This window comes from Phascolarctos cinereus, unplaced genomic scaffold (assembly GCF_003287225.1).
Source record: "Phascolarctos cinereus isolate Bilbo 61053 unplaced genomic scaffold, phaCin_HiC Scaffold_4;HRSCAF=312, whole genome shotgun sequence".
NCBI classification, from domain to species: Eukaryota; Metazoa; Chordata; class Mammalia; order Diprotodontia; family Phascolarctidae; genus Phascolarctos; species Phascolarctos cinereus.
The window spans coordinates 590,547,675-590,669,072 of record NW_027555847.1 but is presented as its reverse complement, the minus strand read 5'-3'; the positions used below and the strand labels follow the sequence as shown (position 1 = coordinate 590,669,072).

Here is a 121,398-nt window from a genome sequence, read left to right as displayed (position 1 = left end):
TGGCCCCTTCCTACCTTTCTGGTGTTCTCATACCTTACTTACCTCCATGTACTCTACAACTTGTTGCCATTCTTCACACTCAATACTCCATCTCCAGACCCCATGCCTTCTCAGTCACTGTCCTCCATGGCTAAAATGATCTCCTTCCTCCCTTCCACCTTTTGGCTTCCATGGCTTCCTTCAAGACTCAACTCACATCATATATTCTAGAAAAGGTCTTTCCTGGTCTCCTCCTCCTACCCACCACGCACCCCTGCTATGTCTTCACTCTCAGATTATCTAAATATCTTGTACATACCTAGTTGTTTGTGTATTGCACTTCCTTGTAGCCAGGTGGCCTTTTTAAAATCCTCAGCACTTAGCACAGTGCCCCTGGTAGGCACTTAATAAATTCCTAATGATGATGATGATGATGATGGAAGGTTAAGATGGCATCCATTCTAACTTCCTCATTTTACCAAAAAAAGAGAAGCTTAGTCCCACACAACTAGCTAACGACAAACCTAGAAGTAGACCCCAGTGGGTGTACTGACTCCTGATCCAGGGTTCTTGCCACCATTTTTAATCATGTGTTTCTGATTTACCAGGGAAACAGTGAAAGGCAAGCTAGTCTGAGCAAAGGATCAAGCTTGTGTCGGATGCCTCCCTTGGTTCTGCATAGAAGTAGAAATGCCATATGAGTCGCCCTTTCATTGCCTGGGGGCTATAGACAGTTTGATTTCACAATCCATTTGTAAAGAGAATCTTTTTTTCTTATAATTTTGCTTTGCAAGTTCAGCCTAACTAAACACAGAGGAGTCAACACTGGAGGCAATTTATTTAGTGACACTGGTGGCTTGAGTAAAGGTACTAGGAATGTACTTAAAAGTTTTTAAGAGAAGTCATTTAAAATTATGTTGATGTCATTGTAAAGATTGAAACAGATGAATTTAGAAGCAGTCCATCAGAAACAGGATGAAGTCCTTTAGTCCTCTAGGGTAGCATAGCAGCTTGAAATAGTGGAGAAATGACTAGACCTGTAGTCAGGAGACCCAAATACGGACATGTCATTTAGTCTCCTCGAGCTCCATTGCCTTCATATGTAAAATAAGGATAATAACATTAGCTGTTGAGTCTGTCTATTTCTTCTTGACCCTGTGGACCATAGCATGCCAATACTATCCATGGGGTTGTCTTGGCAAAGATACTGGAATGGTTTGCCATTTCCTTTTCCATTTCATTTTACAGATGAGGAAACTGAGGCAAACAGGCTAAGTGACTTGCCCAAGGTCACACAACTAGTAAGAGTCTAAGGCCAGATTTTAACTCATGAAGATAAATATTCTTGACTCCAAGCCCATTGCTCTATCCACCGCTCCACCAATTATGATGCAAAATTAACCCTCTTCTCTATGTAGAAGGGAGAATCCATCATCCTGAGTCAATACATCAGGGAAAATAGCCAAAAGCAAAAGAACAGTTGAAAGAAAAAGAACATTTGTCAAGACATATACGATTGAAAAGGCGGATTTTGCCTTAGAATCTGAAACATGAAGCTGTCCTATTGGAGCAAAGCAAACTCCATGGGATTCAAGATCTATAGGATCATAGACCAAAAGCTAAGGAATGTCAAAGGTCGTCAAATCCAATGCCCTCATTTTACAGAAAGGGAGCTGAGGTCCAGAGAAGGTTAGCAACTTGCTCGAGATCACATAGGCAGTCAGTAGCAGGCCAGGGATTTGAAGCCAGGGCCTCTGACCCCAAGTTTCAGCACTGTAGCCACTGAACCATATGGAAGATCTTTGTTTTAGCTCCCTAACATGAATGTTTCCTGCCTCTTCTCACTCATCTCTGCATCTGAGTGAAGCAAAGGAGGCAGGGATGACAAGAATTCCAGCTATCCAGTGCGTAGTGAAAGCCCCTAAGTATCCATGGGGCTCATGGGGGTCCTAGAACACCACTGGAGGGAAAGATGCAGAAACAACTAGTGAACTATTCCTGTGTCAGCATGGGATCATAGGGTTCTCCTTTTCCTTTCAGCTCTAAAAGTCCACGTTCTGTGATTCTATGACCAATATTGAGGGGTCTCCCTGGGCATAGGGTACGAGCCTGGGCATCTTCCTAGACTCTCCAAGCATGTTCTAGGCTGGAGTCCTGAACTTTGCCTTCAAAAATCATTTGGTTCTACCGATGGGGCCTTGTATCAAATGACCATGTCGCCCACTCCTCTGCAGGTAAGAGGCCAGGACCCATGGCTCACTTTTCTGCTCTCAGCCTCCCCTCTTCTCCCCCACCTCCAGAACAAAGCAGACTTTTACGAAGACAAGAACAATGGAAAGCCCAGGGCCTGTTCACATGCTCTTTCTTGGCCTGTTGCATAGCTCGCTCTCCTCCCCTGCCATTACACAGGCCGCCCACTAAAGCAAAACACCTGTTTCCTGCCCAAGCTTAAGCCTTGAGCCTTTCCAAAGTTTCTCTAAAGAAAAAACCAATCCAAACCACTGCTGGGGAATGACAGTCTTGGCACCAGTGTAGACCGCATTGGTTGTTCGCTAAGGAGTCCTGTGGAATCCGGACTCATTTTCCACTAAAACAAGGGAGAGTAACAACGGCACCAAATAAAAATAGATTCTTCAGTGTTTCCGAGTGAGTCGGCACCCCTGGCTCTCAGCACGGCCAAGTGACTCCACCGGACATCTGGGCCCCAAGTGCCTTCTTTCCCAAGGAGAAAGGGAGAGTGATGATGCGTTGAAGTGTTGTATTTCTTTTCTTTTTTTTTCCTCCCCGAGTGGATTCAGGCTTTTCTGGGTCTGCTGGATTAATACACCATAGTTTTGAGCCCCAAGATGAGGGGACTCATGCTGACACAGTACATTAGAGCTTACAAAGAAAGCCGGTTCATCCCAACCAACAGATGAAGAAGGGCGTACAGTGATTATTAACCCCATTTCACAAATGACGAAACAGGCTCAAAATAGGAGGCATTGAAGTAAATGACAGAGCTGAGATTCAAACCCAGTGTCTTTTGAGTTCACTATTTCACCACTTCAGGAGAAAAGCTGGTTGAATTCAGAATTAGAAGACCTGGGTTCAGATTCCAATTCTGCCCACCATGTCATCTTGGGGCCCATAGCATCATCTCTGCTGGATTCAGTTTCTTCCTTTGTAAAATGAGGGTATTGGAGTAGATGGCCTTCCTGGTCCCTCCTAGCTCTAAATCTGTGACTCTTTGTGGGAAGAAGAATGGAAAAGATCAATAGTTCTATCTGGTCCTAGTTCTGTCTGTGTGACCTTGGACAAAACGCTGCACCTCAGTTTCCTCATCTGTCGAAAATGAAAAGGATGGACCAGGCTTCCCAACTCTATATCTATGATCCTATAACTGAAAGGCCTTTCCACTCTAGATCTATGAACTGAGGCCTGAATACGAGAGCTGTTCCAATACCGATTGTGTGGTCTGGATTAAATCACCTCTTCAGTCTCTACACCAATTTCAGCAGCAGAAAAGTGAGGCTAATGACACTTGTTTCTCTCTAACTCAAGGGTTGACTGGGAAGCAGTTTGGGGTAGTGAACAGGGTGTTTGTTGGGTTTAGTATCAGATGGTCCTTTCTGGCTACAAATCTATGACCCTTTGTGAGAAGTGTGGTTTCACAGGGAATGCTTAGGATTTGGAATCAAACAATCTGGCTTCAACTCCCCATTTTAATGTTTACTACCTGCGTGACCTTGGGCACATTACTTTCTTGGCCTCAGTTTCCTCACCTGTAAAATGAGGGGATTAGACCAGATCACCAATCATGTCTCTTCCAGCTTTAAATGTATAATCTCTCCAAGGAAGTTGTTTAAGGACAAGAGAGGTGCTACATTCCTACATAAAAGGACCATGAACCTAAAGGATATATAAATGATTATCTACTTTCAATAGCAAGATTCATAGATATCTAGAGTTCAAAAGAACCTTAGAGCTCATGTAGACCATCTAGTCCTTTGTTTTTGTGAAGAAATTAGGCTCCCAAAGGTAAGAGGGACTTGCCTGTGGCCAGATTCTGAAGTCCCTTCCAACTATGGCTTCTGTGATGCTAAGAACATTTGTTTCCCATTTATTTCCCTGGTGTTAAATAGTAGCAACAACAGGTGTTTATTAAACACTTACTATGTGCCAGGCACTGCAGAGACAGGACTAGGGAACCCAGGGGTTCTCATGCTTAGTTCCTACTCAGTGATGTCATCTCCACATAGTTAGTCGTGAGAACAATTTACAAAGTGGAGCAAAACTGACAGCACAGTCCCAGAGGTATGTTTCAGGGAAAGCCCATCACATACATTCTCGGCCAACCACCAAATCAACACGTCTGTGGCCCATCAGAGCCCTGAGCTCCAGAGACAGATGACCCCAGGCCAGTACTTCTAATGAAAAACCCATGAGCTTATGTCACTCTCCTTAAATCACAGGAAAATACAGTGTGCTCGAGGACAAAGTCTAGCTGATGGACTGACTACTGGGTGTGATGAGACTTGATAGTGGTTTGTGCAACATTGATATTTGGAATCTTTGTACACCACGCACGTGCCAGACGTGTGTTTTTCTGGGTCCAAAGGAATTGGCCTTCTTTTGCAGGCTGTTATTGGTGCCACATCAATAAAGTTAATAATGAAAAAAATATTTGTTTTGTGGTCAGGGGACACTCATAGCTACCAAAGAATTTGGTTCCCTAATCTATCAACAAAGATTGCTGGAAATAGACCACGGCTTGTTAAATGACTTTTATGAATGGTCTAAGCAACAAAACAGGGTTTATTTTCCATAATAAAAGAAATAGGGAGGAATGGAAATTTATTTCCCAAATGTCCTGGGTGGAAACCACCGTGTTTCTTTAGATGAGAAGAAGGGAAAGTAACCAAAAAAAAAAGTCCAAACTGACTTAAAATGATACTGAAAGATATGTACTTCTAAAGAACTATTTTATTAAAGAATCATGAGAATATTTTTCATTTTTAATAGCTCATGGCTAAACATTATCTAATTAACATAAGGAAACTAGGCACAAAAAGATTCTCTTGCTTTCCAAAGTCACAGTCTACGTGTAGAAGGAATTATACTTGCTTTGCTTGGCCCCAGAGGGCAAGACTATGGTTAGCGGGTGAAAGTTACAGAAGTCTCAGCCTGATTTGAAAAATATTTTCATCCCCATTGGAGCTGTACCCCCAAAAAAGCTGACTCAGGAGGTCTAGCTCCCCATCTTTGGGGGCCTCCAAATAGAGGCTGGATGCCCAATGTCAAGGACATTGAAAAAAGATTTCCTGAAGTCTCTTCCAGCTCTAGGGTCTCTGATTCTAACTACATGAGCTTCATGCTTCCCTGTCTGGATGTCAGATTATTTTCAGCTATTATGTGCTGTTATTAAAAATGCACACATTAAAAATGTTCTTGGTTATATGGGATGGCTTGCTGGGAAATGGAATAAAGAGAAAAAAAACAGGAAGAAATTTAGGTGATATAAAAACAAAAGTTATCAGTAAAATTTATTTTCTTTTTAAAGTATATTCTTTGCTTGAAAAGAAATTATTTAGAAAACAGTATGAATACACCATATTCATCTGGATGCCTCATTCAGCAGCCAGAGCTATAAAAACTGAGATTTTCTAAAATTCTAAGTTGTTTACAGAATGAGATGCTTTGATGCTAAGCAAATGGGCCAGATTATCTGCTAAGAGGTGACCAAAGAAAAATGGGAATTTATTCCTATCAACCTACTCAAGATTCTGGCTCCTGGTTAGTCACTGAGTCCCCACAGTGTGGGGAATTCCATATTTTTTTTAAACTTAGAGGAGATATAGAAGAAACAGAAAGCAGACGGCCCTGCCCTAGAGACCTCTTTAGGAGACAGAACAATGGAATACATAAAAGATATAAAACCACATACAAACATAACATGTAAATAAGTATTAATCAATAGATGGCTAGCTGGGGACTGTAAGCAGCAAGAAGAATTAGAATAATGGAATGTTTGGGAATAGATCATGAATGTGGTTTTACTACACCAGAGGAAGAGTTTCTTTGTTCTCTCCTACAATCCTTAGATGATTTTTTTCCCCAAAAGGAAGAAGTAAGAAGTGGAAATGCACTGCTGCCAAACAGCCCATGGCCACTCTTCCCTGGCACTGCCATGGAAACAAGATGGTTCCTTCACCCAGCTGCTATGGAAACAAGATGGCTCCCTCGTATGGCTGCCATGGAAACATGTTAGCCATCTCATCAGGCCAGGTCAACAACAAGCTGTTTTTCACTGAGTCAGTAAGACTTCATTAGATAACCATATGTTACATTGACACCATCCACCCTTGAGAACAGAAATTAAACAGTCAACAAATTATTTCTTTGTAAGTGGATGATTTTGTAAAGAATAAACACAGCCCTTGAACTCTACTTATAAAATAGAGCTTTTAAAACAGTTCACAAGGCCACAACCATTTATTTCACTATAGCTCAGACTCCAAGGGCCAATAATGGATTTTCATTTCAACTAGATGTAACTGTACACGCAGCATACAGGCAATTTGAAAACCAAAATCTTCCTGTTGTTCTTCTGCAGGGGGGTCATTCCTTAATTTCTCCCCTCTCTTCTCTTGTCCTATTCACATCCACTGAAATCAACTCAGATTTCTTGTACCAAAAACAACAGCAGAAAAAGGATGGAGGATAGGGGAAAGAGTTGATGGGGCAGTGGGTGGTATTGGAAGGAAAAGGCAAACAGGAAGGAAAGTGGAAAGCAGAAAGCTTTTGTCATTGTTTAAGAAACATGAGAATGTTCATATCATACACACACACACACACACACACACACACACATCACTACTCTTTAGACTAGTGAGGATTGTTAAAGATTTGTATAGATGACTAAGGCAAGCTGTGCATGTTTTTCTCTGGAGGTCTTTAACAACAACAACAACAACAAAAAAAGATGGAGATTTTCATCTATCTGAAATGACTTAGGTGTGGTCTTGCCTAAAAGCAAAGACGAGATGATTCCTAATGGTCCTGTTTAGCTTTATGACTATGATAAACGGTTATTGGATGAAAGCGAGTGCATCTGGACCAAAGACTTAAACATTACCCAATGTGTTTTTAATAAAAAAGCAGTCCCAGTCCCAAATCTATCATACACAGCTGCAATAAAGGTCCATCACCACTGATGGGCTAGCACTAGGTGGGGAGAGGGCTACAGTGGAAGAAATGAGAATTGCCGGTCATTTCCGTTCCTAGTTATAGAGTCTCACTGAGCCATCTTGTTGCCAAGAGAGTGGTGTAGCGGCTTTGGAGAACTCTAGCACAAGAATGATAAGGAATGAAGAAGAGAAAGTTTGAGAAATGACCGCTTTCAAAATACCAGTAATCATATTTCACCTTGGAATCAATCTGCCTAAGAATCGAATGTTTAGTCTATATAAGTTTACTCACGAGATGGAGAGAGAGAAGGGACAGACAGAGAGGCACAAAGACAGATAGAAAAAGATGTCATAGGATCATGGACTTGGAGCTGGAAGTGATCTTAGAGGTGATACATTCCAACCCCATCATTTTACAGATATGGAACTGAAACCCAAAAAAGCAAAATGATTTGCCCAAGGTCACATAAGGAGTAAGTAGCAGAGTCAGGATTTGAACCCAGATTCTCTGACTACAAACATGGTGATCTTCCCACTTTTTATAAATCATATGCACTCACAGTCTCCCAATAAAGAACCCTTGGGAGTAATTTCACTTCATATGAAACCACTCATATCAATTCTCTCATAAAAAATCAAGTCAATTCATTAAGTTATTAGACTCCTATTATGTGTACCATAAGCACAACGACATTTATTAAATACCTACTATGTATTTCCCAATCGATAAATAATCAAAGGACATGAACTGGGCAGTTTTCACATGAAGAAATCAATGTTATCTATGGTTATATGAAAAAGTGCTCCAGATCCCTATTAATTGGGAATGAAATTAAATAAAAATTAAAACAACTCTGAGGTACCACTTCACACCTATCAGATTGGCTAAGATGACAGAAAAGGAAAATGACAAATATTGGAGTGGATATGGGAAAATTGGGACACTAATGCACTGTTGGTAGAGTTATGAACTGATCCAACAATTCTGGAGAGCAATTTGGAACTATGCCCAAAGGGCTATAAATCTATGCATACCCTTTGGCCCAGCAACACCTCTACTAGGTCTTAAAAAAAGACCTATATGTACAAAAATATTTATAGCAACTCTTGGTGGTAACAAAGAACTGGAAATTGAGAGGATGCCCATTAATTAGGGAATGGCTAAACAAGTTGTGGTATATGATTGTGATAGAATCCTATTGTGATGTAAGTAATGATGAACAGGGTGCTTTCAGAAAAACCTGGGAAGACTTACATGAATTGATACAAAGCAAAGTGAAAAGAACTCGGAGAACATGGTACATAGAAACAGCAATACTGTTCAATGACTAGAACATTGGACTTAGAATCAGGAAGATCGGAGTTCAAATATGGCCTTAGACACTAGCTGTGTGACCCTGGGCAAGTCACTTAACCTCTGCCTTCCTCAGTTTCCTGATCCGTAAAATGGGTGTAATAATAGCCCCGTAGTGTGAGGATCAAATAAGATAAGGTTCAGAAAGTGATTTACAAACCTTAGAGCACTAAATAAATGCTGGCTGTTATGTAATGGTAGCCACCACTCTCATTTCTATTGTGTTTCAGTGTTTCTTAACAGCAGTTTCCTCACAATCACCTTGTCAGCCTCAGTGAGGCAGGGAGTGAGAATATTGTCCCCATTTCACAAATGAGGAAACTGAGACTTAGACAGGAGAAGGGACTTCCACAAGGTGATACACAGCTAGCAAGTATCAAAACTGGAATTTAACCTAGATTTTCCTAACTTGAAGCCCAGTATGCCTTCTGCCACCCCACTCCCATTCCAACATGTGCACTATCTTCCTCTTGTAACTTGGAGTTACTTATTATTTTGCTCCATTTGAGATTTTTATGGTTTATTTGCTCGTTTCTCCCACTCCTTGAGTGTGAGAACAAATCTCCTGACAACATGTTTAGCCCTCTATCCACTATACACAATTATTCTTTTGTTGTTTGCTGTTCTTTTAATCCTTTGTCTGTTGTGTGAAGGAGAGATGTCATAAGATGACAGATTTAGAGCTGAAAGAGACTTCAAAGGTCATCCAGTCAAACCCCCTAATTTTATGGATAGTAATAATGATAGCTATTAATAATAGTAATAATAAATAGCTAACATGCATTTAATACTTGAAAGTCTGATGTGCATATATTGTCTCCTTTTATCCTCATAACAACCTGGGAGGTAGGTGCTATAATTATCCATGTTTCCCAAATGGGGAAACAGAGGTTAAGTGACTTACCCAGGGATGCACAGATAGTTAAGTCAAGCTTTTGTTTATTTTGTACTTAATGTGTGTCAGGTACTGTGCCTTTAAGCTCCAGTGATCTAAACAACAGCAAACTATGTCTGTTCTCAAGAAGCTCTCATTCTAATTGGAGGGACAACATACTGTGTATACAGAGGAAACTGGAGGTAAACAGAGGGAAAAACACTAGCATTAAGGGGGGGAAAGCATCTTGCAAAAAATGGAATTTTAGTTGAGACCTGAAAGAAGCCAGGAAAGGAGTCTTCCTGATTCCAATTCCAGTACTTTATCCATTATACAACCTAGCTGCAGGGAATGAAAGCCCAGAGAGTAAGTGACCTGCCTAAAGTTACAAGAGTCAAGATTCGAATCTGGTCCCCCAACTTGAAATTTAGGCCATTTTTCATTGTACCATACTTCCTCTCAGTTGTATGTTATAAGCACTAGGGCAATCTGGAGAATATCCCAGTTTCTCAAGAGTCTTGGTTTTAAGGCTATTATGGAAATCAGTGTTTGGTATGTATTGAGGAGGATGCTCCAGGGTTTTTGTTTTTGTTTTTGTTTTTTAAAGAATTTCCATGTTTGCAGCATGTCAAGATCCCCACAGATCCCAAGCAGAAAGACTGTTCCAGTCCAAATATTCATTTTAAAAAGCAACAGCCCACGGCTGGGAATTTGAAGGCAAATTGGGAAGGGATGGGGAGGGGGGAGCATCTGTCATTTTTGTGGTCCTTACCCAAGTCAATGTGGGTCCCCCTCATCGTTGGCCTCATTGCAGCTGGAGGGTGGGAGGCACCATCCCCTGAGCAGAGTGGTGCTGACAGTGCCTGGTGCTGGGGCAGACATTGAGGAATGCCTGGAATGTAAAGGGCTGGTTTCAGCGATATGGGAAACAGGGATCAAAAGTAAGGGTTGCTGAAGCAAAAAGGACCCAAGCAGCATGGAAATAACACTAAGCACATGTCTCAGCAAGCTGGTTTTCAAAGGGGCCTCCTACCATCATCTTAGCAGGCAAAATGCTGATGTACAGCCAGGGCTGGTCTGATCATGGGTGGTGGGCAACCATCTCCTCTGCCTGAGGTACAGAATGGTATAGATGGAAGAGACTCAAGACTTCACTGAACCCAGCCCTAATGCCCTCACTTTCCCTTTGAGAAAACTAAGGCTAAGGCCCTAGGTAAAGGTAGTATTTCAACCCAATCTTCCTAATTCCAAGTCCAATGCTCTTTTTTTTTTTATTCAATTTTATTTTACTGTCAGGTCTGCATTCTCTCCTTCCCACTTCTCCAAGAAAGCAAGAAAAACAAAATCTACACAGCCAAGTAAAACAAATTCCTGCATTGGCCATGTCCAAAATAAAATATGGCTCTGCCTCTACTTTGATTCCATCACCTCTCTATCAAGAGATAGGGAGCATGTTTGTTTCATCATGAGCCCTCTGAATTGTGGCTGTTCGTTGCGCTAATCAGAGTTCCTAAGCCTTTCAAAGTTGTTTTTATAATATTGTTTTTGTATAAATTGTTCTCCTGAACTGTGTAGATTAACTTCATGCTGCATCAGTTCATATAAGCCTTCCCACATTTTCTGAAACCATTCCCTTCATCATTTCTTACAGCACAATAGTACTGCATCACATTCATATACCGTAACTTGTTTAGCCATTCCCCAATTGATGGTCACCCCATCAGTTTTGAATTCTTTGCCATCACAAAAAGAGCTGCTATGCATATTTTTGTACATTTGGATCCTTTTCCTCTTTGAACTCATTGGGGCATAGATCTAGAAATGGCATTGCTGTCTCAAAAGATATACACAGTTTAACAACTTTTGGGACATAGTTTCAAATTGCTTTCCAGAATGGCTAAGCCATGTCAGAATTTCACCAACAGTGCATTAATGTATTTGTTTTCTTCCAAAACCTCTGAAGCAATTTGGCATTTTCCTTCGTGTCAATTTTTCCAATTTGATGGGTGTGAACCTCAGAGTTATTTTAGTTGGCATCTCTCTAATTATTGTTGATTTAGAGCATTTTTTCATATAGCTAGAGATAACCTATGCTTCTTTCTTTGAGAAATGTCTATTCGTCTCCTTAGACCATTTGTCAATTGGGGAATATCTTTTATTCTTATAAACTTGAATTGGTTCCTATTTATCTTAAAAATGAGACCTTTATCAGAGAAATTTGCTGCAAAGAATTTTTTTTAACCGTTTATCTGTTTTCTACTTTTAGCTGCATTGGCTTTATTTGTGCAAAAACCTGTTAATTTTATGTAATTAAAATTGTTCATTTTATCTTCTAAGATCCTTTCTAACTCTTATTTGGTCATAAACTCTTCCACTATCTATAGATCTGACCGATAATTTTTTTCCAAACTCTTCTAGTTTGTTTGTGGTGTCACCTTTTATGTCTAAATCTTGTACCCATTTAGATCTGGTATTGGTCTATGCCTAGTCTCTGACAGACTGTTTTTGTGTTTTACTAAAAGTTTTTGTTGAATAGTGAGTTCTTGCCCCATTAGAATTTTTGAGTCCATCAAACACTAGGCTATTGTCCTGTTTCCTTCTGTATAATACATATGTAATTTATTCCATTGAATAACTTCTCTTTTTCTTACCTACTACCAAATTATTTTGATAGTTGTTAGTACTAATCTAGTACTGCTCGGCCCCTTTCCTTTCCACTTTTCCCCATTAATTCCCTTGATATTCTTGACCTTTTGTTCCTCTTAACAAAAGGGAATTTTCTTATTAATTTTGAATCTTGGAGGCTCCAGTGGATCTTTTTGCATTTCCACTCTCTGAATAATTCTTTGCTTAGCTCCAGAATTGAAAGCTACTCCTTGCTGAGATGGTGTGTACTGGATATACTGAACTGGAGCTAGTTTATCTATACCTCAAACTGGCATAGCAGCAGCAACCTTCTGAAAATTTGTGTTTCAAATTTTCTGTGCAACTCTGGTCTTTCCATTCGGAATTCTTGGAAGTTCTCTATTTCATTAAAATTCACTTTTTTTCTCCCCGTAGGATTGTACTCAGTTTTGCTAGGTCAATTATTCTTGGCTGAGGACAATATCTTTTTGCCGTCTGACATATCAGAGTCCAAGCTCTTTGCTTGAAGGATGGCTTATAAAACCTGTGTGATCCTGACTGCAGTTCTTTGGTACTTGAATTCTTTCCGGCTGCTTGCTGTATCCCTGCTCTGTTCTTGGCATCACAGCCACATAGCTACTGATTGCTTCTGAATTTGCTCTTCACTCAGTACACAGCCTAGGGCCAACTGTTCTGGAACATACCTTTAGACACAGGGCCCCAAATTGTTCTGCCCTGAATCTATGTCTCAGAACTAGGTAGTGAGAAACATCTGTTAGATGACACCTGTTCCCATGGCTTGCACAAGAGTCTGCTGGGACCTCATTTTGCCCCACCCAGTGCGAAGCCTCAATCTTCTTTCAGTCCCCAGGCACTAGAATGGTGCCCTGGCTAGATGCCATTACCACTATCCATAAACTTTGCTGTCTGTTTCCCTGTGCTTACCCAAATTTACACTTACCTATACAAAAATGATTCATTCTGGCTTTTAAAAAAAACATTTCCCAATCAGGACTTGGTCTGGCACGTTTTCTAGATCTGTGCAGATCCAGTGATCTTACAACTAAACCACAGTACACGGCAAAAGTCTTTCTGCCATAAAATAGATCCCCTCAATCAGCCAAAACTGAGGCTTGAAATTCTATCAGCATCACAGTAACATCTCAATGGCCATTGACTGTCTCCTGTGCTTATATGGGAATATTCTCTATAATCTACCTGTTGAGTGTTCATCTAGCCAGTGTTTGAAAAGATCGGAATTTAATAACTTCTGAAGCAGGCTTTTCCATTTTTGAATAGCTTCTTAATTGTTAGGAATCTTTTTTTCTTACCACAAGCCTATATCAGGCCACTTAGACTTCCATCCATTGCTCTGAGTTCTGTCCTTTGAGATAATGCCTTCCTGCCTGGGCAAGATAAGGAGACCTAGACTTAAAATACACATGTGCACAAACACACACACAAACATGTGAAGTATAAGAGATAGCCACAGAATTTCAGAGTTGAAAAAGACCTCAGTGGTCATCTAGTCCAATTCAAAATAATAAAAGTATCCCCACTCCAATATATCCATCAAGTGATAATCTAGAATTTGTTTGAAGACCTTCAGTGAGAGGAAACTCACAAGCCAGCACACTAGTGGCAGCCACAGCTTTGTAATCTTTGCTTTCGTCTTTGCAATGATGCCTTGCTTCCTGTGGTGCTGTTGAGAAATACAAGAGACCCTTGGTAGTTTAGTAGCTGGTCTTTTCCTGTGTGCCCTCTGTCAACTTTCTTCAATCAATGAATGAAAAAGCATTTATTATATATATATACACACATATATACATATATATGTATATGTATATATATACACACTATATATGTATACATATATAGTATGTATATTTATTTATGCTATATATTATTATATATGTATAATATATTTATGTATATTTATTCTATATATATTATATGTGCCATGCACTGTGACTAGGAATAAAAATCGATAAGCCAACTCCCTATTCCCAAGGATCTTACCTTGTTTTAAAAATGTTTGTTTAATTTTTAGTCTGAACTTAATAAACGTCAAATAAGATTAACATTTCTAAAGCCACTGTAGAATAGGAAGGGTTGTACATGATGACCATGATTCTCTATTGTATTGGGCTTGCTTTTCTTTTTAAGTACATAACAAATTCAGTCTATAACTATTACGATTGTCTATGATTTCTTCTGGCTTTCCTTCTGTTCTCTTCTCCTTTGGGGAGGGGAGAGGCAGGGGGAAGAGGACAGAGGGAGCCTATTCCTAATTCCTCTCTCCTTCCCACATCCCCCTTTCAAATGAAAAAGAAAAGAAAAAGAAAGCCTTTGTGACAAATATACATCATTAAGCAAAACAAATTAGGAACTTGCCTTCTAATGCGGGAGACAGCACATGCAGTGGGTAGTAGCTAGGAAAGGGTATACTGGTGTGGGAAGTCCCCTAGGTGGTAAGTGAAACAATAAGGCAATCAAATGACAAGCCCTTTTTCAGAGGCAATGGTTGAGTCGATTTAATTACACTTCCCAGAGGAAGAGGTGGTTTGGAACATTGCATATGATGACAGGGTTTTTTATTTATATTTTTTTATTGACTGGCTTTGATGATTTATTTCTTCTCTTCTTCCCTTCTTTTCAAAAATTCTGTCTTAAGGAATTGTTCTCTGAAAGATGAAGAGGAACAACATTAGAGAAATCTAGAAAATGTTAAAAGAAAATATTTCCTTAATAAGTAAGATTGAGTTTATCTTATCACAACTTGAGAGCTAGCCATGGATAGCTCCTAACAAAATGGGTGGGGGGGGCAGGAATCTGTATTTGGGAGGTGAAGAAATAAAAGTAGAGCCTAGGGTAGCTTCTACTGAAGCTCATAGGGGTGGAAGGTAGGGCCTTAAGCACCTGGAGGATGGGGTGGGAAGGGAAAGAAGGTACTATAAGGAAAGGTGGGAAGTCCTAAAGATAAGCTGCTGCAGGCCCTGTACATAGAAGGTAAGGGAAAGAGATCCAGGGACTCCCCTAAAATGAGAAGAGGTGGGGAAGAACAGGAACTGGACCTGTGATTTTATTGGTATAAGAAACTCATGGAAAAGGAACCTTCCTCTATCAATGCTGATGAGCACCTTCTCTGTATAACGGGTATGCTCTGGCTCACTCTCCCAGAGACAGGTATGCTAGGGGTACCCTGACGGGCTTGGGGATGTGTTTCTTCTCTGTTCCTATATGCGTAAGCTCCCACTAGCTATGTTCCCTCCATTTGTTAGAGGCCAGTGACTAGCACCCTAGTTCCATTTAACCATTTAACATTGATTAGCTATTACAAAAGCATATTTACTTCAAAAATATGGCAAAAGACAAAGTGCAAACATTTCCCTGAATACAGCAGGGGTATAATCTCCCCTGTATCACCTTGGTCTCTGAGGGGAGGGTAAAATTAGGCTCATAATTTAGTTCATTCTTACATAGCATTGGTCCCACCAAGTTCACATCCAGATATGGCATGACTGCTGAGTGATTTCTTCTGCTGGTCCCAAAAGTCACCCCTGAAGATTAAAGATCCTTGACCCTTGGGGCATTGATGCCAAGCTGGCTGAAAAACCCAACCTGAATTCCTCATTCTGGATTCCTATGGCTCACTCTCCTGACCTTTGAAATGCCCAAGGTAGGGCCAGCTAGGTGGTGCAGTGGATAGAGTACCGGCCCTGGATTCAGGAAGACCTGAGTTCAAATCTAGCCTCAGACACATAACACTTACTAGCTGTGTGACCCCGGGCAAGTCACTTAACCCCGTTGCCTAGCCAAACCAAAAAAAGAAAAAAAAAAAAAAGAAATGCCCAAGGTCTAAGACTTCACTCTTTTCACCTAGATTGGGAAGGAACAAACAAAATAGCCATAGACCAAAGTCTATTTTTTTCTTTTTTCTTTTTTTAGGCAATTGGGGTTAAGTGACTTGCCTAGGGTCACGCAGCTAGGAAGTGTCAAGTGTTTTGGTCTGAGGCCAGATTTGAACTCAGGTCCTCCTGACTTCAGGGCCTGCGCTCCATCTGCTGCTCCACCTAGCTGTCCCCAAAGTCTATTTCTTAGGGCAAGCTACTGCAATAATCCAAGGGTGAGATGACGAGGGCCTTCACCAGAGCGGTGGCAATTTTACAGGAGAGGCATATTCAAGAGATTTTGCAAAAGTAAAATCAAACAGGCCTTGGTAACAGAATGGGGGGTGAGAGATAGTGAGAAGTCCAGGATAAATCTTAGTTTGCAAGCATAAGGGACTGGGAGGATAATATTGCCCTCTACAGTAATATAGGAAGTAGGAGGCGGAGGAGGGTTTAGGAAGAAAGATAATGAATTCTGTCTAGATATAGTGAGTTTAAGATGTCCACTGGACATCCAGTTGGAGATGTATGAAAGGCAGTTGGAGATTCGAGATTGGGGGATAGCAAAGAAGTTAAGGCAGATATATGGCAAAAGCAGGATTTAAATGCGAATCCTCTATGTTCTCCAACTGCATAATGCTAATTGCTTCTCTTCTGTCACGGATGGTTTGGCAGGGCTTGTCAAGAGCTCAAAAATATCACCAAAAACTTTCCATTCATCAGAAGTTCATTTCAGTTAAGATGCTGTCTTAAAATACAAGGATCCCTGGGAGAGTTGAACCTCATTCCCATCTTAGCTTGAATTACTTTAATCAGATTATCTGATTGCTTTCCTTTTGACAGCTACCTGAGATCAGCCCCATTAAGGAATATAGTTTTGATTGGGGAAAGAAGAGGGGTAGAAGTAATTCTGGAGCAAGGAGCATTCTAGATGAGAATAGATAGGGTACCATAGTGGTGGGACAAGGCATTGGAAAGCAGGTGGATGGAAGGCACCGAGCACTTTGGAGGTAGGGGAAAGGAAGCACTGGTTCTCAACTGGCCTTGAGAACAATGGTCTTTAAGATGGGAGAAGAGTAGGTACAAAAAGGGACATGAGAGCTAGATGAATCACACACTTTAATTTTGATCAATCAATCAGCAAACATTTATTGGCAACATCTACTATGTGCCAAGCACTGATCTAGGAGCTGTCCATACAAAGACACAAATCAAACTTCCCTTTCCCTCAAGGAGCTTACATTCTATGGGAATAACAGCATATAAATGTATAAGTGTATACAAAATAAAAACAACCTGTTTGGTAAAAAAATATACAATCATACCCAAGGAAATCAGGGTAGACTTCCTGTAAGAAGTGGCACTTGAGCTGAACTTTGTAGGAAATTAGGGGTTCTTAGAGACAAGGGTAAGGAAGGAATATATGCCAAGTCTGATAGACAAAGGCATACAGACCAGAGATGGAATAGCGTGTGTGTGGAGCAGAAAGCAGTCTTGCTTGGCTGGAACCAATTGTAGAAAAGAGTTGTATATGTAAATCTGGAAAGGTAGGAACTTGATAGGAAGAATTTTCAGAGCCCCTGTGTTTCCTCAAGGAGAGAACTCTTCTCTCCTTTAACACATCTGTGGATACTCAAGTCTTGGGAAAGACAATTCAATCTAAGGGGCAGTTAGGTGGCACAGTAGATAGAGCACTGGCCCTGAAGTCAGGAGGACCTGAGTTCACATCCAGCCTCAGACCAAACACTTGACACTTAATAGCTGTGTGACCCTGGGCAAGTCACTTAATCCCAACTGCCTAAGCAAAAAAATAAAAATAAATAAAAAGACAATTTAATCTGGGCATAATCTGGGCATCTAAACACCCATGCCCTAACAGCAGGACAGAGCTGGCTGACCTACCTTTCCAGGCTCATAACACATCATTTCCTTTCATTCGCTGTGCATTTCAACCAGCTGGTCTACTTGCTGATCCCTATACTCACCATTTCTCTCCCGTCTCTATGATAGTCTGTTCCTCATGCCTAGGACACACTTCCTTATTTCCTCCATCCATTAGAATCCCAATCTCCCTTCAAAGCTCAGCTCAAATGTTATTTTCTATAAGAAACTTATCTTGATTCCCCTTCACTGCTAGAACCTAATCAGTTAGAATGACTTTGTATTTACTTTGTATAAAGTTTATATTTACTTATGTATCAACTCACCTTGGCTACCTCTCCTCTTCACAGGATTGAAGGAAAGTAATTACTCCCAAATTCTGAGAAGTTTGTGAGTCAACACACTCTGAAAGCTGTAACTCATGAGCCCCCACCAGTGAACATAACTTTAATAGTTAGCCAACAGATACATTTAGCTTAGTCAGTTAGCAGGTATTAATAACTTACTATAGGGCAGCTATGTAGCACAGCGGATAGAGCACTGGCCCTGGAGCCAGGAGGACCTGAGTTCAGATCTGGCCTCAGACACATAACACTCACTAGCTGTGTGACTCTGGGCAAGTCACTTAACCCCAATTGCCTTATAAAAAACAAAACAAAACAAAACATCAACTATTGGGCAGCTAGATGGAGCAATGGATAGAACTCCGGCCCTGGATTCAGGAAGACCTGAGGTCAAATGTGACTGTGTGACCCTGGCCAAGTCACTTCACCCCATTGCCTCATCAAAAAAACAAAAACAAACTTACTATGTGTCAGGTACTATACTAATTGCTGGGGACATAAAGAAAGGCAAAAACATTGTCCTTACCTTCAGGGAGCTCACATTTTAATGGCAAAGACAACATGCTAAAAATTGTACATACAACATATATTCAGTATAAATGTAGCAAGTGAGATATTTGCAAAATGCTTAGCACAGTACCTGGAATATAGCAAGCACTTTATAATAAATCCCTCTTTTCTTTGTCCCCCTACACAAAGATGGAAGGTAATCTCACAGCGCAAAGCAAAGGCATTTCTTTAGATTTGCATAGTAAGAAAAGTGACTTAACGAGGGGAAGGAACCACTGCCTCCTTATTAAGCATCTATTCTCTGCTAGGCACTGTTCTAAGTGCTTTACAAATATTACCTCACACGGACATAAACATAAAATACTTTTTATATAAATAAAATCAGAACTAAATAATTGAAATAATATTTATTGTTTATGGGTAGGTAAAGTCAATATAATTTTTAAAATAGCAAACTTTCCTAACTAATCTATTTATTCAATGTCATCCCAATTAAATTACTAAAAATTAATTTACTGAGTTAGAAAAAATAATAACAAGGTTCGTTTGGAAGAGCAAAAGGTCAGGGATTTCAAAGAAACCAGGAAAAAATATGTAAAGGAAGTAGATTCAGCAGTATTAGACCTTAAACTATATTACAATGGAGAGCATTGTTGAAGTATAAAAATGATAATTTCAATTATTTTAAATTAAAATATTCGTGTATACATATATGTAGCCAAGAATAGAAGGAATGAAGAAAACTAGGTAGAAACTTTCATAGACAATCTCTCAGATAGGATGTGATTGGGTTGGAATATTGCTGTGATATATGAAATGATGATCTGGTTGATTTAGAAAAACATGGAAAGACTTGGACCTATGAAGGAAGATGTTATCCACCTTCAGGGAAACAGATGACAGGTGGAAATAAGCATAGTATGATCTTACATATATGTGTACGAGTATGTATGTGTATATAGGTGTATGTTTATAGATATCTATGTATATATATGTATATATTCATGTTTAATTGTAGCCTTCTCTAGAGGAGGAGAGAAGGGAAAAAAATAAAGTAAAAAGTACACAGCAGAGAACAAAAGAAAGCCAACAAGGAAGCAAAGAAAAGCTGGGCAGCTTTGAAAACAATGTGTAGTATTTATTATACAGGTTTTACTGAAATGAAAATTTATTGTTTTATATTGAATCCTCTCTTATGGTCTGCGGTGCACATGGCAATTTTTTTTTCCTTTTCTCATTTTGTATATAAGTTTTTAAAAATTTACAAAAAAAACAAAACAAAAACAAATATCTCAATTTTTACTCAAAACAAGGATGTAGGTTCTGTTATTATACTCATTTTACAGCCGAGAAGGAAATAAAGGTTAAGTGATTTACCCAGGGTCCCACGACTAATAAGTGTCTGAAGCTGGATTTAGATTGAGGTTTTCTTGGCTCCAGGCTAAGGGATCTATCCACTGAGCCACCTAGATGCCTAGTTGACGAGAAGTGAGTAAATTATAGAATCATAAACTTCAAATTTGAAAGGGACTTCAGAAACCATTTTATCCACCTAATAACAATAAGAAATGGGGCAGCTAGGTGGCTCAGTGGATAGAGCACCGGCCCTGGATTCAGGAGGACCTGAGTTCAAATCCGGCCTCAGACATTTACTAGTTGTGTGACCCTGGGCAAGTCACTTAACCCCATTGCCTAGATAAAAAAAAAGTAATAAAAAAATAATAACATGTATATGTTGCTTCGCAGTTTGTACAGTTATATATATGTATATATATATATATATATACTATATATATATTTTTAAAAACCTCATTTGATCTTCACAACTACCTAGTGAGCTGTACTATTATTATGCCCATTTTACAGATGAGAAAACAGAGGCTGAGAGTGGTAAAGTTATTTACCAAGGATCATACAGTCTTTAAGTGTCTGAGGCAAGGTTTGAAGTCAATTCTTCCTGACTCCGGGTCCAGCACTCTGACCACTATGCTAGTGATATCAAATTCCAGTAGAAATGAAGGAGAAGCATTTAACCATATATAAGGATTTCTGCCAGTCACATATCAACTAAGTTTAAAAATATAGTATTATCTACGTTTTATTGTATTTTATTTACTTCATTAAACATTTCCCAATTATATTTTCTTGTTGGGCTTGTGTCCAATATGCATTTTTCTTTGAGGCTTTGCTTATAGCTGTGGTCGAATTGTTGTCTCCTTCTGAGCTTGTGTCTTGATCTGGTAGTGACGCCGTGGTCCGGATCATTTTTTTGCTAGTTTTTCTAGACTATTTCTTAACTTTGAACTTGCGTTAAAATTGGGCTGTATTCCCCTGGGAGTGGGGAGCCACTGCGCCGAGCTTCAGGCTTCTTCATACTGCTGTTTTCAGAGCTAGTTCTGGGGATCTGTAAGTTTTCGGTGCTTCCAAGGTGGTGTGATCTGGGGACAGCTATGGTCACTGCTCTGCTGGTCTGTGCTCTGGTCATTAGCCAGGAAGGGCCCCGTACCCCTGCAGCCACAGGTCCCGGCATGCCTCTCTGCCCTGCAACCGAAATCGGAGCCCTTGCTCCCTTGCAACCGATCGTGAGCACCAATCTCTGTCCTGAAACCACAACCCAGAACTGTATCTGGACAATGGAGTTGCCAGTCAGCCCTAAGTCCCACACCCAGCATCAGCTCAGGTTCTCTGGAGTCTTTCTGACCAGGTGTCTCACCCTCCCTGCGCCCACCGCCTCTGGGCTAAGCTCCTAAAGCTGCAGCAGCGCCCACTGCCAACCTCCTCAGTTGTCTTGGGCTGGAAAGCTGTCTCACTCTGACCTTTTGTTGGCTCGACTGCTCCCGAATTAGATTGTAAAGTTGTTTGGAGGTGAATGTTGGGAGAATTCAGCTGAGTTGCTGCCTCTGCTCTGACATCTTGACTCTGCCCCTCCCAATTACGTTTTCATCTGGTTCAGGCCATATTCAGGAGAGTTGTAGGCCACATGTTTTACACCTCTAAACCATGCCACACAGTGCTTGGCATAGCTGCTGGCACATAGTAGGTGCTTAATAAATGCTTATTGCCTGATTGGCTGATACTCTTTCTTAGCCTACACCCAAAAGGCAATCTTCAGGCCTCCAACGAGGAATCTTTGCAGTGGTAGGAGAAGTCACACTGCCTTTTGTTTTCCTTCTTCAGGTCTTTCTGGAGGCAGCTAAGTGCCTCAGTGGATAGAACACGGCCTAGAATCAGGAAGATCTGAGTTCAAATCCAGCCTCAGACACTTACTAGCTGGGTGATCCTGGGCAAGTCACTTAATCGCTGTTTGCCTCAGTTTCTTCATCTATAAAATGGATCTATAAATCATCCATAAGATGATAATAGCACCTACCTCCCAGGGTTGTTGTGAGGACCAAAAGAGATAATAAACATAAAGTGCTTAGTCCAGTGCCTGGAATATAGAAGTTGCTATACAAATGCTTATTTCCTCCCCTATCCCCTATTGCATGTAGGTCTTCATCAGCAAAGCCTGGATGATCATCTCAGGTATGTTGACAGTATTCTTTTGTTTTGTTTGGTTTGGTTTTCAGGCAATTGGGGTTAAGTGACTTGCCCAGGGTCACACAGCTAGTGTCAAGTGTTTGGTCTGAGGCAGGATTTGAATTCAGGTCCTACTGATTTCAGTGCTGGTGCTCTATCCACTCTGCCACCTAGCTGCTCCTACAGTATTCTTTTCAAAAGTGAGTTACACCAGATTGGCCTCTGAAGTCCCTTCCAACTCTGAAATGCTATGATTCTGTGAGAAAAAAAAAACAACAACAGAGAGGGCCATCAGTAGAGGGAAAAAAATAAAACCTGTGCTTTCTTTCTGAAGAAAAGTTTCCAGTTATAATTGGCCCACAGTAACTGAATTCCCAGAAAGCCTTGTCACGTCTCTTCTTCATGATGTCAAAATGTCATTGAGGGTAACCTTTGCAAAGGTTCTTTTCAACTCAAAGGCAGTCATCAACACCTACCTAGCCTGAAAACATCTCTCAAAAAACAGGCGCAGGAGGTGGTAGGTATAGTAATCCCTGCTGTTCCACCTCCCTGCCTCCCCCTTTTCTCTCTCTCTCTATGTAAAACAGATCTATGAAATAAAACAATTGTCTCTGTTGCAGCTGAGCAGGCTAAATGTAGCAAAGATTATGTCTTGCTGCTCTTTCTATAAAACGCCCAAGAATTGCTTGTCTCTAGAAATTCTATTATCCCCCAAAACATAGAAGGAACATTATTGTCTCTGCTGTGTCATCATCATTGCTGGGGCTGACTCACTCTTCAAGTTTTCTCCCAAAACATCATTTTTGGAAAGTGTTAAGCAGAATGTGCTGCTAAGTGCTAAGTAGCATTTAAAAAAAAAAAGTCCACCCTACTGTGGGAAACAGTTCTGAAATAGGGAAATTTTTATACCTGTAAAATAATATCCACATACATAGCTTAAGAATCATTTTAGTCCAATATTACATGAATGAATGATTGAATGAAAAATCATTTTTAAATGCCTGTGCTATGCATTGGAGATGTTCAGTCATTTCAGGTCTGACTCTTTGTGACCCCATTTGGGGTTTTCTTGGCAAACATACCAGAATGGTTTGCCATTTCCTCCTCCAGCTCATTTTTTTTTGGGGGGTGGGGGGAATGAGGCAATTGGAGTTAAGTGACTTGCCTAGGGTCACACAGCTAGTAGGTGTCAAGTGTCTGGTCTGAAACCGGGTTTGACCTCAGGACCTCCTGACTCCAGGGCCAGTGCTCTATCCACTGTGCCATCTAGCTGCCCCCCAAGAGGAGTCACTCTTAAAAACAATTAGTTTTCTCTATTGGATGAACTTTTGTTTCAAGAAGTTTAGGATGAAATCCCTAATTTCTATAACTTGTGGACAAGATTCTGTTCCTACTTCCATGCTTTGATTCTATCTTCTGTACAATGTGAGTGGAAAGCTGTGCTATTTCATGGATAAATCTCTATCACTATCCCTGTTGTAATAGGAAGATGTAGTAATTCTACTACACTCCAGCTCCCTGTGTTGCTGATTTCATGACACTGAATCCAAATTATGACTATGCTTTTCCTGGGTAGGCCAAAGAACGGTCCTAAACTTGGATGATGAGTATTAACTCTCTAGGAAGCTAGGTGGAGCAGCAGAAAGAATCCTGGAGTTGGGATTGGGAAGATCTGAGTTCAAATCCTGCTTCAAATAAATACTATGTGATCCCGGGCAAGTTGCCTCAGTTTCCTCATCTGTAAAGAGGGGGGGATAATACCACCCACCTCACAGTGTTGCTGTAAGTATCAAAGGAAAAAGTACTTTGGAAACCTTAAAGTGTTATGTATGTGTATGTATGTATGTATGTGTGTGTGTATGTATATATATATACACACATACACATATATAGCATTATGTGTATATACATATACATATATAGTATTATGTAACATACTTCTATAACATATATTAAATACTATAATATAATCACATAATATATTTAATATATAATAATATTCTATAATTTTATATTTATGTATCATTTATATATGCTACATCATTTGTATAAAAATTTATATTTATATATTACATAACACATAATGTGATATATATTGTCTATTATATATAATTGTTTTGCTGCTGCTACTGCCGCTATTGTTGCTGTTGAGCCATTTTTAGTCATGTCCAATTCTTCGTGACCCCTTTTGTAGTTTTCCTGACAAAGATACTGGAGTGGTTTTGTCATTTCCTTCTCCAATATAATTATGTACCATATAATACATTATATGTTAGATACATTATAGATATAATATATCTAATATGTTATATTAGAATATATTAGATATATAATATATAATAAAATGATTATCCATATTTCCAGCATTTTATCCCTGTTAATAAGATAATAATAATTGTTATTATACCTGTTGATTACTCAGAATCGTCTCCCAGAGGGTGTATGCAGTGAAATGAGCCTTGAATTTGGAGCCAGAGGACCAGGATTTGAGTCCTGCCACTTACTATCTATGTGATCTTAGACAAGATCATTCCATTCAAAACATTGGTCACTTCTTAGAGTCCAGTCAAGTCAACCCTCATTTATTAAGCCCCTGCTACAATATGCAAACAATGGTACAAAAAAAGATATGAGAGAGTAAATTGGGAGTAGCCTTGAGGGAGGGCACTAAGATTAAGAAGGACTGGGAAAGGTTTCTTGGACAAGGAGTGACTTTAGCTGACACTTGAAGGAAGCCAGGGAAGATGAAAAGTGAAGATGAAGAGAGAAAGCATCCCCACTCCAGGGGTTTACCTGAGGTCCACGGACTAGCTGGTATTTAATAAATGGTTATAGTTTGGTTAGTAGGTGCCCCTCCTCTCTTTTTTGAACAAAGGGGTTATTGCACCTGCCCATGCTCATAGCTGCATGACATGCTGCCCAGAACCTGGTTTTCTCTCTATCATTTCTCCCAGATGTTGCTCTGTCTTTGTCTCACAGTATACAGTATCACAGAGCTGCCCTTGAAGGGATCTCCAAGCCTGCCTGGGGATGGGGTTACATGAGAATAACAGCCTTTATCTTGGTACTTGAATATTATTGGCGTGGGCACTTCTTCCAATTCTAACTATGTGTCTTTGGGCAAGTGATAATCTCTCTGGGTCTTTTCCCCCACATATATGATAACGCTTATAATACCTACCTTATGAGATTGTGTAAAAAAATCAAATATGATCATTGCAGAAAAGTGCTTTGATTCTATAAAATGCTATATAATGGGTATTATCCTCCAGTGCTTTTAGTGAGACCAGGTCCATTTGTTTGTGCAAAAAGTAATACCCAGAAAAATAAAACCAAATATGAATCACAATCATTCCCATTCTCTCATCCTGTTTGTTTCTTGTCCATAAATCTAACATATAGAACTCTAAACTTGTCTAACAATCTAACATAGAGAATTCAAATTTGCCTGGGGACAAATACAGTTCAGTGAATAGAGCACTGGACCTCAGTTCAAGAAGACATAAGTTCAAACCCCACCTCAGACATTTCCTATCTGTGTGACCCTGGACAAATTACTTACCTTCTGTCTGCCTCAGTTTCTTTATCTGTAAAATGGTGATTATAATAGCACCTATCTGCCAGGGTTGTGGTAAGCATAAAATGAAATAATATTTGTAAAGTGCCTTGCAAACTTTAACGCACCATACCAATGCTAGCTATTATTAAATCTCTGAAGACTTTCTGATTCTTTCAGTATCTCAGGGGCATCAGTGTAGCATGTGGGCCACCTTCTTTGGTCCCTTACTACACAATAATGATGCACATCACATCTGTATTGCATTTCAAGATTTGTAAAGCACTTTTTTCACAGCATCCCTGCAAAGGAGGTAACATAAGTATAATTATCCCCGCTTTACAGATGAGGGGACTGAGGCTCTGAGAGATAAAATGATTTGCCCATGATCACATGGCTAATAAATGTAAAAGTGAGATTGCAACCCACCTTCTGACTTGAAGTTCAGTATCCTTCCCATAGCCCCATCTTGTCTGCATTCCAATGCATCTCCTTTTCTAGTCATTGACATCTTTGACAAGGTCTTTCTTATTTCTCCAACAAGGGTCATCATTAGCCACATACTGCATCCTGATGGTGTTTTTCTCTTGAATTTTGGGTTGGCATTTTGATTAGAGGCACCATGCCTCTATGATGGAGCACTGAGGTTGGTGTCATAGGACCTGGGTTTGAAACTCCTCTAATTTATCATTCTCTACCTGTGTGACTCGGCCTCAGTTTCCTGGGTCTGTAAAGAAGATTACTTCACAGGCACCTTCCAATTATAAATCTATGATGCTGCTTAGATCATGGAGCTGCATCATATGTAGCATGACCCATGGAACACTCATGTGGACGGTATTTTGTCAAAGCCAGAAGCCAGGGATCATTTGAAATCACCACACACAATTTCTTTTGGTTTTGCATAGAATGAAAACTGTCGCAAAACACAGTGGGGATCAGCAATCCCTCCCTGGTACCATTCTACAAGGCTGTATTCCCATGGACAAACCACTTACCCTCCAAGTCTATTTGTTCTCAGGAATTCCATGGAAAGGGGAAAGCAAGACAATGTTCAGTTCTTGGGGAGGTGGCAGAATGGAAAAAATAACATCAGTCTTTGGGAGGACTCTGCCTTATTCACATGAAGGAGAGATCAGCATTAATCTCCAGCTGTGATTAAATAACAAAGTCAGCTAAGGCCTTGAACAACAGGCCAAGTGGCAAGGGCTAAGCAAGGAGCAATGGTATGGTTGGGGTGGGGGCAGGATGAGGCAGTGATTTATAGGCAAGATTATCAGAATTAAGTAGGTGGAGAATTCGTGGAAAAAAACTGGGCAAGGAATGTAGAGCAAACCTCTTTATAAGAATTTCTCAGAGCCCAGGGGCTGGAATGTCACAGGAGAGAGGAACCCACTGCTTTCTGGGGGATGGGTTGTTCTGGCAGGTTCTTCAAAAATGAACAGGACATTTGGGAGATATAATAATGGGCCTTTCAAATACCTCTAACAGGGACAAGATTAATGGGCTAGGGTGGTGCTGCGGCTGTAAATAAGTGATTTATCAGGGCAAAATTAAGGGATGGAAAATATTAGCTGGATGTCAACAAAATAAATCTATCAGAACTCGAGGACCATCTTCCCCCCCTTGGAAATCATCAGTGTTAGGGTGCCTGGATTGTGATGCCAGAGGACTGAGGACCAAAGATCTCATGGCTGCTGCAATGAAACACTAAAACAAGTGGTTATAATCTCTCCTGCTGAGTTGTAAGGCAATCCCCATTTTGCCTAGATACATAGTCAGTCAGCACAGATTTAGTGAGCACCTACTATGTGTCAGGCCTTGTGCTAAGCCCAGGAATGTCATACATAGCAGCTGCCAGGGAATAGTCACCAAATTAGTGAAGTGTCGAAAAGTGACAAAATCAGTTCACAAAAAAGTTAACTTTTTTAAATTTGTTTTTGCTAGCTGCATTGTGTTAGTGGTTCAACTTGGACTTCTCAGGATGCAGCCTGAAGGGAAGTTTGAGGGTTTGGGGAGGCCAAACCGTGATTTCCTTGGGGCTGGGAATTTCTGACATGGAAATTTCTAACCCGTGCCAATCCACACCTGCTTTTCGACTTACAATCACAAAGAGCTGCTTGGGGCACAGAGAGATTAAATGACGTGCCTAGGATTAGTAGCCAGTAGATGTCCCAGGCCTGACTTGAACCCGGGTCATCCACTATGCCATGTTACCTCCGGAAAAGTAGTTGTTTTTTTTAAAAAATAGCTGTTGCAGCTTTAATATTATCAGTGCCTCATATCTATCTGTGACTCAGAATTGTAGAATTCCATGCAGAATAGAAAGCAGTTTTAAAATAACTTTCAATCCTATAGAAGAGCAACAGAATCTAGATTGTAAACTCCTTGAGGGCAGGGACTGTCTTTTGACTCTTTTTGTACACCTAGCCCTTAGCACAGTGCCTGGCGTGAAGTAGGTACCTAGTAAGTGTTTACTGATTGATTGATAGGTGGCCATGCTGAGGCCAGCTTAGAAGAGACGGTTCTCCAGGGGGCTTGCACCGGCTGGCTGCCTACAGATAGATAACTCTTCTTTTAGCTGATTTTCCCAAACCAGTGTCTAAGGACTTAGCCCCTTGGGAATGGATGGGGATTGGAAGGTTGCTTTAGCACACACACCACAGACATTTTCATAGACAACTCTTTCCTTAAAACTTGGGTATCTGATTCCCACTTATTTGTCCATACAGAGAGTACTCCCTACACACTACTCCCCAGTCACTGCAGGCACACAACCTCCTCTTCTAGGGTCAAGTGCAGAGGACAAGGGGATAAGTAAGGCCAGGCCAGATTTCTTCTCAGAAGATCTCAAGTAGAATCCCATCTCAGCCCTTTGAGCAAGTGGTGGCCTATTCCAAACCTCTGTTTTCCTTTTCTGTAAAGTGGAGGTAATACCACTGCCACTACCTACCTACCTTACAGGGCAGTAGCAAAGATCAAACGAGTAGACCATGGCTGTATAATGTTTTGCAACTGTGAAATGCTACCTAAATGTGCATTAGCTCATTGAGTGCTGCTTAGCAAGGCTGGGTCCCTTTGTTTGTGCACATAGTTGGACAAAAAGAAAAAAACCCTAAAGCCAAAAAACCCACCCGCCTTTCTGTGCTTGGGGAGAAATAGGAATTCACCCCATGCAGAGTGCTCTGATTTTTCTTGGCAAAGCCCCTAAGGCTCACTTCTCTCTTCCTGGTGGTCAGTAATTCACATAGGCCCCCTGTGCATGTTAACAGTGACGCACTTCGATGAATGATAAGCTTTTCTTGGAGCAAAATTTCTAGGTTTGGCAAGTGGTAATCTCTACCTTCCCTGTTCCCCTCCCTCCTTCCGGACTATTCGTCCCTCAACCTCTCCCTGACTACGCAGCAGGCAAGAAGAGAAGAATATAGGGCCCTAAACAAATGGAAAGTGTTTAGAGATTCAAAACAGGGAGTTTCCATAATCAAGAGTCCACCATCTGGGGACTCCTCATGATTTCTAAGAGATTCAGCTAATGAAAATGTTTCTTGAGGTTATAGAGCCATTCTGATCTCTCTCTGTCATTCTTTTTTTTTTCCCTCTGGGTTGTCAAGGTTAAGGTTTACAAAGCACGGTCTTCCCAATAACCATGTAAGATAGGGAATGAGATTATTATTATCCCAATTTTACTAAGGAGGAAAACCAAGGCTCAGAGAGGTCACAACTTGTTCAGTAAGTATAGGACACAATGGTACTTTGCATTTGTCCAGCACTTACCAGTTTACAAAGGGCTTTCACATACATTTTCACAAGAACCTTATCATCCTTGTGAGGGAGGTGATGGTACTAGGCTGTCCACCATTCCTGGAATGCACACCTTCCTCACACCCCTCTCTCAGCATCCCTGCTTGGCTTAAAGACTCAGTCCAGAGACCTTAAGCCTTTCAGGATCTACCCAGATGCTTAGTGCTCTCTCCATCAAAATCACCCCGTGTCTATTTTGGATATATTTGAAAGGCGGTCTGGTATATGGATAAAAACTGGGATAACTGAACATCAAGTCTTGCCTATGACTGGTCGTGTGACCCTGGAGAACCCTCTCTGCTCCAGCAACACCCTAACACTGATTTACAGAGAAAGTGCAAGTCTCCATTAGTGGTTTCCTTACTTGGGAGTTACCAATACCAATGAAGTCAATGAAATCACGAGTCCAGTTCCTAGCCCTTGGTACATACGTACTTATATGTGTACAGGTTGTCTCCCTCCCCCCCCCCAGTAGAATGTAAACTCCTTGAGGGCAGGAACTGATTCCTTTTTGTCTTTGGTTCCCTGGTATTTAGCACATAGTAATAAAGGTTTGTTGACATATATATGTATATATAGTATGTATATATATGGTATGTATGTATTTATGTATGTATGTATGTATTTGGTCCTCATTTGATAGAAGAGGAAACTGAGGCACAGAAGGTCTAAATGATCCACCTAAGGTCTCAAGAGAGGCTGGTGACTTTGAGCAACTCTACTTCACTCAAATCCAATTCATTCAAAAGTCAAGACATCACCCTCATGATGCCATCAGTCCTCTTTGAGAACAAAGGACACACAACACCACTACAATTAGTAAGCCCAGAACCAGTGATGGAAATTAGGTCTTAATTCTCCTCAAACAAGGCCCTCCATCTCTCAACCCTGATTTTTCACTGATTTTCTCCTTTCCTGAAATGTTCTCTTTTCATCGTCCCTACTTCCTGGCTTCTTTCAAGTCTCAGCTAAAATCCTACTTTATGCAAGAAGCCTTTCCTAATACCCCTTAATGTTAGTGACTTCCCTCTAAAATTAGCTCCAATTGAACAGAAGAATTCATGACCAAAAGGAGATAGAGAACATTATGAAAAGCAAAATGGATAATTTTGATTACATTAAATTGAAAAGTTTTTGCACAAACTAAACCAATGCAACTAAGATTAGAAGGAAGGTAGAAAATCGGGAAAGAATTTTTACAACCAGTCTCTCTGCTAAGGGCCTCATTTCTAAAATATACAGAGAATTAAGACAAATTTATAAGAATACACAACATTCCCCAACTGATAAATGGTCAAAGGATATGAACAGACAGTTCTCAGATGAAGAAACTAAAGCCATCTATAGTCATATGAAAAAATGCTCTAAATCATTATTGATTAAAGAAATGAAAATCAAAACAACTCTGAGGTACCACATCACACCTATCAGATTGGCCAACATGACAAAACAGGAAAATGATAAATGTTGGAGAGGATATGGGAAAATTGGAACACTAATGCGTTGTTGGTGGAATTGTGAAATGATCCAACCATTTTGGAGAACAATTTGGAACTATGCCCAAAGGGCTATAAAAATGTGCATACCCTTTGACCCAGCAATAGCACTTCTAGGGCTATATCCCAAAGAGATCATACAAATGGGAAAAGGACCCACATGTACAAAAATATTCATAGCAGCTCTTTTTCTGGTGGCAAAGAATTGGAAATTGAGAGGATGCCCATCAATTGGGGAATGGCTGAACAAGCTGTGGTATATGAATGTAATGGAATACTATTGTGCTATAAGAAATGATGGACAGGTTGACTTCAGAAAAACCTGGAAAGACTTGTATGATCTGATGCTGAGTGAAGTGAGCAGAACCAAGAGAACTTTGTACACAATAACAGCCACATTGTGCGATGATTAATATTGATAAACTGAACCCTTCTCAGCATTACAAGGATCTAAGACATCTCCAGAGGCCTCGGGATGGAAAACGCCATCCACATTCAAAGAAAAAACTATGAAGTTGAATTGCTATTATTTTTTTTCTCTTCTGTTGAGTTTTGTTTCCTCTTTCTGATGGTTCCTTCTATTGGTTTTAATTTTTACTTACAACTTCACTAATGTGAAAATATGTTTAATAGGAATGTAAATGTATAGCCTATATCAGATTGTGGGGCCATCTTGGGGAGGGGGGTGGGGAAAAGGGGGAGAAAAATTTTAAATTCAAAAGCATATGGAAGTGATTGTCGATAAATCAAAATAAATTAATAAAATTTTTTTAAAAAGATAACAAGAAAAAAATAAAATGAAATTAGCTCCAATTTATCCTGTATATATCATTTTTGTGCATTATTATCTCCACTAGATTGGGAGCTGTTTGAGGTCAGGAACTGTTTTTGCTTTTTTCTGTATCCCCATTTCTTAGTTCTTGGCATACTGTATGTAAGGGCTTAATAAATGTTGGTTGATGTAACTTCACACCCAACACTAAGTCCAGTGCTCTCTCTTCTAACGATCTCCCTCTTCTCTTCTTGTGATATTTTGTGCTTCCCGCTCTTCCCCAGCACAGAATCACAGAATTCCAGCATCAGAAGAGGCTTCAGGGTTCGCCAACCCAACTGTACCTGAAAAGAAGCTCTATTACAACATGTCCAACAAGTGGTCATCCAAGCTTTGAAGCCATCCAGTGAGGGGTAACCCACCGCTGAGGCCCACGTCCTCCCGAAAATCATCTAGAGGGATTCGCCCAATGTGCTTCTTTTATCTTTTAATATTTTATAGATAACAACAGCAAAGCAGGCATTGCTATCCTTTATTCTCTCTATATGACCGGCCTGCCACCCTTTCCCTCAGTATATCTCTTTGAAGATACCTTTGCATCATGTTTTGCATACAATTCATCACTGGTAATAAACTGTAACCTCTTTATTCCCACCAGGTGTTTCTCCATGGCCTTTTGGTGATACATAATTTTGATTCTTTGGAGATGATGTTGATCTATGATTTATTACCATATGAATGGCATCACTGGAAGAACGTTGGTTTTAAAAAGAAGGGGTTTTTGTTTCAGAGAACAATGGTGTGACTGGGAAATTGCCTGAACATTTCCTCCCTTTTTCTAGGTATTAAGCTTTAAAAATTAAAAGTGTCTTATCAGACACAGGGTGTTCCAAAAGTCTTAGCACAGGTTGAAATTTTTATACTGTAAAACTGCACTAAGACTTTTTTGGACATTCATGTTTGCATTAGTATAGAATTTCAGAGAAATGGTTTTGGTTTTATTCTCATCATTTTCAGGTACATACAGTAACTTGGTAACCTGGCCCACAAAATGTTGCTTAATAAGATGATAATAGGACCTGTGTTCAAATCCCACTTACTACCTTAATGACTTTGGGCAAGTTCGATGGCTGGATGGGATGGAAAGCACAGTCTCATATGATATTCTGAGGCCTGCTAGATTTAGTAGGCTACTAGAGTTTGAGTTCGTTCACTTACTATCAGGACGGATCAAGCCAGGGAAGGAGTTCCAAAGAGGAGTAGATTAATTCCCCCAGGGCTTGGTAGCATTTTTTTTTCTGGTGGTCAAGACTGAATGGACAGTTCTAGGTAGGAAAAAATAGGAAAATAGCAGGTACCTAAAAGGGTGGTGCAGGATGGATCACACTTCACCAACCATAGCTCTGTGAAGGAAGTAGCACAAGCATAATTATCTTCATTCTCTAGATATACAAACCGAGCCTTCAGAAAGTTAAGTGACATGCCCATGGTCACACTACTAACAAGTGCAAAAGCCATTACTTGAACCCAGGACTTCTGACACCAAGTTCAAACTTTACAGAATTAAAATCACAAAATCATAAAACATAGAGTTGGAAGAGACTTCAGTGGCCATCTACAACAACCCATTTCCAATAGGAATCCTATTGGACAAGTGGTCGTCCAGCCTTTGATCGAAGACTTCAAGCAATAAGAAACCCACCACCCTGGAAAAGCAGTGCATTCTACTTTTGGACAGCATAAACTGTTAGCAATTTTTTCCTGACATCAAGTGTTTATTTTTCTCTTTGCTGTTTCTAACCACTGCTTCCAGCTCTGCTCCCCGAGGTCAAACAGAACAAACCAAATCCCTCTTCCACAACAGCCTTCCAAATATTCGAAAACATCCATATCCTTCCTGAGTTTTCTCTTAAACATCTCAAGTTCCATCAAACAATCCTCATACGCCATGGACTCAACACCCTTCCCTTCTGACTCTAAGAAACCTATACTGGAGTTCTTGATCTGACAGCTATGGCACTTCCTAGCAGTGAGATCCTATGTAAATTACCTTATCCATCTCGACATCAGTTTCATCTGTAAAATGGGAATAATAATACTCGTACAGCCTATATTACAAGATGCTGTGGGCAAGGTCATAAAAGTGCATTATTGAAAGTATAGAGTGCTTACAAGTGGCCTTTCTTCCTGGCAATTTTAATATTCTCCCTACTGCTCTTGTTTATGCTATGTATTAATGTAAATTACTCGGTAAACTCTTTATGGATGACAGGAGATAACCGTTAGCCCAGATTTTTTCTGAAGGATCACAGTGTGTCCATTAGCAGAGTTTCAGAAAATGAGCTTTCTCTGTTACTGAAGAATTTTATATTGTGTAATACACTTGGATGTCCTAGGTATGTTTTTACCAAAGCAAAGGAAAGAGAAGGATGGAAAAAGAGAGGGAGAGGGAGAGAGAAAGAAAGAGGAAGAGAAACAGGAGGGAAAGGAAGAAAGAGAGAAAGGAGGAAAGAAAGCAGGAGAGGGGAGAGGGAGGGGAGGGAGAGAGCAAGAAGAAAGGGGTAGGGGCACAAACTATCCATAAGAACTTGAACATTTAAAGGGAGCTGTCCATTTTTATTAGCTGTGCCTTGCCTGGTGATATATAATACAGGGTGTTGTATACCAGTGTTTGCTCCAAATTTCTCAGAACAGATTCTCCACTTAATGTATGCCTTGATTTAAAAGGCTTTTATTCTGTCCTCCCATCACTGGGCCCACTCTGTCTTACTTGCTGTATAAATCACTTGTCTAAGAACAGCCAGTTACTAAGAAGTCTCAGACCAAGTTAGAAATGTCAGAAAGTTACGGCTGCACATACGCTATTCCGTGAGTCGGGATTTACGTGATGGAAAAAATGATGACATGAAAAGTGACCTTTTCACCTAAGTTAGCTGCTAGAATCTGAAAGAGCTAGAGGACTCAAGATTCTTCATTGAGAAGAGGAGCACAATAGTATCATGGTTCTTGTTGTTTCAATCGTTTTTCAGCCATGTCTGACTCTTTGTGATCCTATTTGGGGTTTTCTTGGCAAAGATGCTGTCTGGAGTGGTTTGACATTTCCTTCTCCAGCTCATTTTACAGGTGAGGAAACTGAGATAAACAGAGTTAAGTGACTTACTCAGGATCACACAGCTAGTAAGTGTCTGAGGCAGGATTTGAACTCAGGAAGATTTGTTTTCCTAACTCCACACCTGGCATTTTACCCACTGTACCACTTAGCTGCCCCATAGTATCATAGATTGAGGTCTAGTAGGGACCTCAGAGGACATCTAATCAATGCTCCGTTTTACAGATGAAGAAACTGAGGTCCAAAGTAACCCAGCGACTTGTCCAAGATTACATACTTAGTTTCAGAGCCAGGATTCAAACCCAGGTCCTCTGCCTCCCAACCCTGCCACACAACATCAGAACCACTGACAGAAGCTGGCTTTGATAACAAACAAGCCTTGTACACAGGGACAGAAGAACAAGGAGTCAAGGAGTTTCCCAAATTAGACCTGCAACCCAAGGCCAGGCTCACAAGTCACATACAGGTGAGAGCCAAGATCACCAATCCAAGTCAGCCACAACATAACAAGGATGGGTTAGCCTGGAACCAACCAATTTGTCATGCCATCTCCTGGTATGGGCAACAGTGACGAAGACCAACACCCTAGGTAGAAGCAGAGGGTCCAGGAGGCAGGAGGAAGGCTAGCCAAGGGTCTACAGCTGCCTGCAGGGCTTCCAGGTCACTCAGTGAGCCCAGAAGCCCCAGTCAGGAACTAAAGGGGTCCGGCAGGCAGACAGACAGACAGATGGACAAATCTTAACAAGAACTATCCCTTTGTATCTTTTCTACATCCAGGACTGTTTTGGTTTTTTTTTTCACTATGCATCCCCCAAAAGCTTCCTGGGAAAATTGTGGCTATTTTCTACTCATTCCCCTGAGATTTCCTGACAATATTTCGATTCCCTTGTACCCACTATAAGAGCCCTGAGATGTAAAAGCATGGTGAGCAAAGTCTCCCTGCAATGATATAGCTGACTAGGCCTACTCATTACCCTGGTAACAGATCCTAAGACACAACTTAATTGGTCCAAACTCCCTTCTCTCCTAGTTTTAACTCATTCTTTTTAGTTCTATTTTCTCTGGTCACCAGTAGCAAGCCCATCCCTACTTAGTTAGATTATGATTGACATGAGTCTGGGCCCAGGGGTGGGGAACCTGTGGCCTTGAGACCACATGTGGCTCTCTAGGTCCTCCAGTGCGGCCCTAAAGTTCTGTGAAGTTTGGATTCAGTCAAAGGGCTGCACTGGAGGACCTAAAGGCCACATGTAACCTTAAGGCCACAGGTTCCCCACTCCTGGCTCTGGACTAAAGCTAGGAAAAGGTAGGCAGCCACCTAGAATGTCACATTCAGGAAACACAAGGGGAACACATTTTATAAAGCCCATGTTTTCAATGTTGTCATGGTACACAGATATTTATTTTTTGTCCAGTCAAATCTCATATGGTTTATGACAAAACCTGAAGGTCTCCAGTTGACAGTGATACACACAAAGTACAAATTTCAAGCCTCCCTGGCCACAGAAAAAAAGTTTCACCCTGTGTCCAACCACGGATGTGACTGGAGTATATAACACCTACAAGCAGCCACAAGTTCTTCCAGGTGGAAAACAGCGGCTTTATAAATAGCATGTTAAAGCACTTGTAAACTCCCAGGAATTTTCTCTTAAGTTACTGACTTTCTTGGGAAGGACGTTCCTGGGAAGTTCCAGACTACTGGGCAACCCACACCAGTTCTAAGACCTAACATAAAGAGCATCGGATGGAGAGAAATATTTCACTCAGAAGCAAAGGAGAAAAATGAATTAAGTTGGGGAACAAGAAGTGAGATTGGTATGAAGGAAAATGAAATCTAGAAATTAATTGTGGAAAATGAATAACAAATACCAAGCTGCTACACTGCCATAGAAAGGGATAAGTGACCTCAGGCCAGTGTCGGCAGCACCCCAGGCTTTGGAGAGGGGTGCAGAGATGGGAATGGTTAAGAGGACCTGGACTATATCTCTGCATCCCTTTTCCTCCCAGAATTCCAAGTGGTTTATGGCCCTCCTAAGTTTGTTTTCCGAACACAGCTGCCAAAATATTATGATAAAATATACAGAGCCATGTCAGATAACACATATGAAATACTCAAATCCATCTTCTTTCTATCCCATGGACTGCTGAATGGGCATAAGACAGCCATCTGGTCCATTGTAATGTAAAACAGAAAAGACAGCTAATGAGTTTCCTCTCATGGGCCCATAAGATATTCTGTAAATATCTCACAGCTCTTATGGTTTGCTACCCATTCCAGTCATTCTGGAGAGCTAGAAACTATGTGCTCCAGAACCAAGCAGGTTTCAGTTTTGACCCTGAGGTTAAAGTGTAGCAATTACTCTTCCAGAATTAATTTGGCTATATTTCCCTTCAGGGTTCTAGAGGTACCCCTGAGGGGCTGGGGTGGGTAGGAGGTAGTCTTTAATGCTCTCAGCTCATATCTCTGTTCTGGTATGTTTTTCCCACTCCCCTCATGACCCCATTTAGGGTTTTCTTGGCAAAGATACTGGAGTGGTTTACCATTTCCTTCTCCAGCTCATTTTACAGATGAGGAAACAGGCAAACAGGGTTAAGCAATTTGCCCAGGGTCACACAGCTAGTAAGTGTCTGAGGTCACATTGGAACTCAGATCTTCCTGACTCCAGGCCTGGAACTCTATCCACTGTACCACCTAGCTGCCCGTTCTTGCTGTCTCTTCAAATAACTATCTCCTCTTTGAAAGCCAAGCAATAGCAAGTAATTGGTTAACTTGAACTGGAACATTAATCACTAGCGGTTAACAGTTTGGGGAGTGGGGGAAACATGAGAATGGAAACTTGAGCTGATAGTATTAAGATACCCCTCAACCCATCAGGGGTAGCTCTAGAATCCTGAAAGGGAAACATAGCCCGCTTAGTTTATATTTCTACCCTTGTTATATCTGTGAAGTAAATATCCCTTTCATAGAATTGCTCTCAACATGTACCCTGCCCCTACTCCTTTCTGTGGGACTGTATCTTGACCACAGGTCATAGAATCCTAGAGCTAGATCTCAGAGGCCATCTGATCCAAACCCCTCATTTCACAGATGAGAAAAGCAAGGCCCAGAGGTTAAGTGGCTTCCCCCTTGTTATATAAGAAATAAGCTTCAGAAGCATAATTTGAACTATCATCCTCTGCCTTAAGAGCCAGTTTGATTTTGACTGTACCATGCTAATGAGAAACGCAGCCTCCCCTTCTTAATGCCTCGAGCAGCCGAAACTGCCCACCAGTCCTCCTGACCTGTGGGATGAAGAGCTTGACTAGTAATAACAAGCTTCATGGCTGAATCAGGACATTCTCTGGCCTCTCTGTTTTCCTTGAAACCTTAGGAGACCTTGGCTCTCTTGGTGTGTTCATTTCCCGAGAAGCAGTATCATTTTTTTGCCCAACAAACATATTGAGCGTCTGCTCCATGTAATGAGCTGAGTATTCTGAGATGGAATTAGCTTGTCTGTAAAATACTTCCAAGATTCCCCATCTAGGGAAAGATCAAGGGTGATTTAATGAGCATCTTCATAAATCTGCAAAGCATCCATTTACAGGATGGCCTATTTTCATTAAGGTCTTCTATTGTCAGTAGGCTTAAGGTTCAGTATGAGGGATGGGGGGAGGATTTTCTGAGAACAGAGGCTGTTGTAACACTGATATAAGTTGTCAAGGTCATCGATGATAGGTCCTTCTGAGGGAGGGGAAGTGGGATCTTTAAAAATACGATCTATTATTCTCTTGAGTCTAGGATGGCATATAGAGTGGTCCTGTGTAAGGGTGGCCTTGGTTCTAACACATACACACACATACACACACACACACACACACACACACACACACACACACACACACAACACACACACACACACACACACACACGCTCTTCTCTTTTAGCCCAGTATATAAAGTTAACTCTTGACAGTTTCCCAGTGTCTACTGATTTTTCCTGAGGGCTTGGTGTCACCTAGTGGCCATTGCTGCTAATGACAATCTACACCCTTGCCAAGTAAAAAGCCCTATTACAAACAGGAACACCCCCCCACCCTTCTTTTCCAGTCTCTCTCCCACCTCCTCAAACCTGCCTGTGTCCCCTTATGATGCCCAAATATAACAGTGTTAATGCTCTCTTCCCACGGGAGAGTGTGCCAAGGGTGTGAGCCATCCAGAACGAGAATTCACTGCTTTTCCTTGTACAGTAAAATAATGAGCCAGATTGTCTTCTCTGGCTTTAAACTGTACCTTCTCCTAAGGTGATGACACCCACCATCACTAAAGAGTGCCCACTTGGAAGTCTCCTGGGTACTGTGCAAAACAATGTAAATGGAAGAGAGATTTGCTACTTAAGAGCAGGTATTTTGGTTAACTCTGAGAAACAGACCTGTTAAAAGCATCCAGGGTAAGTCTTTGCCTTCTCTCCATCAGACAGAGGATCAGAGGCCTTACAGCTAGAAGGGACCTGAGAGATAATCTAACCCAAGGGTTCTTAATCTTTTTTTTGTCAGTGACCCTCTGGCAGTGTGGTGAAGCCCTGTAGGCCCCCCTTTCAGAAATAACTTTCAGTGCATAAAATAAAATGCATAGGATTACAAAGAAGCCAATTATATTGAAATATAATTGCTTAAAAAAATTAAAAGCAAGTTCACAGACCCACAGGTTAAGAAGCCCTGATTTCTAGCCCAACCTCCTCATTTTATAGATGGGGAAACTGAGGCCCAGAGAAGGTGGGTGACTTGTCCAAGGTCATACACATGGTAAGCTGCAGAAATCAGGATTTGAACACAGGTGCTAAGGCAAAACAACTCACTGCCTCCTAAGCCTTCACTGGAGCAGAGGTTTCCAAGGGATCACACAAACCTACATTCTCTTATACCAAAGTGTATGGCAGAGAGGGGAGAGAGACAGAGACAGAGATACAGGATCATCAAGGACGATTCTGGCTGTTGTATATGCAAGGATTTAATCGTGGTTCATCACAGTGATTTCTAAGCCACACAGCGTCTCCTTCGGTTTGCAGCAATTATCTGCTAAGCTTGGTGTTTGTGACTGGCCAGGCTTCACTGTTCTCAGATGAGAAAGCACATGGTGTGCAGTAATGAAGCCGGACTGGCATACAGATGTGCCACATCCCACATCCCTAAATTGCTATCCTTAAAAAGCATAGAGTAAGGAAGGAAGGTCATTCCTTCCAAAGTCATAGGAGATAACATCACAGAATCAGAGCTGGAAGAGATTCCAGAGGCCGTGTGACCAAACCCACACCTGAACCAGATTCCCCTCCGAAGTGCACCTGGGTCCTCATCTAGACTTTGCTTGAAGAGTGAGGGGGAGGAATGGTACGACAAGGCCTCTAACCACTAATGAAGTTTTCCCTTACATCAAGCCTAATTTGCCTCTTCAATTCAACCTAACACTCACAGAACAGACATTCAAATACTTGAATATTCCCAACAAATGTTCAAATACTTGAATATTCCCAGTCTTTCAAGTCTTATTGTTGTCTGGTCATGTGACCCCATTTGGGGTTTTCTTGGCAAAGATATTGGGAGTGGTTTGCCATATTTTCCTCCAGCTCATTTTGCAGATGAGGAAACTGAGGCAAACAGGGTTAAGTGACTTGCCCAGGGTCACACAGCTAGTAAGTGTCTGAGGCCAGATTTGAACTCAGGAAGATGTCTTCCTGACTTCAGGCCAGGCACTCTTTCCACTGCACCACCTAGCTGCCCTTTTCAGGCCTATAAATCCCTATTTCATATGGCCATCAACCTAATCTTCCTTATGTACAGATCTAAAGGGAATATTCTGTGCTTGGTCTAAATAGTCACATGCCTTTCTTCCCTAAGCCCTGGCCACAATACCCCCTAAATAGATAATGTGGAGAGAGTCTCAAGATACAGAGATCTTCAATAATATGGTTATATAAACTTTAATAGTAAAATGGACATATTCCATAGGAGAATTTGTACCAAAAAACAGTGAAATTTCATGTTACAAGAACCATTCATTATGCTTGCTGTCTATGGACCTGCAAGCTTATTTAAGTACGAGATTATCACCACTGCAAATAGGTGATGAGTTCTTCAGCCATTACAGAAAGAAAAATAGAGGACTTGGCTCTTAGCTCTGCGTGGAGTCCTTCTGCCACTGGAGTGATTGTGGCAAAGTGTCAGAAAATGGTGCAAAGATGCTAAGAACTGCACTGTTTTGAGAATTTAATTGAACGGTTAGTGTTCTAAATGCGACATCCCTATCCATTGATCATCAACTTGATACATCCGTTACTAGAGGAATTAAACCATATTTATATGGACATTCTCTCTATCTGTGAAGCTGGAAAATGTATGAGAGGAAGCTTATATGGTTCAAAGATAGAATGGTTTATAGGTTCTACTGGAGAGAGACACACAAAGGCAAACATTTTTAAATTTATTGTTTATTTTTAACATTCTTTTTTTAAAATTTTGCATTCCAAATACTCTCTCTCCCTCCCACACCTCTACCACCCACTGAGAAGGCAAATAATATGATACCAATTATACATGTGAAATAATGCAAAACATATTTCCATATTAGCCATGTTGCAAAAAAAAAAAAAAGCAAGAAAAATGAAGTGAAAAAATTGTACTTTCATTTGCACTCAGAATTCATAAGTTCTCTGTCTGGAAGTGGACAGCATCTTTCACCATGAGTCCTTTAGAATTACCTTGGATCATCGTGTTGATCAGAGGAGCCAAGTCTTTCATATTTGATTATTTGCTGTTATCGTGCATGAAGATCTCCTGGTGAAGTGAGATCACTTCACTTTGCATCAGTTCATAGAAGTTTCCCCGGGTTTTTCTGAAACCACCCTGCTTATCATTTCTTATAGCACAACAGTATTCCAACATCAGGCAGCTAGGTGGTGCAGTGGATAGAGTTCTGGGCCTGGAATCAGGAAGACTATCTCTCAGAGTTCAAATCCAGCCTCAGACACTTTACTATAGCTGTATGACCCTGAACAAGTCACTTAACCCTGTTTGCCTCAGTTCCTGGAGAAAGAAATGGCAAACCACTCCAGCATCTCTGCCAAGAAAACTTCAGATGGAGTCACGAAGAGTTGGACATGACTGAAATGAATGAAAAATATTCCATCACAATCATAACTCTTCCAGCCATTCCCCAGCTGATGGGCATCCCCTCAATTCCCAATTCTTTGCCACTGCAAAAAGATCTGCTATAGAATTTCTGTGCATATAGGTCCTTTCCCTTTTTCTTTGCTCTCTTTGGGATATAGACCCAGTAGTGACATGGCTGGATCAAAGGGTATGCACAATTTATATCCCTTTGGGCATAGAGGAAATACTATTCCTTACTCTCTTCTTCACCCTCTACAACCTTGCTTCTGTCCTCTTTCTACTGAAGCCGCTCTCTCCAAAGTTACCAAAAATCTCTTAATCACCAAATCTAATGGCCCTTCCACAGTCCTCATCCTTCTTTACCTTTCTGTACCCTTTCACACTGTCAATCATTCTCTTCTTCTGGATTGTCTCTCTAGATTTTTCAGGACACTGCTCTCTTTCCTGTTCTCCTTCTACCTGTCTTATTGAACCTTCTCCATGTCCTTTGCTAGTTTTTCTTCCAGGTCATACCCACTAATGGTGGGTGCCCCACGAAGGTCTGTCACTGGTCCTTTTCTCCTCTCCTTCTATACTACCTTGTTTGGGTGACCTCATTGCACCCATACACAGTTTGAATGACCATCCCCGTGCTGATAATTCTCAGATCTACTTATCCAGGCCTAACCTTTCTCCCGACTTCTGATCTCACATCACCAACTGCATGCTAGACATCTCAAACTGAATATCCTATAGACATCTCATATTCCACATGTCTGAAACAGAACGTTATCCCAAACCCAAATTCTCTCACTTTCTAAACTTTCTTATTATTGTCAAGAACACCATTACCCCATACACAGTTACTCAGGCTCATAACCTGTGTCTCCTTCATTACTCTTACCCACCCTCTATATCCAATCTGCTGCCACATCTTGTTTCTACCTTCACAACATCTTTTCTACACACTCCCTTCCTCCTACTCACATGGATGTCACCCTTTTGTAGGTCCTTATGACTTCATGCCTAGACTACTGCAACCAGCCTTCTGGTTGGTTTTTGTTCAGTCATGTCTGATCGTTCATGACCTCATTTGGGGTTTTCTTGGCAAAGATAGTAGAGCGGTTTGCCATTTCCACATTTTACAGATGAGGAAACTGAGGCAAACAGGGTTAAGTGACTTGCCCAGAGTCACACACTATTAAGCGTCTGAGGCTGGATTAGAATTCAGAAAGATGAGTTTTCCTGACTCTAGAGCCAGCACTGAGCCACCTAGCTGCTATATATAAGGAGCTATTAGAATGAGGAATCCTCAATAGAGAAAGCCTTAAGCTCTTCAACATGGCAGCAAATCTGCTGTACTTTTTCCTGGATGTTATCAGGAAGGCCTCTCATGCTGGACATAAACAATGAGTTGTCAGCCTGAAGTTGCTGGGCAAGGACCAAAGTTCCCCTGAGGCTTGGGATGTTCTAGCTGCAAGATTCTAGGACCAGAAGCAAAATGGCTGAGAAATTAGGGCTTGGAAAGGGGATGGAGGTGCTACATGTAAATACTTGTAGCCAAGTAACTCATATCAAGGGACCCTTCAGTGTTCTAAATGGGTACTCCAGGTTCCATCAAAGTGAAAAGACCACTCAGTGAAGGAGTATCCAAGACCCACATTTGGGTCTCGTTTGTGGCAGTTAATAAGGGGAAGTGTATCATAGACATGGACATTATGAGCTCCTGGCATATAGTAAGTGGCTCCTGTGTTGATTACTGCATAGGGCTAAACGGAAGCCCTTGGAGGCAGCCAGATGAACTCATGTAGTTGGTATTTAAACGCTATGGAGGAAGGGCAACAATATTTTCTCCTTAGCAATGGAGGAGAGTGGAGTATTTTACTACACAAACTCCCCTTTATAATAATCCTATATAAACACGGTAATTATCAGGAGTTATTATACTAATTGGTGTGGCCCTTCCTGACCTTGTCAACATAGTAAGGGCCCTAGGTCAGTGAGATGGGGTTACTGATCTCACTCTGATGTCACGGCTGACACTAGTAGGAGCAGTTTGCTATTGTCCAGATCTCCATCATGCAGGATAGATCCTTCATGGATTTTTAGGAAGATAAAAATCACACAGGATTATGTGTGGATGGGCTGTAGTACCTGGAACTGTCACTGAAAGGAGCACCAGCATCAATGGAGCCATGGACCCACTGAAGTTATATATAACCCACAAAAAATTGTGTGGTGGTGGATCTCTGGCATTTCATGAAATGTAAATACAGGGAGTTGTGAGGAAATTTTAGTGCCGTCAGGACCAGAAAAACCATGACCTGATGACTCAATCCTTTCATCTCCAGAACTCCCAACTGTTCTGACTGCTAAATGCCTCATTTAGCTCATTATTTCAGGTAGGCAGCTGTCTTACCTTGGCATTCAACACCCCCCACCCCTAACTCCTTCTCCACTGCTGTCATTTCTCCTAAAAGGAGTATATCAATCCACTCCCCCACGACTCCACTCACAAACCCAGCTAATTTTCCAAACTCATCTCCCCTTGCTAGAAGGGAAGCTTCCTGAGGGCAGGTTTCCTTGATTCATCTTGTCTCTAGATGCCTTATTGTTGCAGGTAAAAAATGGCGTCAAGTTCAATGACCAATTTTGATAGACTAAGCTCTTCTCAGCAATGCAATGATCAGTTCCAAAAGATTCATGATGGAAAATGCTACCCATATCCAGAGAAAGAACTATGGAGTCTGAATGCAGATCAAAGCATGCTATTCGTCTTTACAACGTGACTAATGTGGAAATATGTTTAATATGATTGTATATGCATAGCCTATATCAGATTGCATGCCATCTTGGGGAGGTGGAAGGGGGAAAAATTTAGAACTCAAAATCTTATAAAAGTGAATGTTGAGAACTAAAAATGAATTTAAAAGGAAAAAACAGTGTTAAAAGAGAAATCGGCTGTCTCATTGCTCAAATGGAGGCTCACTGAGGTCTTCCACCTTAATGAGGTCACCACGAACCTACAGTCAGGTCCTTTATTTGCAGGTTTAAAGATTCAACTAAGTTTTAACTATTTACCCAGGAGTAATCAAGGCGCGGGTGAAACTATTTGCATTAATAACCAAACTCGAGTGGCAATTTATTCATTTATGAGACATCTAGCAAGATAACTGATACTGATCATCTGCACAGAACGGGCATGCCCTTCCTCAGAATACATTTGTTCAGACCAAATGACACATCAGAAGGTGAGTTAGGGCTGCATCCATCAAGCTGTGGTAGGCTGATGAATTCTCCCCCACTTCACAGATATTTTTAAAGAACCAATACAGATTGTTGAGAATCAGAACATTCTCCCTCCCAGGAAGCACTGGAGAAACATTGAACCAAAGATTTACTCTCTTGTTCTCCTTTTTTCTAAACCCCACACAAACCACATATACATCTACTATTCACATTTCACAATTCTCAAGATTACAGTTTATCTCAGGTAAATTACAATTTGGCGGGGCAAAATGTTGCCCTAAAGGTCATCCTCCAACAAGATGTCTGCCACACATGTCAAAAATCACACAAGATTCCTTGAAAGATGTAACAACAGAGATAAATTTGTCTATTACAGAAATGCATGAGGCCATGTAATGAAAGCCAGAAGTAACTGAGAGACAGCTTGCATGATCCACTGGTATTCATGCAGTATCAGAGATCTAGAGGAAACCCCTAGCACAAGAGCGGACCCCTTACGGAGGAATTATAGGAGGACATGGACAAAGGGTCACTCAGGAGAAGCCATAGATGAATTATAAATTCTACCACAGACTACCCACATGCCAATGAGATCACAGATCCATCAAAGCATAAGTGACATTTATCTTTCAATGAATTTAACTCTAGTGCCTCACTGAGGTCTTAAGTGACCTCCAATACCTCAAGTTCTCAAAAACTATGCCAGTGAAGTCCCACACCAAAACTTTGAAGACAAAGCTAGGGATGGACTGAACATCTATCATCTGAGGACCAGCAAATTTAAGTTGGTCATCATCAAACCGACCACAGGGAATGAAATTTTTGGGCATAGCAATTCAAGATGTACTCTTTATAATCTAGCAACATAATTTGAAACACAGCCTGAAACCCATAACACTTACTAGCTATGTGACCATGGGCAGATCACTTAAAAAGTAGAATCTGAGAAGTAGAGGGGCAGCTGGATGGCACAGTGGATAGAACTCCAGCCTTGGAATCAGGAGGACCCTAGTTCAAATCCAGCCTCAGACACTTGACACTTACTAGCCATGTGACCCTGAGCAAGTCACTTAACCCAGATTGCCTCACCAAAAAAAAAAAATTGAGAAGTGAAAGGCCATACTAACAGAATTCAAATCACCAACTCTTAAGAACTTACATTTATAACTGCTTAGAAGATCATCTGAGCTCATCACCATCCCACTTACACACACAGCTACTATATGCACAGCTACTTCTACAGCAGGATAAGTGAATCCACTTTTACTTAGTATGTTTAGTACAAAGGACAGTGGATTCTGATCCTCTTTCTTTCCATTACTGGCTGTGACAAGTCACATGATCTCTGAGCTTTATGTAGAAGAAATCCATTTTGTCTCTCAAATTGGATTGGTGAGGATTAAATGAGATCATGTACATGGAGGTGCTCTGTAGGTCAAAAGGTCTTAATACAAAAAGGCTATCATCATGCTGGGTCTTACTGGTGTTTCTATTTCAGTGGATCACCCTTTCTGACCTGATTCCTAAATTCAAAGGTTGTATCCAATTTGGAGCCTTTGGCCTCTGTATGCTGTATGCTATTACTCTTGTTTGTACCACATAATTTGTTCTTTAACATATCGAAGTCATTTGTCCAACAAGATAAGCATTTGTCTTATACTTCCATTTTCTAGTATGGTGCTAAACAAATAGGCACATAAATAGGGCTTATAATTGATTCCAATAATAAACAGAATGAATGAAAATAGGTCCTTTCCTCTGTCTATCCTTTCTTTTTAACAGGAGGAAGGTATTTAATAACTATTGCCCTTTTATAGTTCCTTAATGACAATAATCAATCCTTTTTACATAACAACGGTGCTACTGACCCAACAGAGCAGGTGCTTTTAAGTTATTTTCCTCGAGTGGTCATGCTTTGTGCCTTGAAGCATCTGGTCTCTAGTATTCTCCACAACACTCCCTTCTCCTCTCCCCCACTTACTCATGACCAATTATGGCAGATGGCCGTCTGAAGATGAAGCTAAGGGAACTAATCCTGGGAATGAACTTTCAATGTAACCTCATTAGCTCTAATCACTTAGTAACTGAGGCAATAGGCAAAGTGTCTTAAATAATTTGTACATTAACATATAACATCACAGGATGATGTGGGTTTTAATTTACTGTGACAGACACTGTTCAGTTACAAATCTTTTTCTTGCAAGGGTCAAAATATTACTTTGGTTGGATACAAATATATTCAGGGAATTGTTTAGGGCATGCGGAGATGGAAATCAGAGCATTGGTTCAAGATCGGTATGCCCTTTCCCTATTACTTGCCCCTCCTTCCCATCACCAACAGGTATTTACTATCAATTTCTATTGCAGAAATTAAATCTGCATAAACATACACTAACATTTAATTTAGACACGCAAGATAAAAACAAATTCCAAACTAGTCCCAAGCCTGATCTTGCTCCAAGCCCCTGTACCAACAGCAGATGACAGCCAAGTGCATATAGTCTGAGGGAAAGGAGGATGGGGGCAGGTTGGTACTGGAAGCAGAGGGAAAGTTACTTTGTGACCTGTTTCTCCCCAAGTGAAAAGTGGCAGATGTTTTTCCGAAGCATCATTAGTATACAGATGCTGGAGTTCCCAGTAAATTCATCCCTTCTTACCTGCTGCCTAACATTTCCTGGGCATCATGAGATTGCAGTAAAGCGTATAACAACATGGCTTATAGAATATCTTTACAATTTCAGAGTACCTTACAATTTGGCCATCACCCTGCTGAGGTAGGTAACTCTAATACATCTATGGCTTTGAGAAAAATGTGAAGCTGCACAAGGCACAGGAAGATTGAGTGACTCCCGAGGACACATGCTGGTCAGTCATGCCTGGGAAAAGGCCATACAAACTCTGGTTTGAGCTCCTGCTCCAACTCTAATCCAATTCATTTTTAGACAAGCAGACTGAGCCTTGAAATAAGACAGCAGCCATAAATTTGTCATGGTTTTCTTCTCCACGGCTAAGGTAGTTACAAGTTCCTGCTCCAAGTCAGCAGTTACATTACACACAGGGACACCTTTGTGTCCCACAAAGGTACATTATGTACAAAGACTCAAACTGAGAAGTCTCTTTTTTACAGTAATTAAATGCACATTAGACTAGTCATATGAACTTTTTAAAAAGCTCTTCAAACAGAACATCCCGGTCCTTTGACAGAAAACTATAGCTTTCAATAATTTCTAAGCAAAAAATGTACAGAACAAGAAATCACAATACTAATAATAACTCTAGTTATACAGGCCAGAATTTAAATATTTTAAAGGAAAAGGCCAGGGATAGAAATCAACACCACCAGGTAATGTAAACATATGACATGATGAGTTAGCATTTCATTCATTTATGTAACATACTACAATAGACTTTTGGCTTGTTTTTTCAAGCAATTTCACATGACATATATAGTGGAAGGCAAAAAGCAAAAACTTAAATTGTGTGGCTTTGCTTGCTATGTTCTCTTTGGCACCATTTGTACCTTGCTGTCATATGAAATGGCATTTATATATCAATAATTATTCTAGCAAATCGATACTGCAGAGATGCTGGTGTTCTTAATAAAACTAGCCCCCTCCTGTCTGCTGGCTGACTCAGAAGCATCTCCAGCAGGCCAGTCAAACTAACAAAGCCCAGCGCTTCTCCACAGCCAGCAGCCAGTGAGAAATCTCCTTGGGTCACAAATCCAAGGAGGGTCCGGGAGCAATGGCTGGTGACGTCAGGGAGAGAACCTGGCCACAAACCAGGGGTTCCCTCGGCACGCACCATGGCGCCGTGCTGCTCTCCTCCTTGTTTCTGCTCCTTCTCTGTTTCCTTTTCTTTCTGTTTCCGTGCCTTGGCCTTGAACGGGTCGCTGTGTCTGGACTCCTGCGGGCCACTATAAAGCCGATCTTCATTCAGAAGCAGGATATCATCTTTCAATGGGATGCAGATCATGGTGTGTGATTCTGGGCTTCCCTTTTTGAGCAAAGACAGGCTGACCCACACCAGGGATCTTGGATAGTCACGTAAGAGAGACAGGCAGGTCGCCCTCGTCAGTTCCTGCTGCTGCATCCTGGACGCTCGGATGGCTACTCGATTTCTTCTAGCGACAGGATGACACCAGGCTGCTAACAACTTCAATAATTTTCTACTCCTAAATGAAGTCAAAAACATCTGTTTCAGACTGTTTTATTCAAAGAAAAATATAAACAAAAAATTCAAGTGCTGATATAGGTTGCTAAATTTTGTTTTGTTTTTTCAGGCAATTGGGGTTAAGTGACTTGCCCACGGTCACACAGCTGGTAAGTGTCAAGTGTCCGGTCAGAGGCCAGATTTGAACTCAGGTCCTCCTGACTTCAGGGCCGTGCTGTATCCACTGCGCCACCTAGCTGCCCCTCCACTGCACCACTTAGCTGTCCCTAAGTTGCAAAATTTTAAAAATGATATCTGTGGGAAAATATCAGTAACTCTAAGCCTGAAAAATAGTATACATATATTATCTTATCAATTATTGGATTACTATATGTGGAATGGGACACCTACCACTTTGAGAAAGAAAAGAAGTTGGTCAGAAAAACCTGTAAAGACTTATATGAACTGATGCTGAGTGAAATGAGCAGAACCAGGAGAACACTGTACACAGTAACAGCCACACTGTGCAATGACTGACTTTGATAGACTTAGCTCTTCTTAGCAATGCAAGGATCTAACACAACTCCAAAAGACTCACAATGGAAAATGCTATCCACATCCAAAGAAAGAACTATGGAGTCTGAATGCAGATTGAAGCATACTGTTTGATCTCCTTTTCTTTTGTTGTTTTGTTTCTTCTTTCTCGTGGTTCCTCCCATTAGCTCTAATTCTTCTTTACACCATGACTAATGTGAAAAGGTTTAATATCAATGTATATGTAGAGCCTATATCAGACTGCACACTGTTTTTGGGAGGGGGAAGGAAAGAAAGGGGAAGAAAATTTAAAACTCAAAATCTTATGGAAGTGAATGTTGAAAATAAATTAATTATTTAGAAAAACTAAAGCAGGGGCAGCCAGGTGGTGCAGTGGATAGAGCACCAGCCCTGGGTTCAGGAAGACCCGAATTCAAATCTGGTCTCAGACCAGACACTTGACACCTACTAGCTGTGTGACCCTAGGCAAGTCACCTAACCCCAAATGCCTTGCCCCCCCAAAAAAAAAAGTGGATATGGATCTTGTTGAAGAGGTATGACAATGTTCTGGGGCTTCATGTAACTAAACGGTATCACACAAAAACATATACCATCTATACATAAGGACTTAACTGTTTTACTTGGATGCTGAGCTTGATCTCTTCCAATACAGTAACAAATACTTTTGGAAAGAAAAGAAGCTGGAGGGAAGGAGGGATTTAGGATGTGGGGCAGGGGTTTTTAATATTGGGTTCATCAACTTTTTAAAAAATATATCGTGAGAACTGTATTTTAAAATAGCTGTTTTCCTCTGCAATCTCATATTTTTTATTTTATGCATTTAAAACCTTCATTGATAGAAGGGGTCCAAAGGTCTCCCCAGATTGCCAAAGGAGCCCACAACACAGAAAAGATTAAGATCCAGGACATGGTGGTAGGCACAGTAGTAATTAGAGAGGAATAAGGATTAGAGGAAGGATATTCTAAGGAGAAAGGAACTTGGGAACTGTGGAATGCCTGCAAGAGGAAATGAGTGACTGGTAGGGAAAAAAGGGAGCTACTGATGGAAAATTGTCCTCCATAATAAACATTTAACATTTTTGCCTACTGAGTACAAAGCAGGCAAAAAGAGCCTTTAGGAGAAAGCTTAGAAGTGCTGTTTTCAGATAGGTCACTTCATAAGTAACAAATACCTCTACTGAAACTAGAAGGCTAAGGAAAGGTCATGGTTTTATAAGACACCCTTCATAATGTGGTGCCAGCGTGGAATTAAATGGATGCTACCTGAAACCCAGAGTCACGAGAATTAGAAGATTTGCTTAATCTAGTGATTTAGAGTAAAGTAAGGACAAACCACATAGCTCTTCTTCACTGACTAGTGCTATTATGCGTAAAAATGGATAAGACATGTCCCCCTATCCCAATCATACCTATTACTTGGCAGTAATTATCTTTGTTAACGTTTATTTACATCAATATTTTCATTACTGGAGTGCTATCAAACAAAAAACTAGGATTTGCTAAATGACTTCACCTTGCCTTCAGGCTCTGGACAAAGGCACAGCTTATAAAATGAGTTAAGACAATTAAAATTGATTTGTGTGAATGCTCAATTCCTAGTCTACATAAGTTTTTAAATCTGGAAGGATAATCAAAATCCCATCTGCAAATAAAACATTACATAACGATGACTAGTCACTTACCTGAGAACACAGAAGGGGCTCTTTGTCCCACCACTGTCATTTCCAAACACGCCTTCATCTGTTGTGTCTCCTGCCACTGCAGCACCTGGAGAATCGGTGTCCATCATCTCTTCTGGCTCTCCTGGCTTGTCTTTCAAAGTCTCAGCTTCACAAGATAGCTTTGGCCCCCGCTCACCCTCCACAACACAAAGGTCTTCTCTCCCAGGATCACTCTTGATATTTGCCCGTGACCAAGAAGGAGATAGCAGAGACTCTGCCCGAGTTGTAATTCTTGATTCCCAGTCTCGAGTTAATTGTCCCCAAGGACATCGGAAAGGTGACAAAGTACCATGTTTGACATAGTTGGGCCTCTTTGCTGGAGGGTGTCTAATTAAAAATAAAGAGAAACCAATTTGCACAAGGTGGGATTGTCCCTATGTCACAGGAATCACTCAAATAAATATCAATCTTCACAGTAACAATCAATACCTAATCTGTGTGCCAAGCACTGTACCAGGAAATTAAATATCCCCTTTCCTAAAGGGGTATCTATTCTACTGGGGCAACCAACACTTACAAAGTCAATATGAAATAATGGGTGGGAGTGGAGCAGCAAGGGAGGAAACTCTTATGTGAACTGATGAGTGAGCTGGGCTTTGAAGGAAGCTAGGAATTTTAAGAGGTCGAAGTGAGGAGGGAATGCAGCCCAGGCACAGAAAACAGCCTGGGCAGAGGCAGGGGTGGGCAATGGAATGCCAGGGACAAGGAGCAACACAACAGGCCAGGCTGGCTGGAAGACAGACATGAGAGAAAGCAATGGGCATGAAATAAGCCTGGAAAGTAAGCTGGGAATAGACTGTGAATGACATACCAAGCGAGGGAGTTTATCGTTTATACGAAAGGCAATAGGAAGCCACTGGGGTTTAGTAAGCAGGGCTAAAACAAGACCAGACCTACGCTTCAGGAAGATGGATTGGGGGGGGGGTGAGGCAGGGAGATCGACTGGAATTGGCCAATGCCCAGCTGCAACTGGCAAGCATTTGCTGAAAGATGAAAGGTGACAGAGTCTTGGATCTAGGTGCTCTCTCTGGAGAGACAGGGATGAAGGAAAGCTACAGCCATGTACATGTGAACTACATCCACAAATTTACATGCTAAAGACTGATGAAGGGCAGCTAAGTGGCTCAGTGGATAGAACACCGGCCCTGGAGTCAGGAGGACCTGAGTTCAAATCCAGCCCCAGACACATAACATTTACTACCTGTGTGACCCTGAGCAAGTCACTTAACCCCAATTGCCTCGCCATCCCCCCCGCAAAAAGAGAGAGAGAAGAGAGAGAGAGAGAGAGAGAGAGAGAGAGAGAGAGAGAGAGAGATAAAGACTGATTAAAACTGTTAGAATCTCTGAACCATGAAAATCCAGCCTAATTGTTGGTTACCATAGCTTCTGGAAAATATGATTGGCTCCTGGCCTAAGGGATGGGTTCTGAAACCAGACTTACAACCCCTAGATGCATCATAGAGATTAAACTGGTCTTGGAACTAGATGGACCTCCCCTAGACTAAAGCAAAACAAGCCTAATCTTTAGCTATTCCAAATCTGAACACATTAAAAGCAACCAGCAACACGTACTAGCAAAGACACTTCTGTTTGGACCTACAATGGACTAAAACCATAATGACCTTCAAAAGCAGCCAAATAATGAAACACCTTTTATTATGGGGCACATTTGCCTGACTGCTAGGTTAGGGATTACTACTAGGCTATAGATACTATTTATGTCTATTTCTATCCTCAAATACAGTTTTAATTTTTCACTAACCTCTCAAAGAAATAAAAAACATTCCCCCTCAGGCCAGAACAAACAGATCTAGTGGAAATATCCCAAAGCTCATTTCATATCATTACTAGGGAAGAAAAAGCTGAGGGGCAGCTAGGTGGCACAGTGGATAGAGTACCAGTCAGGAGGACCCGAGTTCAAATCCCGGCCTCAGATACTTGACACTTAACTAGCTGTGTGACCCTGTGCAAGTCACTTAACCCCAACAGTCTGTCTGTCTGTCTGTCTCTCTCTCTCTCTCTCACACACACACACACACACACACACACACACACACACACAAAAGCTGAGATGTCTGAATACACACATCCTTCATAGTCAAGTCACTTCAAAATTCTCCATTTGAGTTTACAATTATTCATCTGAAAGCTGAATTTCTTCTTTTATGTGTTGGTCCTTTTTCCATGTTGACTTTTAAAATGTCTCTGCTTAATACAATGGAAAATGCATGCCTTGACTACAAGAGGCATGCAACATCATCAGCATAACCAAGGAACCCAGGGAAAGGGCTCCTAACTACTCACATACACAGAGAAAAGTAGATGAGAAATTTATTGCACCCAATTACATATTTAAAAATTTACTTTTTAGAGGCAGCTAGGTGGCACAGTGGACAGAACACCAGCCCTGGAGTCAGGAGGACCTGAGTTCAAATCCAGCCTCAGACAGTTGACACTCACTAGCTGTGTGACTTTGGGCAAGTCACTTAACCCCACTGCCTAGCCAAAGAAAAAAGTAATTTACTGTTGGGTAACATTTATCTCAAAACAAACCACATAGACCCAGTGAACAACCAACCACTTCAGTGTTGGGCAAATCACTGCTTTATTAAATATGAATTACTATTAAAGCTAAGAAATTTTCTACCTTTTGTATTTTTCCAGAAGATTATTTTCTTGTTCTATGGCAAACAAAATTCCAGCAGGGCAGTCTGGGAAATCATCAGGGATACTGGGTGCTCCCTTATATCGAGAATGTATGACAGCCTCTTTTAATCCTCCAACTCGTGCACCATGATAGATCTAATAAGAATATCCAGAAAAAAACTGTGACTTGACCCATCTAAACCTCAAACACCATGCTACACAGAATTGCTTCATAAATGTTCCTACTCTTACACGATCAGGTGAATCTCTCTTGCTCTAAAGCTGAAACGTTTTGAAAATTACTGATCAATCTAAAGGTATAAATTTCAAAATGACTTTCATTTTCTCCAAGCATGATTAGAATGATACTTAAAGCCACATCAGATAAAAAAGATAGTTACAGTTTTCATACATACTTTAGCTATGGATACAAGTGAAGAAGACATAGTCAATAATTTTTTTGAAGCTGTATTGTCAGAAGTTTCAAAAGTATGACAAGGCCACCATTTTTTATCATCTCTAATTTACAAAAGACCAATTTTGAAAATTTCCCAAATTTACAGAGAAGAGGGCCCTGGCCATCCCAACTTATAAAAGAAAGACTAGCTCCATGAAATAAGTAAACAGTGTCATTACCACAAAATACTTAGAACCAAGAGCAAAAAGACTGCATAAAATGCCTACCACGTTTCAGCATTTGACTTTTACTACAACAACATCTTCAAATATTTTCAAATATATCTAAACTTCAGATTCAGAAAATAACTTACGAAGGGAATCCAGAAAGCCATTCCCCAACCTTTGGGAAGTAAAACATCCCAGCCACTTCCCCATCCTAATCGATCTTCACCAGTTAGTTTCCCTGGTTGCTGGATCAACAGTATGGGTATCTTGGATTCACGGTGGCCTAAATTAAGTTGTGACCCAGGCACCATCAATTCACTTCTCATCTGGTTTAACTCCTGAGATGAAAGAAAAGAATTTAAGGCAAGGACTCCTATTCCTTTGAAGAATCAACAGGATAGCCCAATGGACAGTCAAACATCAAATACTTATGAAGTACCTACTATGTGCCAGGCACTGGAGATGTAAGTACAAAGAACTAAAGAACCCTACTTACCAGAAGCTCGCATTTACTCTGAGGAGACACAATACATATGCAAATACATAAAACACAAAATTAATAAATAAAAATATATATAAAGTAAAATTTAAATACAAAGGAGTTTGGGAGGGAAGGCACTAACAGTTGGGGATATGGGGGAAAAGGAAAAGCTTCATGCAAAAGACGGCACCTGAGCCAGGTTTGAAGAGAGACTCTTCAAGAAGGAGGCTAAGAGAAGTTACTCCAAGCTTAGGGACAGACAGGGCAAAGGCAAGGAGTCATGAGAGACAGCATCACTCATGATGAACAAAGAAGGCCAATCTGGTTGGAAAAGGGTGAGAGGGGGAGGAATCACCAATGGAGATGGAAAGACAGGTTAGGGCCAGATTGTGTAGGGCTTTAAAACTTAAACAAGAGAGTTTCTATTTGATCCTAGAAGCAATAGGAAGCTACTAGAATTTGCTGAGTAGAAGTCATACGGTCAGATCTATCTACACTTGAGAAAAATTACTTTGGCAGCAGAGTTGTAGGATAGACTGGAATAGAGAAAGATCTGAAGCAGGGAAACCAATTAAGAAGCTGTAATAACCTTGGTGAGAGGTAATGAGGTTCCCCATCCCTGGTCTAAAGGTGATAACTGTGTGAGTTAAAAAAAGTTATCAAATCAAGAGATGTTGTGAAGACAGAAATGGCAATTTTTGGTAAATGACTTAATATTGTAGGGTAAAGGAAAAGTGAGGGGTCTAGGATAATGGTGAGGTTACAAACCTGGGAAAATGGAAGGGTTTCATTCCATTTCTGCTTCTGACAATAATGAGAGAAGCCTGGAAGATGGAATGGTTATGAGAGAAAGAGTTCAGTTTTGGACATTTTGAGTTAAGGTGTCTCTGGGACATCCTGCCTGAAATGTTTAACAGGCAATGGGTGATGCAGATACATGCATCTGTGAGTCATCTGCAAAGAAATAAGAGTTGAACCCAGGGGAGCTGATAAAGTTGCCAAGAGAAAATGTAAAGGGAGTAGAGAACCTGTGACAAAACCTTGGGGCTAGGCATGAAAAGAGATTGAGACAGGGAGGAGAATCGAGAGAGAGGAAAGACTATCCAGGAAGAAAAGGTAGCAGACACGTTAAGAAGCCTGAAGCTGAGAAAGGACCAACATGGCTGACGATTAAGAATCACCAGTCATTTCAGAGAGGGCAATTTCCGCCAAGTTGCAGAGGAGTAAGAGGACAGAAGGTGGAGGCAATGAGTGCAAATAGCATTTTTGGGGAATTTGACTAAGGGAGAAGAAATATTAGAGTGGAGGGTATGGCAGAGTCTAGGGAAAGCTCAAGTTGCTTCTTCTGGAATGGAAATTTGTCTATTTCACAATATCACCTAACTGCTGAACAAGAGTGATAGAAAGCTTTCCAGACGAATTAGGTAGAAAACTCCCCAGATAATTAAGGGGTAGAGGGAAAAGAAAACTAATCATCTTAGTAATCTTTGGAAACCCTGTTACTTCACTTGATATAGCTAAAGTAACTACTTCTGTAAAACTACATGAAAGGCCAAAAATGTGAGAGGCCCAAATTACTGAAGAACTTTCTAGATTCAAAATATCATAGCCAAGATAAAAGATACTGTAAACTATATAGGTAATGTTATCCAAACAGCAACCACCACATTTTGGTTCTACACTGAAATTCTATTTTTTTTTTTTTGGTAGAGGTCGAGGTATGGACAAAACTGCTTTCCAGTCTACCACTTCATAGGTTTTAGGAACTTCTTGTTCAGTCATTTCAGTCGTGCCTGACTCTTCATGACCCCATTTTGGGTTTTCTTGGCAAAGATGCTGACATGGTTTGCTATTTCCTTCTCCAGCTCATTTATAGATGAAGAAACTGAAGCAAACAGGGTTAAGTGACTTGCCCAGGGTCACACAGTTAGTAAGTGTTTGAGGCCAGACATGAACTTATGTCTTCCTCACTCCAGAAGCAGTGCTGTATCCACAGTGCCACCTAGCCGCCCTTTAAGGAACTACCAGTGAAGAAACTTAGCAAGCAAAACTGGCAACTTTTCTGCAATTCATAATCAGAAGAGGTGAGAAGCACTGAGAGATTTAAGCCATTAGCCTAGGGGGTCACAAAGCCAACACCTGTCAGAAGTAGGTAGAGAAAGAAGTAGGCTATCTACTATGTCATGCTATTTCTACTGCTGTTTATTGAATGCTATTTCCAGATGATAATTAGAGCTAATGAAAAGCAGCAAGACAGGCTGTCTCGGGGGGAAGGCAGGTTCTCCCCCAAAGGAGATCTTCAAGCAGAAGCTATATGGCTATAGGTTGAGTGTGTTACAGTAAGGATTCTTTTCTAGGGAATGGATCACACTAGATAGTGGCTGGGGTCAAAATTACCTTACAGTTTTTAAACCTAAGTAGTTACTACTCCAGAAAATTAACAATTTGTAACTCCAAGAATTAAGTAAATGATCTCTAAGTAAACTAGAATTTAAATCTTTCGAGAAATGCTTTAGTTTCTAAAAAGAAAATCCATTACTTTAAAATAAGGTCATTTATAGAGTAAATTTAAAATTTACAAACCACTGCCTTTACAACAAACCCATGTGGTAGATAATAAAAATAAATTACACGTAAAATATAAATTACATTTGTAAATTACAAAAATAAATTACACTTATAGAAAACTATACAAAGAGTGCAAAGAACTTTGCACACACATTGTATGTGCTCCCCTGTATTTCCCTAAGTGAAAACGAGGAGCCAGACACATACACACAGTAATGGGAGTCTACTATTACCATGGCAAGACATTTCAACCTGTTAATTTGCTAATAGCCTCTGAGCATATTCCTTACCTTCTCTGGGATTTTATTCTCTGTGACACTCTTACATATATCCTGGTTCCAGATAAAACTATGCGCACACTCCACAGGCACGCCCTCTAGGCGCAGTTGTCTAACTTTTTCATTATCTATGAAGGAAAAAAAATCTTTCAAACCACACATTTTTGATAAATGTAATGAAGTCAAACAAATGCTCATATCCTGAAAGTTGTTTATAAATTACAAAATACTTAAAGTGCTGTGTTCCTGAAAATGTCTTCATTTTAGAAAATATCTTGTCAACAAGAGCAGTTAGCTAATGCTAGGGTCATTCATTTATTAACTCGCTTGACTATCTGTGAAATGGCAAATGACTCTGAATTTTCTACCACATCACAAAATGAGGAGGTCAAATAACACAATATCTCAACGCTAAATTATTTGTAGGTAGTTATTTGGTTCTGTGTTTACAAAGACCAAATGCTATGTGAATCTATTTTTCTAGAGTAGTTCCTATTTTGCTAAGGTGGCATGATCCAAAAACTACTAGCATTCTACGCTTTTTAAATCTTTCCTAGGAAAAGTGCAGTTAGCCAATAGAATTGGGAGGAAGAAGAGGCATGACCAATTTCAAGTTTTGGGAAAACCAATTTTTACTAAGTTTAACATACATTAATTTAACATCTATGCTCAGCATATTCCCTGTGAAACACTTTAAAAGAGCTCAATAGAAGCATATGGGCCTATAATGCTAAAATGAAAAGTACCTCAAGGGAGAGGTTGGAGAAGGGTAAGAAAGACTATTTTGGACTTTTTCAGCAACACAAACACAAACATAGTGAAAGATCAGAGATTGTTATTCTTCCAATTCTCTCTATAAAAATTATAAAAACAAAAAGAAACTTCTTCTTGAGCATTATTCTTTTTTTTAAGTAGGAAAATATCTTAAGTTTTGCTTCACTGGGCTGAGAAACTGAAAAAATGATCCAGTTGATGTTTGTTTCAAGCTGTAGTGCTGAAATGTTGGCACAGACAGAAATCAGTCAAAGCTATGGATATGGGAGGCTTCTTGGAGCTCTGGTGGCTGGAAAAAAAATAAATTGGAAGCAAAATTGAAATATATTTCATGGTGGAAGGCAATGAGAGAAAGACTGATTTGAAAAGCTTACTAGATGTCTAAGTTCCTGGAAGGCAGGAATTGTTCTACTACAATGTAAACACTCAAAACATTGACTATTCAATTTCAGGTAACAGGGCTCACTTACACTGAAGTTCAAACAGCTGCTCTAGAAACTAACAAAACACATTTCAAAATCCTCTTACTCTCCCTGAATTTCTACGTACTGGTGCTATAGATTTAAAGATAAAAATTAGACTTCATTTGGTCCAGGCTACCAGTAAGATATGGTTACTACTTGTTTTGTGAGAATCATGAGGCCATTCAAATCATTTTCAAACATTTTAAAGACAGTTGGAGATGGATCATTCTTAAAAGAAGACTTTTAAGACTTCTTTTAAGAAGGCCTTAAGCCCTTTAAGCTAGTTAGACATGATAGCTGTATTACTAAATGAATCAAATATACTAACTTAAAGGCCTATACTTGCCAGGGGCCTAGAACGTTACTCCCTTTCAAACACACTATAATATGTCCAACTAGGCCTTTTTTCTCTTTCAGATTCCACTCAAGAGCCTTCTAGTTAAGCTGGAAAATTGAAACTGTGACTCATAGTCAATCAAGCAACCAAGATCAATTTTACAAGAAAACTAAATGAAGTTCTTTCAACTACAATGATTTTTTAAAAAACTAAACTATTACTCTGGAGAAGAAAATGGATTTAAATAGAGAAAAGAAAAGAAGGAATATTTCATTTCAGGGCCAAAAGACAAGCAAGGTTGGGTTCTTTTAATTCAACACACAATGAAGTTAAAACAGCCTGCCTGCTAATAGTAAATTTTTTGCAATAGAATTTAGCCAAACTTAAGACAAGGCGCATAAGCTCAGATGTCCCTCAAAGGTCAGCAGATTCATGTTCTGAAAAGTATTTGCAAAAGCAAAAAGAAAATGTTTGAGTGACTTCTCTAGCATTCTGATGAGAAGAGGACCCCCTTTCATGTTATGTGGGGGAAAAAACAGGAACAAGAGGGACACATAAAGAGGTCACAGTCTATCAGCATAGTTCAAGTAAATTTTTAAAAGATAAGTCCATCACTAATTTGTAAATCTGCATTCTAGACACCAGCAAGAACCCAATAATAATCCTAACATTAAAAAACTCAGCAAAAAGAAAGGTACTAACATAACACAAGCCTACCTAACCATGTTTAAAAATTTTTTTCAGGACAGCTACGTGGCGCAGTGGATACAGCACCAACCCTGGAATCACAAGGACCTCAGTTCACATCCAGTCTCAGACCAGACACTTGACACTTACTAGCTATGTGACCCCAGGCAAGTCACTTAACCCCAACTGCCTCGCCAAAAAAAAAAATTTTTTTTCAATTGGAAAATGAACTACCTTAAATGATGAATGCTGTCAAAGTGCAACTATATAGTTATGTGAGACCAAGGAACAAATTTATTAAGCAAACATTTGCAAAGCATCTCGAAACACAATGACTTCAAGCATTCCTGTTACCTTCTATTTGACAAGCCCATTTCTGACAAGGCCCAATTCTCGCCTGGATCAAGATCTAAGTATCCAGCAGAAACAGTCAGGTGATAAGCTGTATTAAAGGATTTCAATTTCTGGACAATCATGAAGCTGCTCAAACTTCAGGAAGCTATCTCATAGACAAAGACCAACATTCTAGATTCTGATTCATACTGATTCAGCACAGTGTCTTTCTGTTGCTAGAGTTTTACTGATCCTTCTTCCTAGAAGATAAAGTGTTGGGATAAAATCTTTACTCCTTAAAAAATTTCAAGTGCTGCATATAATTTGTGGGAAAACTGCTTCAATGTAACAAGTTAACACCTAAATTAGGTCTTTGCCAAGTTGAAAGACCATGGCAATGTAGCAAGATGGTGACAATTACACTTGGCATAGGTTTGGGGTTCTTGTAATCACAAAAAAAATTGTTTTATTTTGTTTTTTGCAGATATATAGGCAGGATAAGTCAGTCAACAAGTATTCAGTAAGTACCCATTGGGAGCCAGGCACCGTACAAAATTCTGGGCATACAAAAATAGGTAAAAACAGTCCCTGTTCTCAAGGAACCCACAGATTCCTTGGCGAGACAATACGGAAACAATTCTGTACATTCTATCTAAATACAGGCTAAATTAGACATAATCCACAAAGGAAAGGCCCTAAGGTCAGACAGGCAAGGCTTCTTGTAGAAGGCAGACTTTTAGTTGGGACTCGAATGAGGCCAGGGAAGCAGGAGGCGGAGATAAGGAGGGAGAGAGTTCCAGCCATGGGGGACAGACATGAAAAATCCCAGAGTTGGGAGATAAAACGTTATGATTCAGGAACAGCCAGGAAGCCACAGTTACTGATGATCGCCGAGGATATGGAGAGGAGCAAGGTGGGAAAGGTACGAGGTCCAAGTTACGAAGGACTTTGAACACGAGGCAGAGGATTTTATATTTGATCTTAAAAGTGACAGGAAATTACTGGAGTATACTGATTAGGAGAGTGAGACCTGAGGCAGAGACCGACCAGCAGATTCTTGCAACAATTCAGGAAGGAGGGGATGAGGGCCTTCACCAGGATGGTGCAAGGGTAGACGAAAGAAGGGGGAGTATAAAAGAAACGTCATGAAGGCAAAATCGACAGGCCTTGGCAACAAATTGGATGTGGGAAAGCGTTTGTATGTAAGAAGGTGAGGAGTTGAGGATGACAAGCTAAGGCTTGTAGAAACTAGACAGAATTGAAAAGCACTAGATCTTAGAGCACGCAGTTCCTCAAAAAGACCACAGTAACTATCAGCAAAGCTACAGAATTTGATTAGAGCCTTTAAGAAATCACAAAAAATGGATAGTTATCCTTATGGAATAGGTAAGAGATGAATGGTCATTCCAGACACCATTGTCCTTCAAAGAAACAACTTAAATTCACTGCCTCATCAATCAAGATCTGATCCTAAAGCTCTTCTTTTCCAAAGAGCACATCTTTTCTTGTTCAGTTTTGACAGAAAGGAGACACAGTAGTAGTAAAATAACTTCTGAAAATTCATTCTACATACCTGTCCTTTATTCAACAACTGAGACACTAATTTTCATTAATCTAAGATTAAATATGCTTAAATTACAGTCTGGACAAATGAGACAGCAAACTTTGGCAAGTAATGATAAATTCCTCTAGACAGGCTTCAGTTAGTATAAAATTGAGCTAATTTACAAAACAAACCCCTCACAACTCTTTCGTGCCAATATACTATAAATGGAAAACATTAAACCTGAGCACCTGGGTTGGCCTTGCCAGGATTCGAACCTGGATCATCTGTACATCTAAACAGAGGCTTCCACTGAGCACAAGACCAGCGGCGGGTGCAAATCCCTTCCTCACAACTAATACCACTGACAGTATTATAAGTGAGGGGTTTTTTTTAAGGACAAGTATTACTTGACATTAAAAATATAGACAAATCAGGAAGAATGCATACAAGCAAAACAATGGGGGTAAGTTTAGCCAACAAGCATTCTAAGGAAAACTGGGGCATGTTACCTTGGCATTTTTCTAGACTGGGCAAAGCCTTGGCCTTCTTCTGAGGTAAATTTACTCGAGGATCTCCAACGGTCAGACCCAGGATGGTACCTGCTGGAATTTCTGCTGGAGATGCTATTCCTTTAATGAAAAGGATAAACTTAACATAAAGTTATTCCAATCAAATATGCGGCTCTGTGTTCACTTTGATCTTTCCAGACTTTCCTATGGGCCTCCCTTTCTCTAGGGCTGACAGGTAAACGACAACTGTTCTTTCACTTTCCCACAGACATTTTGCAAAAATAATTTATGTGTAAAGCATCACAAATACTATGAAAGAGTATGATACAAAAACAAAAAAAATTTCATAGTGTAATATAAAAACGTTTTCCATCTAGACCTGGTATGGGCAAAATAATTATACCAACATGATATTCAGGTAGGTTTGAATTACTTAGTGCCTAACTACACAAACTTAGTTACAATTTCACAATGCCAGTCACTTGGAGAGATTACTAACTACACCTCACTCATGGAATTTACAGACTCTTTATACAACACAACAAACAGCGAAGTCAAAAACCATAAAAACCTCACAACCTCAACAACTCTATCATGTGAAGTACATATATTCTTATATATGTACAATTTCAAAGAGCTAATTGTATTTCTTAAATAAGAAAAATAATAAAAATCAACTTAAATCTGCCCAACTTTCTAATTTTAAATTAACAATTAAATGTTTTAATTAATTCTATCCTTAGGACATATAACCAGCCTAAAAAAGCAACATGTATGTGTAACCAGCCACCTTCACCTCTCCCCCCACCATTTCCCCTCTTATATACCTCCCAACAATTCAAAAATGGCTTCTTGACGATGATGGACAGATACTCTATCAGGATTCTTACAGGCCTCAACCCACCAACTGTGAGGTACTGTCTCTGCATCTTCTACCTCCTAAAAAATAATAAATTCTATTATCAGATAAGATAATATATATCAGATCTTAAGCTTCTGTGATCATGATGACCAAACTTGCCATTTTTCTCTTTTTGGTATTGGCCAGTAAATTGACACCATTCCTCTAAATAACCCACTAATTAATGCTGAATTATACTAATGCAACTTAATTTTGTAATTTCAAGACATAACAAATATGGTTAATTAAACAAGGAACTGCTGCTATATCCTTTTCAAGATTTCACATGAGGAAAACGCATTAGGTTTTATTTAAGACCATAGATGTTGAATTCATTAAACTATTTCAACACCTGATATAAATCAACTTTCTTTTTTTACATATATATAAAAGCACGTATTTTTTTTAAAAACAGGGTACTAAAAAAAGCAGCCATCCTTTTTTTCTCTACCTCTCAACCTTCTACAGAATACTCTTCTTAAAGCTGAAATATTAGTTAAAACAACTCATTACTGTTTTAAGAAAGTTTAAGTCTCAAAAAGTTTACTACAACATTCTTATAAATTTCAAGTACAATATATAGACACTTCAATAAGAATACAATAGAACTCAAAAGTTTAGCATAATTACTTGACTGATAAATACCACAGCACAGCAGAAAGAACACTGGATTCAGAGTTCAGAGACACCTGGGTTTACAAGCCTGCCTCTGGCTCTCACTGCATAGTTATGGGCAAATCCTTCACCTGCTTATTTGTTATGGGATAATAAGGCATATACTGTCTAACAAGATTGTTGTATCATAAAAGATAACATATCCAAAATGTACTGCTTTGCAACATTTACAGCTATGTAAATATTAAATATATTAAGTTCATCATATTCTAAAAGTACCTCAGGTAATGTGTTGACCCCCGAAGAATAAAGAGCCTGAGCCTGCATTATCACCTCAATCTGATCTTTATGTAAGACATATCTAGCCTTTCAGTCCTTGTCACCTCACAGTACTTCCTTAAAATTCTCTGTGATGGTAACCTTGTCCTTGCCAATCTGATTCAGACACATTCTCAAATCAAACCAATCACTGATTTTTGTATACATCCCATGTTTCAAAGCAGTACAATGTGTACTGTTGTATTTATGCTCTAGCTGGAATAACAGGATCAGTTATAAGCTAGTAGCTTTGTTTTTATCCATCTTTCTAACAGTTTAAAAGCATATCTTATCTGTTTTAACCATATCTGAGGTCAGAAAACAGGGAAAACTGAGGCATTAAGAAGTTATCTGACTTCACCAAGTTTATGCACTGAGTTATTGAAAGAGATCTGACTCAAAAACAGATTTACTGACCATACCTATCAAGAAAGATATGCCAAACTAATGAACAATAAAAAAGGCCAAAACAGTTAAGTTATGCTATTTTCCTAGATTTATTTCACTGGGAGAAAAGGGAGGTAAAATGATAATATGTAGAATGAAAAGTTTTATCAATTGCTAACACACTATCTTAAGTTAGATTCTGTTTATTTGCTATGATAGTCATAAGAAGTATGATTGCATATATTCTTACAGTACAGACAGAAGCAGTTTTCAGTGCCTCAGTAAGAATACTGTGAGATAGTGGACCAATTAGTCGATATCTGTTCATCTCCATTGTCAAATCACTAAAAACAGAAAAGAGGATAAGGCTTTAACTATGAATTGCTATTATAAACTACCTGGAAAACAAGCATAGAGAAATCTTTGCTAAGAATGCCCTAAGAGTTTGGGATAAAGCAGTCACACACCTGACCATAATGCCAGTAGTTGAGGATGTCCAAGAATATGGTTGAAACGGATTTCTAGTTCCATCACCCACAATTTTTTTTACTGGATTAGTATTTTTTTCTCCATCATCCCTCTTTCTTTTCTTGCAATTCTCAGTCTGTTTAATGCGGCTTTTCTCTTCATGTGCCGCCAAAACTACTTCAGGGATAGAGGCAGCTGCTTCTGGAGGTTGCACACACTGACATACCAGTTTTATTTCAGTTAATATGTCCTAAGGATAGAATTAATTTAAAACATTTCATCGTTAGTTTAAAATTAGAAAGTTGGGCAAATTTAAGTTATTTATGTATCTTTCTGTTAAAATTCACATAAACATTTACTACGCATCCCTTACGCAATTTATCTCAAACATTTTTATGAAAGTATCAACGATATGAACAAACAAAAACCAGCCAACAGATTAGCTTGAATAAACAATGCAACTTTAAATCATTAACACAATGAGACTATGGAAGAAAAGGTAACAGCCAAACCATGAAAAAACTCATTGAAGAAAATCATCAACATTCTTAAAATGGTTTATCCACCATTTTATTTATTTAATAGGTTTATTACTTATTCAGCATCCAAATACTATAGTGATTTTGTTAAATCGGTGTTTGTTTTATTTTTTAAAACAAATCTCCAAACTAGGCATGTTTTAACCATCTTTAAAGCTTAATTATCACTGAAAGAATCAGTTCTTATTTTTCAGTCAATATTTATGATCTTATGAAACATCCTTGGTTTCTGTTTATATACTCAAATACAGGACATTCATACCTGTTTGAGAGTTGGATGTGTCCATAACCACAATTTTCTATTTACAGGAGTGGTATTAGTGCCAACCTCAGGTTTCCAAATAAATGTGATGGGACCAAGCATTTCTTCAGGATATTTATCGGCCCGATAAAGGACTAGAGAGCCTTGCCGTTTTCCAGACAGACAGTGAACTGCTGCAAAAGTGAGTCCTAAAACAACGAGATGTACAGAACCCTTATGATTGCAGTCTGAGAAGACAGCGTTCAGTAGTCTCCTTGCATAAGCTCATTCTGGTAAAAGCATCAGAAATCATTTGACAGCTATCACAGCTTTCCTTAGACTATAAATTCTCTTAGAATTTACCAGAAGCCAAGCTTTTTTACATCTTTGTATCCTCCACAGTTATGTACACACCTAAAATACGTGAGCTTTAAAAACATTTCATCTATGATGACTACGACTGGTACTACGAGCACTACTACCACTACCACTACCTCTAACTACTACTACTGTCTCTAGAGTGATGTAAAATTTTTCAAAAAGATCTTTGTAAGTGGCTGCTGTTCATTAAAATTCTGCTAGAGAAAGGACTAACTTTTTGCTATTAACTCTTCAAAACAAAGTGAAGTAGCTCTATCCTACGTAAGCTGTGTAGCTATAAAACAATTATTACCTGTATCTATGCTACACATACGAGCCAGTGCCTTTAGTATTTCTTCCTCTTTGCCATTTAACTCGAGACAACAGTAGTATGATAAATCCTGTGCACAAAAGTGAGAAAGAGTTGAGTTTAAAAAATAGGTTTGAGATGTTTTGATGAAGTAGGACTCAATGAAAATTAAAAGCATATGATTGTCTTAAACCGCCAAAATTCCAAGATGATGAATTGCTTTCATTATCTTTGTAAGTTAATTACCACTCTAAAAAGGTTTCAACTTAGCATCAGTAAATGTTTTTGTACAATGAATGCGAGGAAATGATTCACATTTGTAAATTCCAATTTACTATTTAAAAGGTGATTTATATTGTGTTACAAACCTTTGAAAAATATTACAATACTCCCTACTTCACATAGTTATTTTAAGGATCAGATGTTGTAATAGATATGAAGGAAAGCAATTAAACTAAATTTCTCTAAGTAGAGTATTAGAAGGCTTCTGCTTCAAAGCAGATTCCTCCCCCCAACCTCCCAGAATATACTCAACATAAATAAAAACAAGTAGGCAACTCCTCGGTAGATACCCATCTTGGGTGGTTAATGCAGACACTCAAAATCATTTATTCAAAATTTGGGAATTTGGGAAGACTTTTTTTGGCAATGATTTATTTTTACCCCATACTCCTTGTTCTTTAAAACCTTGAAAACATACAATATTTATTGATACAAAGGACTTTAAAAGTTCTCAAGTTGGTTAAAAGTCAACCAAATGATTGGTTAAACACCTCCCCCCCCACACACACACACTCCCTGCAATCTCATATTTACCATTAATTTGCTTTAAAAAAATAAATCACGTTAAAATATAAGAATGATTGTAACTAGTTCCAAATTTGCAGGGTCCAAACTAATTGGGTTTCTGTTGTTGTTGTTCAGTTACATATGACTCTTCATGACCCCATTTAGGGTTTTCTTGACAAAGATACTGGAATGGTTTGCTATTTCCTTCTTCAGTTCATTTTAGAGATGAGGAAACTAAGGCAAACACGGTTAAATGACTTGCCCAGGGTCACAGAGCTAGTAAGTGTCTGAAGCTATATTTGAGCTCAGGAAGATGAGTCTTCCTAACCCCAGGCCCAGCACTCTACCCGCTGCTCCACCTAGCTGCCCAGTGAGGTTTTGCCATACCATTAATACCCTTAAAAAGGCTCAGAAAATACTAAACAACAAAAGCAAAAGAAACGAAAGCCCAGCATCATACCTGAAGGAGGCAATGCTTTGTCATTGCTCGGTAAGAAGCTCTGTAACTCTTAACGGTGGGACTCTCCCCCAAGCAGTATCCCCATTTCTTCACCATATGGAATCTTTTGGCATGCCAGATGTGAGTTTCTAACCACACATTCTTTTTTTGTCTCCGATTAAATTCCAAGAGCAGGTTCAAGTGACATCTCCGAGCCTTGCGGCATTTATTTTTTGAGTGTTCCTTCTTCTGATGCTCTGTTTTCTCAGCCTACGTTATCAAAAACATTTGTTTCTTTCGGAGGTAGTTTTTAAATCTCAGTATAAGATTTTGATTCTAACACATAATGTTAAACTGCATAATTCAAAAACCACCAGGTTTGAGATTAAAATTTCATTTTTTATGTCATATCTGTCAGAGCTTTTGTCTTGTTCTTAATTTGTGGCACTTTCTGGAATGATACCACAAAAGATTTGACAAGTAAAAATCATGTTCTCTTTCTCTTAAGACTTTACTTCTAGTAAAACAAAAAACATCACAATGATTAGTTCCTAAGGAGGAAATAACTGTCTGCATTTAGGCTACTCACTGACAGTCTAATGCTATTCCCTTTGAATCATACTGCTTATAGCACAAAACCACAATTTAGGTTAACACCTGGGGCAACAACAGGCTAAAGAACTAATGTGATAAAAAGAAACCATTTTTATGACAAAATGCTCAAATCTAAAATTATAAGCAAAAAGCTAATCAAACTTGTACAGGCTTAAAACATTCAGCCTTTGAACCTGAAAGCAAACTCAACTCTCCCCATGGACCTACTCTACCATATCTAGAAAGAACATTAGAGTTAAAAAAGGCTTTAAAAATCGACTAGTCTAATCTCTTTATCTAATAGATGAGGACACTAAGACCCACAGAGGTAAGTAATTTTCCAAATGTCATATGGCCAGCTGGCGGTGGAATTTAGGCTTAGCTCTAGTCCTATACTTAATTTAATGTAAAAAAAGAGGTAAGCAAATCAAAACAACTCTGAGGTACCACATCACACCTATCAGATTGGCCAAGATGACAAAACAAGAAAATAATAAATGTTGGAGAAGGTATGGGAAAATTGGAACACCAATGCATTACTGGTGGAATTGTGAAATGATCCAACCATTCTGGAGAACAATTTGGAACTATGCCCAAAGGGCTATAAAGATGTGCATACCCTTTGACCCAGCAATAGCACTTCTAGAGCTATATCCCAAAGAAATCATACAAATGGGAAAAGGACCCACATGTACAAAAATATTCATAGCAGCTCTTTTTGTGGTGGCAAAGAATTGGAAATTGAGAGGATGCCCAACAACTGGGGAATGGCTGAACAGATTGTGGTATATGAATGTAATGGAATATTGTTGAGCTATAAGAAATGATGAACAGGCTGACTTCAGAAAAACCTGGAAAGACTTCTATGGTCTGATGCTGAGTGAAGTGAGCAGAACCAAGAGAACATTGTACACAATAACAGCCATATTGTGCGATGACTAATTTTTTTTTAAGGCAATTGGGGTCAAGTGACTTGCCCAGGGTCACACAGCTAGTAAGGTGTCAAGTGTTTGGTCTGAGGCCAGATTTGAACTCAGGTCCTCCTGACTTCATGTGATGACTAATATTGATAAACTTAACCCTTCCCAGCAATACAAGGATCTAAGACATCTTCAAAGGCCTCGTGATGGAAAATGCTATCCACATCCAAAGAAAGAACTATGGAATTTTAATGCAGATCCCAGCATACTCTTTGCTACTTTTTTCCTCTTCTGTTGAGTTGTGTTTCTGCTGGTGGTCCCTCCTATTGGTTCTAATTCTTACTTACAACATCAAGAATGTGAAAATATGTTTAACAGCAATATATAAGTATAGCCTATATCAGATTGTGCCCCATCTTGGGGAAAGTAGTGGGGAGGAAGGGGAAGAAAAATTTTAAACTCAAAAGCATATGGAAGTGATTGTTGATAAATCAAAATAAATTAATTTAAAAAGGAAAAAAAAAAGAGGTAAAATTAGCCCAGCCATCAGCTGGTTAGTAAAGCAGCAGCACTAGGTGCCTAAATATATATGTTACATATATATATAATACATAACTACTTTAATAGTACTTAAGGTCTCAACACACAGATATAAAACTATACTAGAGCAGCAAAAACATCTACCTATTTGTGAATTTCTCTTTCAATCTTGCAATGCCCAATTCTTTCCTAATTAAATTAGAGGAATTTTAAGGCTATCCGGATGCTTCACTAACCTCTGAGGGAAGGCCATTAAAGACTCCTCCACAAACTCTTCCTTGGTGCCCTACATCAGTGCATTAAACTAACTAGGCTACACTGGGTTACCACCTGTATGATGCAGTATTTCATTTCTTACATTCTTGGACCATATCTACCTGCCAAATGTGTTCAAAATTTGGCCACAAATATAAATGTCCACTAAGGGGTGAAAAGTAGAAAACCAAGTATCACTTAAAAGGCAAGGCAAGAAAGCCAAGATTCAACATGAAAAATAACATTAGGCACCTTCTATGTGCCAGAGACTATGCTAAGTGCCAAGGCCACAAATAAGAAAAAGACAGTCTCTGCCCTCAAGGAGCTCAGAATGAGAAGACATCGCACAAAAAGTAACTGAAAAGCAAGGGAAGGGGTAGAAAAAGGTATCCCGTACCATGGCATGATGACGGTGGAGCCCAGAGCAAGGGGTGTGGTCAGAAGGAAAGGAAGAGTGGGCTGGGCTTTTGGGCCCACTTTAAATGGAAAGACTTTGGGAGGAGTGTTCTGCTCTGCCCTGCAGCCCTCCACAACCAGAGGGGCAGAGGCAAGGGTACTGACAAGGCAGGAGTATCAAAGCTGATGATGAGTTTCCTGGGAGCAGGGGAGAGCTGATGAGGGACAAGTAGAATCAAAGCAGCCCAGCTGGGGGGAAATGAAGGAAGCCTCTAGGCCCACACTTCCTGGTACTTTAAACCAGGGCTTCTTAAACTTTTTCCACTCACAACCCCTTTTCACTGGAGAAATTTTTACACGACCCCCCCAGGTATACAAAATAGATATACAAGTCAAACACCTACTGATAATAAATCATAAAGAAATTTATCTTAAAAAGATTCTTTGGTATACATATAATTTTACCATATATTAAAGATGAAAGCAAATTTGCACACTGAGATGGATGTGCTTGTTTATTTTTCCAAAAAGAATTAAATCTTGGTGAAAGCACTTGATGCTGCAGGATGTAGAGCATCTTCAACATTTTTCAGAGTTGATCAATATTTTGATTTCATAACTGTCAATACTGTTTTCAGAATCAAGGCTGTAGTGAAGTCATGCAATACAACACAACACGGCAAACACTGCCAGAAATACCTCAGATTCATTGAGCATTTGATTTTGAATTAGTTTTTGGTTGTTGCGCGTTCAGAAACCTTTTTCTGTTGCCAAATTTTTCATGACCCCCACATTCAGTTATACGATCACATATGGGGTCACCACCCACAGTTTAAGAGCGCTGCTTTAAACCTCACATCTATGAAAATCTTCCTCATAAAAACGACGATTAAAATCATACCTCTTTCTGAGCAATCTCTCGAAGTCTTCTGGGAAGGCGTTTCACATTATGGCTCATGGCTCTTCTTCTCATATGTCGGGGAAGAGTTTGAAACACTAGTGAATTGGAAGATTTCTGTGTCACTGCCTTCAACATGGCATTAACTTCAGCAGCTCGGGCTTGTGCAAAAGTAGATGCTATGAAGAAAATTGTACTCTTAGAAAGTAAAAAGGTGATACAGGAACTACTCACAAAATGTTTTATTTGCCTGATTCTTGAAGACAAAAGGAAAGTTTCCAGCAGCAGAACAAATTCCCCAAGTAGTCCTGCCTAGGACAGACACGTGTAGTCCGCTTCCCTGAAAGTACCTACCAGTTATATACTTAGGGACTTCCCGAGCAGCGCCTTGGGGCCCTCCTCTCCACCCTGCTTGTCCTTTGCCCTTCTCTCCTCTGCACCACCCGCGGAAGGCTGCTCATTCACACAAGGCTCGAAGGCACACGTGTCGATTTTGGCTGCTGATGCCGTGGAACTCCAGAATGGGACTCTTAAGATTTTCAGAAAAAAACCAATAAGTAACATCAGCTAGTATGAAACTAAAAAGCACTAAGACGTCTCAGGCATAAAAGCTATCAATCACTCAACAATATTTACTGAGTGCTTATTATGTACAAAACACTATGCTAGGCACTGTAACAGACACACAGACAAATGAGACGAGCTCCCTGCCCCCACAGCCCAACGGGGCATTTACAATTAGAGCACGGGAAGCATGTACAAGTAATCACAGGGGGTATACGGCTGCCTTCAAACATTGGGAGGCTACCATGCAGAAGAGAACCCCCAGTGAAAGACTCAGACACACTGGGTCAAAGTTGCAGAGAAGCAGACTGGGCCTTGCTGCGAGGGCAGACTTCTAACAATTAATTTATAAGCCATCCAGATGTGATGAGTCCCTCCGTACTGGAGTCTTTAAGGAAGGTGCCTAATCACTGTCAACCAAGAGATGCTCTTCATAAAGCTGTGAGGAATGATGCACTGGAAGCCCTACTCCATTTTAATCAGGATTAATCAGTTGGATATTTTACATAAATCATATAGGGATAATTAGATACAATGGATTCTTATAGTAGGCCTTTATAATAGACCTCAAACTTTAATCCAACACTCACCACTTGTTTATCAGTTATGAAACTCACTTGTGCAAATACAAAAATGCTAACAAAAATATCTCCATCCTGTTTTGCTCAAACTCCATGTCCAAAGCCAGCACTGGTGATGCCTTGACTCTTTGGAAAGTTCCCCAATTTATTTTTCTACCTCCAGACCACTCTCTCATCCAATATGAGCAGGTGACCATCTTATGACCACTTAGTCACTGGAGATGACTCTTGCCTTGCCCATCTTATGACCACAGAGATGTCCTGAGCTTCATCCAACCTGTGACCCCCACTGCTGACATATCATTTTTTTGGCTGATACATCTTTTTGGACCCTCAAAACAAGGTCTATCAAGCAACGGGACTTTGTATTTTGTGTTGCCCCTCTCCAGAATGACCAGTATCAAACACTGAAAATACAAGGTCCTGGGCACCAGGAGCATTTCAGATCGTGAGGAAGATCGGAGGTCCACTTCATTACACAGGGCCCCACACCCATGAAGTGCTATTAGCTTGAAGCTCTGCTTTGTGATGAATAGAAATAGAAAGCTCAAGAGTACAGCAGGGTTTAGGAAAAAAATTTTAAGATAAGTGAGATGAAAATGCTTGTAGGCCAAAAGAAAGAAATCAATGGAGACTAAAGCTACAGATCATCAAGAACTATTTGATTAGTCAATGACTAAGAGAGGGCAAAAAAGGATGAGATCCTTCATCTTCGTACTCTTCACGTACCTAGCTCCAGCCTTTGGTTCCCTCTCCCCTCTTTCCTTAAAGCTTCTATTCCCTTGAGATATAACACTAGGCTGCTACTAACTACTGTGCACAACTGCTAGTTAATAACATTAAAATTTTATGATCATCTTTATTAGGAAAGAAATAAGTATTTAAGTGTCTACAGTGTGTACTATGACTACAAGAAAAACGTTAAACAGTCTCTGTCCTGAGAGAGGTTACATTCTACTGGATAAAAAATAAAACACAGCAGTTTAAAAATGCATATTATACCTACGATTTAAGCAATTTGTTATGTGTATAACAGCTACCAAAACAATCTGGTATAAACAACTCAATCTAAATGGAAGTCTATAGACAATACCTTGTTTCTGATATTGGAAAGACTTTTCATTTCCATTATGATGCTTTACTCCTCTCTCATCCACAGCTCCAAAACCTGAAGATAAGGTCACATTGGTTGGCTGGCTTCTCATTTTCTTGGCATGTTTCTTCTCTCTTGCATTAGACATTTCTATAAAAGAAGCATCCACATGTTGTCATAAGATCAAGCTGTGAGACCTTACATCAAAAATCAACAACACATATTAGAATAATTTTACTTAGAATGACCTATAAAACTTGATTTGACAATATAAATATTATGATGAGAGATGAATGATTTACCCAAAGTGATGACAGAGAAAATGTTTAGATTCTTAATGCTTCATTTTGCAAAATAGCAATATTGTATTCACCTAGTTCAATAAGGTTATATGAAGAACTACAACTTCCAGGAAAAGGTTCCATATTATCTACGCACCACTGTCTGCAAAGTGAAGTATTAACTAAATTAAACTACACTTCAATTGTTAAATTTTCATTATTACAAAACTGAACAAAGAACAAAAAAACACATATAACACTGAATCTCTATTATGCATGTACAACTTTTTTTTAAGAAGTATATGTTAATGTTTTATGAACTCGTCTCTTTTCCCCTTTTTCTGATATAATTACCACTACTCCCCACGTGTCCCCCTTCATCTCCTCATACCTCCAAATTCCTTCCTGTCTTTCAACTGTTTTCCTTACACCGCTGTAGTCAATGTATAAATTGTTCTAGTTCTACTCGCTTCACTCTGTATCAGTTCATACAAGTGTTTCTAGGTTTCTCTGAAAATCTTTTTTGTTGTAATCATTTTATACAGTACTAACATTCATGTACTATAATTTGTTCAGCCAACGGGCACCCTCTTTGTTCCTGGTTCTTTGCTACAACATAAAGCACTGTACCGCTATTTTTATGCAGAAGATCCTTTCCCTCAATCTCTCTGACGTATATATCTAGATACAGTTATGGTGCTTTGATGAGTCAAAGACTATATACAGTTCGGTAACTATGCAGCATAAAGACACAAAAATGTCTTTCCAGAATGGCTATACCAATTCACAGCTCTACCAGCTGAGCACAGTTCCTCCCACAGGTGTCATTAACATTTTTCTTATCACTGCCAATCTGACTGATGGAAACAAGGTAGAATCTCAGAAGTGCTTTAATTTGAATCTCCTATTACTAGTGATTCAGAGTTTTTTTCATTTGGCTGCTGACAGTTTGCATTTCATTCCCTGTTTGAATGATTTGACCATTTATCTAATGTGGAACTGCTCTTGTTCTTAGACATGTACATCAAATCCTTAAATAACATAAAGAATCTTCATCAGAGAAAATTAGCTGCAAAGATTTTTCCCCCAGTTAACTTTTCTTCTAATCTAGCTGCGCTGATTTTATGTAATTTCAATTTTATATAATCAAAATTGTTCATTTTATCCTCTCTCTTACTGAATCAAGAACTCTTCCTCTAACCATAGCTATGAAAAGTGCTTCCTTCTACTGTAATATCAGACATGACTTTTCGTATCTAGATTGTGTCCATTTGGAGATCACTGCGGTAAATGTGTAAGATGTCAGTTTAAACCTAATTTCTGGTAATTGCTTTCCAGCTTTTCTAGAAGTTTTTGTTGAATATATTATCCCTGTCATTGAGTGTTCTTAAATTGATTCATCAAACATTCTACTTCTCCTTGTTCCACTGCTTCTGGGTCTTGTGTACTTCATCTCTTCCAGGGATCAACTTTTCTATGTTTTAACCTGCACCAAATAGTTTTAATGATTACTGCTTTGTAGTCCATAGTCTGAGATCTGGTACTGCAACTCCCCCACAAACTATTTTCTCCCCATTATTTCCCCTGCTTGAGGTTCTTGGCTTAGTGTTATCCCCCGTAGGGTAAACTTCCATTTACTATATATTCATCTTCTATCTACAGATTTATATATACTGTCTCCCCCATTAGAATGTAAACTCTGGGAGAAGTTTTTGCTTTTTCTTTTTATCCCCAGGGCTTCGAAAAGGTACATAATGTTTAATAAATGCTTACTGATTTTTTTTGTTTTTCTGGATTAATTTTAGTATTTTGTCAAGTGCTATAAAGCAATTATTTGTTAGTATGATTGGTATAGCACTAAATCTGTAAATTAATTTGGTTAGGAATGTTGTGTTTTTATTATATTGACAATGCAATCACAAGCAGTTAATATTTCTAATTTTTTAAGTCTGTTATTTCTGTAAAGTGTTTTACAACTGTCTTCAGATAATTCCCATGTGACTTGGTAGGTGGACTCCTAGATATTTTATACATTTGCATTTTCAATCAGCTTCTCTGCTTGGTTTCAACTCTCAAATATCATGCCTCCCCCAGGATAAGCTTATCACCTGAAACCTCCTCACCAAAGAGATTAACTCAGTTTTTATCTTCAGCAACTTCTCCATGGTCTGATTGGAAGGTTGGAGGGCACTACAATAAATGCCTCCAAAAGCCTTCCTTTATAGGGGGCTCAGAACTTTCCAGCTAACTTATTTTCCATCAGTTGAATCATGCCCCTATTCCAGGTTCTTTTTTGTATCCCCTGAACCCAGAATGGTGCCTGGAATGTGGAAACAAGTGTTTGACTATGACATTCTGTAGTTATTCTGAAAGGAATTTCTTTTTCTATTTCTTCCTGTTGGGTTTAACTGGTGATATCCAGAAAGGCTAATGCTTTTCATGGGTCTGTTTCATATTCTACCTCTATGTGTGAAGTGATTAACTATTTACGTTTTAGTTGAATCTTTAGGGTTCTCTAAAACACATCATCTACAAAAAGCAATAATTCTGCTTCTTCTTTGACTATATATGTTCCTTCAATTTTTTTCTTCTTGCCTTATTGCTCATTAACTAGTTTTGGTAGAACTGTATCAAATAATAGTGGTCAGAATGGATACCTTTGCTTCATCTGTGATCTTACTGGAGACTACTATGAGAATTTAACCCAGTTCAGCAAAAAAAAGGTTATCTAAGTCTTTGTTTTTATTTTTGAGTAAGTGGGCTCTGTCCCACATACTACTAATTACCACTTACAGATAATGCTTGTTCTTTAGATAAGATTCAACTTGCTATATTAAGAAAGTAGTCCCTTTATTCCTGTCTTTAAAAATAAAAGTTTTAAAACAAAAATGAATGCTGTTTTATAAAAAGCTTTTTCTGCATCTATTTATATAATCATGTGATTTTCTTGTTTTGTTATTAATGTAGTCTATTATGTTTATAGTTTTCATAATGCTGAACCAAACCTGCATTTCCTGGTATTAATCCAAGCTGGTCCTGGTGTACAGTCTTTTTTAATATGTCCCTGTAGCCTCTCTGCTAATATTTTACTCAAAAGTTTTATAATGAGATTCATCAGTAAGATTGGGCTATAATTTTCTTTCTCTGATCCAGCTCTCATTTAGATATGCAGTCCATATTCATCTCATGAAAAGAATTTGATAGGATCTCTTTCCACATTTTTGCAAATGATTTATGTAATATCAGAATAATCTGTTCTTTGAATAAACATTAACATTTGCTTTCATAGACCGTACAACTTATTTTTCTGAACTGGGTTAAATTCTCTATTTCTTGTTTTACTAATTTAGGTATTTTTTATTTCCATAAACATTCACCCATTCATTAGTTTTGTTTATAAACATCCATTATTATTATATTGACAATCTAATCACAAGCAGTTAATATTTCTAATTAGGCAAAATGCTTTCTAATATTGTCTTTTACTTCTTCATTTGTGACTAATTTTTCATTTTTTTCCATATTCATGATTTGGTCTTCTACTCCTTTAAAAAAAAATCAGATTAGCTAAACTTACCTATTTGATTAGTTTTCTTTTTAAGCCCCTTCCTGCTTAATGGGGTTTTTTTTGCTTTCAATTTTGTTTTTCTTTTTTGATTTGTAAAATTTCCATTTTTGTAAGTACTTGGGTTTTATTACTGGTTGTTTTTCTAACTTCTTCTAGTTGTATGAATAATATTCATTTTTCTGTTCTTTTTTTGTTCATAAATATTTAATGTAAAAAAATTTCCCCTAAGGATTACTTAGAGTGTACTCCTCAAGTTTTGTTACGCTGTCTTACGGTCTTTTTTTTTTTTTATGAAATTATCTCATTGTTATATTTGTTCTTTGACCAACCAATTCTTTAGGACTGGTCTACACTTAAGTTTGAATACTTTCTTTAACTGGACATCACTGTAATTTTCATTATGTTGGAAGTCGGTAAAGGATGTCCTAGCTCACAGTCAATTTTTGTAAAGATGCCAGGCACAGCAGGATTAGTGACCACCAGAGAGCCATCATATTTAACTTTTCTAAAATTCTAATCAGATCCTTGATTTCTTATTTATCTTTTTGTTAGATCTGTTTAGATATAAAAAAGGTACTGAGGTTCCCTGTTAGTTTCACTATCTATTCCTATCGTTTAATTAACTTTTCCTTCAAATATTCAGATGCTATGGCATTCAGCACATATGTATAATGCTACGATTTCATTATCTATGGAGCCATTAAGTATGATATACTTTCCCTGTTTATCTGTTTTAACCATATTAATTTTTACTGTAATTTTTCTCTAAGATGACTGCTACCCCTGCTTTTTAAAATTTATCTGAATAAAATAAATTTTTCTTGGCTCTCATCTTTAACTCAGTATTAAATTATGTTTACCCTTTGAACCAGCAATACCACTACTAGGTCTGTATTCCAAGGAGTTCAAAGAAAGAGAAAAAAGACATATATGTACAAGGATAGCAGCTTTTTGTGATGGCAAAGAGTTGGAAATTGAGGGCATGCTCAATGGGGGAATGGCTAAACAAGTTGTGGTTTATGATTGTGCTGTAAGAAATGACGAAAAGGACAGTTTTAGAAAAACCTGGGAAGACTTGTATGAACAAAGCCAAAGACGACAGAATCAGAACAATTTACAAAGCAACACCAATACTGTAAAGATAATCAACAATAAAGACTTAGCAGCTGTGTCCAACACAATGACCTACCACTTTTCCAAAAGACTCATGATAAAAAGGCTGTCTACCCCCAGAGAGAAAACTGGCAACCTGAGTACAGACTGAAGCTTTTTTTGGTTTGTTTTTGGAATATAACTAATGAGGAAATTGGTTTTCATATCTTCATATATGTAACAGGTTTTGTATTTCTTGACTTCTCAATGAGGGGGAGAGAGATGGACAAGGGAAAGAATTGAAAATAAAACTCAATTTTTAAAAACCTGTTCATATTCCTTGCCCATTTTTTGAATGAGGAATGGCTCTTATATTACCAGAGTTTTATGAAGTCACACACGCTCTATAACAGGTAGGTGGCAAAGTACATAGAAAGCTGGTACTAGAGATGGAAAAACCTATGTTCAAATTTGGCTTTAGATACTTACTAGCTGTATGACCCTAGACACCTCACTTAGCATGTCTGTCTCAGTTATCTCCTCTGTAAAATGGGAATAATAATAGAACCTAAGTTCCAGGGTTGTTGTGAGGAATCAAATGAGATAATACTTGTCAAGTGTTATGCAAACCTTAAAATATTGTATAAATGCTAGCTATTATGACAGATGTAGCAGGCTAGGTATAAATTACTGGAAATTGCTGGGAAGGATGAGGATGGGGTTTGAGAAGCCAAAAACTAGTCCAGTCGGCTTGAAGTAGAAACAATCAACAAATATTTACTACATACCTACTACATGCCACTTCTAAGCGCTGAGGACACAAAAAGGAGGAATAGACAGTCCCTAACATCAAGGAGCTAGTGGAGAAGACAAACATATGTACAAATAAGCTGTATATAGAATAAAGAGAAAATAATTAGGAGAGGGAAGATAATAGAATTAAGAGAGGTTAGGGAAGTAAGTGATAATGATGGTGATGATGATGCAATTTGAGGTTGAGGAGATTAAGCCAGTTCTGAAGTGAGCTGCTAGGTGATGAAGTCAATAGTCTTGGATGAGTTCAAATCTGACCTCAGACGAGCACTAGCTGTGTGACCCGGGGTTGCTGTGAGGATCAAATGAGGTATCTGTGAAGTGCTTAGCAAAGGGCTTGACCCATAGTCAGGGCTATGTAGATAGGTATTATCATTGTTATTGAAGTGGGACAGGCTGAGGAAACTGAGGCAGGCTAGGAGCCCTGCAGTCTGAGGGGGGGCGGATCCACAGGCCGCTGGTTCAGATCTCCGATTTAGGGCAGGAAGGGACCTAGGAGATCATCCAGTCCTCCCTTCTCATTCTACGGACGAAGGCGCTGAGGCCCACAGGGCTTATGGGACGCTTCCAGGGTCACTTGGAGGAGATCATAAGATACGACTGCAGAAATGCACGCGGGTCACACAGTAGGTGCCTATAATGTTCCCTCCCTCCCCTTTGCTTGCCTCACCCGGGTAGTCACACCGAGGTGGGCCTGAAACGCCGCTCCAGGGCCTCCGCCTCCCGCCGCCCCCGGCTCTGGAGCCGCAGCGGGTTTGGGGCGAGGGGAGCGGAAAGCAGACCGGGTGCGGGGGGATGTGCCGGGCTGCGGGGCCCCAGACTCTAGTCCACGCCAGAAGCTGAGGATGCCGCCCCCGCCCGCTTTTCCTCCTCGCTCGCCCTCTCTGCCTGTGGGACCCAACACTTACCTAGAGCCAGGGCTCCCCGGCACAGCCACAGCCCCTCCGGCCCAAGCGCAGCAGGTTCGGCTCACTCCAACCGACGGCTCCCCAGAAGCGTGCACGACAGGTAAGATGGAGAGCGCATGCGCCGGCGCATGGGCTTCCTCGTGTGGCTCGGCTCTCCTGGGGAGACTACTACAACTCCCAGAATGCCGAGAGGCTCCGCTGCGGGGCGTGTTCTTTCTGCCCGAAAGGGACTTTGCATGTGGCCTTGTCTGGCCAAGTAGGAGAGCCTGAAGTTAGCCGTTTTTACTTTCCATGCTTACTTCACCTTGAAGGAGCTACAGAAGATAAAATTTAGACATGTCGTCCCTGATTAAGAAAGTGATCAGCACAGCGAAAGCACCAGGTGCAATCGGACCATACAGGTAACGGCGCGTGTAAGAGTGGGCTTGTGCGCGCGCTCTAGGGGCCGTTAGCGCTGACAGGAACTTTAGAGATCATCTAACTCATTTTACAGATGAGGAAACTGAGGCCCGGGGGGGAGTTACACTGCTGCTCGGTGGCATAGCTGGCGTTGGAATACAGGTCTGTTGCTGGCCTGCTGGCTGTTTGTGGCATCAAAAATAGAATATAATTTTAAACCTGCTCAGTAACGGTATTTTTAGCGATGTTAACAGGAGGCATAGTCTCTAGAAATCCTGACTATATTACTGTTAAAGGATTCTGTATGCTGTTAATGTGTTTCCCGCATTGAGAAAGAAAAGGTACTACTGTTGAGGTCTAAAGTTTTAGGGGTTCTGGGACCTCAAGATCAGGATATATGGGTCCTGCCTGAAAGAATTCCACCCAAGCCTTTTTTCAGCCCAAGATATGGTTTGTTAGAACATCCCTCAAATTGGGCAGACTCCTAAGGAGTCTGAACATTAGTGAGCTATTGGCTAGATTTTAAGAATCTGAGCAGTGGCTAGATTATAAGAATCTAAGCACCTTAATGGAGACAAGATGGACCTTACATACAGAAAGACTGTGGGAGAAATCTAGGAGTGGCCAAGTAGTTTGGGGTGACTGGAGGAGGGGTCTAAGGAAGATATGAATGGGAGTGGCCAGTAAGCTGCAGTGAACCGAACTCCTGGGACCTGGACCACGTGGCCACAGGAGAATGTAGCCTAGGTAGGATTAAGTGAGGGAAATGGCCAGGGGCCATAGGGAGGGCTAGGCTAGGTTAAGGGTAACAGAATTGGGAGACTGGGTATAGCCACAAAGAAAGGCCAGTTGGTGGGATTATAGCCTCAGGGGAATGCCAGAGATCTGGCCATGTGGGAAAGTACAGGGTTTTTCCTTTTTGGGGTCTAGCTCCAATCCTCATCAGATCTAGTGGCCAGATATAGATCAACACAACTGTAGATGGCCCAGCATGGAGCCCTTGGTCAGACCAAGGTCAACCACTGCATCCAGACCATTTCCAGTGATCCAGACCATTTCCAGTGGTCCTGATTTTTGTCTTGCCACTAGACTTAAGTGATTCTAGAAGAGAGAGTGAGGTTGAGGACTTTGTGAATCTGCCTCACTTAAATACAATTCACAAGCAAGTCAAGATGTCACCCCAGGATGTCATTGGTCCTCTTCGAAATGAAGGATGGGGGCAGCGAGGTAGGGAAATGGATAGAGCTCCGGCCTTGGAGTCAAGAGGACCTGAGTTCAAATGTGACCTCAGACACTTGACACTTACTAGCTGTGTGACCCTGGGCAAGTAACTTAACCCCAATTGCCTCACCAAAGAAAAAGCAAAACGAAATGAAGGATGAACAATAAGAAGTACCTTTCCAGTGTCTTAAATCATCTATCTGCTCTGATTGACCTATTCTGTAATAAGCATGCCTCCTCTTTACCTGATTAGTGAATGGTAGACTGGTCTAAACTCCATTAGTCAAATTGTGATAGATATGTCTTCTACTGGTGGAGTGTTTAATGCTCTGAATGAATAAACTGCAGTTATCTCTTTGTAACTCGAGTAAGAGAATTCCCACAATACAGCTGAAGCATTAGAAGTAATTTTAAATATATTTTATGGAAATCTAACAGGCATTTTATTCATTGTACATGACCATTTATCAAGGTCAGTTAAATCCATTCCCTAAATGTTTGCCTAATAGAGCTTAATTAAATATATTTGCTTTGACCAGATCTACCTTATTATCTAATTATCATCATGTCCTGGCACATAGTAGACACTTAATAAATGCTGGCTTATTGATCAACTGCTTCATAGTTTGAAGTTTAATCTCATTATCATCCTGTAGGGTTTCCTATCTAGTGCTTTGTCTGCTCTAATGACTACATGAAATTTTTCCATGAGTGTGGAGGATCAAGGCACTCTATCAAAATGGAAAAACTAAAACATTATGCTTTCAGCATGACCAAATTAGGAATATTGTACAAGAGTAGCAGGCTTATATTTGCAAATATTAGAAAAAAGAGATTTTGGAAGAAAAATCTGGAATGATTTGTTAAGTTTACCAACTTTAAAATACATAGCAAATAAATGTGACATAAAAAGAGTACTAAAGAAAGATTATTAGCACCAAGGAATGCTTCTTTATAAATTGAAACTTAGGCATTGTATTCCTTAATACTAGAAATAATAAAGCACTGGCTTTGGTACATCTCTGATTTTATTGAGGGGGTTCTTAATCTACATACAGATAAAATTCACCCCCACAATGCAATTGTTGCATAATTGACTAAATTAAATGGGAAACTCTAAGATGGTAAAATGAAGAAGAAAATGGAAAGAAGTGAGTGGATGAAACAATGATGGAGGATACAAGAATACAGTACAAGACAAAGTCCACTTGCAGCCAGATTTTGAGTCCAGTATAAAATAGGCTAGAAAGGAAGTTGAAACTGGGAAGGATAAAGGCTGTGTGGGTCATAGCTAAAGAAATTAGTAAGAAGGAAAGGGGGAAAACAACAAATTTATTTAGCACTGCTGTGTGCAAAATACTGTGCTAAGTGCTGGGGGAACCAGAGTTTAAGTAAGATGTGACCTTGCTCTCAGTGAACTTACAATTATGAGACACATAGCTATAAAATATTACACGAGTACATTAGTCACACACACAAAAAATACATAAAGTTGAAGGGGAAGGTAGAAGAAGGTCTCATTTAAGTTTGACTTTTAAAGCATGGGAGAAAATCCAGCCAGCTTAGAGGTTACACAAATGGAATGGGGCAATATGAGACAAGGCTAAAAAGAGAGTTGCCCCAGATTGTGGCAGGCCTTCTGTATCAGACAGGAGTTTGGCTTTTGCTTAGTAAAATGCCTGAAATAGACTCTTCCTCACCTTTATTTTCTGGCTCAGCTCACCCCTTCTACAGGAGGTCTTTCCAACACCCCACCACACCCCCATGCCTCCCTTCTGAGTGAAGAAGGTACTGATTGTAACCATGGCCAGTTGATCCTGTGAGACTCCCTCTGTCCCACCCAAAATGGAAAGGGGCCCATGAACTTTTACTCACTAGCCACTACCCTGGAGCAAAGAGCCAGCTAAGGGGAAGCTTTAGCCATAAAGGGATCTGAGGGGCAAAGTATGGTAGACTTTGGGAAGGAAGGGAATTTTACCAACAACACCTGCTCACCTATTGTTTTAAATGACCTGGTCACTTCATGCTGGAACAGAAAGGAAGAAGTTGGGGCAGCTAGGTGGCGCAGTGGATAGAGCACCGGCCCTGGATTCAGGAGGACCTGAGTTCAAATGTGGCCTCAGACACATAATACTTAGTAGCTGTGTGACCCTGGGCAAGTCACTTAACCCCACTGCCTAACGCAAAAAAAGAAAAAAGGAAGAAGTTGAGAGCCTGCATGAGTATGGGAGAGGACAGAGGGGAAAGTTCAATTATTTTATCTTCCAAATCCTCCCTTTCTTCCTAACTTATTTCTATAGAGGATGCCATCATCCTTCTAGTCATCTAGGTTTACCAAATCAGTCATCCTTGACTCCCCTACCATCTCTGCCTCCATCCAATCAATTGCCAAGACATTAATTCTACCTGTGAGCTTTATTACCTTTCTATTCTATTATTGTGATCAACTAATTGGTCTACTTGCTTCAGGTCTGTCCACTCTCCACTCTATCTTCCACACAGCTAAAACACAAGTCTGACCATTTCACTTCCCTGCTCAAGAGGCTTCAGTGATTAACTATTGTCTCTGGGATTAAATACCCTCATTTCCCACCTGGCTGCATTCATTTTGGACTTCCTTGGCAGCTCCACCACACCCTTAGTGAACTCACCATTGGGAAATATCATTTTGAAAGGTCCAGTAAGCCTTGTTGCTTGACATCTCTTCAGTTACCCTCAGATTGGAGGACAGAGTCATAAACTCCTCCATTTCATTACATGAAACTGAAAAACATCTGCACAGACAAAATTAACCCACCTAGGATAAGAAAGGAAGCAATCAAATGGGAAAACATCTTCATAACAGATTTCTCTGATAAAGGTTAGGTTTCTAAGATATATAAGCAACACACATATGACCAACAGTCATTCCCTAATACATAAGTGGATAAAGGATATGAACAAACAGTTCTTCAAAGAAGAATTACAAAGTATTCACAGCCATATGAAAGAATTCTCCAGATGAGTAATAAGAAAATAAATGAAGATCAGGACAACGCTGAGATTTCACCACATACCTGCAAACTGCAAACTGGCAAAAATGATTTAAAAATGGCAGTAGTCAATATTGGAGGGGTTGTGGAATGATAGGCACATTGATACATTGTTAGTAGAGCTATGAAACGTTACAACCATTTTGGAAAGAAATTCTCAATCATGCAAATAAACTGACTAAAATGTCCATACCCTTTAAATCAGAGAATCCATTAGTGGGCTTATACCCGAAGAAAGTCCCCATATATACCAAATTATTTAGAGCAGCACTTTTTGCGATAGCTAATTGGAAACTAGAGTAGACACTTGTCAATTGGGGAATGGCTACACAAATTCTAGTACATGAATGTAATGTAATGTTAAGGTGCTATAAGAAGTGATGTGGATACAGCTCTGGCCTTGGAGTCAGGAGGACCTTAATTCAAATATGACCTCAGACACTTGATACTTACTAATTGTGTGACCCTGGGCAAATCATTTAACCCCTGATTGCCTCACCAAAAAGCAAAAAAAAAAAAAGAAAAGAAAGAAACGATGTGTGATGAGTATAGATAAGGATGGAAAGATCTATATGAACTGATGCAGAGTATAGTAAATGAGCCAAGAAAACAATATACACAAAAACTAAAACAATGTAAATGGAAAGCTCAACTACAAACTAAAAAATCAAAAGTGAAAATAAAATTATAAAGGATTTGAATGAAACAAGACTTGAATGAATAAATATGAGAGGATACTCCCAATCTACCCTTTCATAAAGGTGTTTGGGTTAGATTTTGGTTTGGTTTTTTTTTTTAACTTTTTTAATGTATCAATCAGTTGTGTTATTTTTTTTCTTCTCTAAAAATTACTATTTGTTATGTGGGATGGCTTTCTGGGTAGGGGACGGGTACTCGGAATAATAATTGATGATGGAAGAAAGAGAAGACATCAACAAAAATTTATTTTAAAAAAGAACCATTTAAAAAAAGAAAATTCCATTTAGTTTATATTTGTATTCTGGTTTGTGTTTCGTCCCAACTAAGGACTGCCTGTCCAAGAAAAGGCCAAATGTGCTAAGTGAACATTGTGGCCTTGGCAATAGAATGGAGAGGGTGTTGTCACTAATTAACCAATCAGCATTTTTCAGAAAATCAGTAAGATAAATCTGAGAGATTGTAACATCTTACTATTATTGCATTAGTATTATTGATTTCTAACAGTGCCTGGATGGTGTTTAAGCTTTTAAAAATTACTAATAATTTTAATGGATTATGTTTTTGGAAATGTTCTTAATATTACAGGCCTTTTGAACTGGAAGACAGAATATACCTCTCTGGTTGGTCACTATAGCCTATGGTCTTGGAATAGTTCATCCATTACCCCACTAATTCACCTTTCATAGAGCCCTTATAATTTAGCACTGTCAAACTTCTGAAATCTTTTCCCAACAACAACAACAACAACAAAAGACAGAGAAGGGGCCTTTGAAATAATCTTGTACAATTCTTTATTTTACACATAAGGAAGCCAAAGCCCAAAGAAATGAAATGACTTGTATAATTGTCCTGTTCATAGCAGAGCCAAGATTTAAATCCAGGTGTTCTCTGACTCCAAATCCAGTGTTCTTGCCATTATGGCATTGTGTCAAAAGGCTTTTTAAAATAAAGTATAAAGGATAGAAACATTGCTAAATTATATTAAAGTAAGATTTCATCATTCTTTTACATAAGGTTTAGACTCTGCAGGGCACGGAAAAGACATTTGGTAAATATTAGCTCTTGCTGATGGTGTTCAACCTTTGAGAAGTTTACAAATTAACAGGTTAACAGTATCAGGATTTTCTCTTCTTAGGCAACTATGTAAGCAACTGCCAAATTTATCTTAAAATGTAGGGATCCTTTAAATTTTTGTAACTGTTCAAAAGGTACTAACATAGTTTGCTTTTTTTCTACATATAGCTTTTTTTAAAATTCTGAATCCCCAGAATTCGTACTAAAAATGCAAAAAAAAGAATGTGTTAATTGAACATTTATTGGCCAAAATGTTTGTTTTCCAACCTTTGTTCCAAGCAGTTATAAATATTTGTCTTCAACTATTTTGGGGGAAAAACACAGTAATACCTTAAGGATATAATGAGTACCTCTGTGTAGTGAAAACTATATACTTAGTAAGCTTTCAGAATTTAATTTAAAGTCTATTTGATCATCTCCATTACAGTCAAGCAGTGCTGGTAGACAAAACCATGTACATCTCAGGACAGATTGGCATGGATCCTTCAAGTGGACAGCTTGTGTCAGGAGGGGTGGTAGAGGAGGCAAAACAGGTAAGTTATTTTTTCCATTTGATTTTTCTTTTCCTTTTTAATATTGAACAGTTCTAAATCAGTCTCAGTGATATACTCTTAGATGTTTTAGAAATATCCTCAGCTAATACTGGCACAGTTCTTCCACTAAAGACCTGCTCCTTGTGCCAGCAAAGTGATGCTGAGTTCTCAGTGCTATGCCAGAAGAGCCCAAGTTGTGGGCAGTCAAGGCTGGAAAGGCTTTGAGTGATGGACTGGATGTCTATCCAAAAACTAGCCTATCTAGATTCAGAGCAGCATATCATCAAGGAAATGAGTGAAGGCCTAGTGAAAATTTACTTAGTACAAATCTTTGCAGTGAGAGAGTGGCTCAATGCCAGACTCTAATAAGTACTAGGCACCTAACAAGACATAAAAGGATGCTGCTTCTCATTGGTTTGCAGTAGACAATTAAATGGGATGCCAATAAGTCATCTGCAAAAAGGAGGGCTGGGAAGAGTCTGGAGCTCAGACTAAATATTTCTATCATGTCAAGTCCTTGAATGGCAGGTTAGTAAAAGATGATGGATTTAAGTTAATGATAACTTTTCTGCATAAGTATCAATACCTTAAGCCTTTCTGCTTTGTCTTACAGGCACTTATAAACATGGGAGAAATTCTGAAAGCTGGCGGCTGTGATTATACTAATGGTGAGTTAATTGATATGACTTTGTAAGTGTGGAAGAGCACTTAGACTTGTAGCTCGAGATTGAATCACTATTGCAAGATCCAGTTTTAGACTTTCCTGATTTAGGTCTGCCACCCTGGGGATTTCAGCTCACCTTGGTGTTGATCTAGTAGCTTCTTAAACCATGAGTCCCCATCCTACATGGGGTTGCAGCCCACAGTTTAAGAAACGCTGAAAGGGTCCAGAGTGAAAAAAATTTAAGAAGCCCTGAATTCTAACAGACTTTTGTAGCTCAAGGGCTTTTACTTTCTTCCTTTTAAAGTATCACTGATCCTATATCCTGAATCCCAGGAAAGGAACTAGAGCTGTAAGCTGAGCTTTCTTGGTTCTCTGGGTTCAAAGTCTTGTTGTACCCCTTAATCCTTAGTTGTGTTTCCCCCCTTTTTCTACTTATTTCAGACATAAACTCCCTCTTTTCCTTCTATTCCAAATACCATTAACTTCAGATGATGAGAATATGTTTCTAGAGTCTGTTTACAGATTTAACATTAAAACACCAGAGTGGGGGTCAGCTAGGTGGTGCAGTAGATAGAGCACCGGCCCTGGAGTCAGGAGGTCCTGAGTTCAAATGCGGCCTCAGACACATAACACTTACTAGCTGTGTGACCCTGGGCAAGTCACTTAACCCCAATTGCCTCACAAAAAAACAAAACAAAAACATAAACATAATTAGAAGTGGATATTAATGACACCTAGTCTCAGACTAGATGTTATTTAAACTTTCTAAGCTGTTCTCTCAAGCTACAGTTTCCCAAGCCAATGATCCTCTGCATCTTGTCTGCCTCACTCGGATACTCCTTCTTTCATGCTGACTTAGAGTGCTCTGGATCAAACTTATTGAATCATTCTGCAATTCCCAGCTCAGATAATCAGAAAACTTCCTGATTTCATGATGGACCCAAGTGTGTTCCACACATAGTCTTAATTAACTGCCATTCCCTCCTGCCTAAAAGCAAGGAAATGAAAGAAAGGTAATGAATGACATGGTTCTCTCCAAAATTGTAAAACAGTACCACCCTGAAAGTATACAATAATAAACTTGTGTTAAAGGAATTTCCTAACAATTAGAGAGGTCCAAAAAAGGAAATGGGCTTTCTCACAAGATGCTGAGTTCTTTGTCACTTAAGGTTTCAACCAGGTGTTGTCATTGGACCTTTCTTTTTCTTTGAGCTGATCTCTAGCATGCAGTATAAATTCACTTATTAAAATAATTTTTCAGGGGCAGCTAGGCAGCATGATGAATAGAGCTCTGACCCTGAAGTCAGGAAGACCTGAGTTCAAATGCAGCCTCAGACACATGATACTCACTAGCTTTGTGACCCTGGGGAAGTCACTTGCCTTGACCCAAAAAAAAATCATTTTTCTCTCTGTAAAACAGTAATGTTACTTTTTAATATATAGAAAATCTTACTCTTTCTAATGTAAATTTTGGGTCAGACTAAATAACTTATAATAACAAATTGTCTTCTAGTGGTAAAGGCAACTGTTTTGCTGGCTGACATAAATGACTTCAATGCTGTTAATGAAATCTACAAACAGTGTAAGTAACTTGTTTCTTTTATGTGTAGTGTAGTATAGTAATGGATCACATTTAATTATTAACATTTATTGACTAATATGTATTTAGCACAGATAATATATGGCCTCCAAAAAACAGGAGACTACTAATAACTACCAATACCAAACTATGTGTATTTCATCTTTATAAAGTCTTTATAAGCATGATCTACATATGTATCAAGGGTAGCCTTGATGAAAATACGAGAAGGGAACATGCAGGTTAACTCCATTGCCTACCAAAAAAAAAACCAAACCATACAACCTGCTATGATTATTGATTACATGAACACAAATACAATTGACTTGGTAGAAAAAATGCAATCTTAAAGTTTCTCTAACAAGGAGTATCTCATGAATATGTTAAGATATTCAAGATTCTTTTGTAAATGTAACCTCAAAGATAGCTGTATGACCCTAGGCAAGTCACTTAACCCCAAATGCCTAACCAAAAGCAAAAAAAAAAAAGAGTAAATGTAACCTCAGAGATAACTATCTTCAGTAACCTTGTGATTATTAACATCAAGCAAGTCATAAAACAGGCAGATGTATCCTCCTCAAGTGGGCACAAGAACCTATGTAGAAGAGGATTTCCCTATAGATGGTTGAGGTCCTACAGGTGATAGTCTTTGTAGATGCTGACTGCATTAAATCCTATAACATTACAGGGATTCCTCATTGTTATTCCTAATTATTCAAAAGACATCAGTCTAACAATTCATATAGGAAAAACTAAATTAATGAAGAATGCCTATGAAATGCATTGGATAGCTAATCCATTGAATTAGTATATCAGCACATACACTGGAGATGGACATGGCATATGCAAAATAAATTGGATGCAGAATTAACTATGAGGAAGGAAATATACAGTTTTATATCTGGAGAAATTATGATACTACTTTTAATGATCCCAAGCTACTTTACAGTACCAAAAAAATCTTTTAAAATCCAAATGTTTTCCTGAAAAAGCTATACGATTATCAATCTTGAAATACTACAATCTGTAAAGAATCAAAGTTGTAGTGATCTAAAAGGCACTGGAGAGAGGCATGATGAGTACAAATCAGCTATAGCCAGTTTGTAGTGATGAACCAAGAAGTGATGTAAGGGATGTATTATCAAGGAAATGTGTACTTGGAAAGGGGGGTGGGTAGTCATTGGCAAGAGCAAGCAGTAACAAATAGTCAGAGTGTAATACAGCATCCCATGAAGTATAAAAAGACCTAGAGAAAGACCTCCAGCATATTTGATGGATCCTCTGTGGAAGATCTGCAGGGGAAATAGAAAGGATTAGAAGACATAAACAGGTTACCACCTGCACCAGTGGAACCCTATTAAATGAGATCAAAAATCCACTGAAAATATTAAAGAATTTAATAGTAAGCTGGATGTGATTAAGAGCAAGGGGGAAGGGTGGAATATCATAGAAAGAGTAGACTTGGTCCCAAGCCTCACAAAGTTTACAGTCTAGTTTGGGAGAAAAATTCTACAATGTTACATAACATGAAAAGGGACTTTATATTGCTTGGAAACATGTAAACTTTATTCTCCCCCAAAATCTTAATTCTTTTAATTCTCATTTTAATTCATCTGAATACGCCTAATGAAGTTAATTCCTTTTTGATGAAAATTATTTCAATGCTTTATGTTGGGGATCTGTAAGGATGTAGAGGGCCACAGGCTGTTTGTGAGGTCTCACTGATGGGCAGAGGCCCCTGTCGGGTGACTGATCCATGAGCAAAGGTCATCTGGTTCGGTGCTCCATTCTATGGATCTGTAACAATCTTTAACTCTCCTAGTTATTGTATGGTCATTAGCAGTCTATTCTGGGATTGGAGTCAGATAAGTGCACAGGACGTGCATGCACTGTCCTTGAGCACAGCATGGGCTATACGTCACTGTAACTTGAGAAAGAGTTCCTGTTATTTTGCTATATAAGTAAGTGCTTTGCTAAAAATAAAAGGAGTTGCTTCCATCCTGCCTCCCGCCTCATCAGTGCGCATTCGAGATAGAAAATCAAGCTGGTCTTGATTCATCAGGTGATTGGGAAATCCTAGGCCCTAGGTAGGCTCTATAGCCAAGTGAACTAGTTGTGCACAACAGCTTTAGGTACCAAAAAAAGCCTTGTAATTGCCTTTAACGTATGTCTCCAAATTTGTATTGGAGAAATGATTATACATATATATATATATATATATATATATATATATATATATATATATATATATATATATATATATATATATTATATATATATATATATATATATATATATATATATATATATATACTGAAGTCTCCTTGATATTAGAAGGAAGGAAGAAAACATTTAAGTGCTTTCTATGTGCCAGACACTGTATTAAGCACTGGAGATACAAGTACAAGCCAAAAAAAAAAAAGATAATCCCTGTCCTTAAGAAGCTTACAGTGGTCATATAAGACTTACAGAGTTTGCAGTTCTAGGAGACATGTCCTAAGGATGGATCTGGAACTCAGAAGAGTGGTCAAGATCAGACATACAGATTTAGGAGTCATCTGCAAAGAGGACTGAGTGAATGAGATTGCTAATACAAAGCATTCAGAGAAAGAAAGCCAAGGTTCTCCTACAGAACATCCACTTTAAAGGGTTGACCAGAGAATGAGAAGTGAGCAAGAGAGGGAAGTGGTTATGGTTAGAGAAGAAGGAAGTGAAGCAGAGGAATAATGTTGCTGAAGCTAAGTGAGAAAAGAATAGCCAGAAGGAAGGAGTAGTTGACAGTATCCCATGCTACAGAGAGGTCAAAAGATGAGCACTTAAAAGAAGGCCATGATAATTGTAAATTATTAAGTCATTTATCACTTTGAAAGAGCAGTTTCAGTAGTGGAGGCAGCAGAAATGAAACGGAAGGGATTTGAGGAAAGAGTGGATATTGAAGAAATAAAAGCATTGTATATGGATAACTGTTTCAATAAAATTGTTAGAGAAGGAAATGCAAGAGGCAGGATTAGTAGCTGGATAACATAGAAGAGTCAACCAGAGGTATTTTGGGGTTGGAAGACCTAAGCATATTAGTAAAACTTGTGGGAAGGAGCCAATGAAGGTGCATGAGAAGGAGAAACTCTGAGTACAGTGCTAAAGAAGTGGGGTGGGGGGAATAGGGTCAAGGGGATAGGCTGAAGGATTAGCCCCAGCACCAAAAGGAGATAGCTCCCAACTGTATCCAGACGAGAGGAGAAAGTGAATGATGCCGAGAGGACTGGAAAAAAAGGAAGATGGAGGTACTTCAGTCTTCTCAGCAGAGCAGGAAGCTATGTCATCTTTGTGACAGGGTTTGAGGTGTGGCTCATGAGATGAGGAAAGAGAGTCTGGAACATTGGCTGGGAAGAAAGAGTTATGCAGAGGCAGTATAGCATGGAGTGCTTGATTTGAAATAAGACCACCTGAATTGGAGTCCCATTTCACATTCTTCATAGCCCTGTCACCATGAACTAGTCACAACATCTGAGCTTCAGTTTCCTCATCTCTAAAGAAGAAATATAATAATAAAGAAGAAAGAAGAAATAGTAATACTTCTACTACCTCTCTGCAAGGCTGCTGCCAAGTATGTACTTTGGAAACCTTCAAGCACTATATAAGCATGGGCTACTATTGTTCTGCAAACCTTCAAGTGCTACATAGCACTTGAAGGTGGTGAAATAGATAGAGCCCTAGATTTGGAGATGGGAAAACAATCCAGTCTCAGGCACTTACTGTGTGAACCTGGTCAAGTCACTTAATCTCTTTCTGCCTCAGTTTCCTCATGGTAAAATAGGGATAAAAACAGTACCTACCTCATAAGGGTGATCAAATGAGATATCACACTTTGCAAACCTTAAAGTGCTACCTAAATGCTAACTATTATCATAAATATCAGCTGTCATTGTTAGTAAGAATTGTTAAGCCCAGCTGGATTTATGAATTTTAGTGGATGAAGTTAGCCCAGTTTCTAGCACTGTTTAGCACCTCAGAGGGAAACAGAGAAATCTGATGATAGCAGTTGCAAAGGGATGAGGATCAGCAGATTAGGAATAATGTAAGGTCAAGAGGTTATAGGGTAGTGACGGGTGAAACATTAGAAGTTGTAAATCATAGGGTAAAGGCAAGTGAAGCCAGAGTAGAGATAGATTAGAAAAACAGGGAGAAGTCAAGGGATCAAAGCTCATTACAAAAGCAAAGGTTAGATTTAGAGTGAGAAAGCTGTTCAAAAAAAAAAGCCTAAGCACTCAGGTTTAGATAGTAGAATTTCAAAGTTAAGCATTTTGGAAGTGATGTGTAGTTCCATGACTCATTACCATACTCCTCTGTAGCTGAAGTGGGGTAGAAAAGTAAGGCATTGGAGTTAAAGTTGAAGAAACTGGGAGGTCAGGGGGTTACTTTTAAACTTTATGCCTTTTATTAAGTTACTTGAGTACAGGTCTTATCTCCCCTTATTAAACTATAAGCTCATTAGGGAAAAGAACCATTCCCTAATTGACCACTGTATCCCAGAGTATCCAGTACATAGTAGGGACTCAAAACCTTTTTTGGGGGGGGGGGGGGAATGAATGTCAAACTCAAAGTTCAGTTTCATTAAAAAAAATATAAAATCTCAGGGTTCAAAAGTCATAAAAACATCTTTTATCTCTTTATCAGGATGTTGAAACATTTGAAGTAGAAAAATATTGAATCACAGTAATCATTATACAAAGTATTTTGTATAATAGAGTTCTGTATCTGAAAAGCAGTCTTGCTTTTCCTGTGATATAAGATTCTTGATATTTAACTGTTGTTGAAAAAAAAATATGTCCTGGAAATGTTTTCTATAATTGTTTTTAATCCAGATTTCAAGAGTAGTTTTCCAGCCAGAGCTGCTTACCAGGTTGCTGCTTTGCCCAAAGTAAGTTATTTTAACATGACACATTATTTGAAATATTAATTTCTACATAATATTCTGAACATTCACTAGCATTACTGGATAATGTAAAAGAAAAAGGCAATTCATGCCCTTTGTGGGAATGTATTACCCAGTTGAAGATATATAACATACAAAGGGAGGGAGAAGGACTGGCCTTGATTTCAAAGATATAGGGAACTCTTGGGTGAGTAAAATCCCTCTACCATGGCATTTTAGCACCTTCTTTGCAACTTAAGTCTTAGAGAGTTGTTGAGTCATTTACATATTCCCATTATTCTCATATTCTCTGAACCAGCAGTTTCTCAGAGCATGATCCAGGGAAGCCTTTCAGCGGGTTTGCAAGGTCAAGATTAAGACATTATCATTTCTAGTATGGCACATATCAATAGATATAACCACAAAAAAAAAAGTTCTTTTGGGGCAGGAGCCCTCAATCTTTTTGGTTTTGTTTTTTGTGAGGCAATTGGGGTTAAGTGACTTGCCTAGAGTCACACAGCTAGGAAGTATTATGTGTCTGAGGCTGGATTTGAACTCAGGTCCTCTTGACTCCAGGGCCGGTGCTCTATCCACTGTGCCACCTAGCTCCCCCCCCCCCGGGGCCCTCAATTTTTAAGAGTGTAAAGGAGTCCTTAAACCAAAAAGGCTGAGAACTGCTACATGTCATTCCCTATCCTTATATGAATAACACCTATCTCAGGTTGGTTGTGAAGATCACATGAGATATTTGATACTTCAAATTTTTATTTTCATTTTAATAAGGTATTGCCTAATTAATGACACAGCTGGCACTAGATTGAGGCCCAGAATAACCACTAAAAAGGTGAACTATATTTGGATAAAAGTGCCATACAAATATAATATATTCAGTCTCACTAAGAGCTTTCATCTTCTTAAGGGTCTTGAATTTTCAGAGTTTATTTTATCTAACACCTGTCAGTCTGGATGTATTTTACATGGTTTTGTCCTTGTTCATTTATATTTAGTTCTCTTTCTTCTGTACCTAGAACCATAATATTCATTTCCCTACAGGGATGCTCTCCTCACTGAGTTTACTTAAAACCATCTAAAGCATAATATTTATTTTCTATTCATAGTTTTACTGCTTTCCTTTTTGGCATATTAAATGCCATTTAACTTGAAACAGAGAATACTAGAATAATGTTCGCTGTATTTTTTTAAGAATATGAACCCTATTGGTACATAATCACCTATAAGTTGTTTCATTATCTTTCCCACAGGGAGCGCGTGTTGAAATTGAAGCCATAGCTGTCACAGGACTTCCCACGAAATCATGACTATAAATCATGCCCTCCACTGTTTTTCGAGTTACATTTGGTTTAGGATAAATGATTGTTAATTTACTTCTAATTCTTGAAATTAATGTTGGAAACCATGAGCCTTAATGAAATTATGTGGAGGACTTTCTGTTATAGAAATAACATAATAGGTGAAAATGAATGTGAACTCTAAAGGATCTGATGGAGAATACAATTATAATGCAACATGATAATACATACAGCCACACTAACTGAAAGGGAAAGGTAGGGCATGGAAATAATAGTATCTCTCTACAAAAATAAAAGCAAAGAGTAGCAGGAAATGCAGGGAAAAGATTTTCCCCAGGAATTGTGGATTGTTTTATATCTGAGAGGGAGAAAATAACATTTATGGAATTAAATTCTACTAAATTCATGATCTGAGAAATATTTGACTGATGTTCTAATTTTGTAAGTAAAATTAACCAAAAAATCACTTTATACATTCTTTCAAATAGTTGCATGTAATGCTAAGGATTTAAAAGTGGCAAATCCCTCAAAAAACTATCAACTTCTTTTTAAAGAATTTCCACTGTTGGTCTAATTGAAATTCCGGGGTGTGTGGCAGAAGTTAATGGAAAGAAAAAAAGTAAAAAAGAAAGAAGTCAATGGACCAAAAATTTCTAAATGACAAAACCTATTTTTTCTAATGCAAATAAAATGACAATATGCACATTTGCTGTGTTGTAACATTCATTTTAGAAACATCATTATTATGAAAGGTTCACCCAACAAAATTCTGGTATTAAAGGCTTCCATAAGGTTTCTTCATCATCAGTACTATTTACCAAATATGTATAGTGACATTGTGCCAATGATTTAAAAAGCCAGGAGTGGTTCTTTCCATACAGATAATGGAAGCTATCAAGATAAATAGAGGGCAGATAATTTAGGAATTGGCAGAGAACAGACATTTTCAAGGAGTTCTGGATTTGGGCTGAGGACCTGTGAGCTGCAAGGAACCTTCCTGTTCATTGAGTCCAACCAGTTGAAATTAAGGTCTAGAGAGAAGCGGTGACTTCCCTGATTTCACAGAGGTGGTGAAGCTAGGATTGGAATCTGAGTCCTCAAACTCCAAATCCAGCACTCTATACTATGCCACACTGTTCAGTTACTAAAATGCACTTTAGTAGTAATAATAATAACAGCTAAAATTTATATGTTGTTTACTATGTGCCAGGCACTGTGCTAAGCACTTCACAAATAGTATCACTTGATCCTCATAACCCTGGGAGGTAGGTGCTGTTATTATCCCCATTTACAGATGAGGAAACTGAGGCAAGCAGGTTAAGTGTTTTAAATCTATCACTGGATTTAAACTAAAGTCTTCCTGACTCTAGGCCCCATGCTTTATTCACTGTACCACCTAACTCAGGGGTTATCCATCATTAACAAGCATTTATTAAACACTATGTTCTTGGTACTGTGTGAAGTACTATGGATACAAAGAATGACAAAAACATGGTCCCTTCCCTCAAAGAGCTCACATTCTAATGGAGATGACATGCAAACCACTTTGTTACAAGACTTGTATTTACTTTTCAGTCATTTCTGACTCTTCACGACCCCATTTTGGGTTTTCTTGGCAGAGATACTAGAGTGATTTGCCATTTCCTTCTCTCTTTTTACAGATAAGGAAACTGAGGCAAACAAAGTTAAGTGACTTGTCCAGGGTCACACAGCTAGTACAGTCTGAGGCCAGATTTGAACTCGGAGATGAATCTTTCTAGCTGCCCACAAGACATATGGCATAGTCTAAATGTGGGGGCAATCTCAGAAAGCAGGCACTTATTGGAGAGGATGAGGCAAAACAGAAAAAGCCTCTTACAGAAGGGGGATTTGGGTTAAGTCCAGGGAAGCCAAGAGGCAGTGGGGAAAAGGAAGAGCACTCCAGGCATGGGGACAGCCAGTGAAAGGCAGGGAGCTGAGATATAGCATGTTATATGGGAAGAACAGCCACAAAGCCAGTGTAATGGAATAGTAAAGCACATGGAAGGAGTAAAGCATGAGACTGCAAAAGTAGGAAGCAGACAGCTTCTGAAGGCTCTTAAAAAAAGTCTGGTTATTGAATTATAGGTTTTACTAGCCCTTTCACTGAGTTTCCCAAGTGTGCTATGTGATCCTCACCTCTGGTGATACTATCACAGCCTACTAGCATGATTTAAACTAATTGCTTACAGAACTTTGAATTAAGTAACTCCAAAAATCCATGATCTTCTAAGGCAGAGGTGTCAAACTTGCAAAACTCCAGAATATTGCCTAAACCAGATAAAAATGTATTTGGGAAGTGTTTAACAATCAACAAAAGTACAATACAATGCAGATAATGTGCAGTTTTTAAAGTCAATATGTAAACAGCAGGAATCAATTTCTATTTGAATTTGACATCACTGGTCTAAAGGATACTTCTATCTCTGCCTCTTGGCTATATATGATTCCCTAGGATCAACCAGTTCTCCCAGTCTAATGTGGTGTGCAAGCATTTGCTATTACCTGAGGAAAATTAGAATTAAAAATTTCCAATGGAAAATCATATAATCAAGAACTGTGTCTAAAATCAAATAGGCTCTCAACCTTAGAAAGGAGTCCTTCTAGTCTGAAAGACCTGTATCTATCTATGGGTCACTGTTGGATAAGGAGGGTGATTTTTTTTTGTTTGAGACTTGTGACTATGATCAATGTAGGGAACTCCTGGTGTGTAAACTCTCTCTGTTGATACAGTATCTGTAACACTGGCTAACACTGACATAATCACATAGAAAGCCTGTCACTCTACTGATGACATATTTTCAGGGGTGCTAAAAAACCTCCTACCCAAAATACCTTTTATAGGGGCCTGTTCCATCAGAAGATACACTTACTTTGGTTAAAGCAATGCTCCTATTAAAATTGTAAATTTTAAATTAAGCTCTACAGCAATCTAAGCCCAGTTTAAAAGATACCAAAATTCAGCACTGGGCCATAAGCTCAGATTCTCTTGTCAGTTCTCAAAGCCTTTCCTTAGAATCCGTACCTTGTCTTTAGCCCTGTAAAATTTCCTCTACCACTCAATTCCAATGATCAATGCACTCCAATTTAAGGCCTCCCTGGGTCCCTAAACCAGGTTGGCTCCTTAGGTTGAAAGATCCTAATTATCTGATCACCATCTTTTTCCTGTCCACTCACTGCCTCTATACTTCTTCCAGGCCACAGAATGCTTTTTCTAGGGCTTATTTATAGGTGAAGAGAATGAATATATACATATATACATATGTGTGTATATGTATATATACACATACACATATGTGTGTATGTGTATATATACATATATGCATATATATACATATGTGCATACACACACACACACACACACACACACATATATATATACAAATGTATAAATAATATAATAAAGTAGTTAGGATTGTGTCCAAATGCAACTTATTCCCAGCCTAGAAAGCTTGCAGTGTTTCCTAATCTATACATATACAAAAGTTTCTGTAGGTCAACTCTGGCCATCTTGATTCCTCTGCTGTGCATTCTCCACTCCTGGTCCCAGGAAAAAGTCTCTACTTTTCAGACACACTCAAGCCAAATTTGGGATTTACTCCAGAAGTATCTCTGGACTAGTTCTCTTTTCCATTCTTCCAATTCCACAGTCATCAGCCAGCTGGGAATCTTGACATCAATCGAACCTCCAGCTGCAATGCCATGACCCCACCCTCATTTCCCCCTTCTTTAAATCCCACCCCCCTTACAATCTGTCTCATACAATCTAATAGTTGGATTATATATTATCTCCCACCGTTTTCTAATTTATGTGCGTGTTAGACAATTTTCCCAGAGTTTTTAAGTTCCCAGAAAGTAGAAAACACAAATAGGTAAATTGAAACACTTCCCATCTCTCCAACCGTCAGAATTCAAAATTACATATATGTATGTATTATATACATATATATCCATAAGGATTAGTTTATGAGGATTCTAGGGGTAGCATGAGGTCACAAAGCATATGAGAGGAGGAGGGGAGAAAACCCAAGGCAAATTTTGTCCTTAACAATTTTGTGTAGGGTCAACCCTATAGATGACATAACAGGCAACTGCATGACATAGGTCAGACATACCAACAGGTGGTAGAGTGGATAGGATGCTGGACCTGGGGTCAGGAAGACTCATCTTCCTGAATTAAAATCTGGCCTCAGACACTTACTGGTTGTGTGACCCTGAGCAAGTCACTTTAACCCTCTTTGCCTCAGTTTCCTCATCTATAAAATGAGCTGGAGAAGGAAATGGCAAACCAGTCTAGTATCTTTGTCAAGAAAACCAAGAAGAGTCAGACACAATTGAAAAATGACTAAATACAAATAGCATTAAATATTTAACTGTATACAAGTTTGGTTACATGATGAATTTCCTACATCAGTTGCCCAAAAGACCAGAAGTTCAAGTCCTAACTCTGCCACTTCAGCAAATGCTTTACCTCTCTGGGGTCTCCCGTTCCTCCTCAGTAAAATGAAAGTTGCGTCCCTTCCAGTTCTAAATCTGTGATCCTATCAACTCCTAGCCTTTGCTCTTGGCAGGCTGAGGTTGAAGAATGAACTACTTAAAACTATAGGACCTTAAAAGAATCATCTAATCCAACTCTTAACAGATGAGGAAACAGAGGCCCAGAGACACTAAGGGACCTGACCAAAATCAAAGACAGGAATCAAGGGAGCTAGGATTATAAACCCATATCCTTGCCTCCAAATCCAATGCTTCTCCCACCATACCAAGCTGTCTCAACTCAGGAAGACCTGCAATGGAATTCAGGATGCTAAGTGACCTTGGATGAGCCCCTGAACTTGCCAGCCTCAAATTCCTCATCTGTTAACAATAATCAGGACATCTACAACACATAGCACCGACAATAACCATAGGCATTATTAGGACCAATTAAGCAATGGATATAAAGCATTTTGTGATGTTTAAAGCATTGCAGTTCTTATTATTATTAAACTCTGTGTAGCATTTGCTACTTTGGGTGATGGGCCGTTGAGAGGGGGCGGATGGAATAGGTGTAACTCTCCTCCTCTGACTCCTTGGCTAAAAATTATTTGAGCTGTAGTGCATTAGCTTAGCCCCTGACCCTGAACATTAACTCCATCCAGTGCTAGTCCAGGGCTAGAGGGCAGGCGAGCGAAGGAACCCAAGGGGGAGGGGAAGACAGCTGGCGCATGCCCAGTCCGTCCAAACAACTTTTTCCTAACACTTCAGAAGAGGTCACTTCACACACCAGTCTGTTAAATAGCCCTTGTTGAACAACCGGGACATACACAACGACATATTAGTTAATGGAATACTTCCTTCTGAATATGCGAGCAGGAGCTGAGAAGATACAAGTAACACACCCACCCGCTTAAGGGATCGACTCCGCAACCGCCGCCTCGCCGGAGCCACACAGCCTGGAAGAAGTGCGCATGTGTAAACTGAACGAAATGAGACTACAATTCCCAAAATGCTGTGCGAGACACTCTCCTAGTGCATGTGCCTTAACCACGTCCACTACTCTTCCAGATCTGCAAAAATCCGAAGGTTACTTTTGCTGTCACTAGTTGCACCTGGGCAAAACTTAGACACATAGAATTGCAACGAGGGAATTAAAAAAACAATTTGTCATGACTTCCTTAATGAAAAAGTACTCAGCACAGAAAAGGCACCACAAGCCATCGGCCCCTACAGGTAATAATAATAACAATAATAATAATAGTAATAATAATAATAATAATAATAATAATAATGTGTTCGCTAATAATGCATTTGCTTGTGAATAATAATGCATTAGCTTGAGAACAATAATCAGTGTTTTAGTTTAGTTTACGTGTTAAGGGTGAGGTCGGATGTAAGCCTTTAATTACGCTGATGAGATGAGTCCCTGAAAACGTGGACTGCACTGGCAAGTAAAATCAATTCACTTTCTTTTTGATTTTTAATAACCTGCTCCTGCACCAATTCTAAGTAGCATAGCTGGCTTTACAAAGGAAGCTAAGAACTTCTGTCTAAATGAGGACAAGAAAACATTTACCTTACTTAATAAAAAACAGAATCCGTTTTTATAATTTTCAAATTGTTTCTTGCCTTTGATATTTTTTGTGTCTGAAGTTTATTCTTCAGGGGCAAAGGAAATGGCAACAAGTTACTTTCATAAAGCCAGGTCCACCTAGTCAGTAGAATGGAAGCTTCTCAGGGCTGGGACTCTTTTTCCTTGTGCCTTTTTGTCGTCTAACACAGAGTGTTGCATATGGTAGGTGCTTAATAAATGCTGATTAGTTTGGATCGGATATCATCTTTCCCATTTTGTAGAGAATAATTTTCTTCTGCATTGGAGTAGTTTTAGTTCTGAGGGAAGTGGTTGACAATTAAATGAAGGTAATTTATTATAGGTAGATCCAAGTTTCTAAAGATTAAGAAATACACAAATAGAGAGAGCTGTCTGGAATGGAATAACCAGAACAAGTGGAAATCCCTTGTATGAAATAGACATGATGTGCAACTTGACACTGAAATTGGCCATGGAGTTGAAAGGAAAATGTGAACATAGATATTCAATAGTTAGAGGCAGAGCATGGGTGTTGAGTCAGAAGACTTGAGCCCTGGCACTGTTGCTTTCTAGCTCTGTGATTGGGCAAGTCCCTTAATTATTTTTGTGTAGGATGCCACTCAAATTAAAAATAAAACAAAACACAGAGGTGTCCAAGGAGAAACAGAAAGTTAATTTATTATAGCTATAATTATTAATATTATTTCAAATCTCAAGATTTGGGTGTCCTCACACCAATGCCTCTGATGAGAGGAGACAGCCCGCAGAGGTAGAAATCAGTTTATATAACCCTGAAGACTCAATTCCCCCTTCCCTCCCCCAACTGTCTGTTAATTCGGCTCCCAATCTCACACACCAGACTCTAATTTACAATTGTTTTGTTAGGTCTTAGGGATTGAACAGACAATGCTGGGAACTGGAAGACATCTGAGTAAGATCCTGTCAAAGGGAGATAAGGGGAGTAAATAAGAAACCTTTTAAGAGTTTTCTGGAGCTAGATTCCTTTAGGGGCACAGATGCATTTGAATAAGATTAAAAAGTAAGTTAAGACTTAACCACTAGACAAATTTTAACTACTGATATATGTCATTAAAAAAAATAACTCACAGAAATCTATTCTTAAGCCTATCCTACCTTCTGAACTCATTACCTTAATTACACTGAGAAGTCTTCACTGGAACATCCCATTCATTTTGAATCTCAATTTTCTTTAAATGTGAAGACTTATTATAATGATCATCATCATTATTTCTGTGAATGTTATTTTGTTGTTGCTGTTGGAGTCATAGTTTATACTGCTTTCCTTGATGGGCTCACTTCTTTGCACCACAGGTTGTTTTTGTTTGTTTGTTTTGTTTAATATTTTGTGAAAACCATTGTGTTCTTTCTCTGGCTTAACTCCTGTTTCAAGAAAAAAACTGATGTTGTTTTTACATCACATTCATTTCCCAATATATTTTCCCTCTCCCAAGCACCCAGAAAGCCGTAGAAGGGAAAGCAGTTCATTAAAACAAACAAAAGTAAATAAGTAAAGCTAACCAACACATCGTTCAAGCTGGGCCAGTACATTCAGTGTTCTACATTTCATAGCCCCTCACCTGTGCATAGAAAGGAAGGAGGTACCTTCTCATATTTTCATTGCAACAAAGCTTGGTCATTATAATTACAAAGCATTCAATCTCTATTTCTTTGTTCTGTTGCTGCTTTTTTTATATTTATGTTGTAGGAATTATTGTGTATATCACTTTTTCATTCTACCATAATTTGTTTAACTATTCACCAATGAGTGGATATCTGCTTTGCCCAAGAATGCAAAAATATTCTGATGAATTTGTGAGTTTATTAATTTGACATTTCCTTCAATGTTGCAGGTACAAGCCATCCATGTCCTCCCATCTAAAGTAGGTCCTCTAAAGTAGGTCCACCCAATTTTCCTGAGATCTTTCTCCTTTTCTCCTGACATCTCACTGGTAGCTGTGGAGCACTCTGGCCATCCATCTGTCATCCCTTGTCATAATGATATCTTTTCTGCCACTTATGGCATCCAAATCATTGTTGGTAATATGCTACAATGTATTTACAGCCGCCATGTGTCTCCATTGCTTTTTGGGTTACCCTCAGTTTTGATTCTTTGTCAATTATTCTGTTCTATGGCCCATATAACAATAATAATACCTACCTCAGAGTTACTGTGAGGAAAGTGCCTTAAACCAGTGGTATTAAACTGAAATAGAAATGGGGCGACTAAACTGTACAAAAAGATCCCTTATAGGCTGTATATTGACTTAGAAAACCACTATGGTCTATTATGTTTTAATTCATTTCATTAAGTGTTTCCTGATTATATTTTAATTTGGTTTGGCTTCATAGAGAAGGTTGTTGGCAGTGTTTACCTCTGCTTTAAGTGATTAAGCTACATAAATGGAGCTTATTACTACTCTTATTTCTAGTTAGAAATAACAAGGAAACTAATGAAATCACGAGACTGGTTAGAAAAAAAATCTCACCGGATATGTTACCTGAATATCACTGACCATTGCCAGGGTTAGGAGTCAGGGCCATTTAGGAGCAAATATGTTAGCTTTTCCGGTTGGAAACACATTTTCTGTACACTCAGTACTTCTATCCAAAAGTTATTGCCAGGCTGGACGTTGGACTGAGCTTTCTGCTTTCCAAGCCATTTGCCTCATCTCACTGCTAGGGACAGTTTCCCCCAACCCCTTTCCAAACTAGCCCTACTGGGGAAGAAGGTACAGGAGGTATCCATCACTCATTTGTGCATTCATCTATATATAACCAGCTAGCTAATCAGGGACTGACAGTACTCTGAGCACTGCTGATAAACTTGTTAGAAGTGTTACTAGCATTCTTAACATTCTGTTTTGTTGGTATTTGTAGTCAGCATTTGGAATCATGCTGATGAAATTCAAACCAAGAAAAATCTAAAATCAGTTGAACTTTCATACCTAGTAATGAAATGCAGCTAGGTGGTGAAGAGGGCTGAGTCAGGCATCAGGAAGAACTGAATTCAAATCCAGCCTCAGACACATAACACTTACTAGCGGTATGACTTTGGTCAAAGTCATTTAACCCTGATTGCCTCACAATAAAGCAAAAGAAAAAGAAAAAAGGAGGGCCTCAAAAACTTACTGTGTCACCCTAGACAAGTAATTTAACCCTATTTGTCTCAATTTCTTCATCTGTAAAATGAGCTGGAGAAGGAAATGGCAAACTGTGAAATTGATTATAGATAACTGGTTAATTAATTGTTAAGAGTTTTTAGTTAATATCTGTAACTGATATGTATGGATCAGTGTAGACCTTAGTAGCAGAGTTTGTAAGAGCTTACATACCCAAATATTAAAGGCTACAAGCTGGTTCTCTCTCTCAAGGGAGATAAGGAAGATGAATGGTGGATAAATCAACCTGGTCAGGAGATGTTTTGCTCAGCACTTGGTCTTTCTGATATCGTGGTATTTGGCACAGGACTTTCCAAAGGATGTTACTCAACTCTGGGTTTTCCTATATGCTTTAAAGACCCCTTTTGCCAGTCAATGTGCTATATAGCCCACCTTCAGCTTTCTTGTACATCAATCACAGTCTTGGTTTAGTTTGCTTCCTTGGAACTTATCTAACCACCAAACTACATAAAAAGCTGCTCTGATTGTAAGGTGTGTCTCTGGCCCCTAAGGGCCATTGACCTCTATTATTGGCAATGGCAAACCTTGCTAATAAATAGATTATATTCAGACCTCTGTGCCTCAGATTCTCTTCATGACAGATTTTTATGTGACAAAACTTCTCCAATATATTTGCCAAGAAAACCAGAATGGGATCACTTGTAGTCAGACACAACATCAACAATGAAATGAAGGGTCTGCTTTTTATTAATCAACCAGTTAGCCCTGTGCTAGAAGTGCTGTGGGACTGAGTCTTTCTATACACTTCTTCCTCTAAGTAGCAATCCTTGTTTATGAAAAGAAATGCTAAAACTTTTCAAATATTTCAACAAATATTTATTAAGCACCTACTGTGTACACAGCATTCATTCTTTTTTTAATGACACAAAATGATTCATTACATTCCAATAGAGAGGAAATGATTACTTACTAAGGTCATTCTTTCTGAATAAGCTACAGAAAAAGCTTGACTATGTACAAAAACATCATCAAATCAGTGACTTATTAGGTTAAATGTGAAAATCAGTATCAAATTAAAAGAAAGCATCCAAATGAGTAGATAAGAGAGTGAAGTGACTACACTGTGGTGTATTTAAACCAGATATTGACAATGAAAAATAGGAATGGATGAAGGAATAGACATTTTCTAAAACAGTTTAACCAATGTAAATAATTTGCCCCAAATATTAAAGAATCCTTGAAAATCTCAACCAGAAAGCATTAGACATCTTCACTAAGTAGAAAGACATAGAGCCAAGGACCACATCAATTTAGAAAATAAATTCACTTCGAAAAAATCATATAAAGGAAATTTTAAAATCTTTTTTTCTCCAGTGTTTTTTTATTTTTTAAATTTTAATTAATTTATTTATTTTTAGTTTTCAACAATCACTTCCATAAGCTTTTGAGTTTTAAATTTTATCCCCCTTCCTCCCCACTACCCTCCCCAAGACAGCACGCAACCTGATATAGGCTACACATATATATATTCCTATTAAACATATTTTCAATTAGTCATGTTACAAAGAAGAATTAGAACCAATAGGAGGAACCACAAGAAAGAAGAAACAAAACAAAACAGAAGGGAAAAAAAGAGCGAATAGTATGCTTCAGTCTGTATTCAAACTCCATAGTTCTTTCTCTGGATGTGGATAGCATTTTCAATCATGAGACTTTTGGAGATGTCTTAATTCTTGCATTGCTGAGAAGATCTAAGTCTATCAAAGTTAGTCATCGCACAACATGGCTATTACTGTGTACAACGTTCTCCTGGTTCTGCTCCCTTCACTCAGCATCAGTCCATACAAGTCTTTCCAGGTTTTTCTGAAGTCCACTTGCTCATCATTTCTTATAGCACAATAGTATTCCATTACATTCATATACCACAACTTGTTCAGCCATTCCCCAATTGATAGACATTCCCTCAATTTCCAATTCTTTGCCACCACAGAAAGAGCTGCACACAGCACTCATTCTTTCATGCATTCATTTGGACCCTTTTAAAAAAATATTGCTTTCTTTTGTTGTTGTATCACCTTCATTTCAAATAGATCTCTCCTATCTCCCCCACCCAGATCTGGATCCATTCCTTGTAACAAAGAATAAAAAAGAATGGGAAAAAATTTAACGTAACCAACATACCAACAGAGTCTAATAATGTATGTAGTGTTTTATACCAATGGTGTCAAACTCAAGTAGAAACAGATCCTAGGGAGCCATATATTAACTTAGGAAACCACAAATCAGCATTATCTAGGTTATATTCTATTTTATTTATTTTATTAAACATTTTACAATTACATTTTAATCTAGTGGGCAACCCGGGGACCAAATTTGACACCTATGTTTTATACCCATAGTTCTTCCATTTCTGTATAGAAAACTGAAGAGGGCTGAATTGTCTCCTTTCTTCTTTGGGCCAAACTTGACATTTTAATTGCACGGCTTTCAGTTTTTTTAATTATTTAAAAATATGTAATTAATGTGCATCCTTACATAGAGATGGAATTTCTCTTTGCATAGATTCTCAGCACTGACAACATTATTTCCCATATTTCTCCAATTTTAGTCAAGGTTTGCTGATCAACCGGACACTGTATGTCTCTGGACAGGTTGGTAGAGATCCCACAAGTGGAAAGCTTGTGTCAGGAGGGCTGGCAGAAGAATTTAAACAGGTAAGAAATCATTCCCCTCTGCCCAGTTGGAAACTCTTCTCTGCATACTTAACATGAAGTGTGCCATCAGACTCAATTATATTGAGTGGTCCCAAATCTGATAATTGTGACTAGCTGATATAATTAAATGTGACTGGTTATGGTTAATTTCTCTTTTAGGTATATCTTAAGAAATCCCAAAAGACTCTACCTCCCCTTAGTTATACACATCTTAGTAGGGACTGCCAGTGTCTAGGAGCCATACAGGTAAACGAGTTTTGAGGGATGAATTTGCATAGCTCTACAGGGTAGCAGATAGAGACCTAGGCATCTTGAAGTAAGAAAGATTTGGGTTCTAGGTATCCGCCTCTGCCCTGTGCCAGTTGTGGGATCCTGGGGAAGTCACTGTGGAAAGCCCCTTTATACCAAACATTAGTACAAAGATGGATACAGTATCTCCAAGCTTCCGGCCTGCACTGGCGCAATGTCCCATCTCTGCAACAGTGTGTTTTGTTTTGTTTCATTTTTGGCTTAGACTTTAGTGAATCTGTTACTGTAAGTCATTTTAGAGAACAAAAGCTTTATCTTTTTACTCTCCTTGTAGCTGCTACCCCCTCCTGAGGAAGGGACCTGATGATGGGCTAGAGGTACTGTAGGGGGACAGTATGACAGGAAGAGCAAAGATGAACCCCGGCTGAACTCTTGACACAGTTCTGGGTCTCAAATAACCTCTGGCCCTTCTAGGAACATCTAAATCAGCATACTATCCCTTAAATGGGTCTGGACCTCACAAGATTGGAGGTGGTTATTGCTTAATACAACTCTCAAGTTTTCTTTAAGTAGCTCAGCTCAAATGCTGCCTACTTCAAGAAGCCTTCCAGCTCTCAAGAGCTGTTGGTGCTTTTCTTTCCAAACTACCCTCTATCTATCTATTTATCTTTCTATCTATCTATCTATCAAACATTTTCAGTTTTATATATATATACTTATATTTCTCTGTGAAAATATGTATGTGTGTATACATATATATATATATGTATTTATATATATTTGTCTGTGAAAATGTTCTATTCCCCCAGGCAAGGAGAGTTTTCTTTTTCTTTTTTATCTCTAGCTCATAGCACATAGTAAGCACTTAATAAGTGCTTGTTGGATTTAATTTAATTTTTAATAATAGTTGACTTTTATAAAGTACCCTGCATAAATATTCTCACTGGATCCTCATAACAACCCTTTAAGTTAAATCCTACATATATTATTATTCCCATTTTACAGATGAGTAAAAGGAGACCCAGAGAGGTCATAGGATCATAGATTTAGAGCTGTAAGGGAACTTAGCACTGAATCCAGTGCCCTTCATTTTATACATTAGGAAACTGAGACTCAGAAAGATTAATAAACTTGCCCAAGGGAACACAACCAGTAAGTGTTTGAGGCAGGATTTTAACCCAAGTCTGCTGTTCAGTTGTTTCAGTCCTGTCCAACTCTTTGTGACCCCATTTGGGGTTTTCTTGGCAAAGATACAGAAGTGATTTGCCATTTCTTTCTCCAGCTCATTTTACAGATGAGGAAGCTGAGGCAAACAGGGTTAAATGACTTGCCCAGGGTCACACAGTTAGTAAGTATCTGAAACCGCATTTGAACTCAGGAAGATGAATCTTCTGGACTCCAGGTCCTGTGCTCTGACTCTTCCTGAGTCCAAATCCAGTGCACTTAGTTGTCCAAGTTTACACAGCTGGTCAAGGGTCAGGCAAGTTTACAACCCAGATCTTTCCTGAGTCCAAAACAACTTGGATGTCCAGTAAGGTCCACTGTAGTCATTCACTCACTCACCAAGCATTTATTAAGCACCTATTATGTGCTAAGTGCTGGGGATACAAAGAAAGGCAAAAGACAAATAACATACCCTGTCATCAAGAAGCCCACATCCCACTGGAAGAGATATCATGTAAATAGCTAAGTACATACAAAAAATATACAGAGTAGATGGAAAGTTGTCTGAGAGGGAAGAGATTAACGGATTTGGCTCTGAGTAAAAGGGTCTTTTGGCTCTGAGAGAAAAAAAAAGTTCAATGAATGAAGGAAAATTGTAGTATTTTACTTCAATATACAGGAAACTAATCATAGAATCTAAAGCAGAAATGAACCTTAGAGATCATCCATTCCAAGGTGTCTTAACCTTTTCTGATGTCCTGACTGGAATCTATCTCTGGAAGGATATACTTGATTCACAAGAAACAAGACATATAAAAGAGTGGTACCTCTGGATTGTATAATATATATTTATATGTATATATGTGCATATTGTACAGATTGTATAGCATTTTATAGTAGGAAGACACATTCATATAAGCAAATATAAGAACTACAGTGAAAGAAGTTGATGGAAAGCTCTGGATTGAAAACCAACAGAGGCAGAAACAGAATAGATATTGTCATTAGTCTCTGCTATAAACCACCTGGACAGAAAGAAAAACCAGGCAAGTAAGGAAACAGATCACATACCTCATATGGCAGCGTGATAGTAGTAAAGGCATTATCCAGTTATCCAGTAGTGGAGTAATTATCCATACATCTGCTGAAAATGTGTCTTTGGCCACAGCAGAGCAGCAAACAATTTCTAGACTTATATTAATGATAATTTTGCCCTTTGAAAGGTAAACTAGTGAAGGAAACTGTTTTTCTTGAGTTGATCATCAAAATATGGGCAACTTGGGGAAAGTGACCCTTTCATCTTAAAATTAAATGGAAATAAGATAGGAAAGCTGCATAGAGTCTGACATGCATCCTAGATTTTAGGGGAGCAGATTTCAAAATGTTTAGAGAAAAGATAAGTCATAATATTGCTAAAATGGTTTAATTTCTAATATGATAAATATCAATAGATATAACCCACATCAACAAAAGCTCTTTGGGGAGGGTTGGGGTTCCTCATTAATTTTTAAGAGTGTGAAGTTTGAAAACCACCAAGTCCCTTATCCTATTCTTATGGAAGAAAAAGAGACAAGAAGGAGTAGACAGGTGCATTCAGAGGTAATTGACTGGACCTAAAAAATAGTTATTAAGGAATCCAAGTCAACTTGGAAAGAAGTCTGTAGTGGGGTGACCCAAGTATCTGTGCTTGACCCTGTGCCATCAAAATTTTTATCAATAACTTGGATAAAAGGATGGCGTGTTATTAAATTGTCAAATGACAAAGAAATGGCCAATTTATTACATGACAAGAATGAGATCCCAAAAAAATCAAGTCAATCATTTATTAAGCCCTTACTATGTACCAGGCACAAGTGGTAGGGAAACCAAATACGTCCTGTTCTCAGGGAACTCAAAGTTTAATTGGGGAGGCAACATGCAAACAACTATGTATAAACAAGATATATGTAGCCTAAATTGGGGGTAATTCTAGAGGGAAGACACTTAAGATCAAAGAGGACTGGGAAAGGCTTCTTACAGGATTTTAGCTTAAATTTGAAGAAAGCCAGAGAAGCTGGGAGGGAGAATTCCAGGAATTGGGAAATGGTGTATCGTAGGTATAAGGAGCAGCAAAGAGGCCAGTGTTAACTGGATCATGGAGTATTTGAATAAGAGTAAAGTATAAGAAGACCAAAAAGTTAGGAAGGGGCCAGGTTTTTAAGGAGTTAACAACAAATCTAACAAAATGAAATTTAATAAGAATAAAAGTAGTCTTAACAGTTGGATTTTTTAAAGTCAGCTTTACAAGTAGGAAATGGGAGAGTCATGATTAGGCAGAAATCCATCTGAAAGAGATCTTTGAGGTTCAGCATCTGGCAAAGCTCAGTGGGAATCAGCAGTGTAGTGTGTCAGCCAAAAATGCTAATGTGATCGTCGGCTTTATTGTAAGGCCACAATTTCTAGGACTGGAAAGATGATAGTTTACTCTGAAGTACTGTATTCAGGTCTTGACACCAAATTTTAAGAAGGACATTGATAACCTGGAGAGTATCCAGAGGGAGACAACCGTGATAGTGAAGGGCTTTGACCCACACCACCTGAGGAGAATGGGTTGAAGGAACTAAGAATGTTTTAGGTGGAGAAGAAAATCCTTAAGAGGAACATAATTTGTTGTCTTCAACATTTGAAGATGTTTGGAAAACCCAGTTGGACTTTTCTTCTTGAAAGAACAGCTGTTTCTTCAATCTCTAAAACTTAACAACCTGGAGCATTTATGTTGAAATGGAAACAAAAATTGTCAGTGCCTCCAGCTTTGTGCTTTGTACCAACAGGCTCTTGTAAATGTGGGAGAAATTCTCAAGGCTGGAGGCTGTGACTTCAGTAATGGTGAGTGATTTGATTTCAGTTGTTTTATTGTAAACTGGAATTTGTCAGAAACTAGGAAAGGATTTTTAGTGGGAGAACATCATTAATCCTTGGATTTGTTCAAAGTATGATGGCTGTATCCCATTAAGTTCTAGAGTCTAATGAGATTGTGTCCATGTGTCTTTAGTGGTAAAGAGTACTGTTCTACTGGCTGACATAAATGACTTCAATCTTTTTAATGATGTCTACAAGCAATGTAAGTTGTTGTTTTTCATTTACATCTACTTCTTCTCATCTACTTTTTAAAGAAATGGATTGCAGCATTGGAGACTCCATAATTCTCAAACTTTCTCTGGAAATCTTGGTGATCTTCCTTTTTAAAATTTATCTAAGCCTCATTAATTAAAAATGTGATTAATTAAAATTATTGATTCTGTGATATGAGCCATTTGCCTGCTTGCTTTTAATTTCTAGAGTTTTCTCTTTATGCAGCTGACTCCAGGCCTGGGGGCTTAATGAAAATAGTTCTAAATAGAAGCAAAATGATGAGAATGTAAATTGATCAAAAGACCTGAAATCAGCATTAGAATAATACCAATTTGGAGGAGAATTTGGTGAATCCTCATTACAGTTGTGAAGATTTGTGCATCAAAAAATAATCAAAGATAAAAACCTGAAACCTTCTATTGTGCATATTAACGTAACCTCCAAATGGGGCTGTATACACATTCCTTGCTCTCTGAGGCCCTTGTTTCCTTGCTTACCCTACGTGAAATATTTAGTCCTGTTTCATCCTGTTTAGTCCTTTTCATGCAGAATTATTTTATTTCTAGTTTTCAAAGGTAGTTTTCCAGCCAGATCTACCTACCAAGTTGCTGCTTTGCCTCTCGTAAGTAACAACCCTTATTTCTTCCATCAGAACTGTTTTTGGATTGATTTTAACTCAGTAAAATTTTGAGTACTGGATTGGGGAACAGGTGTGTGTTTGTGTGTGTGTGTGTGTGTGTGTGTGTGTGTGTGTGTGTGTGTTTTGCTTGATACTTAGAGTTTTTGAAACCCAGTTGCCTAAACTTTAGTCCAAGGTAGCCTTCCAAGGTAACCTCATTTTCACACACTAGGACTCCAGAACTTTTGGTACACTGTGAAACTAGGACCTCCAGAAGTGGCAAAACAGATACAAGTTCAAGATGACCAGCATGACTATACTTTCTCTTCACTGGATCATGACTCAGAATAGTCCTGAGTCTGCCACTAACTTGATATACAACCTTAGACAAAGTTATTTAAACTCTCTGGGCCTCATTTCTTCATTTGAAGGAAGAGATTATGCCAAGCTGATGGTCCTTCATAACAATGGTACACCGTGCCACAAGTTTCATGCATGTAACACCAGAAAATGAGATATGTGGCCTGTTCCAGTGCCCCTGCTCTGTAATGGGGCAGATGACATGCAGTGAGAGCAACAGAGTGGAGTATAAAACATTGATACTTTTTCTCTGAATTTGGCTCGCTCCTCTAACTTGTGCTTATTTTAGCAGATCTGAGTTCCCAGAGAGAGACTACAGTTATATTCAAATTCTCTCAGGATCCAAGAGGTGACTCTTGATGAAATACTTCACCTACAGACCACTCTAGCTTTCCCATTCATTGTGTTTTCTGTCTATACAGCCGGCCAGCCACAGCAATAATACTTTTTAAGTTTTAAACATAACGAAATACAATTTTGTATTACTGATATTAAAGCAAATACACAAACAGTAAAATACATCATGATATACATATAGACCTAGACCACATTCTCCCACCAATGCACTTAATAACTCTGGGCACATACTTATGGGAACCTGGCATGGAAACAAGTGAAGAAAGAAAACCCAGGTGTTTAGGGTAATTCTAGCCTGCAGGTTTCCATGATTTTTGTCCTTTCTGAACATCTACACCACCTACCAAGTGGTTTCTTCGCTGACTGCTTAGCTGTTCAATCCTCATCAGCTGGGCAAATACTCTTCTCTGCTCAAATATAACCTTTATCAGCTCTTTCAATGAACCATCACCCTTTAAAGAGTATTTAACTGTTAGTTTTTCATGAGAATGACTAACAGTTCTGTTATAAGCCAAGCTTATAATACTGGGCTATCTCTGGGTTATATGGATCAGCCAGTCCAGTTATATACTAACCAGGATGCTGGGATTTCCAGTGAGAGTAGGACTCACAGCATCACAGCTGAGGTTTATTCATTCTTTAAGCCCCTCACCACAGCCCTTAGAGAAACCCCTCTATTTTTCCTTTTCAAGCCAGAGATAGCAGTGGAGAGCAAGCTCTCATGAAAAGCTTTGCCTTTCCCAAACTCTAAGGGGTGCTAAAGAGCAATTTTTGTCACTGGAACTCTGCGATGAAATCCTTTCTTTCTCTGACTAATTGGGAATCTGTAGTGGAGACCTCCCAGCTGATTGCTCCTAATTGCTGCCTCTCTGATGCTCCAGTGGAACATCTCTTCAGCCCTCCTGCTGTTACTTCAAGTTTTCTCCACATTTTTCCTCTTTTCCTACTGCTGTCTTGAGTGATTCCTCTTGTCCTTCCCAACAGCTTAAATGAGAACTTCTTGACTCAGTTACTGACTTTATCATCAAAAGTCACAACCCCCAAAATTTCTGCTATCAAATAAACAGTCCTTTTTCAATTGAAGTTGGTAGAATTTCTCATTTTCTTAGTTTTACCCTCTTTGGTTATAAAGCATGTACATGCAAATTGGCAGGCATACCATCATGCTTTGCAACTCCCTAAAGGTCCCCACAACATAGTCTTTTTGGTACCCTTGAAACTGTTTTCTGCAAACTCACATTTTTCTAGTTTTAATTAATACAAGGTGTTTCTCTGCCTCTTTGTAACATTAAACTATTCCCACAAAAGTGAGAAATTATTCCACATTTGACAACTTCTGAGTCCTCACTTCTATGCTGCTTTCCAAAACTGTGTAAATCTTGTATTAAAGTTGTGTTTCTTAAAAGAATGTTATTTTTTCACTCTTAATAAGCATCAAAATGTTCATCGCATACATCAGATCCTTTGCCTTCTTTTACTTTTTTTTTTTTTTGGCTAGGCAGTGGGGTTAAATGACTTGCCCAAAGTCATACAGCTAGTAAGTGTCAAGTGTCTGAGTCTGGATTTGAACTCAGGTCCTCCTGTCTTGAGGGTCAGTGCTCCCTTTTTTATACAAGAACTCTTTCTGCCCTTTTCATCATTAACTGCTCTGTAGGAAAAGGGTCATAAGTAGACATATGCTTTATACTAGACAGGCCTGGAAATTTCCCCAGGCCCACCTCTCGCTGCTGTTTGCTGCTTCATCTGTGTCTTCCGATGCCTTCTTCACTGCAAGTACTGGGGAAATAAAGAGGAAGGGTAAGGGGCAGAGGAAAGAAAGAGAGGACAGGAATTCCAAGGCCCAGATATAGGGTCCAACGTTGTTGCCAACTTAATTTAATGCACCTCAGTTCCTGAAGGCAAAGGATACTATGCCATGAGCAAAAAAAAAAATGTTTGAAAGCCATTGGGTTAGATGATCTCTACAGTTTCTTCTGGTTCTCAAAGTCTATCATTCCATCAATGGGAGAAGGCAGGTGGTCTATTTTGCTCTTCCAAAGAAGTCCACAAACTAGAGGAAATAGTTTCTATTTCATTTTTTTTGTTTGCTTGTTTTTGTGGTTATCATTTGCACTTGGTGGCAGAGAATAGTAGAAAGAGCCCAGAACTTAGAGTCAGGCAAGACCTGGGTTCAGATCCTGGCTCTGATATGTGGAATTAGTATGACCAAGGGCAAGTCACTTAACCTCTCCCACCTCATTTCCTCATCTGTAAAATGGGGAAGGGGAGAGATAATGGCTGTTATATTTGCCTTACAGGGATTGTTGTAAGAATCAAATAAGATAATGTATACAAAACTGAAATTCAGAAATGATATATAAATATTAGTTAACAGTCTTATTCTCATACTTGGCCTTTTTTCCCCTGTTCCCTGACAGAATTTTTATGCTATAATGTCTTCTTTATTCTTTTTTCCTTGGCTATTCCTCTAGCATCTGGTTTTAGGTGGGAATTTAACAATCCACTTTTCCCCCCTTTCTACAAAAATATAGCTTCCACTGACTTCAGTTCATGACTACCCACTGCCAAGCATTGATTTATTACAGGTGGCATTGAGAGGGGAGGGAGGTTATTGTGGTGGTTTAACTGGGGTATGAAATATCCTAAGCACACTTTAAAAAGGGCTGCTTTGCAATCCTGCTGCTAGGTCTACATCCCAAAGACATCTAAAAAGGGCGGGGGGAAGACCTATTTGTATAAAAATCTTTATAGCAGCTCTATTTGTGGTGGCAATGAATTGAAAATCAAAGGGATGCCCATCAGTTGGGGAATGGCTGAGCAAGTTGTGGTATATGAATGTAATGGAATGCTATATCTTATTGCTTACCATCTCAGGGAGGAGGAGGGATAGGGGGAGAGAATTTGGAACTCAAACTTTAAATAAAAATGTTTTTTAAAAAAGACCGATCAGAAAAAAGGGGGTGCTGCTTTGGAAAACACCAGCACATAGTACATTTTTAGGAGCTCTGAGATTGTTTATATTTCTTATAGAATCTGTTTGCTTATTTTCTCACAGGGAGCTCATATGGAAATTGAAGTGATAGCTGTGCAGGGGCCACTCACTTGTGTCTGATTAAGAAAAGAAGTCTCATCTGGGCTGACAATGTCATTTGGGCTGGGGCCAACATGGTTCTTCATCTTCTTCTAATTTTAGCAGCTTCTGTTGAAAATCCTCAGCTTTGACAAGATGGAATTTCAATGACTAACTTTAGAAGTTGTCCCAGTTAGGGGTCAAAACAGAATGAAAGTTATCACAACTTTAAATTGGAAAACAGAGAGCCAAACAGAAATAAGAAATCAGCCAGACTGGGAGGAGATGGGGGTGGGGAGCCTCGGAACAGTGTTTAAATAACTTCATTCACATACCCTTCCACCTATCCTAAAGGATAAAGAGTTGTCATAGTACCACTCATACAAGGCTTCTTAGCTTTTTTGGGGTCGTGGACCCTTTCTTTGAGTAATGAGGGTTGCTTACATTAATAATATGGAAATACTAAATTAGAGTTAGAAATTAGTGAAAATAAAGATATAATTTCCTTCCCTACTCATTTGCACAGACTTCCTGAAATTTGTCCAGGAAGCCCTTAGGAGTCCATGGACCCCAGGTTAAGAATTCCTGCACTAGGAGAACTATGGCATAGTGGAAGGGCCCAGATTTGAACTGTGTTTGAAGACCAGTTCTGCCGTTTACTGTCCATGTGACCTTGGACAAATCACTGAACTATAGTTTCCTCATTTCAAACTTACTGGCTCCATTTCCTCTTCTGTAAAAGGGATTTGGATTATATGGCCTCTGAGATCCCTTTAAATTCTAAATCAATGAGCTGTAACATGGGGATAATTCCTGTCATTCTTCTATCATAGTGTAGTCATGGGGAATTAAGTTATATCACATTTAAATTGCCTTGTGAATTATGAAGCTCCTTGAGTCAGCTGTTAGTATTAGAAGCCAGGAAGGAAGTCAGTGTTTTCCTCTGGACAAAAATATGGAATGGTGGCCAAAGTGGAACTCCCAGACAGGTATACCAAAAGTAGGAGATACTGTCCAAATATCCACTTAACCAGTGCCCCATGTATTCTGGGAGACTCTTGTTTTTCAGCCTTGTTCATCAGAGAATTTATCTAATGATATTTACATTATGAAGTCTGGGTGTTTAGGATTAAAATGTGGATTTCATCATATTATATGTCATTTATATCTTATCACTTACACTCATATCACTTATGGTACCTACCTCTAATTTAATACAATACTAAATAAAAAGCAAAGAAAAGTATAAAATGTGGATACTTTTCTTTTCCAAGGAAGTTGGACTTATATGAATGTCCAACTTTTTGGAACAAAAACTAGCACATATTGAATTGTATGCTATTGGGTTAGGTAATTAAAACTTTGAAGACTTTCTCATCATCATCCTTTTTGACTTCTCTGCAGCCTTTGACACTGTTGATCATCCTCTTCTCCATTAGGTTTCATGGCATTGCTGTCTCCTGGTTCACTTCCTATCTGTTCATTCCTTCTCAGTCTCCTTTGCTGAGTCTTCATCTACAAAGCCTTGTGTGTCTTCCAAGGCATTGTCCTAGGTATTCTTCTCTTTTCCCTCTATACTATTTTACTTGATCTTATCAAATCCCAGCAGTTTAACTACCCTTTCTATGTAAATGAGTTTCGGATTCCTAATCTCTCTCCCAATTTCTAGTTCTGCATCACCGACTGAATTTTGGACTTCTCAGATTAAATGTCTGTGTCCAAAACGTGGTTCATTATCTTTCCTCCCAAACCGTGTCCTCTTTCCAACTTTCTTATTACTATGGAGAGCTCTCCCTACTAGGATGTCATCTTTGACTTCTTACTCCACATATCTAATCCCTGCCTTCACAATATCACGTGTACATATGTACATATATGTGTGTATATCTTTTCCTATTCACTCATATATCCCACCCTAATTCATTCCCTCATTACCTGAATAATTGCAATAATCTTCTAAGTAGTCTTCCTGCCGCAAGTCTTTCACACTCAGCTACCAAAGTGGTCTTCCTAAGTGCAGGTCCTACCTTTCCAATGTTCTTCCACTTTACTCCCCTGCACATGATGTTTGCCGAAACAACACTGGCCTCTGTGCTGCTCCTCAAACATAATTTATCTCCCAGCTTCATGCCACCTACAGCAAGAAATATTCTCCCTCTGCAGTTCTGCCTCCTTTCTTCTCTGCCTTCTTCAAAACCCAGCTCAAATCCCACCTTTTCTGCCGGAGGCCTTTCCAAGTTCTTCCCACTGCTAAAGCTTTCCCTCTGAGATAAACTTCCATTTACATTGTATATGTCTTATATGTAAGAGAAGGGAACAAACATTTATTAAATGCTGGCTGTGTGCCAGGCACTGTGCTAAGCACTTTACTCACCTCATTTGATTCTCACAAAAACCCAGGAGGTAGGTATTATTATTATTTTCCTGTTTTACTGTTGAGGAAACTAGGGCAGACAGATGTTAAGTGACTTGCCCAGGGTCACACAGTTAGTAAGTATCCGAAGCTGGATTTAAATTCAAGTATGTACCAAGTTATTGGCATGTTTTCTCCCCCATTTGTATGTGAGATCCTTGAGGGGTAGGGACCATGATCTTGAATTTCTTTCCCTTATTTACATGAATGATTGCGTGATAAAGTATTTATTAAGTACTTTCTACATGTCAGGCGCTGTGTTAAGTACTAGGGATACAAATACAAGAAAATGATGCTGTTCCTACCCTTAAGGAGCTTACATTTTAATGGAGGAATAAGGAAGCATAAAGAAGGGGGGGTGGCTGTGGGGTGGGGTGGTTTTGAAATGGCCAGAAAGTGAAATGGAGGCCCACTTCTAGATAAGAATAGTCAAAAGCTCACCTATCAAAACCCAGGCTGGTCCCAGGGGCAGAGTTCCATGGTTCAAGTGGTTCAGGAAGATGATGACTGGAGTACAGGTGGAATAATTTTGAATTTCATACCTTACATTCAAACGGCCACCTCGTAAAAGTGAAACCAGCCAAAAAAGAAAAGAAGTCAATAAGACCTTTCCCTTCACCCTTCTGCCAACTATCCCTACTTTTCACCTGCTGCTGTCTAGAAGAATCCTGCTGTCCATCCACTCTCCTCACCTCATCCCAGGGCTGGTCCATGGTGAAGTCTGATGGTAAAACTGGTGAAGGTGAGGCAGGAGCAAAGGATAAAGCCCTGTGGACAATTCCTCTCACCCTACTATGCTGCCCCAACAACGTTGCTCTGCTTCTCTATGACCACAGCTGTTGCTTCCCCAGCCCCCCTTTTCTTTTTGGCCTCAGAGGTCCTACATCAAGCCTACCCTACAGCAAAATGCCCAGGACAGTCTGAATGTGGATGGTCTTTACAGGTTTCCTTTTGTACCCAAACACCGAGCGCTGATGTTTGGTAAACCAGACCCATGACTTCACTAAGTGCAGGGAATTCCCAATGGAGAGACTATCTTTACCAATGCAGTTTAGCAACTATTCTGCAACTTGGTCTTGGAGAGCTGTGTGGGACACTGAGAGTGTAGGATACTTGCACAGGTAGATGATCAGAGGCAGTCTTTAAACCCAGATCTTCCTGACTGAGCTCTGGCTCTCTATTACACCAAGCTTCCCTCTCTCCACCGTTGTCATATACGTGCATCTTTGCCTTTGTCTCCAGGGTATACACAGAAAAAAATTTACAAAGGTCAGGCAGAAGAAGGAACCTTGTCACCTCCTGCTTGTATCTCTGATTTTTGTGCCAAGTAAAAATCATCAGAAAACCTCAGAAAGGCTGTTATGTGCTTGCTTTTAAAAAAATAAAAGCAACTAGCATTTATATAGCACGTCAGGGTTTGCAAAGCACTTTACAAATATTATCTCATTTTATCCTCACAACAACCCTGGGAGGTGGGTGCTATTATTATCCCCATTTTACAGATGAGGAAACTGAGGCAGACAGAACTTAAGTGACTTGCCCAGGATCACACCACTAATAAGTATCTGAGGTCACATTTGACTTTTTTCCTTTCTTTGTATCCCAGTAGTTAGCCTGGCACATAGTAAGCACTTAAATGCTTGTTGGTTCAATGAGGAGCAGCCAGGTGGTTCAGTGGATAGAGTGCTGGGCCTGGAGTCAGGAAGAAACCTTAAATTTAAAATTTAAATATTTTAAATTTAATTTTAAATTTTAAATTGTAAAACTACATTTAATTTAAATTGTAAATTAAATTAAAATTGTAAATTGTAAAAATTTCTTGGTAAAAGCAAGAAAAAGAAGTAAAAGAAAAGAGAAAACCAAGACAAACAGGGTTAAATGACTTACCCAGGGTCACAC

The 121,398-nt window shown here is 39.2% G+C and overlaps 3 protein-coding genes across 3 annotated transcripts; 2 read left to right on the top strand and 1 right to left on the bottom strand.

The window, feature by feature from the left end:
• Nucleotides 1-45,108: 45,108 nt before the first annotated feature.
• Nucleotides 45,109-80,935, bottom strand: POP1 (POP1 ribonuclease P/MRP subunit). Its single transcript, XM_020969041.2, is given in 18 exon segments — nucleotides 45,109-49,420; nucleotides 51,636-52,001; nucleotides 54,322-54,476; nucleotides 55,091-55,282; nucleotides 58,284-58,399; nucleotides 62,922-63,041; nucleotides 63,749-63,860; nucleotides 65,393-65,486; nucleotides 65,610-65,860; nucleotides 66,412-66,599; nucleotides 67,064-67,151; nucleotides 68,310-68,558; nucleotides 71,895-72,070; nucleotides 72,246-72,341; nucleotides 72,344-72,367; nucleotides 72,370-72,420; nucleotides 74,130-74,279; nucleotides 80,792-80,935. Coding segments are annotated over 17 exon segments (3,057 nt in total). The 5' UTR covers nucleotides 74,278-74,279; nucleotides 80,792-80,935; the 3' UTR covers nucleotides 45,109-48,789.
• An 85-nt stretch (nucleotides 80,936-81,020) lies between these two features.
• On the top strand, nucleotides 81,021-96,919 carry LOC110195994 (reactive intermediate imine deaminase A). Its single transcript, XM_020969056.2, has 6 exons — nucleotides 81,021-81,192; nucleotides 87,644-87,749; nucleotides 88,363-88,417; nucleotides 89,927-89,995; nucleotides 94,855-94,910; nucleotides 96,167-96,919. The coding sequence occupies exons 1-6, from the start codon at nucleotides 81,128-81,130 to the stop codon at nucleotides 96,221-96,223; spliced, it is 408 nt and encodes a 135-aa protein (XP_020824715.1). The 5' UTR covers nucleotides 81,021-81,127; the 3' UTR covers nucleotides 96,224-96,919.
• Nucleotides 96,920-101,577: 4,658 nt separating this feature from the next.
• On the top strand, nucleotides 101,578-118,237 carry LOC110195991 (2-iminobutanoate/2-iminopropanoate deaminase-like). Its single transcript, XM_078151793.1, has 7 exons — nucleotides 101,578-101,604; nucleotides 101,847-101,944; nucleotides 108,051-108,156; nucleotides 112,380-112,434; nucleotides 112,601-112,669; nucleotides 113,247-113,302; nucleotides 117,072-118,237. The coding sequence occupies exons 1-7, from the start codon at nucleotides 101,578-101,580 to the stop codon at nucleotides 117,126-117,128; spliced, it is 468 nt and encodes a 155-aa protein (XP_078007919.1). The 3' UTR covers nucleotides 117,129-118,237.
• The last annotated feature ends 3,161 nt before the right edge of the window (nucleotides 118,238-121,398 follow it).

Bases quoted from the DNA above. Each gene is read 5' to 3' on its own strand.
- LOC110195994 (XM_020969056.2), top strand. From the start codon at position 81,128: ATGTCGTCCCTGATTAAGAAAGTGATCAGCACAGCGAAAGCACCAGGT. The intron at 87,750-88,362 runs GTAAGTTATTTT...TTTGTCTTACAG, and splicing joins TGGTAGAGGAGGCAAAACAG to GCACTTATAAACATGGGAGA. The intron at 94,911-96,166 runs GTAAGTTATTTT...TCTTTCCCACAG, and splicing joins AGGTTGCTGCTTTGCCCAAA to GGAGCGCGTGTTGAAATTGA.
- LOC110195991 (XM_078151793.1), top strand. From the start codon at position 101,578: ATGCGAGCAGGAGCTGAGAAGATACAA. The intron at 108,157-112,379 runs GTAAGAAATCAT...TTGTACCAACAG, and splicing joins TGGCAGAAGAATTTAAACAG to GCTCTTGTAAATGTGGGAGA. The intron at 112,670-113,246 runs GTAAGTTGTTGT...TTTTATTTCTAG, and splicing joins TAATGATGTCTACAAGCAAT to TTTTCAAAGGTAGTTTTCCA.